The sequence below is a fragment of the Quercus robur genome, chromosome 2, assembly GCF_932294415.1.
Source record: "Quercus robur chromosome 2, dhQueRobu3.1, whole genome shotgun sequence".
Lineage (NCBI taxonomy): Eukaryota > Viridiplantae > Streptophyta > Magnoliopsida > Fagales > Fagaceae > Quercus > Quercus robur.
Genome location: NC_065535.1, coordinates 2,633,735 through 2,777,913, shown reverse-complemented (window position 1 = coordinate 2,777,913; position 144,179 = coordinate 2,633,735). Strand labels below are relative to the sequence as shown.

The 144,179-nt window shown below is 35.9% G+C and overlaps 10 protein-coding genes across 11 annotated transcripts; 3 read left to right on the top strand and 7 right to left on the bottom strand.

The window, feature by feature from the left end:
- Positions 1-5,583: 5,583 nt before the first annotated feature.
- Positions 5,584-8,143, bottom strand: LOC126709434 (uncharacterized). Its single transcript, XM_050409681.1, has 2 exons — positions 6,247-8,143; positions 5,584-6,041 (listed from the first exon to the last, which is right to left on the bottom strand). The coding sequence occupies exons 1-2, from the start codon at positions 8,078-8,080 to the stop codon at positions 5,932-5,934; spliced, it is 1,944 nt and encodes a 647-aa protein (XP_050265638.1). The 5' UTR covers positions 8,081-8,143; the 3' UTR covers positions 5,584-5,931.
- Positions 8,144-12,675: 4,532 nt separating this feature from the next.
- On the bottom strand, positions 12,676-14,342 carry LOC126699126 (F-box protein FBW2-like). Its single transcript, XM_050396727.1, has 2 exons — positions 13,899-14,342; positions 12,676-13,218 (listed from the first exon to the last, which is right to left on the bottom strand). The coding sequence occupies exons 1-2, from the start codon at positions 14,309-14,311 to the stop codon at positions 12,792-12,794; spliced, it is 840 nt and encodes a 279-aa protein (XP_050252684.1). The 5' UTR covers positions 14,312-14,342; the 3' UTR covers positions 12,676-12,791.
- A 2,058-nt stretch (positions 14,343-16,400) lies between these two features.
- LOC126709426 (uncharacterized) lies at positions 16,401-19,794 on the bottom strand. Its single transcript, XM_050409671.1, has 3 exons — positions 19,015-19,794; positions 17,794-18,141; positions 16,401-17,535 (listed from the first exon to the last, which is right to left on the bottom strand). Exons 1-3 carry the CDS (start codon positions 19,531-19,533, stop codon positions 16,912-16,914), a joined length of 1,491 nt encoding a protein of 496 aa, XP_050265628.1. The 5' UTR covers positions 19,534-19,794; the 3' UTR covers positions 16,401-16,911.
- Positions 19,795-45,948: 26,154 nt separating this feature from the next.
- On the top strand, positions 45,949-46,783 carry LOC126709423 (peamaclein-like). Its single transcript, XM_050409658.1, has 2 exons — positions 45,949-46,136; positions 46,349-46,783. Exons 1-2 carry the CDS (start codon positions 46,055-46,057, stop codon positions 46,531-46,533), a joined length of 267 nt encoding a protein of 88 aa, XP_050265615.1. The 5' UTR covers positions 45,949-46,054; the 3' UTR covers positions 46,534-46,783.
- Positions 46,784-50,908: 4,125 nt separating this feature from the next.
- LOC126709415 (peamaclein) lies at positions 50,909-51,798 on the top strand. Its single transcript, XM_050409645.1, has 2 exons — positions 50,909-51,111; positions 51,317-51,798. Exons 1-2 carry the CDS (start codon positions 51,030-51,032, stop codon positions 51,499-51,501), a joined length of 267 nt encoding a protein of 88 aa, XP_050265602.1. The 5' UTR covers positions 50,909-51,029; the 3' UTR covers positions 51,502-51,798.
- Positions 51,799-54,280: 2,482 nt separating this feature from the next.
- On the bottom strand, positions 54,281-62,175 carry LOC126709409 (aspartic proteinase CDR1-like). The gene is made up of 12 exons (XM_050409633.1): positions 61,711-62,175; positions 61,493-61,613; positions 60,349-60,776; positions 60,098-60,254; positions 58,428-58,510; positions 58,229-58,325; positions 57,967-58,039; positions 57,510-57,749; positions 57,004-57,128; positions 56,199-56,300; positions 56,006-56,103; positions 54,281-54,731 (listed from the first exon to the last, which is right to left on the bottom strand). Exons 1-12 carry the CDS (start codon positions 61,998-62,000, stop codon positions 54,533-54,535), a joined length of 2,013 nt encoding a protein of 670 aa, XP_050265590.1. The 5' UTR covers positions 62,001-62,175; the 3' UTR covers positions 54,281-54,532.
- A 13,292-nt stretch (positions 62,176-75,467) lies between these two features.
- On the bottom strand, positions 75,468-81,277 carry LOC126709399 (putative pumilio homolog 8, chloroplastic). The gene is made up of 5 exons (XM_050409620.1): positions 80,206-81,277; positions 79,824-79,986; positions 77,259-77,422; positions 76,905-77,163; positions 75,468-75,997 (listed from the first exon to the last, which is right to left on the bottom strand). Exons 1-5 carry the CDS (start codon positions 81,018-81,020, stop codon positions 75,866-75,868), a joined length of 1,533 nt encoding a protein of 510 aa, XP_050265577.1. The 5' UTR covers positions 81,021-81,277; the 3' UTR covers positions 75,468-75,865.
- A 3,246-nt stretch (positions 81,278-84,523) lies between these two features.
- LOC126709383 (metal transporter Nramp2-like) lies at positions 84,524-120,999 on the bottom strand. The gene is made up of 5 exons (XM_050409599.1): positions 120,934-120,999; positions 89,163-89,754; positions 87,835-87,971; positions 87,086-87,738; positions 84,524-85,236 (listed from the first exon to the last, which is right to left on the bottom strand). Exons 2-5 carry the CDS (start codon positions 89,702-89,704, stop codon positions 85,015-85,017), a joined length of 1,554 nt encoding a protein of 517 aa, XP_050265556.1. The 5' UTR covers positions 89,705-89,754; positions 120,934-120,999; the 3' UTR covers positions 84,524-85,014.
- LOC126709392 (metal transporter Nramp2-like) lies at positions 113,991-120,935 on the bottom strand. The gene is made up of 4 exons (XM_050409609.1): positions 120,342-120,935; positions 116,991-117,127; positions 116,241-116,893; positions 113,991-114,342 (listed from the first exon to the last, which is right to left on the bottom strand). The coding sequence occupies exons 1-4, from the start codon at positions 120,881-120,883 to the stop codon at positions 114,121-114,123; spliced, it is 1,554 nt and encodes a 517-aa protein (XP_050265566.1). The 5' UTR covers positions 120,884-120,935; the 3' UTR covers positions 113,991-114,120.
- A 6,794-nt stretch (positions 121,000-127,793) lies between the features above and the next one.
- On the top strand, positions 127,794-132,344 carry LOC126709366 (serine--tRNA ligase, chloroplastic/mitochondrial). 2 transcript variants are annotated; one of them, XM_050409581.1, is made up of 10 exons: positions 127,794-128,062; positions 128,162-128,310; positions 128,924-129,017; positions 129,105-129,253; positions 129,354-129,446; positions 129,769-129,948; positions 130,080-130,246; positions 131,194-131,328; positions 131,408-131,501; positions 131,699-132,344. In XM_050409581.1, exons 1-10 carry the CDS (start codon positions 127,855-127,857, stop codon positions 131,972-131,974), a joined length of 1,545 nt encoding a protein of 514 aa, XP_050265538.1. In that variant the 5' UTR covers positions 127,794-127,854; the 3' UTR covers positions 131,975-132,344. The 2 variants fall into 2 exon arrangements, with proteins under 2 accessions (XP_050265538.1, XP_050265545.1); XM_050409588.1 differs by lacking the exon at positions 127,794-128,062 and having other exon boundaries at positions 128,917-129,017.
- The last annotated feature ends 11,835 nt before the right edge of the window (positions 132,345-144,179 follow it).

Here is a 144,179-nt window from a genome sequence, read left to right as displayed (position 1 = left end):
AAATGGGCTTCCAAATTGGTCTAAGGAGCAAGGAAATGACTTGGGAGATTTGAATCAATATCTTAAGTGATATTGCGATTGCTTAGCTATTCGATAGCTGATAAAAATTGCCTTTGGGGTGATTTGAAGAAGCCTAAATTAAAAATTAGGAAGCAGGGGAAATTTGTTTGTATCTTCATTCTTTCCAGATTTGTGACTTGTTCTCTTTCTCTTGGTGTATGTGTGTTAACTTGAATGATTAAGTTATTATTTTGGTTTGATTACAATTAAACAATCTATAACTTGGCTTGTTTTCACTTTACTTACTCATGGTTTAAAACTTTGCACTTTGTTCACTTGAGGTTACTTTCGTTAGCTATGTTATCCACCTTTTGGTTTTTCCGTTAAAAAACAACTTTTATCACCGAAACTTAACATAACATGAATCATAAAGTTAGGGTTTGAATTTTTTTGAAAGAGCTGGGGTTATGGGATTTTGTCTCTATGCAAATTATCGGTCCTTTGAAAAATAATCAAAAAAAGGTCCTTAGAAAAATAATCAAAAAAAGGAAGACGGCAAGAAAGATAGGATTGTTTATGATGAACCATTAAAAAAGGTCTACATTGGGACCTTTTTTAATATCTTTGTAACATACTAAACCCCATAACCCAAGCACAAAATGTCTCTGTAACACACTAAAATTCTGTCTCATCTCTTATGCTAAAAATCAAATCAAATCTCTCTGTCATCTATGTAACAAACTAAAATTGTCTCAATGCCATGAAATTGAGGTCATCATTGTTGGTGGATGCCGTATCGAGTTTCCTTCGAACCCATAGCTGATTCTTCGTGATGTGTCCATCTTTCCTCTATTGCGATTCAACTTGCTATTACTCCTATTCTCGCTTAGTTGATGCCACCAAAACGCCATAGAAATCCCTCTGGTTACACTCCAACGACTCTCAATCCCTCAACGCCTCACCATTGTCATCATGAAATCAACAACCTTTTGTTTAAGCAATGGGGTGTTGTTTTGCTAGTAAAAATTTGGGTCAATTCGGGGAACTTTTGGGGTAGTGGTTGTGGATTGTGGGTGTGCTAGTGGCAGTTTTGGGTTTCTAATTTTTGAAGATTTCTGGGTTTACAGTTTTTGTTGGCATGAGGAGTTATAATTTTTGTTGTTTGAAGTTTTTTGGGTTTTCAACTTTTCTAGGTTTCTAGTTTTTGGACATGAGGTGCAGGAGATTTGATTTGATTTATTTGAACATTGTTGAGTTAGATCAGGAGTTTTTAATTTTTAATCAATTTTTCTCATACGGCTTTATCATGCTTTTAGATGTATAATTAGTCTGTTTGTGGTTGAGATGACAAGTTCAAATACAAGTTGAAGTTCTAAGAAATTGCATAATATTTTTTACCAATAGCACATTTTGATCTTGTTTTTTGTTGAATTTTTGTGTTTTGGGAGGAGAGAGACATAAAAATGGTACAGAAGTATATATTTAACCTTCTTTTTAACGGAGGTGAGTATCAGAGCCATAATGGAAGTAATCTCAAGAAAGCAAAATGTAAAGTTTTAAACCAAGGATAGGCAAAGTGAAGATGGATCATACAACAAATGGGTTTATTGTAATTATCCCTATTATTTTATGAGTCCCGTAAGCATTTTTCGTGCTAAGAGTGCATTTTGTTTGTCACGTAAGACTTTTTTGTTAGTGGATTGACGATAGAGACCAAAATAAAAATGATCTATTTTCAAAGATTAAGGTAGGCCTAAAATTAATTTATGAATGAAAATGAAATTATGATCAAAATGTTGGGATCAAAAGTATTTTTTTGTTAAATAAAAAAATAAAATAAAAAACCCACCTCCATCTATAAAGGGACTGATAAGGATAGACTTTGAAATTAGTCACGTTTATGGATCATCGAATTATTAGCTTTGCCTTTGGGTTTTTTTTTTTTTTTCCTCATCAATTGGTCAGGACCGATATCAACGTGCATCATAACATTCTAATTCATAAACGTGACTAATTTCATGTCCAAGACCTTTCCCAAGAACTAGCTAGAGCCTGGCCTGGACTTAAAAGAAGACGAACTATAAAGATATAAAAATGGGCCTAAACTGATTCAGTGGGCAGCCTTGTTTGTAGTATTAAGGAACAAGACTATAACCTGGAAGGTCTTCTATGCCTTTTTTTAACTTAACTCAGCTTGGAGGCCAATGGTTTAGAGTTGGATTGGGCCAGGACTCAAGAAGGATCTGGGGCGGGTTGCCATTATTATTTTCTTATTCCCCCCCTTCTCAAGATTGGGGAATACACTTGTTTTTTGGATTAGAAACCCCAGTTTCCATAAATAAATTAGGCAACGCATTTTTCTTTCTTTCTTTTGTATGAATACAATAAAATTTCCTTATCAAAAAAAAAAAAAAAATACAATAGAATTTCAAATGTTCATAATTATTGCTTTTATTGCTAGGTTAAGAAATCTTTTTTTTTTTTTTTTTTTTTTGAGAAAGAGGTCAAGAAATCAATTAGTTTTTAATGTAGATAAGATTTGAATTCCAAATTTATTATTTGAAGGTAAGAGATTTTTTAATTGAGTTAACTAAAACTTACAATATTTAAGTATTTTTTTACAAATACAATAAAATTTCAGTTTATGGCATTTTTCATATGCATAGAGTATTTTAAATATATAAAAAAAAAATAAATAAATACTTGTAAAATCTAAATGGGTGTTTTCATTATTAAATACCCCAATTTAGCTTTAAACAGATTCTTTTCATACCTTGCTCAAATTTATAATCCAAAGATCCTAGTAAGGATGTGCAAAAAACCGACGAATCGAACAAATCGGTCGAAACCAATTGAACTATTGCCAAATTTTCAGTTCGGTTTCAGTTTTGAATTTTTAAAACCAAAAATATTTAATTTGGTTTTTGGTGGCAGGTTTGAATGCATTGAACCGACTGAACCGAATTATATTATAATATATTTTATAAATATTTGGGCCTTCTATATGTATTTGGGCATTTCATTTTGTTTAAAAACATTGGGCCTTTTTTTTTTAAATATGATCCGGCTTTTACGTTTCATGTTTTCAACTTTCATTTTATCATTAGATTAACTATCTATAATTAAACTAATTACTAATTAAATATCTACTAAAACTTAATCTAATTAAACTAAAAATAAAAGAAAACAAACCCTACAGTCCACACATTCTCAGTTCTTACCCCTAGTCTCAGCCTTAGCCTCCACTCTAGTCCCTCTCAACTCTCATAGTCTCCTTTCACAGCATCCACTCCAATCCCTCTCACAGCCACCACTCCATACCGGTTTCTACGCAAATTTGACTCTGTGTCGCCTCGATCTACCGCTACCTCTGCTACCTCGAATTGTCTCTGCCATTGCCTTCACATGCGAACCTCCATATGAATCTGCCTTTGTCGCCGCCTCGATCTACCTCTGCCACCGCCTCCACATGAATTAGCCTCTATCGCCACTTCCACACGTCGGATTGATCTTTTCATTCTCAGTTTCTCACGATGACATTTCTTGATAACCCTCTCTCTTTTCTGTATTTTGGGTTTTGTTTAATATTGAATCAATGCTATTTTCTATGAATTTGTGATTGTGATTTTGAGTTGTTATTTTCTTATTGAAAAGTCGATAATCCCATGTGATGTTGAGTTGTTTTTTTTTCTTTTTGTGACTATGAATCTGTGATGTTGACTGAAACCGAAAACCGATTGAAACTGACCGAAACCGAAATACAACCGAAATCGATTAGTTTTCAATTATTTCGGTCGATTTCGGTTTGGAATTTCACAAACTGAAAATTTCGGTTTCGATTGGCCAAAACTAAAAAAACCAACTGAACCGAACCGATTACACGCCTAGAGCCTAGTTTGGGGCTGACTTAACACATTTTTGGGTTATACACGAATGTAAAATGTATATAATTACTTAATATCTTATACGCAATACATGAATTAGAAAAAAGAATCCAACATTTTTATATAATTTAGTACATTAATTTGACAATTTTCATATAATTATAAAATGTATTTCAAAATTTTTAATTCAAAAAATATAAAAACAATTAGTATCAAAATAAAATATCATATTTTAAATGGCTATTGCCCTCTCTTGGCAATTTTTGTCTTTAGTGTGGAAGTGGACATGAAAATACAACACATGCTTTATGGTTTTGCCAACATATTCATATGGTCTGGGCATCGGTGTTTGGATGAATAAGGAAAGATTATCTAGCGTTGTCATCATTTTCGAACTTGGTATCGCTAGTTGGAAGGCAGGCGAAACAACTGGACCTCTTTGCTACAGTCGCATGGTCAATCTGGTGTTAGAGAAATAAAATAAGGTGTAATGAACAAAGTTTACCACTTGGGAAGATTATGGAATCAGCTGCCTCACTCATTAATGAATTTCAGAAACACTACAACTCTGGTGTTCGTGTTCCACGGCAGCGAGGTGTAAAATGGAAACCACCTACAGCTTCCATGATGTGGAAGACAAACTTCGATGGAGCTATGTTTTCAGAATCTGATCTGGCCTGAATTGGGGTGGTAATCAGAAACCAGGCGGGGTAGGTCATGGTAGCATTATCGAAAATAATAACCAAACTCGCTTCAGCCTTGGCAGCGCGGAAGGCAGTCCAGTTTATGCTTGAGTTGGGCTTTCAGCAATCTGTGTTTGAAGGAGATTAGGAGGTCATCATTAAGGCCCTTGACAATGGAAATTTTTCTTTGACCAGCGTTGGACACATTGTAAAAGACATTAGGTCTATTTCAGGTTTGTTACAAACCATGTCCCTCTCTTATGTAAGGAGGCATGGCCCACAGAGGCAGGGCAACTCTTTGGCCCATGCCTTAACTTAGAGAGCAATGTTTTCTTTTCTTGTATTGGTCTAAATAAAGGATGTCCCACTAAATATATATCGTTTTGTTTCTTCTGATTTTCCAGTCATTCAATAAATTGCCGATGAGTTTGGTCTCTCTCAAAAAAAAAAGAAAAAAAAAAAAAAAGAAGACTTTCAATAATGAATCCATCTTGAAAACTACTACTTCTAATTTTAATTTTGATAGAGAGAAAGAAATAGTAAAATTTTTGGAAGATTAAAAATTTTAAATTTTTTTTCACTCATAAATTACCACAAACACACAAATATAGTAAAATGTATTAATAAAAAGTTGAAAATTAAAAAAGAGTATAATATTTTAAAATAATATTTATTAAATTTTTTGCCTTAATTAAAACCTTTACACAAAACATTTTATTGGGTAATAGAATATATTTTCTTTTTTCCTTTTAAAGTGAGATGTCTTACTTTTTTTATTATTATTTTTGGGCAATATTATAAGATAAATAGAAAAAATATATTCTACTTTAGGCCTTAAGTCATTGCTTAAATAGCCTAATATTTGAGCCGCTCATGCCCTCAGTTTACAATTAAAGCCAACATAATCACAAAAGTGATAAAACCTATAACCCAAAAAAAAAAAAAAAAAAAAATCACATTGACACACACAAATATGTATAACACTATAACTCTTAGTTTGTGACCTAAAATTACATCAAAAGACAAAAAAGAATTTCAGGAAATGTTCTTGAGAAACCCTAATCCTAAAAATTTATCTAATAATATGCTCAGTTGCAAAGAAAATTACATAAATAAATAAACATACACATATTTACTTCAAAAATACCATACTCATCCTGTAAATTGCTTCCAAGTGCGACCATGGATCAAACTAATTGACCCAGATTGAAAATTTCGCAGTCTTTTACAAGCATTTAGGATACAGGTAATGGTAAAAAAAAGAAGAAAAATATTATCAAAATGAGGCCCATCACATGTTACATATATATATGATGAATCTGATGACACACGCCGTATATTTGCTCCAACTTGGCCCACTGGACCTACATGGACCGAGCTATAACAGCTTTCTTTGATCTCCTTCTTGCCCTTTCCACTTTTCTCCTATTCACTTCTTTTACGAGCAGAGGCTCCTCAATAATGGTGGACAAACCTGTTAAAGTTACCATCAAAAAGTGATTGACATTTTGCAGTTTGCATATCACACGCTAAAAAGTTACACAAACTTTTGGCACGCCATGATGTAATAGGTAAAACGTGGGAAACCCTATTTGAAATTCAAATTAATCACACAAATTTAATTTGTACTATATATTTATATGAATGATTAAACTTAGAAAAAAAAAACTTTTACTTACCAGATAGGAAATCCTTGTTCTCTATCATCACCCTCATCATTTCACCACGCTGTTGCTCGTCATTGTTGCACTCATAGTCACCGTCAGATTCTTTGACTTTTCTAGCTTGACTGCTTGTTGTCTTTGACCGGGCAGCGGTGAATAGCCACGTGGCATCCATCTGTTTACTGATCATACGCGCGGCATAGTATGGGATCTTCACGCGCTTGGTCACGCCAGACTTAATGCAACCATTGATGAACATTATGCAATCCATCAAGCTCTCTTTGGCTAACCCTTTCATGTCATAAGCTTGTGATCTTCTCCAAAGACTTTTACTATGAGAATTGGCTGGAGTGGCTAAGCAAAGAGCACGAGTTGAGTCACTAATAGCACAATCTGGATCTCTAAGTAGCAAATGACACTGAGCTCTATTACTATATAGCACCATTCTTTCTTTCCTTGACTTTAATGGGCATAGGTCTAATGCTTCAGTGTACTTAGCTAAAGCTTCTTCTATTTCACCTAACCAAAACATATGGTTTGCTTCTTGTTTAATCAGACACACCAAAACCCTTTTCTCTTCAAGTTTTTCTTCACTCATTAGTTTCTCTTTCTTCCTCCTCTCCACTTTCAAATTCCAGACATCTTGCAAAGCTTTTTGGACTTTTTGGTTTCTAAACTTAACTTTACTTTGTTTGTAATCTAAAAGGAGTGCTTTTGTGATTGTTTCACCCAAGTTTGGCCTATCTCCAAGGCTTCCAAGTTCAACCAAATCAATAACAAACAAAGCAATTATCTCAAAAACTTTGTACCTGGTATTTTGGTCATTGAGAAGTAATAGTAGACAATCTATGCCCATGTACTGCCAATCATCTGAAGATCTTGAAAGATTACAGATATTCTCAATAATCTCTTTGGATTCAGCTATGTATTTTCTTCCATCTTTACTATAACACAGTATTCTAACAAGTCCAACCCAAGCTGGTGAAGAATGATTCATCAATCCACCCCACATGCCACACAGTTTTCCCAAAAAGTCTTGCTTACAAATGAGACTCAAAGACCTCTCTTTGCAAGCAAAGCAATTTAGGAGATATAGACACCAACACTGAAGTTGACTAGCCCATTCTTCACCTTTCCTGTCCTCCATTTCTGAATCTCCAATACCTCTAGTAAGCAAATCACAATGATACTTCACTCTCTTATTTATATTCTTCACCCCAACAAAGTTAACATACACCACTTCTAGGCAAGTGCAAGCTAATTTCATAGCTAGCTTGATCACTTCTTCTTCATACTTTGCTACAGCTTCAAAGGTTTTCTCATAGCTAGCCAGGTGGCCAAGTGCTCTAATCGCAACCCTTTGCTCAACCCAGCTGATCTTTCCTCTTAAGAGCTCCATTAGTGGTGGTATGACACCTTGTTGGACTGCTATTTCTGTGAACTCAACCTTGTTCATGGTGTAAGAACCAATGACATGAGCAGCATAATAAGGTATATAAATGTTTTGGTCTTTGAGAAGCCAATTTCTATCATTGATACCTTTGTAGATTAAGTTTGCCATGCACTTGAAAATGCCGAGGGAGGGGAACTCTGGGTCATCAGGGTGAGTCATAGCCACATGCCACAGACCACTAAGCACCAAAACTTGGTCTTGGTGGTCTGTGAAAGGCATTTCCTTGAAAATGTTTGCTATCGCAACTCTCCTGAGTGATGGTTCTGGCTCTTTCATCGTGCAAAAGAAACAAGATGGATTAGTGCAAGTCTGCTCCTCCTTACACATGTTGGCAATAGTGGTTTGGGTGGTGGAGGTAGGGAAGGGGTTGATCTTCTTTTTCTTAAGGGAATCCATGGAACTGACAAAAATTGGTGTTAGGGTTTTGTATTTGCTGAGGGTAAATGGCTTATATAAAGAGATTCTAGGAATAATAAACTCAATTATTACTTATTAGGCTTCAACCACCTAATATAATGGCTTATATAAAGAGATTCTAGGAAATTTTTTAAGTTATTATAAATTTTATTATATTAAACTTAATTATAAGCTAATGTAACAATGAATGTAATTATTACTTATTAGGCTTCAACCACCTAATATATACATTAATTTGTAAATTTTATGTAGTAAAATTTGTACTATCTCTAGCATCACTCATTTAAGTAATATTAGTAACAAAACATTTTTTATAACACTTAACATAGTTTAATATGATTGGAACTAACATTATTTTTACTTTATCCACCCGTGAACCACTTTTGTTATGTACTAATCAGAAGTTATGTAAGCCATTTGTGGATATATAATGAGAAAAAGAAAGTTTTGGAAAGTGGATGTGGGAGTGGCCGGTTGACTGGTGTAGACTGTAGTTGCAGCTAGCTGCCTAAGAAAAGTGAGATTCTCTATTTCTCTAGTCTAAAACTTCTGAAGCAACTTCTATATTTGAAATTACGCCATTTTTTTTTTTTCAAAAAAGGTTAGGTTAACAGTTTTGTATTGCTGCCAGGAAGTGAAAGGGTGAATTATGCTACTTCTGACTCAAACTGTACTTTGCTGCATTTGTTTACGTGCTTGATCATGAAAGACCAATAGTCACGAGGGCATCAAATTTTAAAGAAGAAATCTAACTAGCTAATTCACTTTTCTTTTCTTTTAATGAATTAAGTATTTGGCAGTTTTTACTAATATATTCAGTTCTGCAGAAAAAGTACAGAATTTGTTTGATTGTTTCACTCTGCATTCCAAATTTCCAAGTACTTTAAGCTGCATTTTAAGCTGCAAAGTTGAACATGCATATCCAGCACTAGCTGATAGATTTTTCATGTCTTCCATAATAATAAGATGATATTAGCTAGTCACTCTGAATATATAATGTAATGCTCAATGCTTCACAGGACACAGTGAAAAAACAGATAATTAAGCCCATCTAAAACTTACTGTTTTCATATATTATCTGGTTTAATTCTACGTTTTTAGGGTCTTTTTTTTTTCTTGCATTGGTTGTAATTATAATATTTATATTCTTTTCTCTGCTTTGCAAGTGATTCCCACATCATAAAGCAAGTGGTCCTCACCTTTCACTTGCTTGCTAGGGTTTAGACCTCTACATTATACTAAGTTTAAATTTGTTTTCTAAACAATCACTTTAGCACTTTGCTGCTTCTACTTTTTCTCATTCTCGTCGCTGGACATCATATCTCTTGTTGAAGTGCATCTTTGTCTTTTAAAGGGATCACGTAAGCAAGGCAAAATCTTTGAACCTCCTAAAAATTACAAATATATGAACTCATGTGAGGACAAAACTTCCGGATATCTATGTACAATTGTCATGATGTTGTCTACTCTAGATTGTCGTTTAAGCTTCTTTGTCAACAGCTCTATTGCATGCTACTCCTATACCTGTTCAAATGCTTTGTTAATTTAAACAGTAACTTCATGGTATATTATTCATTACTCTTATATATGAGCTGTAATTTTCAAAGGGCAATGCTATAGGTTCTATCACTTTTACTATGAACTATAAAGTGACAATGAATGTAATTAGTACCACATCAACAATATAAATATACAAATAAATATACAACAGTCTATAAGGTTATATAGTAATATCTTTAGTATTTTTCTTTGTTTTATATTTGAAAAATTAACATATCCATTTGTTAGTCTTTTGTAACATGGACACAATTTAGATAGAATTTCATGACCACATGTTGTATTGACCAATATGACAAAAACAATAATATATTCCTCAAGAATATTTAAATTTAACCATGTGGTTCATTGGTTATTAATCGTACTGACTAATGAATCACATGATTAAATTTAATTAGAAAACTTAAAGTACTTCAATTTAAGAAAATGTAATTAAGTTTTACCAATGTAGCATTACTCATATTCACATTAGAAAAAAAGAAGAAAACATTACTCTTTTTCAAATAGAATAAGGATGATCTGATATGGATGTCATATGTCAAAGATTAATTATATAGCCCACAATTCCCTGTGATTCTTCCACTTCGAAGTTATGATAATGTTATATCTTAAATTTATTGTGCACATATGGGCTTGCTGCAGAAAGTTGCGAGGGACCACAGCTTAGATATGGGAAATTGTCTCTCTAAATTACAGAAACTAGATGTGGTCCCTTCAACATGCTTCAACTTTTACCCCATATAAATATTAAGCACCATAAGGAAGAACCCTAGAATCCAATTCCAGAAACAAATTAAAAATCAGTATAAGTACAATTGGTGTAGGTCTCAAGAAGCGGCTATACCGTATAATGTCCTATATATAGATAAAAGCATGAAAACCTGGTTTTTACACGTTTTAATCCTTGTCGAGTACTGGTAATTAGGATTAAAGAATAACCCTATGCCTTAAAACCATTGGATTTGGCCCTGTTGATGTAGATAGTATTTTATCCTGATGTTTTATGGTGTTTAAGCTCCTATTTGAATATCTTGTACTAGGATGCATATTGTTGTATTTTATTGCTTTTAAGTACAATTGGCGTGGAAAATTGCTGTCTGTTTCTAAGCTTATAATGATGAAGAGTAGATACGCTATCAGAACACAGCAAACAATGAAGCTAATTAAAGGCTTTCTTTAGTTTGATTAAATTCCTTATATCCTTCTATCCAGCAAAAGACAAAGTCCTTGTATCCTTTAAAAGTATTCATGTACGAGGAAAATTCAATTGATTAGCATAGTTATACCAAATACCAAGAAGAATCTGCTATCTCAACAATATTGGCCTAGGCTCCAGCATGTTGTAGAACAGTGATTCTAATTTCTGGAGCCTTTTTTTTTTTTTTTCCTCCTTTTGTTTACAAGTGGAGGGTGGAAGTTTGGACTCAGATACTCTCCATTGAGAGAATCAACAATACCAGAGAGTTACAAGACTCTTGGCTAAAAACATAAATGTTTTATTAGTATAAGAAGTAAACATCTTTAAGTATAAATAGCATACGCTATTCTGTAAAAATAGAAACAAATTATTATATTTCACAGATTAGTCAGCAAGAGTAAAGGAAACAGCAACAAGCAGCATACAAGAAAGCATTTTTCTTCTCTACACCACATGAATAGGATTATTTTAGCAACTTTGTGATAGAAAAGTGGGAGAGAGTTCATGCATTAACTTGACTTGTTGTCTTAGCATGAATGAAAAGAATCCAAGCTTAGGCTCGGTGGCCTTCACAAGTTTACAAGCTTAAGAAAAGTGTACAAATAGGAATATTCTTAATCTGAGTGAAATTTATGTATTTTTCAGCACAAAAGAGAAACATATATGAATGTTCTGAATGGCATCTATGTATTTTTTGGTACAAAGTGTCTATATAACATGTCCATATATGTAAAACAATTGACCAGCTGTGAGACCCTGATTGAATTAAGGATAATTGATGATTCAAGTAAAGCCACTATCAAGAGCAATGCTAATTATAAATAAATCTACATATTAATGTGCAAAATATGCTCCGTGTTAACAAGAAGAAAAAACTAAATGGGAAAAGCTACTAAGAGACAATTGCAGCAATACCAAAACTAGAGAAAGTTGATCAAATGTTTCAACTATACTGTTCCAACTTTTGACTATTTCATAATTCTTGATTATAGATTAGACTTTATAAAAAAGAAAGGTAAGTCTACAAATACTACCTAGAAAACATGTTACTTTTGCATTATGCAAACTTGACCTTATCACTTGCTCTCAAAGTGGTGGTAAGGACCAATGAATTCTTCCAAGTTGCTAAGCACTCCTTCTTGTAAAGTATTTCAAAAAGTGAAACACATTTAAACAGATTTGGCATGACACAGAACGTGTAAAACAAATTTATATGCTAACAGGCACATACTTAGCATTCACTAGGGCACCCAATTTCCACAATCTTTTTCCTAAAGGCTAAATGTTGTGTCATCTTATGTTTCTACTTTATTAGACAGAAAGGATAATTAATTCCATAATAAACCTCTTTTTGGAAGAACAACAAATGACAGAAGGATCAATAAAGCAAATACAATTGTTGTAAGAATGAATGAGAAGCATATTAAATGGAGACCTACTACTCTAGACAACCTTGATATCCCATAGAATGCTGTATCTATAAGGTTGTTGAAATTAGGATCCTACATAAAAACAGAGGAATGATCAACAAGATCATATTGTAAGATTGAGCATCATTTAAGTTCAAAAACCTATTGAAATTACAAATAATAATGTAGCAGTATGATACTAGATTACTATTAGCTATTCTATTCATACGTAATTAAGATTTTACTTAGACTGTTGAATCATTTTGAGCCATTTATTAGATGGTAGATTTGTAAGATTTTGAGATCAAGAATTTAATAAACATGATATATTGATGGTGATAATTAAACAGTAGTAACTAAATAGAGATAGAAACATACAACAACCAAATTAACAAACATTACCATAAACCATAATTAAGGGGGAAAAAAACAACAGCAAAAACAAAAACAAATTGTTGGTTGGTACAAACTAGAAGTAATCCGCGTCTTCAAGTGCCTGCACACAGGTGTTCATCAACAACAATCTTCAAGCATAGGTTCCTTGATAATCAAAAGTCTTGATATGAGAAGCAAGTTTCAATATCTCATCATCTACATTAAATCCACTGCAGTACCTCATAATCAAGAGCTCAAGATGTCTGCAGCCCTTTAAAATGATCACAACATTCTCACGGGACAAGCGACAACTACTTAATCTCAAGTACTTGATTTTTTGTTCTAATTTGACTATGGCCATTGCATCTTCATCTCTAATTTGGATTTCACGGCAACATAACGCCTGAAACTTATGGCAATGAGTGCTGATTGGGGTCAAAATCTGATCAAGATAATAGCAAATTTCAATAGATAACAACTCTAAATTCCCCCAACTGCCTATAAATTTAGAGAGATGCTGCCCCTCGTCCCCAAACATAAACTCCATCGGTATATTAAGGCACTTCAATTCTGGGCACCTGCTAATTATTTTTCATCTTAGAGAATATGGTTATTGAGAATAAAATAAAATAAAAGGAGTGCATTTCAATATATAAACACACACGTCAATTGAAACAGATTTTAAAATAAAAGTAATCCTATTATTTAATTGAAACAGATTTAACAATAAGAAAAACTATGAACATTAAGGTAAATTGAGATATTTAAAAATTGTCATCAAATTCTACCCCAGTAAAAACCCCACATACACTCTCAAATAAAATTGCAACATTCTCAAAATAAAAATATTTTATAAAATAGTTTTAAAAAAATCCAATTCCATAAAACTAGTAGTCTACAACACATGTTTAAACACGGAAGTACAACTTATGTAAAAATTAAGTACAGAGTAAGTTGTTTATTGAAATTTAAGTTATTAAATTAAGTTCAACATTTTTTCAAATAATAGAAAGCATAAATTTTAATCAATACAACCACATGGTTGAGTTCAATTTTTTCTTGAAAAATAACATAATAACCATGTAGTTGAATTCAATTGAAAACCTAAGATATAATACATAGTATTAAATAATTGCTTCAAGTTTTGCCTTTCAATTTAGTGAAAAGAAGATCATTTAAACATATGTGAAGAGCCTAATATATTTATTAAAAGAGATGAAAAAAAAAACATGAATATAAGGAAAAAAGATGGTATTACTCTTGGGAGACATATTCCAAGGACTGTTGAGTGAAGAAGCCAGCAATCACAAGCGTAGTGGCACATCTTTGACTGCGATCAACCACAAATTTTATGAACGCATTGGCTAAGTCATTGTTCCCGTTTAGAATGTTGAAGTCATCGAAGAAAGGTGAATCGTAGGGTGGGCGTAGATAAGGTGAAGATGCGAGTTCATGAAAATTAAGGCACTTCCAACACTTGGGGTCTAAAGAGGCTTTGTACCAAGACTTACACACCAAAGGAATGTTGGTTAACAAGGATTCAATGTCTAATTTTCTAAGCACTTCAACCAAGCAATCTTGGTTCAACTCCTCCCATCTCCTATTCCCCATCTTCTTCTTTGATGGGTAGTATCTCCCACTCCTATTACTATTCCTCTTCCTCTTCCCCATGATTGATTGATTGGTTTTTGTTTGACCAAGTTCTCAGAGACTAGTATATATATATAGGAATAGGATGGTACGAGACTATTCGGATTATGAATCGTAACCGACGCAACGTAACTGAACTCTTGTGTTCGTGTTAAACACGATGATACGCAGTGCACTGCTTCTATACGGCGTGAAGCCTGTTCGTGTTCTATTTAAATGTGTCTAACGCTTATATAGGTCTTTCCCTTTCTTTTTTTCTTTCTTTTTTTTTATTAAAAAAAACCTCTAAATTATTTAATTCAAAAAACACTTATATAGATTTCTTCCTCACTTATTGAATTGAATCTCCACTAATTATTTTTTGATGAGTACGATTTAAAAAAAAAAAAAAAAAATTGGCGTAATCAATCTATTTGGTCTATTTCGGTCCATTTTGGTCAACTTTGGTCCATTCCGACTCATTAAGTTTACTTCGGTCCATTCAGTCTAATTCAGTCCATTCGGTTTATTTCAATCTACTTCAGTTAATTTGGTCCGTTCAGACTACTTCAGTCCATTCGGTCCATTTTTTATTAATTGGGCTCTAAATAATAATTTAAACTTATTGTAACATGTTATATGTGTTCTATGGGATGAGGGTATACATTATTTTTTACTAATATTCTTGGATTTGTTCAAATTAGTCACCCTATTGTAGTAGATTTTTTTTTTTTTTTTAAAAAATCTTTTAATAACATCTTCTCTATTTATCAAAAATAATATTATAATTATGTAATTTAAATCTTTTATCAAAAAAAATTATTTCATATATATATATTTATTTGTAAATGTAAAATACATTATATGTTTCTTTACATAAAACTTATAAAAATAGAAAATACTTTTAAATAACACATGCACTATTTAACCTACAAAATTTGCATCATATTCTTATAAAATAATTATATTACATTATCTCATGCATTACGTGAGTTTGATACTAATGAGATATAATACACTTGAATAATTTTATTAACTACCACATAATGAGTTGGAGATCCGATTTAAAGAAAAAATGACCCCAACAAAAGATTAATTAGCCATATTATTTTACTCCAGTTAAGTAACAAAAAAAAAAACATATAAATCACCATGTGTATCTTGGGATTTTCCATTTGTGAAATAATTTCTTTGTTTTTTATTTCTTCATTTAAAAAAAAACAAATAGAAATGAAGTAAAAGTTTTGCATGATTTTTTTTTCTATTTCTTTTTTGGTGTATACTAATCGGCACGTATCAAAATAAAAATTTCTATGAGTGTTGATGAAAAGAAATAAAATTATAAGTATATATATTATTTATTTATTAATGATTATGATGATCAAGAGTCTAGTGTCGTGTGATTCACTACCAAAAAGAAAAATGAAAAAAGCAAAGACAGGAGCGGTCTGAACTCTGAACTCTGAAAGGTTTGTTGTACAACATAATGATGCAATGTGAACAAGGAGAAAGGCTAAGGTTTGTTGTACAACATAATGATGCAATGTGAACAAGGAGAAAGGCTTAATGATAACGAGCTTCTCAGCGTAAGCATTTTAATTAGCGTTCAACAATTTTAATCATACACAATTTGCTTTCTCGTAACGGCTTTTTAGCAGCAATAGCATGCTGTCATAATCTATAATTAGTAAGTTAATGTTGGTGTTCAACTAAAAAAGTATAAAATTTTAAATTTAAAAGAAGAAATTATTAGCATTTTTTACATTTTACGTCCAGAAAAGATTGCAGGCGTGCTAACCAGTAAAATTTGGAACAATCAGAATTAAAATGCAATGTGAAAACAATGTTTGGATAGGATATACACCGAGACTAGAGAAGTGGAAGCTCATGTTTACAACTTCAAGGTAAACGATGACATGTTTACCAGCGGTCAAACTGTCAGTGTCAATGTCCATAAGCACAGCGTTCATTCAAATTCAAAGAGGGTCTTCTTTTGGTTTAAATATGCTGATAAGAGAGGTCTTTTGGTTTAAATTCTCTAACTACATAGTGCACACTGCACAGCATACATTCAAATTCTATCATAAACAAATAGGAAATAGAAATACTGCACTAATATGTTACACATTCATGATTCATAACATAGTACTCAAAATATTTTAAAAGCCATGTCTTTTTGGCGTGAAACTCTCATTACATGGCTATGCATATAATGTTAAATGCCTTCACAGACGAAATTTTACAGGAATCCTAATTGATCTTGAAGTATCACAGTTGAATGCAATCGAGAAAATCTTACAAGACTCAAGACTTGAAAATGAACCTCAGATGTCCTGTTTTCAGAACATGTATAGAAAGTAAATGGGAACACACCCCCCTTTGCTCAATTCATCCACCAAAAACCCAAGTCCTGACTCCATAATAAGATTCTCCATTGAGAGATAGAAAAAGTCGCTCAGGCAACTGAGAATGCTTGTGAATGATTGTGCTGTATTTACAAATTTGAAGAGGCACTGTTCCCATGCCGAAAAGTTGCAAACAACCCTGCTATTACCTTACCAAACTACTTTCTAATTTGTCAGTCAAGTGAAACTAGATACCGAGCTAGCCCTGTGATATTTTCCAACAGACCTCCCTCTTTCCTAAACATCTGCTTTCCAAATTATATTATTAACATTGCCGTCATGAGAATTCTCAAACGCAGCAACTTTGGCACGATAAGCTGCAGCTGCCACAGCAGTGTTTACTCTCTGACCCTGAGGAAGTTCACAGGCTTCACTCATAGAAGCAAATCTTATTTCAGCAGGAGGAATGAAACAGTCCATTGAAAGGCCCGGGACATTGAAAGCCACTTCCTCAATTGTCCATGCTTCTTCCATCCTAGTTTTAGTGTGGCTCATTGCTGTTTCTCCAAACCTGAAAAGGGTTACAACTGAACGACCCGAGTGAGCAATCATTACTCCCTCAACAGGCCTATAATCATCGAGGAAGGAATTGATTGTGGTCTCCCAATACACTGCATCCCCTCCATTGTTCTGAATGCGGGTCAAATGGGAGTCTTCCAAGTGCACAAGGAGTCCTGTTTTCTGGCTGAAGTATCCAAACAAGACGTGTCTTATGATCTCTGCTGGCCCTTCACTCCTTGCTTTCAATGTCACAGGATCCGCGCAAAGCTTGAGGATGAAACAATCCTCTCCATTGACCTTCTTCTCTCCAGTACATCTTGCATTGGTAAACATACTTGCAGTGGTTCTGGGGTCAAGTCCCTGAAAACAATAAGGCACGCAATTGTCATCATCAAGTACCAATGTGGTATATGGCATGAAGCACTTTGTTAACAGCTTTTTCTTTTAACATTTTAGCTCGTTTGTTTATGTAAAACTTTTTAAAACCTTCATTTTTCTAAGAACAAATATACTTTAACTAACTTTCAGCAAATAAGTAAATCAGAAGCGTGTTCATCTAATTGCACACTTTAAGGAAGCAAAAAAGAACAATTAATAATTAAGCACAAGCAGGTTCACCTGAAGGGCTCGGCGCAAGGGTCTAACAGGCCCTTTAGCAGCATGTGCACCAAGCCAAGGTGTGTGCCTCCACACAAGTTTCCCATTGCAACCAGCATGAACCTTGCTGCCGCCAAGTGCAAGCTCCACATACCACTTGTCGGGATTCATCTGCCACAGGACAAACCCACCCGACTCTGCAGCTTTGGATGAATTCCGGCTCTTTACAACTCTGTTAGCAGTCTCAAATTCAGAAGCTATCATCCTCACCTTTCCCATTGCATAAGCATTGTGAATAGCATTCTGAAGCTTTTGCCCTCCAGATGCTGCCGTATACTGCTGCAATATATACTGGGCAGATGAACTTTCCTGCAAAGTCCACCCCCACAAAATCACGTTTAAGCACACTTATCTAAAGCTGAATCAAGTAGCAGGCTTTATAGAAAAACTAACAAATAACCTGGCTTTTCTCCCTCACAAGAAAGATAACTCTAGAAAGGAAAATCCCTCAAAAACATTCATCCTACTTGTTCAGGATTTCATACGAATCCAATCCTTCATATTTGAATCAAAGGGTAGAACTTAGCTATAGTCTCACTTAAATTCAACCATACAGTTGCATCGACCAATAAAATAACTTAATTGTTCTCAGAAAAGATAACATTTTATTTGTTGTAAATTCAATTAGGAATCTAAGCTACTGCACCTAAGTTTTACCCGAATCAAAAACATTTGTGGTTCAATGATATTGTCCTCAATCATCAAACAGCAGACTTCATTAAAAACTAAAAAAAATTTTACAATTTTTATTAAAAAAAAGGTTTAAAAATTAACATATCAATTTTAAAAAATACGAAACGAATTTTGACAAAACATAATCACAGCAAAATATGTAAGCATAAAACTGATAACGATCCAGCATGCGTGAAATGAAAGTAAACTTACAAGTTACACTCTCACCTACCTTGACTAAACCATTTAATAAAAAAACAGTTACAACCATATATTAAAAGTTTCACGAAATCAATTTTGCTAGTGGGTCAAAAAAATAAATTCAAAAAGCATTCCAAAAACCTTTTAATTATCGGAAAAAAAAAAAAAAAAAAAAAAACCAAAGTACTTGGTCCCAGAGAATCCAAAATTAAAAATAAGCCTTAAACTTTAATACTATCTAGTAAATAAATGTCATATATCAAAGATTTTAGATAGCGACTAATAACAAAAATAAATAAAAGTACTAACAATTGGAGTGTCTTTGATGCTAAGGTGAGGCAAAGGGTCAGCAGTGTTAACGTGCACCGGAGCAAGCGGCGCACCCAAGACACCAAGCAACAACCTCAGATCCGACCGTTTGCTGCTGTTACTGTTACTATTGTTGTTGTTGTTGCCGTTGCTGCTGTAGTTCGAGGAAGAAGAGGATGAACACGTGACTGAAGGAGATCTTGACAGCTGGCTTTTCTTCATCCAATGGGCCCACCTGCCTTCCATCCTCCCATCCTGGCCGTCCGTTCCGTCGGGTCCTTCTTTCAACGGTGATAAGGCCTCCGTGGGCCTCAAGCTCCCGGATCTCCCTATCAACGGCTCCGGTTGCGCCACGTAGTAGTGGGCCTGCTGGGTTTTACTGCTGCTACGTCGTCTTAGTAAGCTGGACATGGGGGACCCACTTCTCGGCGCCGGAGACTTCCCTCTTGACCTCGCCGGAGATAGTCCTCGTACCACTTCTTCCTTCAGTGCCGAAAAGAACCCTTGCTTTCTCTCCATTTTTACGACTCTGCCACTCCACCTCTCTCTCTCTCTCTCTCTCTCTCCCTCCCTTGGGCTTCACTTCCAAGCTGAGACAGCGAGAACAAAGCAAAGCAGAGCTCAAAGTGAAAGAATAGAGAGAGAAAGAGAAAGATTATATTGCCGTGAGACAGGGAAACTGTAGTGTAGCCCAACAGTTTTAGATTGTTATTATTCTGCGGCTTTTGTTGTTTTTTTATATAATTATATTATAGTATTAATTTGTGTGTGCTTAATATATAATACAGTGTTTCTTTTTCTTATAGGTTGTGGGTTGGGCAGTGAGAACAGAAAAAAGAGAGAGAGAGAGAGAGAGAGGAAAAGCGAGCTCAGGGGTTGGTTGGTTGGTTGGTTAGATTTTTGAAAGGGTAACTATCAACAATCAGCAACAGGACGAGACGTTATCATTATTATTATTATTATTTTTTTTAATGAAAGTAAAAAAAGGGTAGAGAGAGCGATCTAAGTAACATGGTCATAGTGGTCGTTATCACATTTACTCGAGAGAGAGATGCACGATATAGATTATTGTTTGAGAATAATTTATTTAGTTTTTATTTAAATTTTTTTTCTTAAATATGTTAAATTAATAAAATATTTACATTTTAAAAAAGTAAAAAATAAAGTTAGATTTTAAAAATTTTATAAATAAAAGTTAAAGAAAAAATTTGTCCGTTTCGCAATAGCTTTTTGCTAAAAAAAAATTTTTGAGAGATTTAAAAACTATAGATAAAAGTTATATATAAAAGCTAAAAAAATAAATAAAAAATAAAAAGCTGGTTTATAAGTTATTTCCAAAAACACACAAAATGTAAAGTATATGTTAAATAAATTATTTTTTTATTCTATTTATGATATGAATATTAATATTTTATGGGTCTTGGGCATTAGTTAGGATTGAATTTTTAATTGTAATTAATTGGCCTTAAACATGGATTGAATCACTTTCAATTTAAATTATATTTGTTTATTAATTTTTTTAAGTGGGATCCATTTTATTTTTATTATAGATTGTCCTAGGTGCACATGTTAACATACTCCATATATATTTATAATTGAAAAAAAAAAATGTAGGGTTTTAGGGCAAGCCATTTTCAACTCGACAAGACAAACCCTTCACACATATGACCTTTTGTCCTATGATCCTAGCTAATAATGGTGACTCAAACCCATGCTCAGGGCAAGGAGGACAAAGGTCAATTACTAGACCCCACTAAAGGTTGATATTTTATATAATAAATCCATTTAGTATTTATAACGAAAAGATATGTCAATTGACCTAAATCTAGTTGGTTTGTTTATCCATATATATATCTAGAGCTATAATATTAGTGGTAATATTTATCTATATTATTATTATTATTATAAAAAGAATAACAAACTTGGTATCGTATTTTGGCTGTCTAATAAAAAAGACATAAAATTGATCAAATTATGCATAATTATAAATTCCCTAAAAAGGAGTTGTGGCAGTGATCTATTCTATATTTAGTTTAGGTCAGGTTAACGGGTTCCTTTAACATAATTGTTAATAAACCATATTAGGAGAGTTTTAACACAAATTTTATGAGAAATATAAAAAAAATGTCAGTAAATTAATTACTTTATCATTTTTCCATAAAAACATTTCTAAAAATAGTTTTTAAACCAATACCCTTAGAGTATTCGTTAATATTTCTTATTTAGTTTTTGGCATGTGGACTTGGAATGTTTGGCTGGCGAGAGATGGTAGAAAAAGAAAAAGAAAAGTTTGAATTTTTATCAATTGAGTTTATGTTGAATTTATGTTGTTTGGGATAAAATTGAATTTTATTTATTTCTACATCTTTTTTTACCATTTTTTTTTAAATAGTAATAATATAAATGTTTCTTTTTATTAATTTTTATCGTTTTCCTTTAAATTGAAATTTTTTTTTTCTTTTTTGATGTGGATTTTTTTTCCCAATTAAGGCGATGGTATGAATCTTTTTAATGGTAATAATTTTTTTTTTCTTATTTACTAGTCATATGCATGTGTCAAGTGAGAATTCTATCAACCAAGTAAGAGAATTCCTCCTTGAGATGACAACAAGGGCCAAATAAAAATTTGTTCAAAAATTTAAAGACTAAATTAAAAGTTTTCAAAACTTAAGGATTGAAATGAAGAGTTTGACTTGTGTTTAGTGGCCAGTTGTTACTGGACACGTTAGAATACCAATACGTGTTTACTCTTAGACATGTGTCCATATCCTAACGTATCCAGTAGCCAGTACACAAGCTCCCCTCAAAATGAAATTCCTAAAAATACCAAAAATATTTTTTTAGCTTCTGTTTTTACCTAAATAAAAGTGAGAGGGATGCGTTTTCACCATATTATGGTCAAATGGTAGTTTCTACTTTCTTGGTTTTATCTCCATCTTATTATAATATATATATTTTTTTAATAATAACAAAAAAGTTATAAAAAACAAAATTCATGACAGGCATGAAACGGCGCCAATGCCCATGACTACCGTTACTCCGTTAGCAACGGTCAAATGGAGAGAAGGTACGGTCAAAGCACAATTGAATAATGTATTTTGTTTTTATTTTTTATTTTTTATTTTTAAAGGAAAATTAATAAAGAATTCATAGTGCAAATCAATGATGTGCTTTCCGTTCAATTATTATTATCAGCATGGTGAGCACGCGGCAGAGATGGGTGTGTTTCTCTTTTTCAATTTTTTCTTTTTTTATTATTATTTTTTTATTAAGAGGTGAAAAATGTATTTTATGGAAAAAAAAAAATAATGTTCTCATGTCAGATTGAAATTTTTTATTGAACTCTCAAAAACATAAAAATATTTTATTCAACAACTTAATATATGAAAATCTAGGGCCCATGAAAGCTCTACCACTATACTTTTTTTTTGTAGCTGTGCTATGCTATCTTATCCTCTCAAATTTTTAACTGTTGTGTTGTTTTATTGAGCGGAAGATTCTCATGATCTTACATAAATTATATTTTTTTGGTAGGAGTAGATTCCTTTGTTGAATGCAACTATGAAGATAGAGCAATATTGGTGCTACAACTCTCCCTCAGCTACAACTCTCCCTCAACTACAACTTGCCACATGAGCGAATTGTGGCACTAGCTTAATTCATGAAAACATGATCCTTCTATTAAATAGATCAATCATATCAACCAATAGATTTTAAAAGATTTCAAAACAAAATATTTGATCACAGAAAATCGTTTTTGTTTTAATATTCGAAATATCTATGGTATTTTTTTCCCTGGTAGATTACTACAATATATGACAATGAATTGATTTTTATAATTAGTCAAGGACTCGTGGGTAAGGAATGTAATGGGGGGTATTATAACTTTTAAATCCATATATTATCAAGGGGGGAAAAAGGTTTTCTAACAGCAACACAATGTAATTTTTTGTTAGTTTAAAAAGAAGAATTTTCATCTAGCTCATTTGGTTCGAGAGTTTCTCACCCAAAAAAAAAAAAAGAAGCTAATTTGGTTCGAGAGATTTAAGTGAAATCAATAAAACAACACATAATCACAAACCAAGTCAATTATATTGTATGATGTCAAACTCTAATCCCAATTATGCCATGTTTCGCATTCTAATCTTCTCCTTAAATTGTTCGCTCATTACCTCATTTTATCTGATCCTAAGAAATTAATGGTATGTTTGGATACCGCTTATTTTGCTGAAAACTAAAAACATTGTATCAAATAATTTTAAAACTAGACTAAACAATGCACATATGGGTCCTAGCAAAGATGGACAAACTGTTACGCAAATATATGTTGAGACGTGCACAGTGCACAATGGCTGAAACGTGGTATTAATACCACAAAAAGTACATGTGGGTCCCAACAAGGATGGACAAATTGCGTGAATGGCTGAAATATGCAAAGTGCCGTGGGTCCCACTGTTCGAACGCCAAACACAAAACGTGCAATAAACGTCATATCCAAACGCACGCTAAATGGATTCCACTATCTTTCATTTTGAAAAATAAAAAAAGAAATTAAATTGATTGAAATCTTAAAAAGAAGTTAAAATTCTTATTATATTTTAGATTAATGTACTTTCTTGCCTCTAACATTGGAGGTTGTTTTTATTTTGGCTCTTAATGTTTCAAAATTCTCATTTTAGTCCTTAACATTTGGTTTTATTTTCAAAATACGATTATAATAACTACGTTTTACCGTCCAACTAAGGATCTGTTTGTGAACCACTTATTATGTTGAAATTGAAAATTTTTTGCTAAAAATATGTTAAAAAAAAAAAATTAAAAGTTGACTTTTGGAGCAATGAGATCTACTTTATGAGCAAAAATAAGCTAAAAAGTAAAATAAGCTAACTTTTTCTCAAATTTCAGTCGCAACCTAAGATATTACTGAATTTATTTTCAACTTAAACCTGATTTGATCCCGTATCTCATATTAAACTAAATAGAATCCAACTCCCCATCAAAAAAAAAGAAAAGAAAAAAAGAATCCACCTCAATTTACTCCCTCTTTTTTTTGCTTTTCAATTTACTCCCTCTTTAATCCCATGCATAGACGCAAATACTGCCAAGCAGCAAGCACCAACGATTGGTTGATTGGGTTGGACCTTGCCTTTGACTAGTGTCTTCAATCAAATAATGTGATGCATATAAAATCTAGGTAGTTCAATTTGTGGACCATTTGGTAGATTTTTCAAGCATGTGGAGAGATATCCTAAGCATGTGAAAGCCGTCGATGATGCAAGCGAGCAACCTGAAGTAATAGCCCTTTCCTCCTTGTGTTTCAATCCTAAAAGTGTAGGACCACATACATTTCGACACAATTTAAACACATGACAAGCAACAATTAAAGTACTTTTCACTAAGTTCCAGTAATGGACCGTATGCAATGTGTAAATAACGTAATTTAATCACACATTAATAAATATACAAATTATGTCAAAGTGTGTGAATATGTGTGTCCATAAAAAAAACTTAGATTAATTTGGTCGCAACGCAACAACGCTCTCTCTCCAGAGAAGAGGAGGCAGAACTTGCCCGAAGTAACAAAAAAGTAAAGGATTTTCATCACACTGAATTCAAGGAAGGCTCTTGCGAGGGCTCTCTACCCCGGGACAGCCAAGATGTTTGGAGTCGATCAAAAAGCTCCTTTAAGGATATGCTGATAGGGGAAATTCCAGGGGCTTACGCCCAAGCTTTTGAATTTCCCAACCTCATGGACTCGGATGTTGAATCGGACGATGAGGTCTCTACTGCTGAGCTCCGAGAGGGTCTTGTAGCTGTCAAGCTTTCTAGAGAAACTAAGCTCCGTATCAGAGAGCCTTGGTCGAAAGCAATCATTGTTAAGTTGGTGGGAAGATCCGTGGGCTTCAACTTCATGCAAAACAAGCTGAATCAACTTTGGAAACCCACAGGGAGGTTAGACTGTGTTGATTTAGGGAATGACTTTTTCTTAGCTCGTTTTTATTCTAAGGAGGATCTTGATGTTGTTCTGAAAAGAGGCCCATGGTTTGTCGGAGACCATTTTTTATCCATTAGACCTTGGGAGCCATTTTTTACGCCCGACTCAGCGAATGTTTCTATGGTTGCTGTTTGGATTAGACTGAATAGGCTTCCCATAGAACTCTACGAAGCAGAGGTTCTCAAGCAGCTTGGTGAGGCTATTGGAAAAGTTTTAAGGATTGACACCCACACGGCTACGGAGGCGCGGGGTAAATATGCCAGACTTTGCGTGCAAATCGACATCAACAAACCTCTGGTTAACACCATTCTCATAGGGCGGTTTGAGCAGGCTGTGGTCTACGAAGGAATTCAAAAACTCTGCTTCTCTTGTGGACGTGTTGGTCATCGCAAAGAAGCTTGTCCTTACACAATTCGCAAGGAGGAGCAGCCGGAGGTTACGGCGGAGAAACATCATGCAGGACAGGTGGATAATTCACGAGAGATGCGTGAAGATGTGGTAGCTGGTGGCATGCAAGCCATGCCGAATGGTAGTGGAACGGATGAGACAGAGGACCAGTATGGCCCTTGGATGGTAGTGGCCAGGAGGAGGCCTGGGCAGAAAATGACAAAGAAAAGTACCTCAGCTGAAGGGACCACAAGATCAACGCAGAATGGTACCCCCCATCCCATGCGTAATGCTGTTGGGCGAGCTGCCACGTCAAGCTTTGGGCCTTCATCAGGAGCCTTTGCTGTGTTTAGCTCCACTCGGCCCACTAATGTAGTTCAGGATGTTAACGACGTGGGCTTTGGCAAGCTGCCCAACCCGAGACAAGGCTCGCAAGCCCAGCTACGCCCAAAAACTAAGCCCAAGACCTCTGTGAAGAATATGAAGTCAATGGCCAGGGGTTTGGGTATTTGTGGTATTCCAGTTAGTGCCGCTGCTCTCCATACTCAGTCAAACAAGCTTACTGCAGAATCGCCGTCTTCTTCCAATCATGGTCTTGAGGATCAGCGCACCTTCAATTTCATGGCCCTTGCCAAACCCGAGATGGGTAATACATCTAATGGGGAAGTCAGTCAAAGTCCCAGGGACCTTCGGGATGAAGGTGTGGAAGCTTGTGGAAGCTTCCAGAGGTCTGGATCGGTCCAATCGCCCACTGTCGAAGATGCAGAAACTTATCCTCTCACGCATGAAGAAGAGCGCCGAGCTAAGCCTCCTACCACTCACGGATCAAGAGTGGGTTTTGGTTCCAAAGCCGTCGAGGATCGGACTACACTCATCAACTCAGGGGATGGAGATGGGTGCTGTCAAGATCGTTCTGATAAGCTGGATGAGGACGGGTCAAACCGGCGTGACGTTGTTGATGATAAAATGGAGTTTGAGGTGGAAAGCGGGGATTAGGCCGTCGCTTGACACGTGTGCTCTACTCATCCATCAGTTAGTTATGAATATCATTGCTTGGAATTGTAGGGGCGCTCTGAAGCCCAATTTTCAGAGTCACGTGCATGATTTAGTGAGGATTCATGATCCTGCGGTTTTTGTGGTCACAGAAACTAGAGTTGGTGGAGAGCGTGCAAAGGAAATCACAGATAGACTTCCATTTGACGGCGCAATTCGTTCGGATGCTATTGGCTTCACTGGTGGAATCTGGCTTTTATGGAATTCAGACAGAGTGGAGATCAATGTCCTTGCCATCACTGAGCAAGAAATTCACGTAGACGTTAAGGTACGGTCCTCTGATTTTGCTTGGTTATTGTCTGCTATCTATGCTAGTCCTAGGAGTGCAGAGAGATGTGTCTTGTGGGATAATCTGATAAAAGTTGCTGATTTACATAATAAGCCATGGATCATGGCAGGGGATTTCAATGAACCTCTTTTAGAGGAGGATAAGTTTGGGGGCAGAGGGGTTAACATTAACCGGTCTCTTCTATTTAAGGACTGTCTAGATAGGTGTAATATGCTTGATATGGGATTCTCTGGTCCAAGGTACACCTGGACCAATAAAAGGGATATTAACAACTTAATTCTTGAAAGAATTGATCGCTTCTTCGCGAACCCTGATTGGTGCTTATCGTACCCTGAGGCTAAGGTCTCTCATCTTCCTAGATGCCACTCGGACCACTGTCCTATCCTCATGGAAACTCAGCCTACAAGGTCTGTCTTACTCAATCGGCCTTTTAGATTCCAAAGCTTCTGGCTCTCTGATTTGTCTTTCCCTGGTATTGTTTCGCATGCTTGGACCAACACTAGGAATCTAGAGGAATCCATCACCCGTTTTACTAACGAAGCAACCTCTTGGAATAAGAACCATTTCGGGAACATCCATAGCAAAAAGAGGAGAATCTTGACGAGAATTTATGGTGTTCAACGCGCCATAGCTCTCAGCCCCAGTAATTCTCTAATCAACTTTGAGAGCCAGCTTCATAGGGATCTCGAAATTATTCTAGACCAGGAGAGAGACTTGTGGGCTCTTAAATCAAGGATTAATTGGATGATTCAAGGGGACCGAAATACTTCTTTCTATCATGTCTCAGCCTTAGCTAGAAGGAAAAGGAACCACATTGCCTCGATTAAAAATGAGGTGGGGGAGTGGATTACGGAGGCAGGGGCTGTCATGGACTATTTTAGAAATGGGTTTATTTCTCTGTATACTACCTCACAGAGAATGGTTCATCGAAACCCTATTCTAAACCTCCAGTGGCAAGCCCAACTCTCTGATGAGGTTAAGAGAGGTTTAGATTTGTCGGTCACCAAGGAGGAGATCAAGGATGCCCTCTGGTCCATGAAAGCTTACAAAGCTCCTGGGCCAGATGGGCTACATGCCGGGTTCTTTCAAAGATTCTGGCTTACTGTTGGAGATTCAGTAGTGGAGGAGGTCATGAAAGCTTTTGAGAATAAGAGAGTGCCTCAATATCTCAATGAAACCCATATTGTTCTCATTCCTAAAATCCAAGGGCCTGAGGTCTTGGGAAATTATAGACCTATTAGTCTTTGTAACACCGTTTACAAGATTATCACTAAAATCATTGTGGCTAGGTTAAGGCCACACCTGGAGAATCTGGTTTCTCCTTATCAAGCTGCTTTTGTCCCTGGTAGAAGAGGTGTGGATAACACTATTATAATTCAAGAGCTTATTCATTCCATTGGTAGAGTCAAGGGGAAGAAGGGGTATATGGCTATTAAAATCGACCTTGAAAAGGCGTATGACAAACTTGAGTGGGGGTTTATTAGGGACATGTTGACTAGATTTAACTTCCCTCCCAATCTCTCTGACCTCATCATGAGCTGCATCTCTACTGTGTCCACTTCCTTACTGTTTAACGGAGGTAAACTTGAGTCCTTTTGTCCTTCAAGAGGCATTAGGCAAGGCGATCCTCTCTCCCCGTACTTATTTATTCTTTGCATGGAGTTTTTAGGAGCTCTAATTGAGGAAAAATGCAATTCCAAGCTATGGGTCCCAGTTAAGGCCTCTAGAAGTGGGCTAGCTTTCTCTCACCTCTTCTTCGCAGATGATCTTATCCTTTTTGCCAGGGCTGACCCAGAAAATTGTGCCACCATTAAGGGTGTGCTTGAAGAATTTTGTGCTAGTTCGGGTCAAACTATTAGTGCAGAAAAATCTCGGGTGTATTTTTCTCCCAATATTGATCCGGATCAAAGAGAGGTGCTTGCTGATCAGCTGGGTTTTCATGCAACCTCCAACCTAGGCAAATACCTAGGTTTTCCTCTAAAGCACCCGGGTTCTCGTAGGCAAGATTTTGGGTTTGTGCTTGATAGAGTGAAGAAGAAGCTTGCAGGATGGAAAGCAAATCTTCTCTCGATGGCGGGAAGACTTGTTCTAATCCAATCCTCCTCTTCCACTATTCCAGCCCATGTCATGCAAAATGTGCTCCTGCCTAATAAGATTCTTGAAGGGATAGATAGGGTTAATAGGAACTTCTTGTGGGGTTCCACGGAAAGCACAAGAAAGATGCATTGGGTAAATTGGCATAAGGTCACCAAGCCAAAGGAGTTTGGAGGGCTCGGTTTGCAATCAGCCAAAGGTAGAAACACGGCCCTTTTGGCTAAGCTTAACTGGCGTTTTCATACGGAGAGTGACTCTCAATGGGCAAGGGTTCTTAGACTGAAATACTGCACTAGATTGAGAGTGGAGTCCAGGAAGGATGCGAGGCTGCCTTGCTCTCCCACTTGGAGAAGTATGATAAAAGGAGAAGAAGTGTTCCAAAATGGTGTGAAGTGGATCCCTGGGCATGACAGTAGCCTAAATTTCTGGTCGGATCGCTGGTTAAACAGTGGCCCAATTAGACACCTCATTCACGGCCCCCTCCCCCGTGACATAGGGAATCTCAGAATCAAGGATGTGGCTGCCCCGTATGGCTGGGATTGGTCAGTAATCCCCTTTGATCTTCCCGATAACTTAAAAGCTGAGATTCAAGCTATACCAACTCCTATTCTCACTAGAGGAATTGATAAAATAGCTTGGAGTCCCTCACCAAAGGGCACTTTTGATTTAAAGAGTGCTTACTGCTTTGCAATCGACCCCCTAAAGACTGAAATGTTTGATGGAAAATGGATATGGAAGCTTAACACCCTCCCTAGAATCCAAATGTTTGTGTGGAAATGTATGCATGGTAGCATCGGAGTAAAGGAGTGTCTTTTGGGTAGAGGGATTAATCTGGATCCTACATGCCCCTTGTGTCATTTAGAAGCTGAATCCATTGCTCATGCTCTCCGTGACTGCATCTGCATCAAACCTATATGGGCTCAGCTGCATCGACAAGCTCTCAACCCCTCTTTTTTCACTCAATCTACCAGGGAATGGCTTCTTTCTAACTGCCATGACAAGACCAGCTACATGGCAGACCTGCTACCTTGGAATTCCATTTTCCTATTTGCCATTTGGATTATCTGGAAGCAAAGAAACCTGTTGGTTTTCAAAAACAAAGGCATTAACCCAAACATTGTGCAGGAGATCATTATGCAGTCCAACGAATTTGTCCACTGTGCAGGAAGATGGAAGCATCGCAGACAAGGGGTTGTTAAAAACATTTGCTGGGGGAAACCTGATATGGGGTGGCTGAAGCTCAACACAGATGGGGCTGCAAATGGTGTGCTGGGTTTAGCCGGGGGTGGAGGTGTTGTAAGGGATGAGAATGGCAACTGGGTTATAGGCTTCTCTAGGAGATTAGGGAAAGCTAGCAGCTTTTTGGCCGAGCTTTGGGCTCTTAGGGATGGCCTCCTCTTGTGCCAACAACTAAATTACCCCAAGATCATTGTGGAGTTGGATGCTAAGTCTCTTGTAGATGCTTTTAACAATCCTAATTATGCTAATACTGTCATCTCCCCTCTCTTTGAGGACTGCAGACAGCTGCTGCTTCAATTACCCCACTGTCGGATCAAGCACATTTTTCGTGAAGCCAATGGGTGTGCAGATAGGCTAGCTAATATTGGCTGTGTGCAAGCTATAGACTTTACTGTGTATTCAAGTCCACCTGTGGACGTTTTATGTTTTGTTGAGGCTGATAGCCACGGCATTTGTACAAGCAGAGTCTGTCCTGCAGGCTAGTTTTTTCTTTAATGAAGCTTCCTTTCTACCAAAAAAAAAAAAAAAAAAAAAATTGTCCAAAACCAGGAGAGCTTCAATTCCGTGAAATGGGGGACCTAAACTCGTACAAATTTGACCTAACAGAAGAAATATGGTACGACTTAGGATACACATAATAATTATTTATATTCTTTGAAACCGACAGTACATAAAAACGAGTTGCCCACTTATCTTTTTCAAAAAAAGGCTTCCATTAGCTATCTATACTTTGGAAGCACTACTTCTCAATCACTACGCTAATCACGGAACAATGTTTGATTTCTATTTCGAATTGTCCATTGATTTTTTTTTTTTTTTTTTTGGACTGAATCATTGAATTATGAGTCTTTTGAAATTTACAAATAGGGAATTAAACTATTGAGGGACATTGGCTCTTGCGATTAGCAAACAATATTAGTTGGACTTTTCATTTCTCTCTTTTGAAAAATCAATCCTGAACCCAAAAAACAAAAACAAAATAGAAGAAAAATTATTACATTCTTCTTTATCTAAATTGTGCGTTAAATCCCATTAATTCCTTATAGTTAGTAAAACTAAGTTGTCATATAGCGTCCCATCAACAAAAGAAAAGAAGTTGTTATATATAGTGTTCAATGGCGCCATATAGAATCAAATTATTAATTTAATATTTACAAAAAGCATATGCACAAATTATTTTAGTATCGGTCTTGTTATTTCCTTTCACAAAACGGAATATGAAAACCCTTTTTATTACGTATAAACACCATATAAAAAAAAAAAAAAAAACACCATATAAGTGCATCACCAATAAACTAAATAGATAAATAAATGCGAGCATATGGTAAAATTATACATAATGTCACTAGCAAACCTAGCAAACTGAATAACTAAGGTGGTCATATTTCACAACCAAAGTAGTCAACATTATATTGGAAACTGTTTTAATTTTTCAATGGAACAAAATATTCAATACCAGTTAATATCAATATATTATTTTAGGGTAATCACTATATAGAAACAACTGATATATTTCAGGGTTAGAATAACTACATGAATCCAATGTGCTAGTTTAAATAACATGTTTTATAACCATTCTTTTAATTTTTTTATTATTTTTTTGTATATTAGCCGAAACCTTCAAAAAATCTCCAGCATAACCTATAAGCATCGATATTTTATTCGGTATGTTTAAGAGTCATACTAATACTTTTTAATGGCTAGTATAACACATACTGCCAAAATGGTCGATATTGGTCTATTATTGACCATTTTGATAGAAACGCAATAGCCGGATTGTAAATATTACGAAAGACCCAAAAGAAATAGAAAATACAACAAACCCTCTTTTTTCCATAAAACATGAAATCTCCTCTCAAATTTTGAGTGTAACACTTAATCTATTATGATATTATTTTATACATTTTTTTTATTGAGAAAGAATATTATTTTATACATAGACATTTAAATATATGTGAAAATAAATAAATAAATTAATCATATGATAACATGTATCCATATTTAAAGGGATGTTGGTTACCCTCAAAAACTTAAGGGTTTTTTATTACGGTAGAAAACTTGGAGTTCAGACTTAAGTGTTACCCTTAAACAAAAGTTCCTTGTTTTATGGGGTCACTTTTGGATTTTATGTATTTTTCAAAAATTGAAATATAATCTTTTATTTCTTGAAAAGTTATGGTTCAAAATATTTTTACAATATTTTCACAATAAAATCTAAATAATATATAATTGGTTATTACCCACCAATAACAATGAAACACTTAGTATTTGTGATGAAATATTATAAATATATCATTAGCTTTATTTCTTTTTATCTTTTTCCTTTTGGCCAGGCTCTATAGGGTAAAAGTTAAGCTAGAGAACAAGTCGTACCAAATAACACACCAATAACAATGAAACACTTAGAATTTGTTATGAAATATTATGAATATCTTTTTTATCTTTTTCCTTTTGGCCAGTCTCTATAGGGTAAAAGTTAAGCTAGAGAACAAGTCACACCAAATCAAAAGACACAAATCACAAAGTCAAAGGCTAATAAGAAAAAGAAAGAGAGACCCTTCAAATGGAATCAGGTGCCACTGCTTGCTCCAAAAGAGAAAAAACGCCTAGAGAGATTTTTCATTTCACATCTACCTAACCTAGCTATTATCTTTTAAGAAATAACACTATCCAATGGTCCCTATGATTGAGTTCCCAAACTCTGCAACCGTATCACTGGACATGATGCACTAAGATATCTCTGTTTCCCGATATGATCTTTACCATTCCTTTGTCAATCTCTGTTGATGATGATAAACTTTTACTCTTACAAGGAGCTATAGAGAAGAAGACAAATTTTACTTTGGGCTCTTTCCTTAACACCTTTATCATTGTTTTGTGGGTCCTTTCAAAAATTTGTTAAAAAACAACCCCTAGTACTGAGTGTGAGATGACAAATCAACAAGCCTTGTTGTTGATACATGAAAGTTGAAACGTTTCCATCCTATTTTCCTGAATTGCTGACTGATTTGCTTGGTGCTATTGATCCAAATTCCTTTATTTATTGGGAAAAAAAGTACCAATCATCCAAAAGAAAATGTATATCATGACAACTTACGTCTTAACTTTTTAATTTTTTTAGTTTAAATCTCAGATTTTTATAAAAACTACTAGGAGGAAACTTCATTAACTCACATTACAAGCAAATGACATTGTTTTACTGCTTTAGTACTCCACTATATGCGTTCTCATTATGTTAATTGTCTATATTATCTTCTCTCTTTACCATGTTCTATACTCATAATCATACAAACTGTCAATGACAAAATAGTGCTATTTGGATGTAATATTTGTTAATGAAAATTTGTCTCCCAATATACAGGTTACTTCATTAGATTTAGTGATTTTCAATAAATATAAATAAAGGGGGTAGGTTGTCATGGATTATAATGGCTATGAAGCATTCACAGTGGTGGTCGTGAAATCATTAAAAAAAAAACTATTTTTATTACCTTAATCACCAAAATGCATGCTATATTAAAAGTGCTAAAACTAAAAGAAATTTAACAACATGCTACAATGATATTACTTGTAGCATACCATTGTAGCATATTGCTACCATTATTTAATTCATTTGTTTTCATTGGTTGGAAAGGGAGAGAAAAGAGAGAAAATAGGTGTTAAAAGCTAAATTTTTTAGTATATTTAATGTGAATGCTTTGACAAAATTAAAAAAAAAAAAAGTTAGTTTGTCCCAAAGAAACAAATAATAGGGTTTTTTTTTTTAACAAAATAATTTTCTTTAAGCTTTCAATCTTAGCAGTTTTGCACTACACACCCACCTTTCTTTAATATATTTTGCTTATGGATCTCATCCATTTAAGTCTTTTTTCTTTTCTTTTTGTAATAAATTTTTTTGAGATTGTGGCCATCGCAAAATGTTGGGGATAAGAATTACACATGCCCCTGCATAAAGACCTAAGGTTGTTGTGGGTTCTAAGATAGGAAAATTATTAGGTACTCCCGGAGTACTATAAATGCGTACTCCCTCCTCTCACGTAAATGGTAGGTCCTACCATAAATTTAATTAGTGGGACTCACCATTAATGTGAGAGGAGGAAGTACGCATTTATAGTATTCCGAGAGTACACAATAATTTCCCTCTAAGATAAAGTCTAGGTTTAGAAGATTTTGCTGGCCTAAACTCGTTGAAAGACTTGCATATTAAAGTCACCGAATTAATTACTATGTTGTCTACAGTTCTACACCTAAATGCTGAAAATAAAAGGAAATTGATGTGTTCACAAATAAAAGCGGAGAGAATTTAGGATCGAATTCAACTTTGGATAACTTTAGACTTATCTAAAGACTAAACCTACTCGTTAGGTATGCTAGAGGCCAAAAGAGAAGGAGGAAAGAAAAAAACAGAAAAAAATAATACCTATGTGGTTTCCCACCAATGGGTTTAGGTGCCTAGAGATTTTTGGTCAATGTTAGTGTGCCATTAGAATTTGGAGCACAATTTTTGTAAGGAGTTTGGTTATAACTTATGCATTATCTAATTACTTTGGGAGTCAAAGTACTTCTTGAGATGGGATTGAGGTTATGTTTAATGGATCTACATAGACATCAATAGCTTGACATTCTTTGAGGGCATTGAGATTTCCACTATTTGTTTATTCCGAAGAGATGAGAGGTTGGAGGGACGGGTTGATTTACAATTTGAATTAACTATTATTATTTGGCTTTGAACCCTATGTTTAGATGGAAGTAGATAAAAGGATTAAGGTGAAGAAAACAACTGAAATATAATAAAAGGTTAGTTCTTTACTAATCTAGCCACTTACCTCTATTCTCCTCCTTAATTCTCTCAAATACCCTAGAAGTCATTTTTAAGATAATAGGGCTTACTTAAAAATCAATTTAGAAGATTTTCTTCAACTTCAATGTGAAGATTCAAAGATTATCAAAATGTGTTTTTTAATAATGTAAAATCACTATTAAATTGAGTCAAATGACGTATTTTTTAGTGACTAAATAATGGATCATTTCAATAAAAAGTTCAAATGAATTTCAAATGTCTTTTGTTAATTTGGAAGAAAATTTTATTCATTTGCTCTAAATATTTTATTGGACTATAAAAAAACTTTATCAGTTAAACTAATTAAAACTCAGGATCACTTCCTTCTTAGTGTATATTTGCTCCTTTTGGTTAGGCTTGTTCCCTGTTATTGGGTTTGTACGCATGAAAGGCCAAAACCACATTTGGAAATGCACAAGCCCATTTGGTGGGCCTTAGAACATCCAAAACAGCAAATAGACAAACCCACAAATCATTCTTTTATGCAAATATCTTGTGAAGTAGAGCTTATCACCATAACTTAAGGTTGGGCTGCCATCTTTTTTCTTTTCACTACTATTGAGAAGTGAGGACAGTATGGCTATCTTCTGGGTCCTGAGAATTGTGGCCCAACTAAAGCAAGGACCATTAAGAGAGGAGGTTCTTCATACTATCATGGGCAGCCATGGTTTGGACTTGGGCTTGGCTCACTCATGACCAAGCCCAATAAAATCTAAGATTTTTATTCTCTAGTGTTTAGGAATTCCTTTTTTTTTTTTTTTTTTTTTTTAGAATAGCTCTTTATAATCAAAGTAAGATACGATTCAGTTTTTGGTTATAGGAATTCTTGATAAACCTTTTTTTTTTTTTTTGCTAGAACGTAAACTAAGTCTTTACAAACCTTTTGGGTTTTGAGTCTTTTAACATTGTATTGGACATAAATCAAATTTTGCCTTCATATAGCTGGAGGTGAAGTTGCAATGTATTGTTCATATCACATTGGCTACAAGTTAATTGCTTATTAGGGCTTCAGCTTTGTTTTAAAGGCTATAGCAAGTAGCAAACTCCAAAATATTTACAGTATTTACTGACATTGAACTCTGAAACTCTCAGACTTTCCAGACATTACAATCCACAATCTTATTAATTGGGGTTGGTACTTGGGTAGTTGGGTTGATTTATAAAAATGTTTTGGATTGGATTGGACATTTCGCATTATAAAAATGAGAGGTGTAACATCCATAACATTTTCACAATAAATCATAGGTGTAAAGTTGTTATTAATTCTAATTTGAATTCAAAACTTAAATTATTTTTTTATCTATCCGTAACAACTAATAACAACCTACCATTTAAGATTTGTTATAAAAATATTATGAATATAATATTTCTCTTATAAAAACGCGGAATTGGTTTGAAAACTTGAAATCATACCTAACTCAATCTGTGCATACCCCACATAAGATATATAGACATCCTGTATGTACTATGTACTTCAAATTAATTAAGGGAATTTTTTTTTTTTTTTTAAGTTACTCACTAACAAGAAAAAGAAAAATGAGGAAGGATCTCTAACAATTAGTAAATTACTCAAATAGGTTTTTTTAATAAAAAAATTATAAAAAATGATAATAAATATAATCAATTCAACTTTAAGTTTTAATCTCAACAAATTGGGATCTACATTTTTCTTGTTCTTATTCTTCTTTATTTTATTTTGTATTCTATCATAATATATACTGTAATATCTTAACCTCCATAACTTTTTATTTATTTGTATCTCTATTAACTACTCTTTCTTTTCTATATTTTTAGCTGTCTCATTACATGTCCTACTATTTCAATTCTACTGTGGCATCAATTCAAAACCTTAGAAACAAACATCAATTCATTTTTTGTTTAATGAATAAAATAACACCATCAAAAAACTTCTTTTTTTTTTTTTTAAGAAAGTAAAAAATCTCAGAAAAAATCTTTTAGTACTACCGAATAATTTTGGTGGGTCATCAACATTGTAAAATGAGAACGACGCGCGACAAGATTTTAGAAGAGGACTTGTTGGCTTTATTTACAACTGCAATTCTTTGTTAGGTGTGTTAGTGTTCAAGTGGAGATCAGATTTTCCAATTTGTGCAAAGTATGCAAAGTTATGTTTTATATAACTTTAGCCTAAAAAAATACAAAAAAACAAAACTCTAACCTCTTTTAATTTTCATCACTTAAGTAGTGAAAAATCTTGTGCTGGGTTTATATATGATGTCTCAACAATCAACATTTCATCGTACTATTTCACTCGTTGCCTATAAGACAAGCAAAATATCCATAAACTCATAATGTGATTGATTGAAGTAGGAACTTTCAGATTTACGTCATGGCCATTCTCAATGACATTCGCTATAATGTCATTTGACATGGTCAAAAGCGAATTGGTGAATGGTATCGGGTTATATGAGATGATGAACCAGTCCACAAGGACCACAACAACAATACCAACGCCGACGTACAAAACGTACTAGTATCAGTGAACATCATATAATTCTTATCAATTGTCCCTACAAATCGAGTACCAGTTGGCAAAGGGACTCCACATATTTTGTCCGCTACAGAAGTGATAAAATGTCAGGTTGAATGCAAGATTTAAACTCTCTGTTAATTAGCAATTACATGTTTTTTTAACCTCAAATTCGTTTATAGGTATTTACAACTCACAGTGATACAGGAAGTGAATTCACAGTCTTACCATCCATTCACCTCTATTATTGAACAACGAGTTGCTTCTTGGTAAAAAAACCATAGACAGAACAAAGAAAGCATATCAAGTTTTACAAAATTGAATTGAACTTGACCTGTAAGTCAAAGATTTGGACTCAAATCTACCCAATGAAAGTCGAATTCTTATGTATTGCTGGACTGATCTGGGCTACACACAGCCCAGTAATGAAAAAATATATTGCTTGGACTTGGTAGATGGTAGTTGGTATGATTTAGTGAAGTGGGGAAAAGAAAAAAATGTAATATATAGGATATATAGCCAATGGAGAAGGTCTTTTCCACGTTCATATTTAGATTGCTACCCCTTGTCTTATTCTATTACCCCATTGGCCATTGCATACACAGTATTTGGTTAGGTTTATAATTGTTTAGGTACACTGGTACAGTTTTCAAAATTTAACATTTTGATAAGAACCTAGGGAATCACATTTTTATTTATTTATAATTTATGCTGTAGTTTGATTCAATTTCAATTAATCAGTAAAAAGCTAACCCGGGATGCATCTTAATGAGGGCATATTGGGACAGCTAGTCTCTAGTGGAATACACCTTGAGCTTGCATATATGGGAACCAGCTCAGCTGATGAAGTGAGTCAAAGGGAAAAGAAACTGACATTTCTGTTCTGTATGCATGAATGGGATTGGGGTCGTTTCTAGTGACAAATAGTCAAATATGAAAGCTTTATTTCCAGCCAATGTCTGAGCTGGCCCTCTCTTTCTCTATCTTTTCTAGTAGCTTCTTTCATCTTTCAAGCAACTCGAATCCAATAGATTTTTATAACATGGACACACATGCGGTCCAATGCCAAAACTAACACGTTTTGTGAAAGGTAGTCACTAACTGGGGATCGTTTTTACTTCTTTGTAGCAATTATTACATGCAACTGGCATCCATGGACCATGCATGGCCACCCAATTTAGCAAACCTGGGGTGGGGTCTGTGGGTCATGACAGTTGGGTTTATCCGAGTTCAATTCAACAAATGAATTAGTCTTAATTTTCAATTAGGTTTTGATAGCCCATGACTAAGTTTGTAATACTGTATAAAACCATCATTTGAAAGAAGATTCTATTTACTACGGTGGGGTGTAATTTGGTGATAGAAGTTCTCATATCACTTTACATAATATTTAATAGGAATTGAGTGATTCAAGTAATAGTATTTTAACAAACGTGTTGTACTTATGATAATAGACTTAATAAAGTTTCAGTAGTAAACGTAATATTATACATTACCATAACATGCTAAGGGATGATTAGATGATGACTGATATCAAAGGTTCGTTTTTTGGAGACCCTAAAACTTTGGGGGCTTGGAATTTGGGCTCAAGTGCTGTTTACTTTTCAGTACACGTGATGAAGGGTTCTCAAAAAGGAAAAATAATGGTCTGATGAAGAGTTGGCATACATGTTGTAAAACTATATATGGTCTCAATATATAAGAGTTAATTACTCTGTCTGGATATACCTAGATCTTTGTAAATCGTGCCCTACGATGATTCTATGTAAATTATGAATAAGCTACATAATTCTCACACAAGTTCTGAGCAAGTTCCTAGCCTTGCTTATGGGCAAGACATAGTTGACTGATTGATTTTTCTAACTATTTTATTTTTTGGTCAGAAGACGTAAGCTAACTGAGTTGAGCATGCTGTTTTTTTACTTAAGAGAATGTTCATATAGTAAGCATGCATGTACACGAGGTTGCAGCTTTTATCAAAAGTCAATATGAGCAAAGGGAAAAGAATGGTATGTTAAAAATGAGTTGACCTATATATGGAAAGGAATGGCAGTATCTGGCCCTTGCTCTTCCTGGCTACTAATTGAGTTTGTGGATGGAATAATATATTGAGTAAAATTAATGCATCCACCAAGAGCAATTAGGTTTTGCTCTTCTAGGCTAGCAATTGAGTCTTTTTTTTTTTTTTTTTTTTTGGGTAGTGGCTGCCAAAGGTTAATAAGAGATTCTAGTTCATAGTGCCACTAACAAACTAGGAATTGAGTTTATTGATACTAAATAGAGTAAAACACTAAAATGCATCTAATTCATTCTGGTTTAATAAAGTTTTGTGGAAACATCTTGAATTTTTAATTAGTTTTAATCACACCCTAAAATGCCATTAGTATCTAATTATTCTAATTTATTATTTCCACCCACTTAGATTGTGGTAGTGATCACTTTATTAAACCACACCCTAAAATGCCATTAGTTTTAATCACGCCCTAAAATGCCATTAGTATCTCATGAGAGTGATTGGTTACTTTTGTCTCAAGGAATTAAACAAATTAACTAAAAATAGTTGAAAGTAATTTATTAGAATAATTGAATAACTGAAATACGTGTGATTGGAAAGAGTATGTATATATATCATGTTGTAGGTTAATATAAAGTTGTATAAAAAATTCAAAACGACGAGAAATTATTCTATGTTCTTAATTGGACTATGTTAGCACTGCGGAGTGATCCACCCACCCAACAAATAAATGCCATGTGCCATCATAAGTTGAATAAGATCCTAGACTTTTTTTTTTTTTTTTTTTTTTTTTTTTTTTTTTTTTTTTTTTTTGAGAAAGAAGACTCCTAGTTAAACATTCAAAAAACCAACCCCGGATTTTTTTCTTTATTTTTTATACATCATGATCAATCTGATGCTAAGGTTAAAACTCTATATATTTTTTGACTTCCTTGTTCAGCCAACGTAATCATACTAAAAGTTAATTTCCATCTTCGGAGGAATTCACAAATCCCATGGCAACCATTCAATTTATAGTGAGAGTGAGTGTGTTTATATTGGATGCATGAGAAACCTTCTCATACACACTATTGTATTGATTGAATTAATTGTCTCATTTTGGAGACTTTTTTCTGTATAAAAATATATTCAATGAAAGAAAAAAAGAAAAAGAATAAAACCTCGTTAAAGTTTAATTTGTACTAAGCAACCTCCTTAAGGACGGTTCAAAATATATAATCAACATGTTTAACCCATAACTAATTATATTATGCTTGTTTTCTCAAAAAAAAAAAAAAATATATATATATATATATTATGCCATATCATCAATCGATTACTTGTACGCATTCATCTACGATATTACCCTTTTTAGTTAAATTGATTAATTTCTTATTTTAATGAAAAATATGAAAAATAAAATATTATATTTTAGTTTCTTTGTAATTAAATAAGTGATAGACAAAAGAGATATATCAAATGTTAAAGTATTTTTCAATTAATTAAGAGTAGATTTTTTTTCCCCTTAAGGGCTTATAACAAGTGAAGAGATGGAATTCGAAAACCAAGCCGTCCTTTATGAAACTGTGTCATAAGATACTTTTTTCTTAGACCGAAAACAAACCGTGCACTCAATGAGAACTATGATTTGCTTTTCTAAAAAGAAAAAGAAAAACTCCAAATCCAAATAATCAAGAGAGCAAGATAACAAATAAATATCATGTACTATACTAAAAATTGAGAGGAGATTTGATTGCAGGAATGACATCTCATAAACTATTCTAGAAATTGACCAATCACACTTAAGAGAATTGATTGTAGGAATGACGTTACGAGAGAATTAAGAATTACCAGTTACAATTTAAAGAAATCATATATTTTCCTCACCCAAAAAAAAAAAAAAAAAGATTTTGGGGACATTTTACTCTTATTTTGTCTCTTCATTTTTTATATTATATTCTCAATAAAATAAGTAATCAACAAAACACATCCACAATTACTCAAAAAAAAAAAAAAAAAAAACACACACACATCCACACACCTACAAAGTTTTGTAATTTTCATCTTTAATTTTATGTGTAAAACTTAAATTCAAACACAAATAATACCAGGGCATCATTTAGATTGGAAGTTGGAACTATTTAGTATGTAAGTACTTATAATAATCTAAAAAAACACAAATAATATTATTTATTTAAGATAATTAATTAAAGTAGGAAATAATCTACTCTTCCTCACTTTTTATTTTTTAACCCCTAAGACAGGTCACGTGAGCGGCGCATTTTAGTCGGCAGAAGACGGGGCCGACCATCCCCTGTTTCATTTAATGTAATGTAAGTGCCACTGCAGCACTGCTAGCCCTGCTTTTCGTACTCCTAGGTAAATTCCAGAATCCACACTATTCTTAAATCTAAAGCTAACGATTACCAACACACAAAACAAGCTGCTGTGCTGAGGAAACTTTTTTTTTTTGGGGAATCTACTTTACATTGAACCCATCTAGAATGTGTCATGCGTTTATCATTGAACCAGTTCTGTGCAACTGGACATTAGGTTTGAATTTATTATTATTAAAATTAAAAATTAAAAACTAAAAATACTGTAATAAAATAATTTTTAAATGTGGACTCATTTTTAATATTTTTCATAAACAGTGAATTTTGTCACTGAAAGTCAATAACTATGGCTTAAAAAAAAGAAAAAAAGAAAACGCGTGTTTGTAAACGCAAACACTCAATCTAAACCCCACCTAGATCTACTTCAAGTCCGTCTATATATCCTAATTTCCAACTCAACATAGTATTCTTTATAGTGCTCATTTTATTTTATTTTTTTGAGAAGGAAATGAGATATCATTAACGAAAAGAAAAGGAATACATCAGAGCTGAAACAATACATGTTAAATGATAAATGTTAAATTATTTTTTTCCCTTTACTTTTCAGATCACTTTTATTAATACCAATCACAATACTACAACAACAACGATAAACCTTAGAGTATGTTTGGATTGAACTTATTTTTGTTGAAACTGAAAACATTGTAACAAAATAATTTTTAAATATGTGAATAGTGTCGTGGGACCCATGAACAGTACATGAACAGTGCGTAAACAGTGCATGAACAATGTTTTTTTCCCTGCAAAGAAAATCATGTGATATTATTATTCACGCGCAAAAAAAAAAAAAAAAAAAATGCAAATGCCCAATCCAAACCCCACCTTAATTTCAAACTTGGAGTCGATTACAGAATTTCAATAGATTAGCTAGTGTCGGCTACATATATTATTTCCCTCCATTATATTCTATTTTGAGTCTTTTTTTTTTTTTTTTTTTTTCTCTTAAATTGAAGCAACTCACTCATTTTACCGGTGCATTAATCGTTTTCTTCTTAAAATGATTCCATTCATAATAGAGTCACTAATTGATCATCAACCTATCACAACACTCCTCTTTTCTTGAGTTTAGGATCAGCTGTGAACAAATATGAGACACTAAACACTGACACATGAAGCTGAATACTAATCACAATATATAACTTTGTTATTATTGTTATTACTTTTTTATAGATATAATAGAAGCTCAATTTATACTGCTTTCTTTATAATGATTTTTTAAATCATTAAATTAAGATATTAATTAATTTTTTATGTGAACAAAATTCAACACTCAAATTTCTTATTTGACGATAAAATATTCACAAACGAAACCCATCACAATATGTAACTTCATTGATTAAAAAAAAAATTATACAAATTTCGTATACATAAACTCTTTGAAATCGAAATAGTCCAAAGCCATCGCTATCGAATATATTGCTAGAGATCATCAAAAGATTGCGTAGCTTTATGAATTATGATCATGGCAGATGGCATATACATGTGTTGTCAGCCAGATTGAAGAAGCTTTTACAGTTGGGGCTTCTTTATAATGGAACCCACTCAACATTGGAATAGTGGCCACTGCTAAAAGATGCCTTGGTGCTGCGCAAAGTGCTATAATGAAGCTCATCTCTCTTTATATCTGTTTTAGTTTTACTAAATAGCTAGAATGCTTTGGAAACCGTTGAAGCAAAGGAAATGTTTGCTACTATGCAAGCTTGATACGTGAAAAAATTATGATGGATCATCGGGTTTATTCTTAGAGTATACACCAAAAAATAGAAAAAATAATTCAATATATGATTGAAGTACTTTTTATAATTTTTTTATATATAGAAATGATTAATATACATAATCTTTTAATAATATATGACAAAATAGGTTAAAGTATCTTAATATACCCAATCCATTAGTTTGGATCGAGTGTAAGCTTTTACGTTTATGGATTTCATTTTCTTTTTTTAAATTACTTAGCTAAAAAAAACAACATTAAAATGGATCTCATATATATTATCAAAAATTTTATATGTTCCAGTTAACTCAACTGATAAAATTTCTGATAGTTGTATAAGAGATCTATGGTTTAATATCTACTTACACCAAAAACTGATTGGTGTCTTGGTCTAATGATAAAAAACTTTCATCAGGAGCAGATACTATAAGTTGAAATTCTCTCAAAAAAAATGCTCAACTAACCTATTTTATTTTATTTTCTATTTTAGTGGGTTTCAGTTAACTCAATTGGTAAAATTTCTTACAGTTGAATAAAAGATTTGAGATTCAATCTCCGCTTATAATAAAAACAAATTGGTGTCTTAGTCTGATAATAAAAAACTATCATCAGGAGTAGTTACTTTTTTTTTTTTTTTTTTTTTTTTTTTTTTTTAAAAAATACACAAAATAGAGAAAAAGAAATTTTAACACAAAAACACACTGCACTTTCACTTAAAAGTTAAGGTAACTTTTAAGGGAGAAAAAAAAGTTTATAAGTGTATAAATTATTCTAGAAGCGTTTTTCTTGTTGCCTAAAAATTATCTTAAAAATAGAATACTCCTATAATACAAGTTCAGACTTTGGACTGATCCTTATGCCTTTCATCGTTATCCTCTCCTACTTCAAATTTTTTTACGAAAAACGCAAAACATATGGAAACTTCACGTAACCTTCAGAAGCAGGGAAAGACAAATTTAAGCTTCAAGTAACGTAACGGCCTTGGTAATTAATAAGTACCGTAAAACTAGTATAACGCATTGTGTGGAGTAATTAAGTAGGTCCAGTCAACGAGTGACACGTCAGCACACCCCAAAAAAAAAGTCCAGTGCATTTACTGGACTGGAAGGAAAGGAAGTACTTTAAAGCTAGAAGTCTTCTCCACCAGCCGTGACCTCATCAAAACGTAGAGGAATACATACTTGATACTTATCCTAACAACTTGCTTGGATGGCAAGAAGTGATGGGAGAGTTTCAAGTGCTAAACTATTGTATAAATGTTGTAATTTAATTATTAATTTGACGGTCAAGCAAGTTATGACAAAATGCACACGTAAATAATAAAACTTTTCATCATCTATTTAGTTGGCACATACTTATATTTCCAAATCTCATATCTAATGTTTTCTTAGAGGGTACAAGTTTGGTGGGTATATCTATATTTCTAGATTCTTATTTTCTTATTTTTTTAAAGTGAAGTTGTTTGAAAGTAATCATACCTAAAAAAAAATAAAGTTTAAAATACTCATTCCGTTTCATTTTATTTGTCCTCTATTCCATTTTGGGATGTCCTAAAATATTATCATGTTTCTAAAAATAAAAGTCATTAATTTACTAATATTCCTATTATACCCATATTAATTTACTAATTCAATTTTTTAATAAATTTATTTAAGGGTAGTTTTGGAAACTTATACATTTTTTAAAAGGTAGACAAGACAATAAATTATGTTTCCTTAAAAAGATTGACTTTTCAAACAGAACAAACAAAATGGGACGGAGGAAATAGTTACTTTGAAAAAAATACCGATCGAAATTGTTTTGTCAAATATGAAACATTAGGTTAAGGTACATTCTTAATACTTCATTAAATGATGTTTTTATACAATTTTCAAAAAATTAAAGTTAACATGCGCACAAATAGTACTAGGAAAATCGCATTCTATAACAATTATAAATTTGTGTGGGTAAATGATTAACAAGTGATTATTATTTTTTTTCCAAAATGAGAAAAGTTAACAAATACTTTAAAGACATTAGTTTAAAAATATTGTTAAAAACTTTTTATAGGAAAAATAAAACAACTGATTTTTAAAATAAATTTTTATATCTTTCACAAAAATTGCATAAAATTTTTCTTAAATGCTCAATTAACAAAAATTATCTAAGAACACCAATAAAAAAAAAAACCCTTAAAATATTATACATTACATTACAACTCAATTGAATAATTTATTATTTCTGTCCCTTAGGCACTCCTTACCAAGAAACACCTCCAAAATCAAATTAATGCATCTCGTAGCTTTCTTTATGAAAGCCAAATTGACCTACTGTAATTTGCTAGTTGATATCTTGTTTATTTAATTTTCATGGTACACTTTGCAAACATTTTCACCTACCCCCAGTTTTTTTTCCTCTTTTTACTATATATACTCCACTCCCCTACTCCATGTCTCCACCAACTCACACACACACATACCCTATGCCTTTGAGGCCAAACTAAGTACATTACATTCGTTTCCCCACATCTTTTCTCTACATTTTCTGAGACATAGTCAAGAAAAAAAAAAATGAAGCTCGCCTTTGCAACTTTCCTGCTTGTTTGTCTTGTCCTCAGCTCATCTTTCTTTGAGGCCACAGTGGCTGGTTCAAGTAAGATATCATATACTTCTACAAACTTAAACAATCTCTTTCTTTTTTTGAAAACTTCTGTCTTATAAAAGTTAAAATCTTGCTGGATTTACTTTGATATTTTGTGGTGGAATGGTTTAATTGTCACGGTACATTAAGATTAAGACCTGTATCGCTTCGATTTATCCAAAAAAAAAAAATGCTAATCAGTTTGTGTTTTAAACAAAATATAGGCTTCTGTGACTCAAAGTGCCAGGTGAGGTGCTCAAAGGCGGGAGTACAGGACCGGTGCTTGAAGTACTGCGGTATTTGCTGTAAGAAGTGTCAGTGTGTGCCATCTGGGACTTATGGGAACAAGGACGAGTGCCCTTGCTACAGGGACCTCAAGAATTCCAAGGGCAAGAGCAAGTGCCCTTGATCATTTCTTGGTTGGGATTCTGAGTCAAGGACCCTTATATTCATAGAGTTTTATTTATTCAAAAAAAAAAAAAGGATATATATTAATAGATTAGGCCTTGTAGAAGATGGAATATCAAAGGAATAAATGGGGGTCCTTCGTTTGTTTGGTTGTTAATGTGATAGTGTCTGTCATTAAAATTTGTTTATGTGTGTATTGGATTCTGTCTATTGTAGTTTCTCATTTGCAATATATATAATAAATTATTTAATTGTGTTTTACCAAAAAATATTAATTGCGGAGAAGTTGATGATATCTTACTTAATTGTGTTTATGAAAGCATTTATGATCTATAACTATCCCTTGATTGGAGATCAGTTCAGCCATGCATATCTTATAAAGAGCAATGAAAGTTACACACATTTTAAAGAAAAATGTGTAATGAATGACCTTAGGGCATTGGTTAATAATCAATTTATGAAAAAAGAAAAAAATAATTAATGTTTTGACAGTTTTTTTTATTTTCCATAAAAGTGATGTCAAAACTTTTATAAAATAGATTATTAATCAATACCCTAAGGGCACTGTATATACATTATCATATAACAGAAATCATGTTTTAAAAATATAATTTTAAAAAAAGTGCGTGCAAAATGTGAAATAATGAGTATATGCCAATAGAGAGTATGTACGAAACATGAAATAGTAAAGTTATGTTTGGTAACAGTTTTTGTTTTCTATTTTCAAAAACTTGTTTTAAGGAATAAAAAAAAAACAATTTTCTTATATTTTTTAAATAAAAACATGTTTGGTTAGTTGAAATTAAAAAAATATTTTTAAAAAAATAGAAAATACTAAAATATGTTGTTACTAGGATTTGAACTTTAATACTAACTCATTAAATGAGACAAATTTATTAAATTAAATACGTATTTTCATTGACTTTTAAAAATTAAAAACTGAAAACAACATTTTGCATGTTTTCAGTTTCCTTCACAAATTGAGTTTTGAGAACAATTTTTATTTTCTATCCATTTTGAGTTGCCAAACAAGTTTTTTTTGTTTCAAAAATAGAAAATTGCTTTTAAAAACAGAAAATGAGGGGGAAAAAACAGTTTCCAAACATATCCTAAGATTTTTTTTTTTTGTCCAATAATACATTTATGAAACCAAGGGATCGTTTTTACTTATTTGTAGCAATTATTACATGGAATTGGCATCCATGGTCCATGCATGGCCACCCAATTTAGCAAACTTGGGGTCGGTGGGTCATGACAGTTGGGTTATCCGAGTTCAGATCAACAAATGAATTAGTCTTAATTTGCAATTAGGTTTTGTATAGTACACTACTAAGTTTGTAGTACTGTATAAAACCATCATTTGAAAGAAGATTCTATTTATCATGGTGGGGTGTAACTTGGTGATAAGAGTTCTAGTATCACTTTACATGATATTTGGCAAGAGTTAAATGATTCAAATAATGCTTTAATAAATGTGTTGTGCTCATGATAATAAACTCTTCAAAATTCCAGTAGTATACATAATATTACACACTACTATCACCTGATATGGGATCGATGATTAGGTGATGACTGATATCAAAAGTTCTTTTTAGGGAGACCCTAAAACTTGGGAGCTTGGAATTTGGGCTCAAGTGTTGTTTACTTTAGTTTGAGTACAGGTGATGAAGGGTTCTCAAAAAGGAAAAATAATGGTCTGATGAAGAGTAGGCATACATGCATGTTGTAAAACTATATATGGTCTCAATATATAAGAGTTAATTACTCTGTCTGGATATACCTAGATCTTTGTAAATCGTGCCCTACGATGCTTCTAAGTAAATTATGAATAAGCTTCATAGTTCTCACACAAGTTCTGAGCAAGTTCCTAGCCTTGCTTATAGGCAAGTCAAAGTCGACTGATTGATTTTTCTAACTATTTTATATTTTGGTCGGAAGATGTAAGCTAATTGAGTAATTGAGCATGCTGTTTTTTTACTTAAGAGAATGTTCATATAGTAAGCATGCATGTACACGAGGTTGCATCTTTTCTTAAATGTCAATATGAGCAAAGGGAAAAAGAATGCATCCAATTGAGTTTATGCCTTTCATCGTTATCCTCTCCTACTTCAAATTTTTTTACGAAAAACGTAAAACATATGGAAACTTCACGTAACCTTAAAAAGCAGGAAAAGACAAATTTAAGCTTCACGTAACGGCCTTGGTAATTAATAAAAGTCCCGTAAAACTAGTATAACGCATTGTATGGAGTAATTAAGTAGGTCAAGTCAACCTGCATTTACTGGTCTGGAACGAAAGGAAGTACTTTAAAGCTAGAAGTCTCCTCCACCAGCCGTGCCTCGTCAAAACCTTGAGGGACTACTCATACTTGATGCATATCCTGACAGCTTGCTTGGATGTTAATAAGTGATTGGAGAGTTTTAAGTGCTAAATTATTGTATAAATGTTGTAATTCAATTATTAATTTGACAATCAAGCAAGTTATAACAAAATGCACACGTAAAAAATAAATGTACTTACATATCTAAATCTTTTATCAATTATTTTCTTAGAGGGTACATATTTGTTGGGTATATCTATTTCTCTAGATTCTTATTTTCTAATTTTTTTTTTTAAAAAGTGAAGTTGTTTGAAAATAATCATACCTAAAAAATAAAAAAGAAGTTTAAAAAAGTTACTTTGAAAAAATACAGATTAAAATTGTTTTGTCAAATATGAAACATTAAGTTAAGGTACATTTTTAATACTTCATTAAATGATGTTTTTATAAAATTTTCAAAAAATTAAAGTTAACATGCGCACAAATACTAAGAAAATCACATTCCATAACAACTATAAATTTGTGTGGGTAAATGATTAACAAGTGATTTTTTTTTTTTTTTCAAAATGAGAAAAGTTAAAAAATACTCTAAGGACATTAGATTAAAAAATATTATTAAAATTTTTTTATAGGAAAAGAAAAAAAAATTATTTTTTAATAATTTTTTATATTTTTCATAAAAATTATATAAAAATTTTCTAAAATGCTCCATTAACAAAAAAAAAAAAAAAAAAAAAAAAAAAAAAAAAAAATCTAAGAACACCTATATATTGACAAGAACCTTAAAATATTATACATTACATTACAACTCAATTGAATAATTTATTACTTCTGTCCCTTGGGCACTCCTTACCAGACCCACCTCCAAAACCAAATCCACCCCGTAGCTTTCTTTATGAAAGCCAAATTGACAGACTGTAATTTGCAAGTTGATATCTTGTTTATTTAATTTTCATCATAGTATACTTTCTAAACACTTCACCTAACCCCCTTAAGCCTTTTTTTCTTCACTATAAATACTCCACTCCCCTGTTGGGGAAATAAACACCTTGGGGAGCTTCCTTGAATAATTAATATAACATATTGAGACACACTTTAACCCAAAAGGCCTAAGCCCAATGGGTATGTGCTCAATTATGTTATATTAACCACTCATTCTTCTCATCTTTATTCAATATGGGACTTCACTCACACGTGTAACCCAACAATCTCCCCCTCACGTGTGAGTCTCTGCTTCTCTGTGGGCTTCAAGACCTCTCCATGGGCCATGAACAAGTCCTACTCACTCAACTTGTTGGGGAAATAAACACCTTGGGGAGCTTCCTTGAATAATTAATATAACATATTGAGACACACTTTAACCCAAAAGGCCTAAGCCCAATGGGTATGTGCTCAATTATGTTATATTAACCACTCATTCTTCTCATCTTTATTCAATATGGGACTTCACTCACACGTGTAACCCAACAATCTCCCCCTCACGTGTGAGTCTCTGCTTCTCTGTGGGCTTCAAGACCTCTCCATGGGCCATGAACAAGTCCTACTCACTCCCCCTTGCCTAATGGGCTTTTCACTTCATCAATGCATCATCCATGAGTCTCTCGTACGCCATCCATGGGAACCACGTGTCAACCCCGCACGCACATCCATGGGAACCCCGCACGTCCATGTCCATGGGAACCTTGCATCACACCATTATTTAGCACCATTAGCAATATTCATTTGTTGGGCTCTTTTTTTTTTTTTTTTTTTTTTCTCCAAGATCTTTGTGTGTGGGCCGTTTAGGCTTTTTCTTTTCCCGCTGGGTAGGGACCATGAACACCTCATCACCTTTGCCGCACATCACCATGGGCTCTGATACCACTTGTTGGGGAAATAAACACCTTGGGGAGCTTCCTTGAATAATTAATATAACATATTGAGACACACTTTAACCCAAAAGGCCTAAGCCCAATGGGTATGTGCTCAATTATGTTATATTAACCACTCATTCTTCTCATCTTTATTCAATATGGGACTTCACTCACACGTGTAACCCAACACTCCCCTACTTCCATGTCTCCACCACCTCACACACACACACACCCTTTGCCTTTGGGGCCAAACTAAGTACATTACATTTCTTTCCACACATCTTTTCTCTACATTTTCTGAGACACAGTCAAGAAAAGAAAAAAATGAAGCTTGCCTTTGCAACTTTCCTGCTTGTTTGTCTTGTCCTCAGCTCATCTTTCTTTGAGGCCACAATGGCTGGTTCAAGTAAGATATCATCTACTTCTACAAACTTAAACAATCTCTTTCTCTTTTTGAAAACTTCTGCGTTAAAAAGTTAAAATCTTGCTGGATTTACTTTGATATTTTGGGGTGGAATGGTTTAATTGTCATGGTACATTGAGATTCAGTTCTATATCGCTTCGATTTATAATAAAAATGCTAATCAGTTTGTGTTTTAAACAAAATATAGGCTTCTGTGACTCAAAGTGCCAGGTGAGGTGCTCAAAGGCAGGAATACAGGACCGGTGCTTGAAGTACTGCGGTGTTTGCTGTGAGAAGTGTCAGTGTGTGCCATCTGGGACTTATGGGAACAAGGACGAGTGCCCTTGCTACAGGGACCTCAAGAACTCCAAGGGCAAGAGCAAGTGCCCTTGATCATTTCTTGGTTGGGATTCTGAGTCAAGGACCCTTATAAATATTAATGAAAGTTAATATTCATAAGCGTTTTATTTATTCAAAAAAAAAAGAAAAAAAGAAAAAAGAAGGATATATTATAGAGTTCATTAATAGATTAGGCTATAGAAGATGGAATATCAAAGGAATAAATTGGGGTCCTTCATTTGTTTGGTTGTTAATGTGATAGTGTCTGTCATTAAAATTTGTTTATGTGTGTATTGGCTTCTGTCTATTGTAGTTTCCCATTTGCAATATATGTAATAATAAATTACTTAATTGTGTTTTACCAAAAAATATTAATTGTGGAGAAGATGATGATATCTTACTTAATTGTGTTTATGAAAGCATTTACTATCTGTAACTATCCCTTGATTGGAGATCAGTTCAGCCATGCATATCTTATAATGGGCGATGAAAGTTACACACTATTGATTAGTTATTACACATTCACAATATATACATTACTATATGACTCAGATCGTATTTTAAAAATATAATTTCAAAAATGGGTGTGTATAAAATGTGAAATAATGAATATATGTGAATAGAAAGTGTGTACGAAACTGTGTATAAGAAGATTTTTTTTTTTTTTTTTTTTTTTTTACAATAAACCAAGGGAACAATTTGGAAGAAAGGGAAAGTTTTAGTCAAAATTACAAAGTGAAAGAAATCCCCATGATACGCGAAAGAGGTAAATTTCACCTTTAGATACGCAGCACATTAGACCAACTTTTAAACAATAAATCAACGAACTCAATTTTTTTTCAATATTTTTTTTATCACAATTAATTAAACTATCTCAACAATTAACTAAAAGAAATTGTAACATTTTTATTGTTTATAAAACTAGAATATGAACATCAAGAAAATTTGAAAGCTTAAAATGCTCTCACAACTATAATCACTGCCACACGGTAAAGAAAGCATTGCTATAGGAAAAAGAAAAATCAGGTTGTCATTTGGCAAGGTAGTAGGTACTTAGTAACAGCCAGCTGTCATGTTCCTTCTTATAAACTCCAATTTATAGTTCATTGTCTTGCTTGAACGTAACTAATTCATAGTTCATTTAAAAGTTTCGGCTACACAAGTTCATGGTTTTTTTTTTTTTTTTTTTAGAGAGTTTCAACCTATGGACACTAATCGGTTTTTGGTGTAGGTAGGGATTGAACTCCAGATTTCTTATTTAAACATCAAAAATTTTACCAGTTGAACTAACTGGAACCTACACACAAGTTCATGGTTAGATTGAACCCCTTTAACGCATTTTTTTAATTTTAGAAAAAATATTTGTTACACACTAAATTATTGTATACTCTCTTTAAAATCCGCAGAAGCATGTTGTAAAATAATATGTAATAGTAGCTTTTTGCCTTTGTTTTTGTAATTTTTTTCTTTTTTTGCAGTTTTATAAGTTATGAGTCCAGCTTCATAAAAAGAAAAAATATATATTTTAAAACATACTGTGTGGTCAGTTTAATTTTTTTTAATCCAATTTTTTTATAAAATAGAATTTATATTAGTCTTGTTAACATTTATAATAAACATTACTTTTATTTTTATTGTTTGTATAACTTAAAAAAAAAAAAAAAAAAAAAAACTCTAAAATAGCTTGGTTTACATGCGGGGCGTGTTCACGTGCACTGTACGATGTGACAGGCACTTTGTTTGTAAGCGATTCCCTATTCTTCACTTTATGATGACCAACTCACACATACCACGTGACACTCCTAAAATTCAACAACGCCTTGACTTAAATTGACACTCTCAAGCACTCACCAGGATTTCTCTCTCTCTTTTTTTTTTGTTGTTTTTCGTTTTCTTGATCACAATTTGAGTGTTTCATATTTTTTTCGCAAGGCCTTTGGTTTAAACAACCAAATAACCACGGCAAATGTATGACATAAAAGATGTATCTACAATGTAACCTTTGTTTTGTCCTAAGTAAATTTTCAAAGGTTTACCCACCTACAGCAACATATGCCCAGTAAAAAAGAAAAATAATTTGATCAGTTTGGGCATATATATAGTTTAATAAAAATTATAAAAATATATATATGAATAATTTTATTGAAGCAGCAAAACAATTGTCTGGGGCTTATAACCTTTTTTTTAGGTGGTTGCTGATTTTTCATTCATTGCTCTAGAATTCCGCTCCATTTTCAAAGATATTCTCCATTTCATTTTATTGCTGAAATGTGAGAAAAGATTTATTTATATTTTACAATTTTTCTTCTTTTCGGCTTAGTGGCAATTGGGCCCTTCACATGTCTCTGAAAATTGTAAGGGCCTGGGCCTGGGGAGACAGAATTCCTGATTGTTCTGCCAAAATGCACGAGAGAATTCTAATTTCTAGGGGTGGATCATCTTCAAATCAATTCAAAACAAAAAGTGTCCTGAAATCATTACAGTTTGATTCAAAATTGTGTACAATGTACAAAAAATATCGGCTGTGTTTGCTTGCTTTAGAGACAAAAATGTTAAAAGGCAATCAACTTTACCTGCAAATTGATCCTATCACGTTGAAAAGAAAAAACATGATTTCATGGCTGAGAATGGACATGTTTAATGGTCCTAAGGAATGCAAACTCTCCTTCGTATCAGATAAGATGTACTCAGTAGTCAGTACATTTCTAATTCACTACGAAAAACTAGAAGCTATCCTTAGTAGGCAACCACAAGTAACATTAGAGATCCAGAGAATTGGATTGCTGTACCCAAGTGATCAGTTTTGAGTAGTAGTACATTGGGGCCACCAAGATTATTTTGCATAATGACTATATCTTCTAATTGTTTTATTCGATCAAAATGTAACTTTCTACATACATTAATGTCAAAAACTATGATCTTTTCCTCAGCAACTACTTTTTCTATCCGCTTTTTCATTTTCTTTTTCATTATACAACAATGGAGGGATCAATGATTCCGTCACCTTGAAATCAATAGCTTGAATAGTCAAATTTGAAGCTATCCAGAACAATAATTACCCACTAAGTTAAGAAGACTATATACACTATAAACCATCAAGCCCTGTTGAAGTTTGAAGTGGCTGAAGCTCTTGCTCTGGAACAGCGGCATTAACAGGCTCATATGAACTAGATTCTGTGTGTCTAGATCTCCAAATTAACAATGCCCCAAAAATTGAAAGTCCAAGAACCAGGGTAACTAATGCTCCAACAGCCACTGCCCAATAGTTTTGTTTCCACCAAGTTCTGCAATTTTCCACAGGATTCCGATTGTGAAATATGAAAAAGAAAAGGAAGCAGTAAAAACATTGTTTAAAAGCTAAACTGGTTCAAAAAGTCGGGACTAGAAAATCTAGTATTCCTGAAAGAATGCCAATATAGTTACAGTTATTGATAGATTAATAGATAACAATTAGAAGATAAATCAACTTATTAATGTAAACTTCGAAAATATAAAGACTAGTAATATACATCAACAAACTGATCTTTAAGCTAGATCAGGGTGCTTGGCCCAAGGGACTTCTTCAAGATTTAAGTATACGACATTCACATATATGGATATTGATATATAGAACAACCACTACTGATGCTATATAAAGCTCCTCTTTTCTCCTCACTTCTTTTACAGACCCAGGAATTCTTCTTTTTGTCAAATAAATTATTAAAAACTGCATTACAATTTGACATGATCAACTTTGTTCATAATGCAAAACTTCACATAGCATTAACAATATTAACCGGAAAAAAAAAAAAAGCCCATATGTATTACTTTTTCAGCACAACATTCCTAGGAGGTCATGGAGTAGGGGTGAGAGTGTGAGAAAGTCATAAGGTCTAAATTGCACTTAAAGCAGCTTTAAATTACCTGAAAATTTTCCTGGATTTCAACTAGACAGTATAAAGCTGCAAATCTCTTTCCCCTAAATAAGGATAAAGCTGCGAAACAAGGAGTAGATCCGAACCTGTCCCCTACAGCTTGTGTATCCTAGATTCCTAGGCTTGAATTCTGGAAATGGCTACTATTGCATATGCTGCCTTTAGATGTAAGAACTTAGGAATTTGGATTTAACTACTTAGATTTGGAAATTACAAATTTCTTGATGTTAGCAATTACGAGATAGGGAAGACTGAAGAGACTTATTAATAGATGTACATTGAAAAAAAAAGTGCCAATTTAAGTTTATTTGACTAATGATTTCCCCAGAGCAAATGCATCTCTCTTTTTAAGACATCGCTATATTCTAGCTAAAAATTCTAAACCTTCCATGTATTATTAACATTTCATTCGAGCATTTTATATTAGTGACTACAGTCTAATCCATCTTATCCAACACAAAAGAATTTGCTTCTAAAAGGGCTTTGGTAAAGGAGTCTGAACTCCACAGGTTAATAATGACACAGATAGTCCTGCTTTACTGCATGAATCTGGATCCAGAGGTAAGGATCGGCAGGAAATGGAAGTGGAAACACCATGTACATAAGTGAAAAGAAGATAACTAGAGAAAAAGCAAATAACGTACGGTTTCACTGGGGGCTTAACATTCAATTCAACAAGCTGATAACTTCCAAATTTCTTAGGAAGTCGCATATGATGTCCCCTTAAGCGCTGAATTATACTCTGCACACAAATAAATAAGCATTAGGTAAACCACTATAGTGAATTGAGGGAATGGCTACAGTTGTATATAAGACAACTTCAGCATCAAGCATTACCATCGCTGTGGTATTAGATATGTAATCAGCTGATTCATCTGGGAAGATAGCCCATTTGAAAAGGGAAACATTTGATTTGTAGTTGAAGCTCAATAAATGAACCTGAAATCAAGCAGTGAGCATTACAAATAGATCAAGTTAAATTGACCTAAAATCTTCTGCCAAAGCAAGGAAACATTCAGAGATAGTGGCACACTGCAATGAAGGCTTTAGAAGCGCAAAGTGAAACCAAGGTAGCAATAAAATCGGTTAGATTAGGTGGACCGCCTATTTTAATGACTATACCCACAGCTCTGATCCAATTATTTTTAAATAAAAGGTTTAAACCACAGCAGATCAGGAAATGCAGACCCAGACAGCCTGACTTGTATATTCCTAGTACATTCTATTAATTTTCAGCATACATAGCATTTTAAAAAATTCAGTTTTTTTCAATGGAAGATATAAATATATCTTTAATCATGGCACAGATAGAAACGGATACTTGAGGCTCAGTTGAGCTAAGTATCACTAAACGTTAAAAGAAGGCACCTGGAACAACTACTTGGAATTATGATATTTAATCCAATATTTACACCAATTCATGGTCAAGGGGAAAGGGCAACCAAACTAACCCAACAAAAGTCCATTATCTCCAAACAGAGACAAACAAATGAATAAATGGGGTTGATAGATTGAATGAAGCATTGAAACTAAGAAATTATTAGGCTTAAAGATTCAAAAGTACTTTAAATAATAAGCTATTCTTTAGCAGGGCACCTCTTACAATGCAACCATGACTGAGGAAAAAATAGCTCAACTATACCTGTGAAGCTTTAACATCTAGCTCCTGGGCAATAAACTCGGTAAGCTCTGTAATATTGGGTTTCATATAGGAGTTGTTGATGCTAAGACTCATATCAAATGTTATCAGTCCAATTTGAAATTCACCTACATACAATACATGGTAAACATAACATCGGTGACAACAGTCTAGACAGCAATGTAAAAGAAAATTATGAGTGTATAATAAGCGCAAGAGTTCCAAAAATGCATACAACCAACCAAAAAGAGGCTTTTATTCATTATAACAGAAAAAAACTTGTGTGTGTGTGTGTGTATTCAGGAGAATCTTCACTTCAATCTTTAGTTACATACGTGTCAGTCTAATTCTATATTGCAAGAAATAGAAACTCAACATATTGAAACTCATACCAAATAGTTATATGTCAATTGTCAAGAAAGAACCTAAGAAATTATTGAGGCTGCATGTTTCAATTTGGGGGGAAAAAACAGCACAAAAGGTATGTACATGCTTAAAACTTGCTCTACCTGGAAAAACAGCATGAAGCAATCCATCTGGGGCTGGGGCTGGGGCATGAGGCAATCCACCAGAAGCTACAGTAGGAGGAATGCTTACATTTGTACTCTGGCTTTTTGGTGGCAAAGGAGATGGGGTTGAAGGATCAATGTAATGCAAACTCTTCCATAATTCAGAACAATTGGTCTTCCAGAAGCCAATCTTATCGTTCTCACGATCATAAGTCACAAGGGTGTTACGAACAACAATCCCTGTAACAAATCCACAAAAATTAACTGAGATACCCATTGTGTGCTCATGCACATGCATGCCATATGTTCAGAGAGAGAGAGAGAAGGAAATTATTGCTTGACTTCATATTGGAGTGCACAAGGCAGGTTGAGCATAATGCATCTTTTGGTTTTAACAAATGCAAGAACTAATTACATAGTAAGCACAACAGAGATTTGCATTCCAAAAAAAATATACCTCCTAAAAGAGTAGTTGCATCATCTCCATTTTGAAAAATTCCCAAGCAATATGCACCACTAACCTTTGTATGCTAAAATACATACCATGAAAGAAAAGAAGAAAACAAATGAAATAACACATTAAATAAACATCATTATGTGCTTAACAACATTTGAAACCATAATTTTTACTCCCAAAAAAAAAAATCTATAATTGGGTAAACAGCATTCAATGTTTTTCCCATAGAAGAAAAAACTGAGGAAGATTAACATCAACTTACCCGGAACAAGTAGTTCTCTGGAGACAGTGACAACTTTTTTCCACTGTTGAATACCATATCAACCTGAGGAAAAACTTCCAATAGTTTGGAAACTTCCCTAAGCACAATGCAAGTAAAGATATTAAGATGTAATCTCAAGACAACCAATCAAGCAAGAGGTGCTTAAACTCAGTTTACATCTATCTAGTCTAGGCAGTACCTTCCAGCACCAGAAAAACAAATATCATTAAAATTTGGATCTGGACCATGGATTTGTTTGAGGGAACGAGTTTCCTTCATCACCTGCATATCACATACAACACCCATCAACTGAGGCATTCAACAAAAAGGTACGCAAAAAGTACGGATAATCTAAAATTAAAAACTAATTAGCAACACACAGGAATACTTGGACAAACTGATGTCAGTCATTTGACATTGACACAGGAGTTTATAGTTAGAGGGCAGTACAGTACAGCATCCAACTGTTAAAAGGTGTCTTCTATAGATGCAAGGACAATAGAGGACATCACAGCTGCAAGAGTTAAGGGCAACACTAGAGGCAGTGATTTCAATTTTCTAGATAAGTGACAGATTAGAAAAGGATCAAAGGAAGTTTTTTTTTTTTTTTTTTTTTTTTTTTTTTTTTTGATAAGTAACAAATATTCCGCTGCCAAGACCAAGGGAAGTAATTTTAGAGGCCTAAAAGAAACCAGGATCCAGGATATATGATCCAAAGTTGATGCAAGGTCCACACAGGATTATAAGTATACCCATTTGCTGAAATGATACTCATGAACTTTCCAAAACTTAAAAATATTAACTGGTGCCATGATAGAATGACTTCCTACCCCTCCCTTTCCTAGGAATGATTGATTCAAAAATACCTAAATGGTCACCTGTGAGTATGATTGCAAGTTGCCTAATGCTAGCCACAGTGACATTAAAATTGCAAAAATAGGATATACGATCCCAACATTCAGAATATAAGTCACAAAAATTTGACAAGTTGTATTGTCATAGAAGCCAAAATGTTTAACAACCCAGTTGCAGTTCACACTTCACTAAAACTGAAGTCAAATGAGAGCAAAATTCAACAGTCACTTCAAAACAAAGAACCTTTTTTTTTTTTTCATTCAAAGCAAAGAAGCTTGACATATGCTCTAACATTGAATTTAGTATGAAATAAATTTAAAGAAGGATCTATATTTCAACTAAATTCGATTAAGGCACTTAATCCAACTACAGTGGGGCCATCCATAAAAATATTTCTTTGATTGGTAAGTTACACATATACCCAGTGGGTTTAGGACTTACAAGCTCATTCTCCACCCTATTCTTATAGAGAGGGGAAGTGCCATTTGAAATAGAGCTCATTGACTAAAGTATAAAATTGGGGGAAAACAATCTGCTTCCATTCTCTATAAAATGAATCAGAATTCTTATAATTTGAATTTTTACAACCTGTATCCAGACTTTGTTCCATACACATATAGTCGTGTTCTACATTGTTTTTTGGTAAGCACTAAGCAGTCTCGTTCTACATTGTAAAAGGGACTAATTTTTGCTTGTTTGGCCTTCAAACAAACTTGTCAGTTTTACCAAGTCAGCTATTAATGAGAAACTCACCAAACACGCGTCATAAATCCATTAAGTGATATCTAGAATTGTTGGCTAGCATATATGCTTTTAAGCAGCAGACATAAAAGCCAAAGATTTAGATGAAGCAAATAAATTAAGAAAACGCATTTCAACTTGAACAAAACTCAAACATCCTCCTATTCCAACCCCCCCCCCCCCCCCCCCCACCAACTCTTCTTAGTCAGGCAAATGACACAAAATTAAATACACTATAAAGAGAGGATGAAACTCAAAGCTAGAGAGTCTTACAGCACTCTTAAATGCAAGAAAAGCTTCTTTTGGAAGGTAGGCATATGTAGTTCCACTATCCAAGACTGTTCCATGCCTTCCATCAAAGACGCTTGGCTTTAACTTCAATTTCTTCCCAGCAACAAGTATTTCCTTCAAATCGATATTGTAATATGGACTGTTGACATCACAAGACTAAAGCATATGTGTGAGATGCACAAAATGCATTCTTTAATAAACCCTACAAATTTGATAGTTTAAAAGTATTTTACCTGCGATAAGGGTCTGAATGGGTAAATGCCATATCAGGAGGAGAAGAAATGCCGCCAAGAATCATAGCACCCCCACCTACATCCATCCCACCATAACATAACGAAAATGAGTCACTAATAACACCCTTATCCACTAGTTGATCCATCACACTAAGCCGACCCCGTCCTAAACCCATGATGCCATCAGCACGCTGGGTGTAAAGATCACCGGTTTCCTTGATTTCACAACCAAAAACAGCACGCTGAGGCACAAGTTGACTTTCATTGCCGAAGGAAAGAACATCGTCACCGAGCACCCCACTGCTAGAGCTCATCTCAGCATACCGTCTCTCGTAAGTGCATTGAGCATCATTACTGTCACAATTACAACTAACGCTGCACTTCATTGGTTGATATGTACTAGACAACTCTGGCTGGAACCTGGGATCCTGAACAACAACATAATATTAGCTTCCAATAAATCACCTGCTAATTTTTTTTCAAAAGAAAGCTATCAATTAATCAATCATCCACCAAAATTCAGAAAAACATACCCACCATTTTCACAGCTTATAGTTTTCAAAGTCCACAAAAAAATAAAGAAAAAAACAACAACAATCAAGCCATACTCCCAAATTTTTTGGCGTCGGCTATGGATCCTCAACATATTATTAGCTAGGGTCAACCACATGTATTCTCTTCCATCATTCTGTTCAATCCAAACTCCAAAGTAATACTCTTTGTTATTCCCGTAATTGATATGTCCTTTTTTACTACTTCTACTGATTTTTGGCCTTCTTTTACCTTTTTTTTTTTCATTCCCTCAACAAAGAAGAAATAAAAATAACTGAAACCTAAAATCACAGGTTCTTTTCTCTTCCATTCTTGGCAAACCAACAACTGTAATATTAAACTTTAAATCAATTTATCATTCAACAATCAATTATAGTATGATAATTAAGAGTTACAGAAACCAAACTTCCTAATCCTCTCCTCCATAGAGTTCATCAATACACTGTTCATATATTTCTTAAAAAAATAAAAAAAAAATAAAAAAAAAACTATAAACAAAGCATAAATTGCAAGCTCACCATAATAGAAAATTTATATTCCTACAATAAAAAAATAAAAAAATTAATAAAAGCACACAAATCGAAAGCTAAACCTGATGTTTCCCACAGTGTCCACAGTTCGAGCACGGAACATAGGTCACAGTGCTTCCAGTATCCACAATCAGCGCGAATTCCTGTGGTGGCGTTCCAATCCATAGCCTCGTCGTATAGTAACTATCACAAATCCAAACCAAAAAATCAAAATCAAAATCAATAATAAGAGAAATGAAAAAATAATAATAACAATAATAAGTAGAATTGAGAATTGAACCCGTTCGCAAGGAGATCGTCGTAGAGTCGCATGCGAGCGTTCGGCGGAGGCGGCGAGTTGCGGAGCTGGCGACGATTGTGATCGGCGACGACGCGATCGTCGGAGGAGGAGGACGTAGTTTTAGAGGAAGAGAGATAGAGAGGGAGTATCATCGGACGGCGAGGATTGGTTGAGCCTTGGAGGAGATCAACGGCTGAGGATGAAGAAGAAGAAGAAGAACAGTAGAGAAAAATCAAAAGCGCGTAGGCTAGGTGAGCCAAGCTCAACCTCAAGCTCAAATTCAAAGCCATCGCGCTTCGTCTTCGCTGCTGCTATAGCTATAGAAGATTATCGCTTTGGAGAGCGATCTTCGTGTTTCAATTTCGAAAGGAAAATTTTTCACTGTGCGATTCAGAGAGAGAGAGAGAGAGAATGGAGTTTATAAGATTTTTTTTTTTTTTTTTTTTTTTTTTTTCTTTGGTCTTCGTCGTTTCTTGACTTCTAATCTGACAATTATCTGATAGACTTCTGTGTTGGGCGCAAGGAGATATACCGGTCAGGCATTATATGTGGCCAATCACATTGTGCCACGTTGGTGGTAATTACTCCTGATTAGAATTTGTTTTTTCCTTTTTTTAAAAAAATTTATTTATTTTATCTTTTTGAAGTCAACGGATAAGTTAGGTGAGAGATAATTGTGATTTGGAAATTTAAATTGAGTTTACGAGTAGTAATCATATTTTTATATTTTAATTTGGTAGCTATCTCTCCTATATCCTAGATCGGGTGGTTGATTAGATTTAGATGGCTTGGTTTGGAAAAAAAAAAGGGAGATTACATATATATATATATATATATATATTTTTTTTTTTTATTTAGTAAACATGTTAAGCTCTGATGGTACCGAAAACAATACCACCAGTGAGTCACACGCTCCTCGTATGATCGCAAATGGCACCTGCACAACGAAAAGGAATAACCTAGAGAGTACCGGTGTGGTACCGGCCAAATACCCTCCGAAGGTCAAGTTAGAATTATTCTCACTGCTCTAGAGTGCTAGAGAGGGTAAAAATTATGCGTACCTTGGGTCACGAGGGTGCTAAGGTTTTTATAGTAGCAAGGGTCATCCCTTTTTTCCTTGGAGTAGAAGTCTTTTCCTTATAGGAATCCCTTTGAGCGTATTTTTCGGGATCCTTTCCTTATAGGAGTCCATTTGAAAATTCTCTAGCGTGGGAAACAAGTCAACTCTTAACTTATAACGTGGGAAGCAAGTCAACTTTCTGTTCGGTCCGTCAGCCTCAATTTACCTCCTTCAGCTTTTTGGGCGTCACCTAGTGAAACCGTTCTGAACCTGGAGGCCGTCAGCTATGACCGTCAGCTATCACTCCGTCTGTTTACTTATGGAAGACAGCATAACACCGTCAGTCTGAGGCTCTCTCCTTTTATCCTCATCAGTTGCCCCCTACTCTACATGTTCGACGCTTAAAACCGTCAGCATGTGGAGTTATTTCTGAAAAAAGAAAAAAAAGAATTATGAATCACTTCTCGAGCCGCGAGCTATTTAATGCAAGGTCACGTGGCGCGCAGTCGTTGGCCTTGTTTCTGGGCACTGGCGTCGCCTCGCACTTCGTGCGTTTTCTTCCTATAAATATCACACCTTATTGTTTCATTTCGCCATTTCAACCTCGCAGATCTTTCAAGAGAGAGACCGTCGCTCTAACGATTCGTTCCGTCAACTTTCATCAATACCGTCATTCTTAAGGTTGCTTCACTTATTCAAGATCTATTTCACCCGTAAGTTCCTCTTCTCTTCTCTTTGCTTCTTTTTTATTTTTACTTTTTGCCCAAAGAATTTTTATTAAGAACGTCAGTCTAGGGACTTAGGGTGTATCCGTCACTTGTAGGTAGTCAGATGTCAAGTGACGCGTCGAGTGATCAGTCGTCAGTCCGCGACGGAGCGGGCTACGACGAAGTTTTTGGCTCAGGTCAAGAGTCCGATGGCTTTTCTGAGTCGTCAAGAAAAGAAACGTCAGCCCAATCCCTTAGTATTGACGTAGAAGACCGTGTCGGGGGATTTAGGGAAGAAGTGTTAAGTGAGGTTGAGGTCAAGGGGATCGATGAGGAAGTTGTTGATGACGGTCACTGGGAGGAAGGTGACGAGGAGATCGATAGCGACGGAGATAGAGGTGGTAGTGACGGTAGTGAGGATGAGGGTGACGAAGAGTCCAGTGAGGGAACTTCAGGGAGTTCTGGAGGTAATCGTCCCTTCATCCTTCCAGAGGGGTGGGCCGTCAATAAATTTCTCCCAAAGATGAGCAACAGAGTTTTTTCTGAGTTGCGCATTCGTTTCCAAATCCCAGATCACATTCCTCTCCGTCTCCCTAAAAAGAATGAGAAATGTTATACAGGGAGGACGGCTGATGTGGGGATGTACGACGCCATGTTCGCAGCTGGCCTTAGACTTCCACTGACGGCTTTACATCGTCGGCTGGCGGATTTCTTAGGATTGTCCGTCAGCCAGATCTCTCCGAATGCCTGGAGGATCTTTATTGGTGCTGAGGTTCTTTGGGGTCGCTTGAGTGGGGGGAACCGTCAACTTTCGCTTGACGAGTTCTTTTACTGCTACAGACCTCAGCATAAAGTATCCGCCAAGGGGGCATATCACTTTGCACCTCGTGAAAAGAGCTTAAGATTAGTGTTTGATATGCCGGATTCGAATAGGAATTGGAAGAATAGATTTTTCTTCATTAAGGGGACGGACTGGGTGTGCCGTCCGGATGAATGGGATACGTTGCCCGGGGGTTATTTTGATAACACATGGGCTTATATTAGGGAGTCAGGTTGCCCCCGTCCCTTTCTTTTTACCGTCGCTTTCCATTTTCAAGGGAACTTTCACCGTCTCTTTTAACACCGTCTGTTCCCTTTTGTTTCAGCTATCGCTCGTCCGGAGGTGTCTGACGAACAAAGGGAATTCATCCGTCGGATACTCACCATCCCACTTGATCAACGTAAGTGTAGGGATTTGATAACCCTAGACACTTTACATTTGTATTGTGGTGGTCCTGAGCCGACGGTCGAAGCGTGGAAGTTGAAAGAATTTTCAAGAAAACGTAAGTAGATGCATTGTTTAATCCGTTGGCTTTTTATTTCCGTCTGCTATTACTTATCCGTCAGCTTACTAATCCGTCCGCTTTCTTTGTGCAGAGATGGAGGCTGCGAAGCAGAGGGTGAGGGCCGCTGCTGCCCGTAAGAAGGAAGAAGATAAAGCCAAGGGAAAAGAAGGAGCGTCAACTCCTCATTCCTCTTTGAAGGGCTCAATCAAGAGGAAGTCTGACGGAAAGGATGATCCTCCTTCTAAGAAGGTGGCCGTCACTCCTACGGACGCGCCCTCCCAGAAGTCGCCCCCCAAGCCTAGTCACGGTGCTGGGAAAGGAGTGATGACTTCTTCTGGTCCCGTCATTGAGGGGCCCCGTTGCTTGCTGACTCACAAGGATTACGCTGTCGAGGGTCTGGAATCTCTTATCAAACAGACGGATCTGGATCCTTGTCCTCAGCTTGGGACGGATGACCTGGGGGCGTCAGCCTTCTTTGATATTGCACGGGTATGCTTCCTACTTTGATTAATCTGATCTTTACCTTGCTCAATAGCTGACGGTTGTGTTTCCTTCAGGCCTTGGTTCGTGTTAAAGCACTTCAAGACCGATGCGTGGCCAAAGAAGGCATCGTCTCTCGGGTAAGGAGGCACAATTCCACCCTGATGGATCAGCAGGCGCAATACAAGGAGGCCATCCGTCTCTTAAACACAGATCTGAAGGACGTGAAGGAGAAGTTAGGAGAAGCAGAGGGCGAGCAGAAGAAACTTGAGGAGGAGGTTTCATCTTTGCGTGCGCAAGTGGTGACGGCTGGGACTGACGCAGTCGAAAAGTTTAAGACAACTCAGTCCTTCATCGACTCCTGTGCTGATTACTATGGCGCAGGTTTCGATGATTGTCTGAAGCAAGTGTCGTTAGCTTATCCGGAGCTGGATCTGTCTGGAATCACCATGGATACTTCCGTTCCAATGACTCCTGCCGCTGACAGAGATGACGAACCCCTCAGTTTGGATTCTTTGCTTAATGATGCTGGGGTTGTTTTGGCCCAGCCTGCTGTCGTTACCCCTGCTGGGCCTTTAGATCAAATTGTGAAGGATAAAGCTGACGGGGTCTCCAAGGACGCTCCTGCCGCTTAATCTTTGTTATTAATTGTAATTTTTGAACAATGTCTTCAAGTGCCCTTATGTTTGTTGGGCTTTTTGCTTGTAATTCCATCTACCCCCTGTTGTCCGTTACTTTGAACATATATACTGACTTTTATTGTTTGACTAATTTTAATGAGATCGCCATTATTCTTTTATATTTAGCCTTTTTTGTTTAGCTCGTCATCTTTACAGGCTTGTTGGTTGGAGAAACTTATTTGTAAGTACTCATTTTTTGGTAAGACCGTCAATAATTTGACCGTCTACCATATAAATTTTTCATCCATTGGACCGTCAGCTCTTTAGTGATGGCTTCTTTGGTATGTTCCATTAGATGATCGTCGATTTTTTGGCTTTAGCTTTTCCGGATCATTATTTTCTTTAGTCATTAGCCTCGATGTCTTTTGACATCTCCGTTGGTCCGTCGGTTTTGAAGGCCCGATCCATATGATAACTCTATCTATTGGACCATCAGCTTTTAGCTTTAGCCTTTTCGGACCGTTATTTTTATGGCCATTAGCCTTGATGTCTTTTGACATCTCCGTTGGTCCGTCGGTTTTGAAGGCCCGATCCATATGATAACTCTATCTATTGGACCGTCAGCTTTTAGCTTTAGCCTTTTCGGACCGTTATTTTCTTGGCTTTTTTAGCCTTGATGCCTTGACATCTTTCATTAGTCCGTCAGGTTTTTCTTTAGTCCGTGAGTTATGGACTTAGTCGTTTTTGGGCCGTAAACTTAGTGGACCGTCGGAGGAAAAATATACTTCAGCAATTTCTGAATAAAACTCCTCTTATTGCCATGCATTTAAATAAAAGTAATTAAAACCAAATCCTGCCCCTTGGGCTAAAAAAGTATTGTTGCGAAAAAAACTAAAGTAAACGATAAATCTGAGGAGTTAAACTATAATTTGCTGAAAAATAAAAGAAGTTGGTCTTCATGCTGCTACTCCTATTGGTAGTACTTCCGTAGGTGCTCGGTGTTCCATGGATGTGGTAGTTTCTGTCCCTCCAATGTTTCAAGGTGGTAAGTACCTTTTCTCTACCACGACGAGACTCGGTAAGGACCTTCCCAATTGGGGCCGAGTTTCCCTTGGGTAGGGTCCCTAGCGGCGCCCATGACCTTCCTAAGAACAAGGTCTCCGACTTGGAAGTCTCTGTGTCGGACCCGAGAGTTGTAGTATTTGGCCATGCGATCCTGGTACCTAGCGAGCCTTTGTTCTGCTGCTGCCCTGATCTCATCCACTAGGTCGAGCTGTAGTCGCATAGCTTCATCGTTTTTGTTCTCATCATGGTTGTGTACCCTATAGCTTGCGAGTCCGACTTCTGCCGGGATGACTGCTTCGCCTCCGTACGCCAGGCGGAACGGTGTCTCTCCTGTGGGTGTTCTTGCCGTTGTCCTGTATGCCCATAGTATACTCGGCAATTCTTCAGGCCATATACCCTTCGCCCCCTCAAGCCGAGTCTTGATGATCTTGAGCAAGGATCGGTTTGTGACTTCGACCTGTCCATTAGCTTGAGGGTGGGCGGGGAAGGAGTAGTGATTCTTTATTCCTAACTGGGAGCAAAAATCCCGGAAATGGTCGTTGTCGAACTGCCTCCCGTTGTCCGAGACAAAGACCCTAGGAATGCCAAACCTGCATATGATGCATCTCCAAACGAAGCTCCTTACGTTCTTCTCTGTGATTGTGGCCAAAGCTTCAGCTTCCACCCATTTCGTGAAATAGTCGATACCTACCACCAGGAATTTCAGCTGTCGTACGGCTGTAGGGAATGGTCCCATAATGTCTAATCCCCATTGTGCGAACGGCCACGGGGCCGTCATCGGGGTCAGCTCTTCGGTCGGTTGTCTAATAATGTTGCCGAACCTTTGGCATTTGTCACAGGCCCTAACGTAGGTTTCGGCGTCCTTCTGCATGGTGGGCCAATAGTAACCTGCTCGCACAAGCTTGTGTACCAATGATCTGGATCCTGAGTGGTTTCCGCAGATTCCTTCATGCACTTCTCTCATAACGTAGTCTGCCTCTTCCGTACCCAAGCATCTTAGATATGGTCGGGAGAAACCTCTCTTGTACAGGACGTCTTTTATCAGGACGAACCTCGCCGCCTGGACTTTAAGTTTTCTTGCAGCCTCCTTCTCGTCTGGTAAGATGCCGTTTTTTAGGTACGAGACTAACGGCGCTGTCCAGCTGCTGTCGGAGCATATTTCCTGCATGTCACTGATATCTATCAGCGGGGAAAGCTGTACGAAGGAGAGTACATTACCAGGGACGACCATTCGTTCTGCTGAGGCGGCCTTTGCGAGACGGTCTGCTCGTTCGTTTTCCTCTCTGGGAATCTGAATGACTTTGGCTTCTAGGTCGCCCACTCTTGCCTTTACTTCATCAAGGTACTTCTTCATCTTTTCGCTCTTGCACTCGTAGTCTCCATTTATCTGGTTGGTGATGACCTGTGAATCGCAGTAGACGACTACCCTTGTGGCTCCTGCTGCTTTGGCGAGGTCGAGTCCTGCTATCAGAGCCTCATATTCTGATTCATTGTTGGTGGCGGGAAAGTTTAGACGGACCATACATTCAATGGTGTCTCCTTCAGGCGATAGCAACACAATGCCGGCCCCTGCGGCTTGCTTGTTGGATGATCCGTCCGTATGTATGCTCCATTGAGGGGACTCTGCTGCCCCCTGGTCCTCGTCATGGGTGAACTCAGCTATAAAGTCGGCGACAACCTGTCCCTTGATGGCGGTCCGCGGACGATACTGAATGTCAAATTCGCTCAGCTCGATTGCCCATAATGCCAGTCGTCCCGCGGCCTCGGGGCTGCTCATTGCTCGCCGTAAAGGCTTGTCAGTCAGGACGTTTACCGTATGAGCTTGGAAGTACGGTTTGAGCTTTCGGGCTGCCGTAACCAATGCGAAGGCAAGTTTTTCCATCGGCGGGTATCTTTCCTCGGCACCGAGAAGCGCTCGGCTTGCGTAGTATACGGGTTTTTGCACTCTTTCTTCTTCTCTCATCAAGGCTGCGCTAACAGCTGCGGGGGAGACGGCCAGATAGAGAAAAAGCTCTTCTCCCGGCTGCGACGGGCTCAGCAACGGTGGAGAGGAGAGGTAAATCTTCAATTCTTCGAACGCTTGCTGGCATTCGTTGGTCCATTCAAAGGACTTTTTCAATGTTCGGAAGAAGGGCAAACATTTGTCCGTTGCTCTCGACACGAACCTGTTTAGTGCCGCTATTTTTCCATTTAGGCTCTGTACCTCTTTTACACTTCTTGGTGCTGCCATTTCCATAATGGCTCGGATCTTATCCGGGTTCGCCTCGATTCCCCTTTGAGACACCATGAATCCTAAGAATTTTCCTGCCGTCACTCCAAAGGCGCATTTCCCTGGGTTGAGCTTCATATTGTAGGAGCGGAGTGTATCAAATGTTTCTTTGAGATCTCCTAGATGATCTTCCTCCCTCCGGCTCTTAACTAGCATGTCGTCCACGTAGACCTGGACATTCCTCCCAATCTGTTTCGCGAACATTTTGTTCATGAGCCTATGGTACGTTGCGCCTGCGTTCTTCAGGCCGAAGGGCATGACCTTGTAACAGAACAGGCCTTGGCTGGTTACGAATGACGTTTTCTCCTGGTCGGCTTCGTGCATTCGGATCTGGTTGTATCCCGAGAAAGCGTCCATGAAGCTCAGCAACTGGTGTCGGGCCGTGGAGTTCACTAGGACATCGACCCTCGGGAGGGGGTAGCTATCCTTGGGGCAGGCTTTGTTAAGGTCGGTGAAGTCCACACACATCCGCCATTTCCCGCTCGCTTTCTTCACCATTACTACATTTGCTAACCAGTCGGGATAGTACACTTCCCTGATGAAGCTTGCTTCCCGTAGCTTTCTGACTTCCTCTGCTATGGCTCGGTCTCGCTCGGGGGCAAACACCCTCTTCTTTTGTCTGACAGGTGAAAAGGCGGGCGACACATTCAACTTGTGCACCATGATTGAAGGATCTATCCCTAGCATATCTTCATGACCCCATGCGAATACGTCTCGATTGCGTCTAAGGAAGGTTATGAGCTCCTGACGGATTGTGGGGTTAGCGAGCGTTCCAATTTTGGTCGTTCGGCCAGGATCGAAACTGTCAAGGGGTATTTCTTCTAACTTCTCAACCGGCTCCGTTACCGCCCGGTGCTCTTCTATACTCAAAGTCTGAACCTGATCCTCCATTTCCATCATGGCTATGTAACATTCGCGCGCGGCCATCTGACTCCCGCGCAGCTCCCCTACTCCGTAGTCAGTTGGGAACTTAATCATCAGGTGGTAGGTGGAGGTTACTGCCTTCCATGAGTTGAGCGTGGGTCGCCCGAGGATAGCGTTGTAGGCCGATGAGCAATCAACAACCAAGAACGTCACGTCCCTGGCTATCTGTTGGGGGTAATCACCCACAATTACGGATAAGGTGACCGCGCCCAGTGGGAATACTCGGCTCCCGCCGAAGCCGACAAGCGGGGCATTTGTTGGGATCAGTCGCCCCCTGTCGATCCTCATCTGCTGGAACGCGGTGCAGTATAAGATATCTGCTGAACTGCCATTGTCGACGAGCACCCGGTGCATATTGTAATCTCCTACACGCAAGCTGACGACGAGTGCGTCGTCATGTGGATGGTGAAGGCGTCGTGCGTCTTCTTCCGAGAATCCGATTACGGGACCTTCTCTTCTTGTTATCTTCGGCACGGCTCCTGTTAGTTGAACACTTTGTATCATCCGGAGATAGGTCTTGCGGGCCTTCTTTGATGACCCAACGGCGGTCATTCCCCCTACGATCATCCTTATATCCCCAATTGGGGGCCTCGGTCGCTCATTATCCCGTCGGGGGTGTTGGTCTTGCGCGGGGGGATCCGCTCTATCCTTGCTGACGAATCTCTGCAGCTTTCCTTGTCTGATAAGGGCTTCAATCTGCTGCTTGAGGTCATAGCAATCAGCTGTGTCGTGGCCGTGGTCGCGGTGGAACCGGCAGTATTTATCTCGGGAGCGTTTGTTGGGGTCACTCTTCAGCTTTCCTGGGAATGTCAGCGACTCCTCGTCCTTGATCTGCATAAGGACTTGATCTATCGGGGCTGTTAGCGGGGTGAAGCTTGTGAACCTTCCTCCCAGGGGCTTAGGGCGTCTTTCGTCTCTTCGGTCTGCGGTTCTTGCCTTCTTTCGGCTTTGGTCCTGCCGATTGTCTTCCTGCCGCTCTCTTTTCCTAGGCCTCTCTTCCCGAGCTAACAGTGCATCTTCAGCATTCATATACTTTGTGGCGCGATAAAGTACTTCTGACATTGTTTTTGGGTCGTTTTTGTATAGGGAAAACAAAAACTTGCCCTTCTTCAAGCCATTTGTAAATGCCGCTACGAGTATTTTGTCGTCAGCTTCGTCGATCGAGAGCGCCTCTTTGTTGAAGCGGGAGATGTAGGCTCTTAAAGTTTCGTCTTCTCGCTGCTTCATACTCATCAGGCAAGCCGTAGACCTCTTGTAGCGATGGCCCCCAATGAAGTGTGCGGTAAACTGAGCGCTGAGTTCTTTGAAGGTGCTGATGGAGTTTGGTGCCAGTCGACTGAACCAAATTCTTGCTGCGCCCTTCAGCGTTGTAGGGAAGACCCTACACATGATGGCGTCCGCTACTCCTTGCAAGTGCATTAGGGTTTTGAAGGTCTCCAGGTGGTCCAGTGGGTCCTTGACCCCGTCATAACTGTCTATCTGTGGCATGCGGAATTTACTTGGTAAAGGGTAGGAGTTGACGGTGGCGGTGAACGGCGAGTCAGTTCGGTTGACAAGGTCGTCAAGGTCGCTTGATACTCGTCCCTTGAGAGCATTCATCATAACCTCCATTTGTTCCTTCATGGCTTGCATCTCTGCGAGAACAAGTGGCAGAGTGGTTTCCGCGAGGGAGGGAATGCTCGTGTTCTGTCGTTCTGGTTTGCTCGGGGCGTTGCTGGCCTGGGGCCCTTCCTGGTTTCTCCTGTCGGCGCTGGTTCCTTCTTGATCTGCTCCTTGGTTGTTGGGAGCTGCATCTTTCTGTCTCAGCTGCTCTTCTAGGTCGTGGTTTTGTTTTGTGAGGCGCTCCACGGCGGCGACGAGCGTCCTCACCTGTCTTTCAAGCGCAGTTGTAGGGGTTTCTTCTTGTTGAACGTCGTTGGTGGTCGCCATTGAGCGAGTGAGTACCATGTAACTCTTTTTGTCTTGGAAGCGAGAACGTGTTAAAGCGTTTCCCACAGACGGCGCCAACTGATGGTACCGAAAACAATACCACCAGTGAGTCACACGCTCCTCGTATGATCGCAAATGGCACCTGCACAACGAAAAGGAATAACCTAGAGAGTACCGGTGTGGTACCGGCCAAATACCCTCCGAAGGTCAAGTTAGAATTATTCTCACTGCTCTAGAGTGCTAGAGAGGGTAAAAATTATGCGTACCTTGGGTCACGAGGGTGCTAAGGTTTTTATAGTAGCAAGGGTCATCCTTTTTTTCCTTGGAGTAGAAGTCTTTTCCTTATAGGAATCCCTTTGAGCGTATTTTCCGGGATCCTTTCCTTATAGGAGTCCATTTGAAAATTCTCTAGCGTGGGAAACAAGTCAACTCTTAACTTATAACGTGGGAAGCAAGTCAACTTTCTGTTCGGTCCGTCAGCCTCAATTTACCTCCTTCAGCTTTTTGGGCGTCACCTAGTGAAACCGTTCTGAACCTGGAGGCCGTCAGCTATGACCGTCAGCTATCACTCCGTCTGTTTACTTATGGAAGACAGCATAACACCGTCAGTCTGAGGCTCTCTCCTTTTATCCTCATCAAGCTCCAATCTAAGTTAGGTTTTACAATCTTCTAAAAAATAAGTTTAGGTTTTGTTATGTATAAACTACAAACTATACCGTTAAATTTTGAAATATTTGGCTTTTATATCTTAAAATTTTAGAATTTGAGTTTTATCTCCTAAAGTTAAACTCTTTTTGTATCAGTAGTCCCTCCATTTCATCCATATTTTATTGAATAGACAAAACATGTGTGAAAAATTTATGTGGAATTTAACGAAAAATATGGATGAATGAGGCTGCTGTCTGTTAATGCAAACAGAATATAACTTTAGCAGTTTAAATCAAAATCCTAAAATTTAAGAGTGTAAAATTCAAAGACCCTAAACATTAAAGGTGTAGTTTGCACTTTAGTCTTTAAATATTAAACATATGAAGATCAAATATAATAATAGGTTTGTTAATAAACTCATTAATATGATGGTCGGTTTGAATGTGTGTGTGTGTGTGTGTGTGTGTATATATATATATATATATGAGATTAAATTGGTTAAGTTTGTATGTATAATGTAAGTTTATAAGATATCGATTTTATTATTCTTAATTTATTGATAGTACAAACACTCTATTTTTAGTAAAAAAATTAAACATTTAAGGTTGGGAATTGATTTTTTATAAGTTGTTAAACGAAAATCATTCTATCTATTATCTCAAGTTACATAGTTTCAACTAAAATTTAATGTTTACCAAAAAAATATATAATTTGATAATTAATTATTAGTATAAATATGTTAAGGGTAAACAATTTTAGTTGTGGTGTTTACAATATATGAGAGAGAATAAATTAATCAATAACTTGTGAATAAATTTGAACTTATTTGGCAAAAAAACTAAACTAAATTTGACTATGTAATGTATTTGATGATGAATTTGAACTTAAGTTCAACTTGTATTCAAAATAAAATTTAATAAATCAATCTTTAATTTTTAATGCTCAACTCGGTTTAGTTCATTTAAAGTCCATGCTATTGTCTCCTAGAGTTTTTAATTCTTTTTTATTTTTTCACTTTGGTAATAATATGCCTTACTCGGCTATCTAAAAAAATGAAACAACTAATTTTTTAGTTTACCATATGTTTTAACCAAGAAGATTTTTTATTTTTTTCAGAAAGAATAAGAGACTAATATTAAATAAATACGACATATTTTGGCCACTCTTCTTCACTTTTCTCCCTTCATTCCAAATATACTAATTTAATAGACTAATTAGCTTAAAATTATTTCCAAAGGCAATAACAATTTTAATAAGTCATAAATTTTGTAGTTCAACGATATCATTTGAAAATTAGAGTAAGTTTTTAGTAAATGTTCTATTAGTCTTTTTATGGTAAGTTACTTGTCCTTTGGAGTATTTGGAACATCACAACCAAGAACAATATGGCTGATTTTGATTGTTTTTTGTTTTGTAACTTTTTAGTTAGAACAACTAGTTCAAAAAGGGGACCAAATATATTCCCTTAAAAAACCAAATTTAACGTTGTCGAATTGTTCCAATTCTATAGTTTGTCGAATATGAAATATCCTTCTCTTTTTACTAGAAAAAGCGTCATATCTAGGAATTTGTCATATATGATAGAAATCTTTATGGCGATTACATTTAGGTGAAGTTAATTTTCTCCACCTTTATGGATGAGTTATTTATATTCATAGCACTTAAGGAATCATCAACTTCTTTTTTTTTTCTTTTTTCTTTTTTCTTTTATTGAACTTGTTCTTCCCCATATGACATGCGACATTGAAATTTGCGGACCAGAAGCAACATTCAAAACTAGACTAGCAACCATTAAAAGAAAATGTGCTGCAAAGATGGGTGACCTTCCTTGGTCGGCCATTTCCTACTTTTAAAGACTATAAAACGACCCAGATAGGACATTGAAAATGATAAATGCATTTATGTGATGTAACTACATGAAGTTTTGGATTAGGGCATAATAGTTTATGATTTATTTTGATAACAACAATAAAGCCTAGGATACAGACCTTTTCACAATTTTTTTCATAATAGTTAAAAGTGTTCTATATTGTGATTGGTTAGTGATATAAAAAGTGGTGTCAGTGTCACTAATAAAGCCAAATGAAAGTAATGTTACTTTAATTACAACTTGTCCAAAAAACAGTTATGAAAAAGTTTGTTTTAGGGTCTGTTTGGATTGAGCTTATTGTTACTGAAACTGAAAACTGAAAACTGAAAACACTGTAGCAAAATAATTTTTAAATGTGTAAATAGTACCATGGGACTCATTTTTAATATTTTTTAATGTGTGAATAGTATCAGCACAGTGCGTGAACAGTGTATTTACTGTTCATAACAGTAAAATTTGTCCCCCCAAAGTCAACAAATGTGGGCCAAAAAAAAAAAAAAAAAAAGGAGAAAACGCAGCACTGGAAACGTGGACGCAGGATTCATCTGAATCCAAACGCCCTCTTAGAGTTGTTTTTGTAGCATTATTTTTTCAAGAAATATTAGATTAGATTTTGAACTGTTAATCATTAGCCCCAGCATGCCTTTTGCCATGGATAAGATATGTCTCCTAATATCATAATTCTCAATTCTGATTAAAAAGCACTTCCACATAATGCTACTAGCATTGTTTCATCATTGTTGCATCCATAATCCATAATCCATAATCCACAATGTTACTAGTACAAGTGCTAGAGAAAGATAATTAAACAAGGGTTGAGTAGAAGACAATGTTAATTGAATAGAAAGTGATTGCCCTGACCTTACAAGATCCTCTCCATTTTCAGACATGTAACACAAGAAACAATCTAATATATTTCAAGCACGTATCAAACGCTGAGTTTACAGTGTAACAACATTTGGAAGAGCTAGTGTAACAACATTGGAAAGACCTTGGAATATACGGCCTAAGAACATATACTGTATTATATTCCTTTCCCCCTTGTGAGGGTTGTATGCAACTTCTTAAGATAGTTCCTTTGCAACTTCTCGTTTCAGCACACACCTTCCATCCCTTAAGACTACATATTACAAACAACCAAAACCCAAAATGCTGATACATCTGGATACTTATGATACCAATCTACCCTAATCCCTAAAATGTAACTAAATGGCACAGCACAAAAAATAGCTAGACACTCTAGAAGTGAAACAGATTTTTAACAACGAGTCCTAAAATTTATATGCAGCTCCTTCTGACAAAAAGTAAGCACCTTTCGGCCATAAAGATTGCTGGTCATCATTGGAGTGTTTGATTGAACTAGTTCTAGCAAGGCATTGCGGATGTATCCCTGCATTGCAACAAACAAGAAACATGTTGACTCCAAGTAATCAGGCCAGGTTAAAATTATCCATACATTACAACTCATAAATGACTTTAAACTGAAAGCGTACTAAGACTCCATTTTTAATTTTACATTGAGTAAAAGAATTAACATTTAGTTTAATTTATGCCAATGAGCTCTAGCTCAATAGTACCACCACCCCTGAACAGGCTGAAGGAACAATTTTTCTTAGTAGAATAGAATAATAGAAAGGAAATAAATACCATGATTAGTCTATTGAGAATCCATAACCTCTACTTAGTCTACTATTAGTCTAGTAAACATTTAGTTATTCTAAACTATTAAAGACTTATAGCGAAACAGGATACCAATTATGCATCTGTAATGGCGTGATGATAGTTATAGTACAAATTTGACTAAACAAATTTTACAAAATGACGTGTCACTAGTTACAAAAAGTAATTCAAACATTCATTTTTTATGTTGTTGAAATGGCATCAATCACATTCATTGTCAAGTCAATTTGTAAACCATTCGTAATAAAATTGGTAATACTTTTAGCATTTTCCTTTGTAATGACCTCCTCATATTCTCATGGTGATGATATGGGTACAAACTTGAAGGCATAGAATTGGCAACCCATCAGCCAGTCAAGTTTTCAAGCCATTTGAATGAGGGCAGTCCAAAATTTCCAAAGGCAGGCCAACTTACTCAATCATTTTTTTTTTAAAAGGTTTGTTAGAAAATAATTTTAGCTATTTGGACAACTGGGACTGAGAGACAAGCCCATTCCATTTTACTCGGGCAGCTCAATAATCACTCAGGTTTCAAAAACTGTGCATAAAATCCAAAACTCAAGCTTATCTAACACAAGTGAGATTATAATAAAGAGGAAGCGTTAAGATGAACTAACCTTAGACACCAATAAAGCTTTCTGGATGACAAAGTTTCCATAAGGATCAATTAGAAGCATTGAACATTTTGGATCTCTGAGCAACTCGATCATTATACTTGCAGAATGTTCTTCTACTGTTTCTACTAAGCACTTCTCCACAACATTGCTACCAAACTTATTGCTAGAGAAGATAAAGTAGCTCCCTTTAAACTGTCTCAGGAGATCTTCTGTGATTTGTGGTATCCTCAATTCAAGCAAATATTGCACCACATAGTTGCTATAGAATCACAAATAGCAATCGAGAAGTATTATACTTAGGTTATGGTTATGCTGGTAAGCAAAGCATAAATGAAGTACTATTTTAGAACATACCCATATTGATCTTCTGCTAAGAGTAATGCATTTGCTATTATCCCTGCCACCAGACGTTCTTTGAGTGCACCCTTATAGTGCTTGAGACATTTCTGCAGCACGCAACACCCACTTCTATCTGTTGCAATTTTGAGACAATTGTTTGCCACCTCATTTAAAAGATGCTGCAATGACAAGCGTCAGAACTTTCATGAAGCCAAAATCCAAATTTGTAGTGGCATGCTAAGAAACAAAGGTGCAATGGAAACAAGAATAATGGCTTTATGATTAAATTATTTCCTAACAGAACTTTTGGTACAGTTCATAATTTAGGAGTAGATGATCTTGAGTTCGAACCCCGTCTCTGATCTACCTCCCATTTAAAAAGTGTTGGATCATGCTTATTAAGAGAGAGTTTGTAACCACACATGAGGAGTGCTCGAAAAACAATTAAATGACTAAATTCACCGTTTCCTAACAACTTGACCTTTTTGGGACAAATGACCATAAAAAAAAAATGGGGACAATTTGGTAATCTACCACACGAGAAGGTTGGTGCCTTCAGACTAAAAATTCCATGATTTTGCAAAAAAAAAAAAAAAAGAAAATTAACTCCTTAATGTATGTGCTTAGGATATATGTACATATATATCTAAGAAAGATCTAGTAGTAATACTAACTTTTTAACAAACACTATTGGAAATAGTATGCATGTATGATAGTGTCCTGTAATTAAAGAGGTGTTGGTGGATAAAGATGAAAATGATTGACATACATTTGATTGAAGTGTTAGTAAGTACATAGAACACAAGTATATGTCTTCACATGCATCCATTCATGAATAAATACATAAATGTGTGTAATCATTCTTTTATTCTTCATGTGAAACGAGTTTATTGGATTAACAAGTGGGGAAGACTAAATCCAATCATCCAACTTACACTATGCAATTAAATCAATGAAAGCATTCAAGAAAAGTAATCCTGATGACCCAAGTCCCAACACCTTATTCAATACCACAATATGAGTTCCTCCTAGTTCCATTTATGATAATCAAAGACGTACTAGACAACAGGAACTGTCCAATGTGCTGGTTAACTATAGATGCATAAGATATTGTGTGATGTTGTCAACTCTCAAATTCATAATCACGAAAGCTTGAACTCAGAACAGGATCAAACTTTAATACCTCTCCAAATAGTCCTCTATTTGACTGGTCAAATTTTTTTACTAATATACAGTATAAGTTAACTTCAATCTTCACAGAAAAAAATCATTAGGTAATCTTTTTACAAAGGACATAATGCTCCCCTAACAGCCTACATAACCCGTTTGTCAAAATGAGTGTTTTAGAATCTACAGAAATTGGCCAATCAAAAATAAGAAAAGAGAAATAGGTGTTCTAAAAATCAGAAACTTGACTGTTACTTGGAAATTGGCCTCAGGCCGTCAGGTACAATTAATAAAATATTTTGGATGTGTTGTTAATTCTCATATTCCATCACAGGATAGAGAAAAGTTTGATAAAAAGGGAGAAAAGAACATCTTTCTCGGCTACAACAATGAATCAAAAGGCTACCGCCTGTACAACCCCAAGACAAACAAACTAGTGAATTCACAATTCAACAAAATCCAAAAAGACTGACAAAACACAGTTTCTGGTTTTTTTTTTAATAGCAAAAAAAATGCAAATCCAAGTACACAGGAAGTATACAAAAGAAAAAAAGTTCAAAATTACAAATTACTGATATTTCATATAAGCAAGGTAACTGATTGCACTTTAAAGCGCAACAAAAGAGTGCATCCTCTTCCTGTTACAATAAACTTACTCATATGTATCAAATATAATCTTATCGCCAAATATCAAATAAGAAGATATATAATGGCTCTTACAAATATGACACACCTATTCTCCAATGGAGAGGGTGCAAGCTAACATGGACAAGGACCATAAATGATCATATATCCTAATGATGATATGAGAACCCAATAATTTAAGTGGCTGCAAAGTTGCTAACAAAAAGGATTAATTGCTTTCCACCAGTTTCAAAGCTACAAACTGAGGAACTGTTAAGTGACTAAGTGCTGCCAGGACAACAAAAATTTGCACATTTGAAGAACATAATAAAAGTCTGATTATTATAATTGAGTAGCAGACATAAATTACATATCAACAACAATCATTTTTCGATAAGTCATATCAACAACAATCATTATAATTCCTTGCCAGGACTCATGTTATTTAATCTTATATTAAATAAAAGCTAAGATTATTCACTCCAAAGTTTCAACTTACAGATAGTTACAAACTCAATTTTACTACCACTACAGATTTCTTAATATGATATACTTATTGTCAAAATGAATATTAGGAATAGGTTCAACCATCAGACTTGAACGCTTGCTTTGAAGGACTATGCAAAATGGTAACAAAGGCAACAAAAACAACCAAGCAAACACATAGTAGGAAGATAAAATAGTTCCAACTGAATGAAACAGATGCTGAAATTGACATGATTATAAGCATTCCCAATAACCTCAAATTGCAGCATAATAAAAATATTGGCAAACAAAACGGATCATTACCATGTTATCTTCATCAGAAAAATGCATCAAGCAATGTTGGATGACATGCTGACCATTCAAGTCCTTACTCAATGCAAGAGTACCAGGGCTTAGAGCATACATAAACATAGAGATTTGCTGCTGGGTGGTAAAATGCTTCAGTAATTTCTGTATAGAACGAGATCTGCAACAACAAAAACAACAACAACAACAACAACAATCAAATATCTGCAACAACAATTACAACAATCAAATTTTAGGGACGGCTATATATATATATATATATATATATCAATCAGAAACAAACAAAAGAGTCCCTGGATTTGAATCTATGAAAGAACAAGTAATAGCCACCCTTCACCTTATCAAAAATTAAAAAACAAAAAAAGTAAACCAAACATACCCAAGATTGTTAAGGCACATATGAACAAGAGAATTTGTTTCAATCACTTTTTGAAGAATCTGAGTCCTCTGATGTTCACTACAAATCTCCACAAGTTTTTGAGCCACATAATTACCAAATGGGTGCAGCATCAATTTACCAACATGTTCTATCAACTCCATAAAAATCCAATTTTTTTCCTCATCCGTACAGCCATCCATTTTACACTGCAAATACCGGCTCCATTGTTGATTTTGCGCCATGTACAACATCATCCCACGCAAATCTTTCAACGACCAACAATTCATAGATTCCTTTAACCAATTGGGAAATCTCGATTTCTTGCTCCCCAAGCCATCCACCAAACCACAGGAATTCATAGATATGTCGGAAACCAAACCGTTCCCATTCCAAGAAAGCCTATTTGGGTACTCCCTTTGCCTCAATTGGTTTCTCTCAGGCACAAAAATTTCCAGTAAATTGGTATTAGCCGCACCCAAATGCCCAAACTCACCAACTCTTTGATTTTCCCTCTCTGGTTGAAAAGAACATGGCAAAAAGTGGTCCACCCCGCCAACCCCATTAGCCAAATCATAACCAGAACCCATATTCAAAGCCCGATTATTGCTATTGCTACTGCTACTTCTCCTTCTGTTGTTGTTGTTGTAGGAAGAAGAGGAGACGCTGAGTCTAGAAAACTCAGACAACATCAGGGTTTGGTCAAAACTAGAACTTGTTTGTGGAGGCTCAAGCTGTTCATACAAAGGACTCAAAGAACTTGGACTCCCAAGAGACAGCGATCTGCTTGAAACCCAATCTCTCAAATCCTTCTCCATTACTGAAAAACCAGCAAAAAAGATGAAAACTTTGAAGGGTTTTTGTGGGTTTTTCAAAGAGGGACGCGCTTTTAAAGCAGAAGATTACTGAAAAAAAGCCGAAAATTATGAAGGGTTTTTGTGGGTTTTGAATTTTGATATTTAAGGACTCTTTCAAGATAGGATTTGAGGCTGAGGAGTAGTGTTTGATAGCACTAAAAACTCTGCATGCAATTTATAGAAAAAATTTCTCGTGCGAGAGGCAAGAGCGTGAGCGTGTGTGCGTGTGTGTGTGTGTGTGTGTGTGAGAAGTTTACTATAGTAGTGCTTGTCGTTGTCAAATTCCTTGTGGGTGTATGACTCTAGGACTAGGGACCAGCTTTTGCTTTTTTTTACGTAGGGCCAAATTTGTCAAATGGACCCGAATATGAAGAATCAGATATGTTTTTTTTTTTTTTGGTTCAAGAAGAGTAAGATATGTTTCTATATGGAATGACCGAATGAGATATACATTTATGGAGTATGATACGATTGAATATGTATTGAACATACTAAAATTGTTCAAATCTTGGCTTTGAGTCCTTTGACTATCATAATTTCTCATTAAATGGGTATAATTCTTTTCTTAATAAGCACGTTTGTATAGTCATGAAAAATTCATGGAAACGAATAGGTTAGTCTCTTTTTTTTTTCTTTTTTTCTTTTTTTTTCTTGTTTTAGTAATGAATTGGTTAGAGGCTTAGATCAATTGTTTTGAAGCTAACTCAATTTCTTGGAATTTTCTTAGAAAGTTAAGGAATATTACTTTTTTTATAATTTCATATCATATTAGTTAAGGATACACTTTACATGAAACTTCTAAGAAAGTATTGGATAACGTGTAGATAACTATCTTTGTCATATCATATAATGTAAATTATTCTAAGGAATAATTTTAATAATATAATATAAACACTTTTTACTTTAATCCATCTTTTCTTAAAATCTCTTCAAATTTTATATTGGATTTATCATTTATTATAGTCTATTATAGTTTAAGAGCTGTTTATCCAAAAAAAAGAAAGAAAGTTTAAGAGCTTTATATCTCTAAGTTCTCAACTAATAATACCTTTTGATGATTATAATGGAGATACTCATAGTGTAACTAAATTCTCCATTCCCCAAAAATTGAGTTATAAAAAAAATGTTAGTCAAATGTATTAAAAAATACTGTTAAATAGGAATATTCATAGCTCAATCTAGAAAAGAGAAAAGTCACCATTCCCTTGTAGCTTGTCCAAATGCATAACTTATAGTCTTATATCAATTAGCTTTGATTTGTTTCTATTAAACCCCAAAGCTAATCCCATTTCAAACACTGTGAAAGCACTTGGGTCTAGAGCCACCATTGCCTTCCAGTTATTGTCATTATCTCAATTACTTTCAATTATTGCTCTCCAATCCCAATTGTAATCCACACCAAGATCAATGAAACTCTAACTAACCATATCCTGTCATCTTTTCCTGCAATTACTAAAGGCAAATGAGTTGTCTTCATGTCAAACAAGGTGCATAATATTTGTCCCTCTTTGGTATTTAATACTATCTATTAGAGAAATGACACATGCATGCTCTCCAAGTAAGGCCTTGATTGGATGATCAAACGTGTAAATTCAATAAAATCAGCAAAATGTTTATTAAAAAAAAATCAAAAGATATGTTGCAAAATTTCACTAAATTGAAAAATCAAAAGTGATTTTCATTGTTGGATTGCATTGCTCTCTAACTATTTGTTTGTATTTCTTGTTCTTTTATTCATTAGAAAACGGTTTGCTTGTAGTGAATGCTTATTACTTCAATTATAATCTACAATTTAGATCACTTTTCTCATAAGACAACCATAAAGACAAAATTTGACTAAGTTTTTTTTTTCCTTCTAGGTATTAGTAAGACTTGAAGAATAACGCTATGTCGCTATCTTTGGAGGACTTTGACTTAAGCTGTTTCACAGTATTATCTTTGGTCTTTGACATGACTACAGATTGGTCTTTGGAGTTGACTTCTAACTTTGAATGAACTCCTTGCACGTTAAGTTTGTAAACTCATCCAACCTTTTACAAGTATTTAAAATAACCAAACAAAAACAAAAACAAAAACTTATTAAGATTGGTCCAATCTGCATTTGAGTTGGTGAGTATTTCACTTTTTTTTTCTTTTTTTTTTTTTCACATAAAATATGGATCTTGCTAACAGGTATACTTAAAACCATTGTTAATAAATTATTTTATGAAAGTTTTAACACTATATTTATAATAAATATAAAAAAAATTAATTATTTTTTTCTTTTTTAAAAAAAATTTAAAAAATATTTCTTAAACCAAAGTCCTTTACTTATCTATTAACATTTCTCATAAATTATTTCAAAAAAATAAGAATCTATAATAGGGTCACATAGAACTTCTGCTTCGCCAGACTACTCTGTGGCACCAAATCATCAAAGTGGTGCTGCAAGCCTATGTGAAAAGGCGGCATCAAGGTGTTAGCTTACACTACTTGCTGGCAAGTGGTCAATTCCTGGGCATTCTCTTTGTTAAGTTGACTCGTCTACTGCACAAGAAACTACAGTAACTACTACTTTTCCCACCACCAATTCACCAAAGTCCAAAACACCTCTGGATATTTATTTCCAAGCATCCACACGGATTAAGAATCCGCAATTTGGTGACCCAATTAATGCTTCAACTTTGACAAGTCTGTAGTTCTGTTACTTTTGTAGCTCTGGGTGGCCATGATAATTACTGGACTACAACTTATTCCACAGTTTACTGTCCATAACTAACTTATGCAGCAAAACGATTATATGTCACTTTCATATAAACTTATTACTATTCTATCATTTTTATATTAATCTATCATTTTTTTTTTAAATCTTTGCAGCTCGTTGGCATTGGCAACCATGAGAGTAAGGGCAAAGTGTGTGAAATAAGTTATGATCCTAAAATTATGAATAATACTAGGAACACACCTCTTCCCACTCTTTCCACACCCATATCTATACCTTGTTAGTGTGTCAACTTTTGATTGAATTTCAGCACTTTTAAAGGGGTCCACCACTATACTTGAAGATGTTGAAATCCAATCAATAATTGACACACGAATAAAGTGTGTATTTGGGTGTGGGAAGGGATGTATTCCTTACACTACTCTAAAATTATTGTTGAAGAAGTGGTACAAGGATTGCTTTATCAAAAAAACCTCCTCATACTTTTTAAATATCCGCAAACCCCCCTAATATCAAGATATATACATACTTTCACTGTATGTGAAGTTTGTGGACCGATAACCATGTAAGATTCACTGTGAAAAGGAAAAATACATATATTTGATGTTTTAAGATATCTTCTCCCTAAGTTACTCATTAGTAACCCAAGAAGTGGGACTTATCATTCATGTGTCTATCATAGATTCCAAGAAATGAACAACAAAAGAAGATAGAAGAATAATTAAAAGTAAGGGGGAGAGAGACAAAGAGGGCATCCAAACAATTTTGCAAAATTCCTTCTATTCTTTTGTATTGATCCCTTAAGTATCAGTTGTTGCTGGTTTGACTATGGTACATGTTAACCTGTTACATTAAAAGAATAAGCAGTTTATTCTATTTTACTGGTACAATTCGTGGGGCATACTGAATCTTATACCACAAAACCAAAAACTAAAAAAGTAATTCATCCTGCATTTTGTAACAATGCTATGTCCATCCTCTGAAATGACGAAAATAACCCGGTGTGATCAATTGATGGAATGTAACTCTGTGCAGCTCCATTATGCAAAAAAGTGCATTACATGAATATGCTTTCAATTGTTTGTATCTTTGTACTCACATTCAAGATGCACAAGACTTAGAGATGGTTATGTAGAAGAATGTTTCACTTCTGATGAGCAGATCAATAACCCTATTGTGCTAAAACGCTAGCTCCATTGAGCAACAGCATAATTCAGATTTTCTATAGTTTCTGTCATACGCGCATTTGTTGACTCAGTTCCCAGTGGAAGTAAACCTCTTGGAAATTAAGGTAATCAAATCCGAAGGGAAGGTACCACTGTGTAAAATAAGATATACAATAAATGCTATATATGCAACTGTGCCAGTCGCGACCGCCAAACCAAACAGTAGTCCAGTAACTTCAGATACAAAAAAATCAATCAACAGATATCCATTGATCATCACTACCAATGCCGCCACACTCCAAGCCACCCTCTGCAACATTAATTGACAAAATATTAGAAAATAAAGTTAGGTAGGGAATTGTTATCATTTGGAAGTCAATTAACTGAATGACAAACAAAGCCCTCAACTCCAATAGTTTAAAAGAAAAACTTCAACGCACCCATAACTCAAGTTTATTAGCATGCTATCCATGCAACAGGAGGAGAGACTAGATGGGGTTGGGGGGGGATCAAGCATCTTTATCTACTTGATGAGTGAATTGAATCATATAATTTTAACTGAACAAACAACACGAACAGGGTAAATATTTCAAGATGCTTTTATTGGAAACTAAATGACTAGTCAAGCATGGAGATAAAGGTTTTATTAATCACCGGATATCTTGAATGTTTCAGTTCATCCAGCTAAAGCTAATCTAAATCATTAAAGAGACAAAATTGCGGCCTCTGCTTATTGTTAGCTCCCTTCCTTTGACTGCCTTTATTGCAACCTTTTATTTTTCCATTGTTTCCTCACAGGCATATAAATGATCAGCCTATAGACGAAGAACCTATCTGGAAACTCCAAATCTCAATAGAGTCAGTTGTTTCCCTAATGGTTTATGATTAAAACATAAATTCCAAAAGCCAATATGGAGAGGAATACAGTTAGACATTAGCATTACCACAAGAACAACAAAATCTACTATGCAGGAAAAATAGCTTCTGTAAATCCTAGAGTATGACGGCTTGAACTACAAAACTCTAAACAGTTTCTTGCTAAATATTAAAATATTTCAGCAGCTACATACCATCTGAACCAACACATCTTACAACAAAAATTCAAAAATTAATTGATATTTACTTTCTCCTAATAAAATCCATGTGTTTCTAATTGGAACCATATTGCACTATATCATGTGAATAAAACGGCAGATATTCCTAATATACATGACATGAATATTACACACATGTACTTCATAGATAAAGGACCAAAGTCAACACCACAATATACAAAATCAATGATATTATCTTGCTGTGATCTATAAATTACTGAGTTTTGTTTTTAGCCAACCACCACACCAACTCACTAAGAAACACATGGTTGACTTAAAGAAAATTCAGGGGAGGAAAAGAAAGGAATCTAGCACCAGAAACAAAACAACATAAGGCCACCTAACCCAAGCAAAAATATTGAACATACTCAAAACACACATACAGCTATCTATAAATCTGGGTAGTATTAAAGCACAAGCTTAAAGAAAACAGAAGTAAAAGTATATACTTCATATTACTGCCTCTCCAAATCTCTCTAACACAGTCCTGGATAATGATCGCTAAATCTTTTTTTTTTTTTTTTGGTGGGGGCACGGGGGGCAATCACTAAAGGAAAAGCATAAGCAAATGAGTTGCTGATGTATATATCTGTGGCCAATAGAGATGTGAGTAGACAATGAAGGGGCCAAGTTTAAGATAAAAACCTAAATGACATCGAGAATCTAAATACAAATGAATTTGATGAACATATACATTTTATGTTTTTTTTTTTTTGGGAAACCAGATCATTATGTGAAGCGAGTCCAAGAATGATCAAGCACGTAGCCAAAAACCAATAACAATTGATGGCTGATAATTTTGACATGAGAAGTAATTTCATCATGCTTCTCCCTTTGTTCATATTTTTTCCATACATGAAAGTTGACCCACATAACCACAACGCGACAAGGTTGCATGCAAGTAATGGATGTTCTTTATGCCCATCCTAAAACCTTTGACCTAGGATTCATTGTTCATAACCACAAGTCTACAAGTTTACAGGCTAGACAAACAACAGATGGCTGTCAACACAAAGTGAAAAATATTATGCCCAAAATGACAGAGTACTTAAGTTCACAACTTACCTCAAGAACAGGCCCTATTTTGAAGACCCCCATGACCTGCTCCTTGGCCACCAAGGTAAGGAGGGGAATAAGTGCAAAAGGAATCTGTATTGACTGAAGCACATTAAGCCATTCATTCAGAATATCCAATGAAGCTTCAGATGTTTTAAATACAAGAGCTACGGCTATAGTTGGCACAATTGCAAAACTCCGTGTAATCACTGCCCTCAGCCATTTCTTGAGACGAAGGTTGAGAAAGCCTCCCATGATAAACTGTCCAGCATAAGTGCCAGTTATCGTGCTACTCTGTCCAGCCGCCAATAAACCAATACCCCAGATATAAAGAATCGGGAAGACTCCTCCTCCATACTTAGCTTCAAGATATTGCCCTGCATTTATTAGTCCTATACTATTGGCTTGTTTACTACCATAGAATCCCTTGGCAAAAACTGTTGTCACAAACAAATTGATCATGAAGGAGATTAAAAGTGCAACCGAAGACTCAATTGAGTAGTAGTTGAGTGCTTCCTGAACCCGGCCTTTCTTGTTTGGATCAATCTTCCTTGACTGTACCAATGCAGAGTGTAAGAATACATTGTGAGGCATTATGACACAACCCACAACTCCCACAGCCTGCCTAATTGTTTTTGAGCTGAGTCTTGGCACCAAAATACCTACAAGGAGGATCAAGTTCAGTTACACTTATGGTTCCAACCAATGATGAAACTTATAAAACAAACAGCAAATATCCAATTATATAAACTTTGTACCCATGAGAAGATCTTTTCCGCTAGGTTTTGTTTCTCCAAACATCCAGGCAAATGACACACCCATAGTTGCAATGAGAACTGCAAAAAGAGCTTCCAACTTCCTCACTCCATAGTTCTCAAGAAACAAAAAGATGAAGCTGTCCATGTGAGAAAGCAGGGAAAAAAATGATCCCCAGTTAATAAGCAATCAATTAAAAAAGGGACGGGAGTCCATTTCATCTTCTAACACTAATTAGTCAGAAATTTTGGAGGAAAAATAGGTACATGATAATAAGGAAAATTCAAAATCTACCGCCTAGTTTTTCTACAGAAAGCTTGTAAATTGATGTAACAATGAATTTGATTAGCAACACTTTTAACAACATAGTCAATAAATGCATGAAATTACGTTTTTCAAATTGGTGACACATTAATCTACAGTACTCCTAGCATCGCTAGATAATAAAGCTTGTAATTGATGTAACAATGAATTTGATTAGCAACACTTTTAACAACATAGTCAATAAATGCATGAAATTACATTTTTCACATTGGTGATACATTAATCTACAGTACTCCTAGCATCACTAGATAATAAAGAACTCAAACTTACTTCACACTAATGTCTTGACACATGAAAAACAAGTTGAACTAATTATCAATTAAGCGTAAGTTTGGATAGCAACGCGTTTGCATTTTTTGTGGGGGTCCGTACACTGTTCATGGAACCCACAAGTACAGATTTCAACAAATTTTTCTTTAAAACTGGATCCTACGGTACTATTCACATATTTAAAATTTATTTTGCTACATAATTTTCAGTTTTCAGCAATAAACGGTATCCAAACAGATCCTAAAACACAAGATTACAACTCACCTAGGCCTTTAATGCATCTTGAGTCTTGACACTAGGCATCTAAATAGAGACATACTTTAGCAAAGATGTTATTCCAAACTCCCAATATCACACAGCAAAAGCATCCTAACTGAGACCTTTTAGTACAACCTAAGTGGCACACTTTAGCTCAAGTTATTTGTGCGTGCCTGACTAAAAAGCAAGGTGCAAAATATGTGCCAAAGCAACCAGTGCATTGGGCATCACAATTATCCATTTTTGGTCACGTGTCACTGTCCCGGCAAGTTAATGCATTGAAACATTGGACTAGGCCTTACCCAACTACACCACATTTACATTCCAAGAAACTTCATAGCTATTTCATTTTTTTTCTTAAAAAAAATTAATTAATTAAACGTGGCAAACCCATATTCAGTATACCAACAACAACATGAATTAAACCCAAAAAACAAAAACAAAAACAAAAAAAAGAGAGAGAAAAAATAGTAAATACCAATCAGAGGCCGTAATTAGGACACCAGCCCAAATGGGGAAATACCCATTGCTTAAAATCTGAATAGCAATAGCACTCCCAATAACTTCTTGAATATCAGCTCCAATCAATGCCAGCTCAGCCATGACCCACAAAACATACCCGGCCCAACCCGGATACTCTTCCCTACAAAGCTCTGCCAGGTGTCGACCCGTGGCAACTCCAACTCGGGCCGACAAGAGCTGGATCATGAGGCCCATAATCGTGGCCCACAAAAGCAACCAAAGCAACGAGTACCCAGCAATAGCCCCAGCTTGCAAATCTCCCTCCAGATTTCCCGGATCCAAAAATGCTATGCTCATCAAAAACCCAGGCCCAGTAAACATCCACAGCTTCTTCCATGAGAATGGCGGCACCGCTAAATCCTCGCCGTCCGATTCTTCCGCCTCGGCGATCAGGATTTTCTCTTCGTATTCATCGGATTCATGAGACTCCGATAACAGCCGGTTTGTCTCTTCGTCGTTTTTAGAGTCTTCCTTGTCGTCTCGCTTTTCGACGTTCATGACTTGTCGTTATTGGAAGATTTTGTGTGCGTTTTTATTTATGTACAGAGGTTTTTGTTTGGGGGGGGAGGGAGCTAAGGCAAGGTACGAAGCTGTTTTTTTGTTTTTTTTTTTGAGAGGAAAGCTGTTTCGTTTGTTGATTTGAGGATGATGAGTCGTCGGATTCGGTGAGGTTTATGTTTTTTTTGGGCCACTGAGAGGGTGACACGTCAGGTTTGGGTGCGTGGCTTTACCGTCATTTTCACGGTTGCACTTTTTGTTTTTGATGATAGAAATGGAACACTTCTATTTGCAGGAATTGGGCGATCTGAGATGGATCTGGTGAAAGTGGTATTCAACAGTTGACTTAGCAAAGACAAATTAACAGTTGGAATTAGTGGGTCATTGGTTTGGTTTTTTCATTTTGATATTAGTGTCAATTGGTTGAGATGATAATAGGCGTTTATTTTTAAACACGTATCATCATTTGATTGGTCCAGTTTACTAAATGCACTTTACTATTTCAGTCTCTTGCGTTTGTTTATCTTTTCATATTTGTTATGTGGTTGATTTCCATTTGTAATGTTTGCCCTTCATTTTTTACTATTTCTTGAAATATTAGTTCTAGAAGGTTACGGAATGTAATAATTTCATATATATATATATAGTAAACAATCTTGTAAAAACTTACAAACTAACATGTCATTAATTATAAAAAGAGAATTTGAATATTTAGTTATGATTTTCTTTTTCTTTTTAAAAACCCAGTTACGATGTGATTGAAATTTATTACTATATCATTTTATAAGTTTTATGTAATAAAACTTGTAATATTATTAGCAATTTTCTTATATATAATCACTAGTTTATATATATAAAATGGTAACTTAATGTTAATTCCTGAATAATATAAAGAATAAAGTTTGTAATTACATTTTTGTTCCATGTTTAAAAGTTTACGCATTGAATTTTAAATAAAATTTGTAATATTTTTAACATCACTAATATTGATTTGTTGAATTCTTATAAATTAAACTAAATTGAAGTTCACGAGACAAGAATTTTCGTTATTGGTCTATATATATATATATATATATATATATATATATTTTTTTTTTTTAACTTACGGATTATATTTGTTAAAATGTGAGATAAAGCATGATTTTTTTTTTTTTTTTTGGAAGGCAGATAAATCATGACTTTAAATTGGGAGCGATAAAGGGAATGATGTGGGATTTCCACTAGATAAAAAAGGTTTATTATTATAACACCATTTCCGCAGGAACATAGTTAAATTTGAAAGAATTACAAACCTACTTCACAAATGAGTTTATCTAATAGAGAGAGAGAGAGAGAGAGAGAAAATTGCAAGTTGCAACAATATTTCAACTTCAATTAAAATGATTGTGGTGCCCAGTGTGACAGTGTCCACTATCTAGTATCTACTAATTTAATATATTAAAATTATATTCATCTTCATTAATATATTAGAATTATAAAATAAAAAATAAAAAATTGCACAGTAATGAGAATAAGATCCACTAAAAAAGTAAAAATGCCAAACAAACTAATTTGGAATGGCTTTTGGGCTTTGTATATTGTCCATAAGAGAGCCCATGAGCACTTTATTTTTATTTTTATTTTTTTTAAATAATGATGGGTGGCAATATGTGACACCTGCTAGCACAAACACACTATTTTATTTAAGGAAAAAAAATAAACCTAGTAATGAAACAACCGCAAATTTTTGCATATGCCAAAAGGCAAAATGTACCAACATGGGCACATGGCTTTCAAATGAAAATTCGTTCCTATAGCTTTTGTTTTTTTAGTGCCAAATGGCATTACATATTGATTTACAGTACAAACTTGCCTTATCTCGAACCATTGCCATTGGATTAAAAGGGAATTTGATGGAATACTACCATTATTATATTCTTTCTCAATTCTCTTTATGCCCTTAGCCTTTTAGAATTTGTCATTTCCAAATTTCAATTGAGTTTTAATACTCTGTAAATTGTAATTACTTATCAATTATTTTATTAATAAAGTTAAACGATTTGGTTAACAAGTATCCTAAGAGCATTTGTTAATGAATCAATTTATGAAAGTTTTTATATTACTTTTATCGGAAATAAACAAAAAATTTGATCAAAAAAATTAATTACTTTTTTTTGTTTTTCATAAAATTTTCTATAAATATTTCATAAATTAATGTTCTTAGAATATCTGTTAACTTTTTACAAAATTAAAATGTTACCCGGTGGATATGTTAACCCCTTTTTTTCACGACAATTTTTGTGATAAGCTCAAAACAAACCGACCCAACAATACTATACCATAATGTGCCTCAAGGCCTAAACAAAGAAAGTTGAACACCATGCCCTTTAAGATTGCTAGCCGAATGGACCCAACCCATACAGCAAAGTCCGTTTGGAAAATTGGGGGTGTGGTTTGGACTTTGGAGGACGAGGGGATTTTTCTTCATCTATTTTTTGGGGATCAATGGTCATATCATAATTGTAAGTGAACTTGGGAGTGCTTGCAAAACCCATGAGCCCATGGATGGTGCCTTGTGCACCCCTTCATCAAAAGCTCAATATGTCTCAAATGTTTGTTATTTCACCATTAATATCAACTCTCATTGTCTTACAAATTCAGTAGCTTTGAAAATGTGTTAATTCTTCCACAACAACAAACCAAACAAACCAGATGCCCCTGTTCCAGCAAATGAGTGATGGACCATATCACTAAACATGGCCCTCATTATTGAGGAGATCTAGAAGGCAAGAAAACTTAAACTTTTTCAACATGATCAACCCATCTTGTCCAAGGCCATGATGAATGTTAATGCGAAGTTTCAAGAGCTATCAAAGGTATACTCCCCTCTCATCCATACCAATCCAGCAACAACAAACCCTCCCACCTAGATTCCTCCCCCCACGGATCATGTCAAAATTAATGTGGATGCTGCTCTTGACTCCTCCAAATCTGCCTTAGTTGTGGTGGCTCGGAATTACAGGGGAGATGTGCTATTCATTTGGGGCAAAGTCCACCATCTTTGTTCCCCATTGCAGGCAGAAGCATCGGCCTTACTGTGGGTAGTCCAACTCGCAACCCAACAACATTGGAGTTCAATCATTTTTGAGGGAGATGCAAAAACGTGCTTCAACTCGTTGAACTATCCTGAGCAGGCCTCTAACTAGATTCTAGACACTCTTAACAGTAATATCCGTAGCTTGTCTTCTTTTTTTTCGTCTTGTACCTTTTGATGGGTCCGGAGAAACAGCAATTCTGCAGCCCATGAAGCTGCAAGATTCGCTTTGAATTCATCCCACCCATTTTGTTTTTCTAATAGCATTCTCCCACCCTTCATTTAGTCAGTTTGTAAGGGAGATGCCACATCTTGTTTTTCGCTTTAGTTTCTTGAATGAATATGCAGATTATCAAAAAAAATACAAACCAAATAGGATTAAGTTAACCAAATTACTGTGGCCATTATGAAAACAAAGTATATTGTTTCCCCCAAATCCCATTGCTCAAAGCTTAAAATCCATTTATTAAAGCTAGCCCCCACTTCTTGTTAAAGGGTTCTTCAAAAAAAATAAAAATAAAAATTGAAGCATTAATAAGTTTATCTCCTACCCTTCAAAAAATAGTTAATCTCTCACAATAAAGAATTTGCATGTCACATTTCATAGACGTTAGAATGAGTTTTCACTTTTCACTATGTCCGATAGCAGGAAAGAATATTAATCCGAAACCTCTTGTTATATTGATTAATAAATTCAAGCTTGTTTAGCAAGAAAGTGAACAAAATTTTGAACATATAATGAATTCGAATTTCACTTGTGTTTGAAATTAAATTAAATTAACTAACATCGAATAATTGACTTGTTACAATAATAAATCTGAAACTAACTTTTAATAAAAATAATTATTTAATATCACCAAAATTTAAAACTTAATTTTTTTTTATTTTATAAATGAACAAAATTAAAACTTAATATATTAGAAAATATATCAGAACAATAAACAACCCATAATTTTAAATTTCAACTAATGTCTTGTAAAAAAAAAAAAAAAAAAAAATTCTAAAACCAAAAAAAATTAACTATATATACACACACATATATAAAGTGATTTGATAACTTATAATCTACAAAATTTTTGAGGATAAATTGGCTGAAAATAGCTCTTTCTTTCGCTCCTCAAACTCAAACTCAAAGTCGCCAATCCAACCCTAACAGAGACAAAAACCATGGGTATGGGCGGGACGACCTTACAGACCCTCAAGCTCGCTTCAATCCCTTCATTGACTTCTTCACGCTTCATTTTCAAACCACTTCCCAAAGCCCTAACCTTCTTAGCTCCTTCTCGCCATGGCCGTACACAAAGACCTCCATTTCCACTCCTCGCCAAAGCTCTCTCAGCTGCACCTGCAATCCAAACCGCTCCAAATGAAACCGGTGATTCACATTTTGTGCTATTCTTTGAGTTCCAAATTTTTTTTTTTTAATTTTAATTTTTGGTTTTTGATTTTGGTGATAAATGATGAAGATGTGAAGCCTCAGTGGAAAGCAACGATAGACTTCAAGTGGACAAGGGAGAACAAAGAAGCAATAGCTTTACATGGTTATTATAAAGTAACAAATATAAAAAAAAAAAAAAAAAAAAAAAAGTTGAAACGTAGTCTTGAAGGAAATATACAAAGTGAGCTAAGATGTGTTTTTTTTTTTTTTTTTGAGAAGCTAGATCAAGGACCTTGGCCAAGATAAGTTTGTTTTGAAGACTTGGATTAGTAGAATAATGTCTGTGGGGGCTAGGACCCAAAATAATGTATTGGGCCTTGGGCCTTGTCCAAGGACACTAACAAGGCTGAGGAGAGAAACACGACTTAGATGATCTACGTTACATGTCTCAGCAGTGGGAGACAAAGGAAAGAAGGTTAGAGGAGGAACTCCTCCTCGAACACGACAAACGCAGACCAAGTGTATACTCAAGCAATTGAGGTGTGCCCCCTAAACACGTGAGAGGGAAGAAAACTCAAAATATTTAAGGAAAAGCTGCCACCACCACATTAAATGCACTGCAGCTACTTTTCTGGCCGCATTAATGTGGAGAAGACCCCTGAACAGTGCTGCCTTGGCTACCGTAACTCACAGAGGGCTGAAAGGGGTGTCTGATGGGATGGGTACTCAAGTGGGGATCTAGATGATCAACAAGTGTAAGGTCCAGATGATCAGGAAGGAGCCCCCATGAAGTAAGAGGCAGAAGAAGAGTGAGAGAAAATATTGTAGCATGCTAAACAATCCTAATATTGTGATCTATATATGTACGTCAAATTCCGGTCTCCTCGGACCGAAGATCCTCTGGTCATAATAGCTTTTATTCGTGTTTAACTGACTCTTAACTCCATGCTAGCCGTTGTCCAACTCATTTAGACCTAGTTCTTTGACCCATACTCTACAAAATTCATTGTATTGGGCTTATTGGACCAGGGTTTCATACATTTGGGCTTGGGCTCCAAACTTTGTCCTTACAATTGGCACCGTCTGTGGGAAAGAACTCATGTGTCAATGAGTGCGATGGCTAAACATGGTAGGGTCAAGCCCACACCAAGAAAACCCACGCCAAACAGATCCCTAACGGACAGAACCTATATGGCCTTAGCGGCAGAGTAATCTTCCTGACTTTAAGCAAAATCGGGGCAATGAAAGGAATCGAGAGGGGAGTGTGCATACCACCCAGACGAGCCAAAGCCATTCCCAAGTGGGCAGTTGCATATCCCAAAGACAAAACAACCGTTAGGCCATGCAGCGAGAGATAGACGACTTGAAATAGAGACTACGCCATGCACAACGAAGGCGGTCCCCTTCTAGCTCCGACATATCCTCTAATGAGGAAGAGGACGTCAATTACAAGCGGAGATCAAGAACTCCCTCGAGCGAAACCTTCTCTTATGAAGAAGAGCAGCGTCATGGACGGAGACACAAGAGCCCATCTGGTAAGGGTCTGGGTAATAGTGCCATGAATAAAACTCTGGATCAGATCTCTAAGTCACTCTTCACGCATGAGATAGAAGAGGCTAGACTACCTCGGCGTTTCCACCAACCTACGTTCGCCATTTATAATGGCCGAACGGACCCCGTGGAGCATGTGAGCCAGTTTAACCAAAGAATGACCATCCATTCTCAAAACGAGGCTTTGATGTGCAAGGTTTTCCTGTCCAACCTAAGACCCGTGGCGATGAGGTGATTCAATAGCTTGAAAACGGACTCCATAGATTCCTACAAGCAGCTCACCCAAGCCTTTGGCTCTCGTTTTATTACGAACAGCAGGGTTCCTCTGCCTCTGAGTTCGTTGTTGTCATTGTCCATGCGTGAAAGAGACACTTTAAAAGCATACTCGGATAGATATTGGGAAATGTACAACGAGATGGACGGCAACTATGACGACGTCGCCATCAGCACGTTTAAAAATGGTCTCCCCATCGAGCATTGTTTGAGGAAATCCCTGACTGGTAAGTCTGTTACCAGCGTTCGTCAACTTATGGACTGGATTGACAAATACAAAAGGGTGGAAAAGGACCAACTACAAGGGAAAGGAAATGAGAAGATCATCCCTCATAAGAGGAATGATTTCAGGTCGGAACAATACAACAATAACCATCCGAGGAGAGATTTCGCAGGGCAATTTGGATCCGCCAACAAGCGGACGGTTAACGCCGTATTCAGAGAACCGGTACAACAAGTTTTGGAGAAAGTCAAGAATGAGCCCTTCTTCAAGTGGCCGAATAAGGGTTGAAGACTCCTCAAAGCGCAACCAGAGTCTATATTGTCAGTACCACCAAGACCACGGACATACTACAGAAGACTGCAGGAACCTATGGAACCACTTGGATCGGTTGGTCCGAGAAGGGAAATTGCGGCACCTTTTACATCCTTCCAGTGGTCACCCGGGTCAGAAAAACCAAGAACCCCGGAGAGACATATCTTTGAGACCTCCCATGGGTACGATAAATGTCATCTTTGCCGTTCTAGGAAGAACTGGCTTTTTTCCCTCTAGAGTAATGTCTGTGGCTCGGCTTTCCACCGAGAACAACGATCAGGAGTCCAAAAGGTCTAAGAAGGGAGCCTTACCTGTGTTGGGATTCTCGGACAAGGATAAGATTGGAACCATCCAACCCCACGACGATGTTCTGGTAGTTACACTCAAGATTTGGAGGGTTTGACGTGAAGAGAGTACTGGTAGATCAGGGCAGTGCTATGGAAGTAATGTACCCTGATTTGTACAAGGGGCTGAACCTAAAGCCCGAAGACCTAATGACGTATGATTCCCCTTTAGTAAGTTTCGAAGGGAAAACCGTTACACCAAGGGGACAGATCAGACTGCCCATATAGACCAGTTCAGATGTGGTGGAGGTGGATTTCATTGTGGTCGACGCCTATTCACTGTACACAGCCATAGTGGCTAGACCTTGGCTCCATGCCCTGGGAGACGTTTCTTCTACACTTCACCAGAAGGTGAAATACCCGTCAGAGGGCAGAGTTGAGGAGATTGTGGGAAATCAGGTTATGGCTAGACAGTGCATGGTGGCTGCCATCTCACACCAATCCAACGCAAAGTCCTCGGCCTCTATAAGAAAGGACTTATAGCAATCAACCACCTCGGCAATACCCGTTGATAAGCCAGCTAAGGAGATGAAATGCGAAAGTCTAGAAAGGGTTATTGTTGACGATGATCCAGAGAAATTCTTTCAAGTTGGCTCAAAATTACCCCTCTGAGAGAAAGAAGAATTGATTGGGTTTCTTAAAGAAAATGTTGACGTGTTTGCATGGGACGCCTACGAAGCCCTAGGGGTTGACCCGAGTTTCATTTGCCACCACCTAAACGTTAACCCATCCTCCATTCCCAAAAAGCAATCACCCCTACACCTGTCAAAAGAGCATGCCAACGCTGTTAGGGACGAAGTAACAAAGCTAAAAAAGGCAGGGGCTATCAAAGAAGTCTTCTACCCCGAGTAGTTGGCAAATTCAGTGGTGGTAAAAAAGAAGAGTAGAAAGTGGCGAGTTTGCATAGATTTCACAGACTTGAACAGGGCTTGCCCAAAAGACCTGTTCCCAATACCTCGGATAGACCAGTTGGTGGATGCAACTGTAGGTTACCCTCAAATGAGTTTCTTGGATGCCTTTCAGGGTTATTACCACTAGCCTCGGGAGATCAAGAAAAAATAGCATTCATGACTCCTATTGGAAACTACCATTACAAAGTAATGCTTTTCAGTTTGAAGAATGCAGGGTCTACCTAGCAAAGGATGATGACTAGAATGTTTGAGCCGCAACTGGGTAAGAGTATTGAAGTCTACATAGACGACATAGTAGTAAAGAGTAAAATGGTGTCCGAGCATGTGAGAAATCTCGGAGTCATTTTTGGCATCTTAAGAGAACACAAACTGCGTCTTAATGCCTCTAAGTGCTCATTCGATGTCGAGTCTGGCAAATTTTTGGGCTATATGGTAACTCACAGGGGAATTTAGGTGAGCCCAAATCAGATCAAAGCGATTCACAATTTACAAGCTCCTCGGAACTTAAAAGAAATCTAGAAACTCACTGGAATGATCGCTGCTTTGAATCGGTTTATTTCCAGATCTATGGACTGATGCCGGCCTTTCTACCTCCTAATGAACAAAATGGAAAGGATTTGAGTGGTCCGAGGACTGTGCCTTAGCCTTCCAGCAACTTAAAGAGTACCTATCGCGGCCACCCATCATGTCTAGCCTTGAGGCCGACGAAGTTCTGTTCGCCTACATTGCGGTGGCTCCTCACGCTGTGAGCTTGGTGTTAATATGAATTGACGACGACATACAACGGCCAGTTTACTATGTGAGTAAATCGTTACATGAGGCCGAGGTGCGTTACTTACCATTGGAGAAGGCGATTTTGGCAGTAGTGCATGCTACACGGAAACTCCCTTACTATTTCCAGGCACACACGGTCGTTGTTCTAACTCAGTTTCCCCTCAGGTCGGTACTCCGGAGTGTTGATTACATAGGAAGAATTTCCATGTGGAACACTCTTCTGGGGGCTTTTGATATTAAATACATGCCTCGGACCTCCGTCAACGGCCAAGTTCTTGCTGATTTAATAGCCGAATTTACTGAACCCCCAATAGAAGCAATAGCAAAGGAGGAAAACATGGATGGAAAATCGGTTGGCACAATCTCTGCACAAGGAGCCTCACGTTGGAAAGTGTACGTTGATGGCGTGACAAACCAAAGGGATCTGGGGTAGGGCTGGTTCTAATATCCCCTGAGAAGATTACCATAGAAAAGTCATTAAGACTAGGATTCTCGGCCACAAACAACGAAGCCGAGTATGAAGCTTTATTACAAGGAATGGCTATGGTGCAGAAAATGGGAGGGAAGGCATTAGAAGTGTTCTCGGATTCCAGATTGGTTGTAGGCCAGGTGAAGGGTGAGTTGGAAGCCAGAGATGTGAGAATGCAGGAATACCTTAGTTGGGTCAGGCGCTTGCAATCGGACTTTGAATTCTTCAACTTGACGCACATCTCTAGAAGTGGGAACACACATGCGGATTCATTAGCCACTCTTGCCATGTCCTTGGAGTAGGGTTTACCTCGAATCATCATCGTCGAGGATTTGTACAAGATAGACGTAATAAAAAAGGACATGGCTCGAATCCATCAAGTCAGAGTGAGTCCGAGCTGGATGGATCCCGTAGTGAGCTTTCTCAAGGATGATGTACTACTTGAAGGGAAATTAGAAGCAGAGAAAATACGAAGAAAAGTTCCTCGGTTCTGGCTATCAGAGGATCACAAGCTGTACACCCCGAAGCATTAAAGCTGTTACTCAAAGAGTTGCATGAGGGAATTTGCGAGAGTCACACAGGCGGGAGTCACACAGGAGGAAGGTCGCTGGCACACAAAGTCCTCACTCAAGGATACTGGTGGCTAGGTATGCAGAAAGAGGCCCAAGAATATGACAAGAAGTGCGATCAATGCCAGAGGTTCGCTCCAAATATCCACCAACTGAGAGGGGTCCTTAATCCCCTCTTCAGTCCTTGGCCATTCGCTCAATGGGGCCTGGATATTGTAGGCTCTTTCCTTAAAGCAGCAGGGAACAAGAGATACCTGATGGTCGGCACAGACTACTTCACCAAATGGGTCAAAGCCGAGCCCCTAGCCAACATCAAGGACGTGAATGCAAAGAAATTCATCTGGAGGAACATCGTTACACAATTCGGAATTCCTCATGCCCTCATCTCGGACAATGGTCTTCAATTTAATAGTAAGACCTTTAGGAAATACTGCTGCGACCTAGGAATTACGAACCGATATTCCACTCCGGCCTACCCTCAAGGAAACGGGCAAGCCGAGGCCATCAATAAGGTCATAGTCAATGGGTTAAAGAAGAGATTGGATGATGCGAAGGGAAGATGGGTGGAAGAGCTGTCACACGTCCTATGGACCTATCGGACTATGCCACGACGATCAATGGGAGAGACTCCCTTCTCTATGACTTATGGGGCCGAAACTATACTCCCCCTAGAGACTAACTTTCCAACATTGAAAACGGGCACCTTCACTCCAAGTAACAACGACGATCTGCTAGGAAGAAGTCTGGATTTAATTGAAGAAAAAAGAGAAAAGGCAATGATTCAATTGGCCTACTACCACCAGAAACTCAAGCAGGGATATGATGCCAATGTAAAACTACGCCCACTGGTGCCAGGGGACCTAGTGCTAAGGAAAATTTTGGGTAACGCCAAGAACCCATCCTTGGGAAAGCTGGGACCCAATTGGGAAGGCCCATATCGCATCACTTCACACGTCCTATGGACCTATCGGACTATGCCACGACGATCAACGGGAGAGACTCCCTTCTCTATGACTTATGGGGCCGAAACTATACTCCCCCTAGAGACTAACTTTCCAACATTGAAAACGGGCACCTTCACTCCAAGTAACAACGACGATCTGCTAGGAAGAAGTCTGGATTTAATTGAATAAAAAAGAGAAAAGGCAATGATTCAATTGGCCTACTACCACCAGAAACTCAAGTAGGGATATGATGCCAATGTAAAACTACGCCCACTGGTGCCAGGGGACCTAGTGCTAAGGAAAATTTTGGGTAACGCCAAGAACCCATCCTTGGGAAAGCTGGGATCCAATTGGGAAGGCCCATATCGCATCACTTCAGTAGCAGGAATAAGTGCATATTATTTGGAAGACTTATATGAGAAAGCTGTACCCCGCCCATAGAATGTAAATAACCTAAGAAGGTATTATTATTAATGAAAGCAGTTTTGCCTACACTATATTTCATGGTAATTGCGTGTCGTACGGTTCACCATCTATCCAAGTTTTAAACAGAATCTAAGTCCTGCATGGCTCCTCGGACCACAGGCTTAGGAAAAATTAATAACTTATGACATCTATCCAAGTTTTAAACAGAACCTAAGTCCTGCATGGCTCCTCGGACCATAGGCTTAGGGGAAATTAATAACTTATGGCATCTATCCAAGTTTTAAATAGAACCTAAGTCCTGCATGTCTCCTCGGACCATAGGCTTAGGGAAAACTAATAACTTATGGCGTCTAAGTCCTGCATGTAAGTCCTGCATGGCTCCTCGAACCACAGGCTTAGGGGAAATTAATAACTTATGGCATCTATCCAAGTTTTAAATAGAACCTAAGTCCTGCATGTCTCCTCGGACCATAGGCTTAGGGAAAATTAATAACTTATGGCGTCTAAGTCCTGCATGTCAACCTTCACTACCTAAGAATCATTGCACAGTCCTACTTATAATACTTAGTTATATTGGCAAAATGTTATTGTAAACTTTAACTAAAGGCACAGTTACATTTTCTCATAACAATGTAATAAAGCCCAAACAACATCAAGCAAAAGAACACAAGATGAAAGAAAGAGCATTCACATTAGGAAATAAAGATAATACAATACTATTGGATAAGAAGTCTTTGAAAAAAAAAATGAAATACAACTCTTCTTCAAAACGATACAAAAAAAAAAAAGAAAAAGAAGAGAAAAACCCTAAAGGCTAAACTTCAGCAAGAGGATCTTCTTTTTGCTCTGGCTGAGGAGAAGGAACGTCCTTGGCTTTTAGGTCAACCCCATGACCCTCGGCCTTAGCAACTTTCTCCTTGGAGGGATCTTTTGATTTGGAAGAGGGCTTTTTCCCTTTCCCTTTCCCTTTCCCTTTGCCCTTCTCTCCCTCAACATCTTCACCTTAGTCGGTGACCTGGCTAGAGCCTTTAGTAATTTCGGTTATTGGAATGGCATCAGGGATAGCTACAGGTTGCTTAGAAGTTTCAAGGGCATCAGCAGGGGCCTCCTAGATCTCTTGAGGGTAGAAGACGTTTTCAGGCAGCCTTTAAGCAGAAACTGCAAGAACACCCGCAACATTGAGAGCCTTATCCCATGTAACGCTGCAATAGTCCCTGCATACTTCTGACAGTTCCTCGGCAAGCCTTACTTGCATCTCTTCCACTCCAAGTTGATAAGCAACCCTCTTCTCGACCTCGGCTGCTTCCTTGGCCAGCTGGGTTTCCTTCTTGGCCTTCTACAACGCGGCTTTGAGATCTAGGACAACTTGTTTCTCGGTGGCAAGGTTGATCTCAATCACGTGCAACTTCTGGCGCTGGTCCTCAGCTTGTTTCTCCGTATTTTTCAGGCCAGCCTCAGTGCTCTTACGGCCTGATTCTGCCTCCTTCAACTTCTCAGCCAGCTCATGCTGTTCTTACTTGATGGCCCCTAGTGTTTTCTCTACCTCGGCACAAGAGAAGGCTTCAGCGTCGGCCAGCTTGCGAGCATTGTGATACCACTCCTCGGCCACAAAAACCTGCTGAGTAATCTGCCTAAAAACCACAAAACAACATGAGTTAGAATAAAGTATGATTCCATAATTATGCCTGTAAAGGGATAAGTTGTCTTACCATCACAAGGTCCCTCTTCAGAGACAGGAAGAGTTCATTCTGCGAGAAATACCTGTAAGCGTCCATGTCCCTAGGAAGGAGTATGGGCTGCTCCAGGGCTTCAGCAATGTACCCTGCTCGACCCCTTTGGTATTCCCGAACTGAGGCATTCCAGGGAATTGGTGCCCCATCCACCTCGAGCCGAGGGCTCCAAGTACGCAGTGGCACGCACACTTCAGCCCTTTCCAGCTCGTCACGACTCTCCACCAACGGGGCCCTTTTGTCCCGAGGCTCTCGGGTCACTTTTTGGTGTTTCGCGCCATGACGAGGACCCACCTCGCCTTCCTCAAGCGACTCGATCGGCTTCTTCTTCTTTAAGTCAGGATTACCTTTCAAGCTGAGGTCGGCGGGGATCTGTGGAGGGGCAGGGGGAAGGTTGGAGGGACCTTGGGACTTAGTGGGCGCCTTCAAGGTTGACCCTTTACCCCGAGCAGCCATAAGATCCCTTAAGCTCTTATTACCCTTGTTCGAAGCCATGTTGTCTACCTCCTCGTCAGAGGAATCGTTCGGGTAGGTAATAACAAGGGGAGAAATGCAAATGGCGGAGTTTCTGTCTGGCTCACCCTCGCTGTCCGAGAGTTCAATCAGAAGAGCTTTTGGATTATCTTCGTCAAAGTAGAACTCGTCTATCTCATCCTCTAATGAAAGGCGAGATGACTCAATCTCCTCTTCAACAGATGTTGCGGCTCCGGGATGGTCTTGTGGAGGTGGTTGTGCAGCTAGTGGAAGATTCTGTAGAATGGGCAAAGTAACCAGCGGAAGGTCCCTTTGAGCCAAGAATCCCGGCTTAGAAACGTCAATCCGGGATAACCTTGAACTACCAGCTCTTATTGACTAGCCGACGTCTAGAAAAGCGCGGGACAGGGGCTCGTAACCCAAGATCAGGTGAGTGGCACGCAATTGTCCGTCCCCGTTGACAAAAATCTCTGACCTCATGAGGTAATTAAGGGTTTGAACGTTGGTATGGCAAAGCCGAGGAGTAACGTGGGCTTTATCTGCAAAACAGCCGAGAAGGGAATTACGGTCAGATCGCTAAAAAGATATTCTCTACCAAAAAAGTGAAATTTCAAGCAAAAGGAATAAAAACTAAAAGGTTAAACTCCCTTCCTAAGGGATTGATCCTAAAGGTACTGCATCTGGATCTCCTGCCCGAGTTGGACAATGAAGACCGTCACTCCATTCCCCCGAGGCAATCAGGTAGTCATCCTTCATACCCTTATTGGACTTGGGAAGACAGGATATTAGCCTAACAACCTCGGACCGAGATTTAAGGTAGTACCCCGCGCTGGCAAGCTTATGACACTCGTACATGTGAACCACATTGTGCCATGTGAGACCTAAGCCCATCTACTCGTTCAGGGCATCTACGCAACCCAAGACCTTAAATAGGTTAGGGGTGCACTGATAAGGTGTCAACCTATGGTTAAACAAGTAATCTCGGGTAATCCTACGCATGGGAAGCGTTATTCCTCCCTCTATGAAAGCGATCATGGGAATGACGACTTGACCCACATTTCTATCGGTAAGTACTTGGTCCGGAGGGCAATATTCTAAAACCACCCCCTACGGAGTATGGTACCTAGCCCTAAAAGCCTCCATAGCAGCTGGTGTATCTACTAAACGCTTGAATTTACCCATCTAGATGAACTGAAGGGCCGAGGAGGAAGGCCGAGATGAAAATGGGGTAATATAAAGGAACAAGAACTTATAGGTATTTGTACAATAACCTCTGAAACTTTTAGAGATCTTTTCAAAGAAAAGCTTCTTATAGGAAATGACTACGGAAACTCAAGAATCTGGTGCATTTTATGAAGACTGGGTGCTGGAGTTCTTTGAAATTCTTGGATATTCATAAAAAAGAAAGGCAAAGAGGTTTCCTTCAAGGCTTTATATAGCAGGAGAAGATGGAAAAGATTGCTCCCGCTCAAAATACTAGGAGGAACGCCAGCCGTTGGATCTGCGCTTCGCCGTTGGATGTGGGGAACACAAAGCTGCCTAGAGCAATTAATAGCGCCTCGTAATCTACAACGCGTCAGAAGTAACCACTCCCACACATGTGAGCCAAAAATTAATTGGTCCTATCTCTTAAAAAAATCAAAACCCTGCTTTTCTCCTCGGATGGAAGGGAAAAACCGGAGTTTTGAGGGGCTATTGTGAGGGCTAGGGCCCAAAATAATGTATTGGGCATTGGGCCTTATCCGAGGACACTAATAAGGCTGAGGAGAGAAACACGACTTAGATGATCTACGTTACACGTCTCATCAGTGGGAGACAAAGGGAAGAAGGTTCGAGGAGGAACTCCTCCTCAAACACGACAAACGCAGACCAAGTATATACTCAAGCAGTTGAAGTACGCCCCTTGAACACGTGAGAGGAAAGAAAACTCAAAATATCTAAGGAAAAGCTGCCACCACCACATTAAACGTACTGCAGCTACTTTTCTGGCCGTAATAATGTGGAGAAGACCTCTAAACAATGCTGCATTGACTACTGCAACTCACAGAGGGCTAAAAGGGGTGTCTGATGGGATGTGTACTCAAGTGGGGATCTAGATGATCAACAAGTGTAAGGTCCATATGATTAAGAAGGAGCTATATAATGTGGAAGAGCCCCCATGAAGTAAGAGGCAGAAGAAGAGTGAGAGAAAATACTGTAGTATGCTAAACAATCCTAATATTGTGATCTATATATGTACGTCAAATTCCGGTCTCCTCGGACCGAAGATCCTCTGATCATAATAGCTTTTATTCATGTTTAACTGATTCTTAACTACATGTTAGCCGTTGTTCAACTCATCTAGACCTAGTTCTTTGACCCATACTCTACAAAATTCATTGTATTAGGCTTATTGGACTAGGGTTTCATACATTTGGGCTTAGGCTCCAAACTTTGTCCTTACAATGTCCTATTTTATTTTGATGAGTATATTCGAGCCTTTCAATTTGAATTGGATGATAATAAAAAAATAAAAAAGGTGCCCTTTATGAATTGTAACCTGCCCATAGCTAAGCTTAAGGGTCTTAAATGTGCTAGACATTGCTTATTTTCCTTTATTTTATTTTAAGTTTTTTTAATAGACACCATAAAAATTAAATATATACCAACTTCTTTTACTAGTTAATCATTCACATCAGGTCAAATTATCAATTGATTTTTTGTGCAAACAAGATTAAAAGTAAAACACAATAATTTTTTATGTATACAAGATTAAACTCTAGATAAGAGAAAAAAGACTTTATCGGTTATACTAATTAAAATCCACTTGTTTCTCAAAAAAAAAAAAAAATTAAAATCCACTTTTAAAATTTTTTATTGATTTATTTGATACTTTGGGCTTGTTTAGCTATCCAGACCAGAGGCTAGAGCCCATTTTGGAATTGGGAAACGATGGGCTGGGCCTAAAGGCCCAACAAGGGATGAAAAACCCTAAACCCCAATTAGGCTCCCTTTGCATGAGTCTAAGCTAACGTGATAAACATAGATACTATCTCACTCTGTCTAGCTTTGCAAAGATTAAGAATCCCAGTTCACTGACAAGATTTTGAGGTTGTCAAGGTCTGTGCAAAAAAACCCAGGTAGTATAAACACAAACTCAAAATCTTTCAATGTATGTATGAATGTATGTATGAATGAATATAAAGCCACGCTTAGAACAAAATATATATATAAGGTATGAATGAAATATATATATAACTCAAAATCTTTCAATGTATGTATGAATGTATATACATTGGTCTGTTTCATATGTATTGCCTTCCAGTTATTGTCATTATCTCAATTACTTTCAACTATTGCTCTCCAATCCCAATTGTAATCCACACCAAGATCAATGAAACTCTAACTAACCATATCCTTTCATCTTTTCCTGCAATTACCAAAGGCAAATGAGTTGTCTTCATGTCAAACAAGGTGCATAATATTTGTCCCTCTTTGGTGTTTAATACTATCTATTAGAGAAATGACACATGGATGCTCTCCAAGTAAGGCCTTGATTGGATGATCAAACGTGTAAATTCAATAAAATCAGCAAAATGTTTATTAAAAAAAATCAAAAGCTATGTTGCAAAATTTCACTAAATTGAAAAATCAAAAGTGATCTTCATTGTTGGATTGCATTGCTCTCTAACTATTTGTTTGTATTTCTTGTTCTTTTATTCATTAGAAAATGATTTGCTTGTAGTGAATGCTTATTGTAGGGAATTTAACCAAAAATCCCAACCTGTGAGAAACAAAATAAATAGAGAAAACACACGCCAAAGAAAAATAATCACACGCACAAGACAATATTTACGTGGTTCGGCAATTTGCCTACGTCCACGGAGTTGCAGGGATTTCACTATTATCAGGGAAAATACAATAGTGCACAAGAACACTCTCAAGAAACCCAAATCCCAATTACACCCTAGTACTCTCTCACAGAAAAAATAATAATAGAAGCTGACTGCCTCTCTTTTCTCTATTTTCTCTCATGTGGCTTGCTCACTAGGTTAATTAGGATTTCTCACTTTTAATCTCACGGCTACACTACAAATATAATATATATATATATATATGTCAAAGTCGGCTGCTTTTTGGAATTGCTATTCCTTGTGAAATTCGGTCAAAAGAGACCAACTTAAAGTGGACGTGGGCTTGTGGCAATTCAAGCCACACACGGCCCACTCCAACAAATCTCCACCTTGGCTTGAATTGATCAAGCTACACGAGCAAACTCCTCCATCAGCTCCACCTTAGCCCTTAAGGGCTCACAAGCTGCAAACATTAGCCACAATCCTCCATAACACAATCCCTCATCCCTGCAACTCATCCTCCTGTCCTCAAGCTAGAAGACCAATTGAAGCTGCGCACAGCTTCAACTTCTCAATAGTGACACCCTTAGTCAACATGTCTGCCGGGTTCTTAGATCCACAAATCTTCTCAAGCATTACCAGCTTATCTTCAACAAGGTAACGGATAAAGTGGTATTTTGTCTGTATGTTTCGACTTTGAATGAAAAGCCGAATTCTTGGCAAGAAAGATTGCACTCTGACTGTCACTGTGTAGAATGCCCATCTCCTGCTTCTTACCCAATTCATCTAAGAAACCATGTAGCCAAATCATCTCCTTTCCAGCTTCAGTTGCTGCAACATACTCAGCTTCTGTACTAGACAAAGTAACAATCTTCTGTAGATTTGAAGCCCATGATATAGCTGTACCACCCAGAGTAAAAACAAACCCAGTAGTACTTTTTCTACTATCAATATCACCAGCAAAATCAGCATCTACATAACCCTGCAGTTTCAAACTTGCACCTGTGAAGCAAAGACATGTATCTGATGAACCCTTCAGATATCTCAGAATCCACTTGACTGCCTCCCAATGCTGCTTTCCAGGCCTACTCATGAATCTACTCACAACTCCCACTGCATGTGCAATGTCTGGCCTTGTACACACCATCGCATACATCAAGCTGCCAATAGCTGAGGCATAGGGCACCTTGCTCATGTGGTCCCTTTCTTCTTCTGTCTTCGGTGATTGTTCTTTGCTTAGTTTGAAATGACTACCCAAGGGTGTGCTCACTGGTTTAGCTTCATTCATGTTGAACCTGCTGAGAACTTTCTTCACATACTCTGACTGTGAAAGTTTCAATGTACCATTAGCCTTGTCTCTAATGATTCTCATACCAAGGATTTGCTTTGCAGCTCCCAAATCCTTCATTGCAAACTGTTTGGACAATTGCTTCTTCAGATTATTAATCTCCTCAATGCTAGACCCTGCAATAAGCATATCATCCACATATAACAATAATATGATGTAAGAATTGTCAAAAAACTTAACATAGCAACAGTGATCAGCTTCACATCTCTTGAACCCAATTCTGTGCATAAAACTGTCAAATTTCTTGTACCACTGTCTAGGAGCTTGTTTTAGGCCATACAAGCTCTTTCTTAGTTTGCAAACTAAATTCTCTTGTCCTTGAGCAATGAACCCTTCTGGCTGAATCATGTAAAGGTCTTCCTCCAAGTCACCATGAAGGAATGCTGTCTTCACATCTAACTGCTCAAGATGTAAGTTTTCTGCAGCCACCATTCCCAGTACTAGTCTGATTGTTGACATCTTCACAACTGGAGAAAATATCTCTGTGTAGTCAATGCCTTCCTTCTGCTGGAACCCTTTAACAACTAATCTGGCCTTGTAACGTTTGCTACCATCATGCTCATTCTTTATTCTGTATACCCACTTGTTGTGCAAAGCCTTCTTTCCTACTGGCAATTCAGTCAGTTCCCATGTTTGATTCCCCAACAAGGAATCCATCTCATCCTTCATGGCTATCTCCCACTTGCTTGAATTCTCATCTTGCAAGGCTTCATCATAACATTCTGGCTCACCACCATCAGTCAACAGGAGATAATTTAAAGTGGGTGAATAACGCTGTGGAGGTCTAATGTTTCTGGAAGATCTGCGGACTTCAGCTACAGGTGTACTCAGATCTACCTGTGAATTTACATTCTCCTTATCTTCTTCACCCCTTTTCTGGACAGTACCTTCAGTCAATTCATCTAAGTTGACAAACTCAGATTTCTTTTGATCTATCTCTGTAACATCTGACACTATAGTTGACCTGTCCTTGTACATAACCTGTTCATTAAATATCACATTTCTACTTCTGATGATTTTCCTGTTTTGTTCATCCCAAAACCTATAGCCAAATTTCTCATCACCATAGCCAATGAAAAAACATATTTTAGACTTTGCATCAAGTTTACTACGAGCATCAGAATCAATATGAACATAAGAAACACAACCAAAAACTTTTAAGTGTGAAAACTTTACCTCTTTACCGCTCCAAACCTCCTCAGGAAGTCTGAACTCCATGGGAACTGAAGGTCCTCGGTTTATCAGGTAAGCTGCAGTACTAACAGCATCAGCCCAAAAAGTTTTTGGTAGTCCAGCATGCAACCTCATACTCCTAGCACGCTCATTGAGAGTTCTATTCATGCGCTCAGCCACACCATTCTGCTGTGGTGTCCCAGGAATGGTCTTCTCCATCCTAATTCCCTGTGCAGCACAATACTCACTGAACCCTCCATCTATGTACTCTCCTCCATTATCTGACCTCAAACATTTTACTTTCAAACCTGTTTCTGTCTCAACCATGGCCTTCCACTTCTTAAAAGTTTCAAATACATCTGATTTATTTTTCAGAAAATAAACCCATACCTTTCTGCTTGAGTCATCAATAAAAGTGATGTAGTACCTTGAACCTCCAAGGGATGCAACTGGAGAAGGCCCCCACAAATCAGTGTGTACTAACTCCAATTTTCCAGCCTTCGGTGTCCTGCCAGTTTTCAAGAAGCTCACCTTTTTCTGCTTTCCTAAGATGCAACTTTCACACATGTCAAAATCAATGGACTTCAATTCTGGTAGTTTTCCTTTTGACAGCAGCATCTTCATCCCTTTCTCACTCATATGACCAAGTCTGCGGTGCCATAGGCTTGTATCAATACTTGCATCAGCAACTGCAATTGTGTCTCTTGGACTTGAGGTCATGTACAGAGTACCAGTCTTCTTTCCACGAGCCAATACCCTAGCTCCCTTTGTAACCTTCCAAGTACCACCAACAAATAGTATTGCATGTCCTTCATCATCAAGTTGTCCAACAGAAATCAGATTCCTCCTCAGGTCAGGAATATGTCGAATCTTCTCCAGTAACCAAACAGACCCATTGGGCAACAATATTCGAACATCTCCCATACCCACAACATCCAAGGCTGAACCATCAGCCAAATACACCTTACCAAAATCACCTGCAACATAATTCTGTATGATTTCTCGGTGTGGAGTGGTATGAAACGAAGCTCCTGAATCCAAAACCCAATCATCAAGTGGACTGTCTACTGCAAGAAGTAATGCATCCTGTACCTCTTCTGTTACAGCATTAGCAGAATCATCTTCATTCTTCTTCTTAGGACTTTTGCATTGATTCCTAAAGTGACCTGTTTTCCCACAATTCCAGCATTGTACCTGTTGGCCTGATCTAGATTTATTTCTGTTCCGATTAGAATTTCTGGATTTTGATCTGCCCCGATTTGAATTTCTGTTATTACCTCTGCCTCTTGTCTCAAGGTTTAGGGCAGAACCAGATCCTGAGGTTTCACCTGCATCTCTTCTGCGAATCTCCTCAGCCAGAATTAAATCTCGTATATCATTGTACTTGAGTTTTTCCTTTCCTGTAGAATTACTTACTGCCATCCTCATTGCCTCCCAACTGTTTGGCAAAGAAGCCAAGACGATCAGAGCACGAATCTCATCATCAAAATCAATTTCTACAGACGACAATTGATTTGTGATAGTGTTAAATTCATTCAGATGTTGTGCTACTGATGCATTCTCTGCCATCTTCAGATTGAACAGTTTCTTCATCAAGTGCACTTTATTGTTTGCTGACGGCTTTTCATACATACCAGACAAAGCCTTCATCAGATCTGCTGTGGTCTTCTCCTTTACAACATTGTGTGCAACAGACCTAGACAGAGTTAACCTGATAACTCCTAGTACCTGTCTGTCAAGAAGAGCCCATTCATCAGCCTTCATAGCCTCAGGTTTTGTCCCTAAAAGAGGCAGATGCAATTTTCTCCCATAGAGATAATCTTCAATCTGCATCCTCCAATACGCGAAGTCTGTGCCATCAAACTTTTCTATTCCAGACGCCTTTCCTGCTTCCTCTGCCATTGCTCCCACTCAAACCTAACCCTAGGCTCTGATACCAGTTGTAGGGAATTTAACCAAAAATCCCAACCTGTGAGAAACAAAATAAATAGAGAAAACACACGCCAAAGAAAAATAATCACACGCACAAGACAATATTTACGTGGTTCGGCAATTTGCCTACGTCCACGGAGTTGCAGGGATTTCACTATTATCAGGGAAAATACAATAGTGCACAAGAACACTCTCAAGAAACCCAAATCCCAATTACACCCTAGTACTCTCTCACAGAAAAAATAATAATAGAAGCTGACTGCCTCTCTTTTCTCTATTTTCTCTCATGTGGCTTGCTCACTAGGTTAATTAGGATTTCTCACTTTTAATCTCACGGCTACACTACAAATATAATATATATATATATATATATGTCAAAGTCGGCTGCTTTTTGGAATTGCTATTCCTTGTGAAATTCGGTCAAAAGAGACCAACTTAAAGTGGACGTGGGCTTGTGGCAATTCAAGCCACACACGGCCCACTCCAACACTTATTACTTCAATTATAGGAGTAACCATCAATTTAGATCACTTTTCTCATAAGATAACCATAAAGACAAAATTTGACTAAGTTTTTTTTTTTTCTTCTAGGTATTAGTAAGACTTGAAGAATAACGCTATGTCGCTATCTTTGGAGGACTTTGACTTAGAGCTGTTTCACAATATTATCTTTGGTCTTTGACATTACTACAAAGTGGTCTTTGGAGTTTGACTTCTAATTTTGAATGATTAACTCCTTGCACGTTTTTTTTTTTTTTTTGGAGAAACAACTCCTTGCACGTTAAGTTTGTAAACTCATCCAACCTTTTGCTAGTATTTAAAATAACAAAACAAAAACTAATTAAGATTGGTCCAATCTGCATTTGAGTTGGTGAGTATTACACTTTTTTTTTCACATAAAATATGGGTCTTGCTAATAGGCATGCTTAGAACAATTGTTTTTTTTTTTTTTTTGAGAAACGCTTAGAACAATTGTTAATAATTCATTTTAAAAAAGTTTTAACATTATTTTAATGAAAAATATAAAAAATTATCAAAAAATTTTAATTATCTTTTTCTTTTTCCATAAAATTTTTTAAAAATATCTCTTATCCATTAACATTTCTCATAAATTATTTCAAAAAAAATAAAAATCTATAATAGGGTCACATAGAACTTCTGCTTCGCCAGACTACTCTGTGGCACCAAATCATCAAAGTGGTGCTGCAAGCCTATGTGCAAAGGCGGCATCAAGGTGTTATTAGCTTACACTACTAGCTGGCAAGTGGTCAATTCCTGGGCATTCTTTTTGTTAAGTTGACTCGTCTACTGCACAAGAAGCTACAGTAACTACTACTTTTCCCGCAACCAATTCACCAAAGTCCAAAACTCCTCTGGATATTTATTTCCAAGCATCCACATGGATTAAGAATCCGCAATTTGATGACCCAATTAATGCTTCAACTTTGACAAGTTTGAAGTTCTGTTACTTTTGTAGCTCTAATGGCCATTATAATTACAGGACTACAACTTATTTCATACTTTACCATCAGTAACTAACTTACACAACAAATCACTTTCGCATAAATCTACTATTATTCTATCATTTTTATATTAATCTATCATTTTTTAATGGCAAAAGTGTGTGGAATAAGTTACGGTCTTAAAATCATGAATAATGCTAGGAACACACCTCTTCCCACACCCATATCTACACCATGTTCGTGTGTCAACTTTTGATTAAATTTCAGCACTTTTAAAAGGTTCCATCACATATACTTGAAGATGCTGAAATCCAATCAATAGTTGACACACGACTAAAGTGTGTATTTGGGTGTGGGAAGGGATGAATTCCTAGCATTACTCTAAAATTATTGTTAAAGAAGTGGTACAAGGATTTCTTTATAAAAAATAAAAAAAACTCCTCATACTTTTTAAATATCCGCAAACCCCCTAATATCAAGATATATACATACTTTCACTGTATGTGAAGTTTGTGGACTGATAACCATGTAAGATTCATTGTGAAAAGGAAAAATACATATATTTGATGTTTTAAGATATCTTCTTCCTAAGTTACTCATTAGTAACTCAAGAAGTGGGACTTATCATTCATGGGTCTATCATTGATTCCAAGAAATGAACAACAAAAGAAGATAGAAGAAAAATTAAAAGTAAGGGGGAGAGAGACAGAGAGGGCATCCAAACAATTTTGCAAAATTCCTTCCATTCTTTTGTACTGATCCCTTAAGTATCAGTTGTTGCTGGTTTGACTATGGTACATGTTAACCTGTTACATTAAAAGAACAAGCAGTTTATTCTATTTTACTGGTACAATTCGTGGGGCATACTGAATCTTATACCACAAAACCAAAAACTAAAAAAGTAATTCATCCTGCAGTTTGTAACAATGCTATGTCCATCCTCTGAAATGAAGAAAATAACCCGGTGTGATCAATTGATGGAATGTAACTCTGGGCAGCTCCATTATTCAAAAAAGTGCATTACATGAATATGCTTTCAATTGTTTGTATCTTTTTACTCACATTCAAGATGCACAAAACTTGGAGATGGTTATGTAGAAGAATGTTTCACTTCTGAAGAGCAGATCAATGACCCTCTTGTGCTAAAACGCCAGCTCCATTGAGCAACAGCATAATTCAGATTTTCTATAGTTTCTGTCATACGCGTATTTGTTGACTCAGTTCCCAGTGGAAGTAAACCTCTTGGAAATTAAGGTAATCAAATCCGAAGGGAAGGTACCGCTGTGTAAAATAAGATATACAATAAATGCTATATATGCAACTGTGCCAGTCGCGACCGCCAAACCAAACAGTAGCCCAGTAACTTCAGATACAAAAAAATCAATCAACAGATACCCATTGAAAATCATTACCAATGCCGCCACACTCCAAGCCACCCTCTGCAACATTAATTGACAAAATATTAGAAAATAAAGTTAGGTAGGGAATTGTTATCATTTGGAAGTCAATTAACTGAACGATAGACAAAGCCCTCAACTCCAATAGTTTAAAAGAAAAACTTCAGCGCACCCATAACTCAAGTTTACTAGCATGCTATCCATGTGCAACATGAGGAGACACTAGATGAAAAAAAAAAAAAAAAAAAAAAAAAAAAAAAAAAGGGGTCAAGCATCTTTATCTACTTGATGAGTGAATTGAATCATATAATTTCAACTGAACAAACAACACGAACAGGGTAAATATTTCAAGATGCTTTTATTGGAAACTAAATGACTAGTCAAGCATGGAGAGAGGTTTTATTAATCACTGGATATCTTGAATGTTTCAGTTTATCCAACTAAAGCTAATCTAAATCATTAAAGAGACAAAATTGCAGCCTCTGCTTATTGTTAGCTCCCTTCCTTTGACTGCCTTTATTGCAACCTTTTATTTTTCCATTGTTTCCTCACAGGCATATAAATGATCAGCCTATAGACGAAGAACCTATCTGGAAACTCCAAATCTCAACAGAGTAAGTTGTTTCCCTAATGGTTTATGATTAAAATATAAATTCCAAAAGCCAATATGGAGAGGAATACAGTTAGACATTAGCATTACCACAAGAACAACAAAATCTACTATGCGGGAAAAATAGCTTCTGTAAATCCTAGAGTATGAGGGCTTGAACTACAAAACTCTAAACAGTTTCTTGCTAAATATTAAAATATTTCAGCAGCTACATGCCATCGGGACCAACACATCTTACAACAAAAACTCAAAAATTAATTGATATTTACTTTCTTCTAATAAAATCCATGTGTTTCTAATTGGAACCATATTGCACTATATCATGTGAATAAAACGGCAGCTATTCCTAATATACATGACATGAATATTACACACATGCACTTCATAGATAAAGGACCAAAGTCAACACCACAATATACAAAACAATGATATTATCTTGCTGTGATCTATAAATTACTGAGTTTTGTTTTTAGCCAACCACCACATCAACTCACTAAGAAACACATGGTTGACTTAAAGAAAATTCAGGGGAGGAAAAGAGAAGGAATCTAGCACCAGAAACAAAACAACATAAGGCCACCTAACCCAAGCAAAAATATTGAACATACTCGAACACACATACAGCTATCTATAAATCTGGGTAGTATTAAAGCACAAGCTTAAAGAAAACAGAAGTAAAAGTATATACTTCATATTACTACCTCTCCAAATCTCTCTAACACAGTCCTGATAATGATCGCTAAATCTTTTCTTCCTTTTTTATTTATTTATTTATTTTTTTTTGTGGGGGCGCGGGGGGCAGTCACTAAAGGAAAAGCATAGGCAAATGAGTTGCTGATGTATATATCTGTGGCCAATAGAGATGTGAGTAGACAATGAAAGGGCCAAGTTTAAGATAACCTAAATGACATCGAGAATCTGAATACAAATTAATTTGATGAATATATACATTATATGTTTTTTTTTTGGGAAACCAGATCATTATGTGAAGCAAGTCCAAGAATGATCAAGCACATAGCCAAAAACCAATAACAATTGACGGCTGATAATTTTGACATGAGAAGTAATTTCATCATGCTTCTCCCTTTGTTAATATTTTTTTCCATACATGAAAGTTGACCCACGTAACCACAAGGCGACAAGGTTGCATGCAAGTAATGGACTAAAAGAAGCCTATTCTATATGCCCATCCTAAAACCCTTGACCTAGGATTCATTGTTCATAACCACAAGTCTACAAGTTTACAGGCTAGACAAACAACAGATGGCTGTCACCACAAAATGAAAAATATTATGCCCAAAATGACAGAGTAGTAAAGTTCACAGCTTACCTCAAGAACAGGCCCAATTTTGAAGACCCCCATGACCTGCTCCTTGGCCACCAAGGTAAGAAGGGGAATAAGCGCAAAAGGAATCTGTATTGACTGAAGCACATTAAGCCATTCATTCAGAATATCCAATGAAGCTTCAGATGTTTTAAATACAAGAGCTACAGCTATAGTTGGCACAATTGCAAAACTCCGTGTAATCACTGCCCTCAGCCATTTCTTGAGACGAAGGTTGAGAAAGCCTCCCATGATAAACTGTCCAGCATAAGTGCCAGTTATCGTGCTACTCTGTCCAGCCGCCAATAAACCAATACCCCAGATATAAAGAATCGGGAAGACTCCTCCTCCATACTTATCTTCAAGATATTGCCCTGCATTTATTAGTCCTACACTATTGGCTTGTTTACTGCCATAAAATCCCTTAGCAAAAACCGTTGTCACAAACAAATTGATGATGAAGGAGATTGAAATTGCAACCGAAGACTCAATTGAGTAGTAGTTGAGTGCTTCTTGAACCCGGCCTTTCTTGTTCGGATCAATCTTCCTTGACTGTACCAATGCAGAGTGTAAGAATACATTGTGAGGCGTTATGACACAACCCACAACTCCCACAGCCTGCCTAATTGTTTCTGAGCTGAGTCTTGGCACCAAAATACCTACAAGAAGGATCAGGTTCAGTTACACCTATGGTTCCAACCAATGACGAAACTTATAAAACAAACAGCAGATATCCAATTAAATAAACTTTTTTACCCATAAGAAGATCTTTTCCACTAGGCTTTGTTTCTCCAAACATCCAGGCAAATGACACACCCATAGTTGCAATGAGAACTGCAAAAAGAGCTTCCAACTTCCTGACTCCATAGTTCTCAAGAAACAAAAAGATGAAGCTGTCCATGTGAGAAAGCAGGGAAAAAAAAAAATGATCCCCAGTTAATAAGCAATCAATTAAAAAAGGGACGGGAGTCCATTTCATCTTCTAACACTAAATAGTCAGAAATTTTGGAGGGAAAATAGGCACATGATAACAAGGGAAATTCAAAATCTACCACCTAGTTTTTCTACATGTAAATTGACGTAACAATGAATTTGATTAGCAACTTTAACAACACTAGTCAAAGAAGTAGTGATTAGGATCAATTTTAGATTTTATTTGTATCACAAAATAAAGATTTTTAAAATACATAGAGATTTATATTAATCATAAAAAGAAATTAATTTTAAGAATTTTGATAATTATGTCATAAAAAGTTAATCTCATTCGTATAAGACCGTGACAGATCTCAATCCAATATTTATATTATTTTATTTTGACCTATAACTTACACCTCAATAGTTGTGAATATGTTGTAATAACAACAAAATGTCATGACATTTTTAGTTGTGCTAGATCTCAGCATAATATTTTATTATTTTATTTTATTTTATTTTATTTTGACCTATAAGGAATTGACACATGCGTTACAACATTTTCATAATATCTTTATGCATATAATGTACTTAATTACATTGTAAATTTATATTGTAGACACACAAAAATTGGCAAATTTTGTACACATTTACAAAATTTGTACAATATTTACCATTTTTTGTGCAAATGTGTATAATATTAACCACTTTTGTATATTTACAATGTAAACTTGCATTGCAAGTACAAAGTAAACATATAAAGATCTTAAAAAAACAAAAAACAAAAATAAAGCTCAAACCAACTGGCATACTTGAAAGGGAAAAAAAAAGTGCACCTCACTAATTAAATAAACCAAAAAAACACTATTCATGAGCCTTTGGCTCTTTTTATATAGTTAATAGATATGCCAGCTTACATAAATATTTTTTTTTTTTAAAAAAACATTTTTTTTATTTAATCTATAAGAAACTGAGATCTCAACAATATTGAAAATATTGTGATAACAATAAGTGTTGTAACATTTTCTCAAAACATTTATTTTTAGTTGTGGTTGGTCACAGTCTCATATTTTATTATTTTATTTTGACTGGTAAGAAATTAACAAGTCAATAATTGTGAAATTTGTTGTGTCAGTATAACAATATATATACCAGCTTACATAAATATTTAAAAGAGAAAAAAAAAAGTACAAACCGATTACTGGAAAGAAAAAAAAAATTAAGCACTGTAGCTACCGTGCCCGTTGAATAAACCAAAAGTACTATACAATAAATGTTGTAATATTTTCTCAAAATATTTAATTTTAGTTGTGGTTAGTCATAGTCTCATATTTTATTATTTTATTTCGACTTGTAAGAAATTGACACGTCAATAATTGTGAAAATATTGTGAAATTTGTTGTGTCAGTATAACAATATATATACTAGCTTACATAAATATTTAAAAGAAAAAAAAAAAAAAAACTTTAGGCACTTTAGCTACCATGTTAGTTGAATAAACCAAAAACACTGCATAATAAGTGTTGTAACATTTTCTCAAAACATTTATTTTTAGTTGTAATTGGTCACAGTCTCATATTTTATTATTTTATTTCAATTAGTAAGAAATTGACACGTCAATAATTGTGAAAATATTGTGAAATTTGTTGTGTCAGTATAACAATATATATATCAGCTTACATAAATATTTAAAAGAAAAAAAAAAACACAAACCGATTACTAAAAAAAAAAATGTTGCTACTGTAGCTATAGTGCCACTTGGCACTATAGTTACTATTCGAAACTTGGAAAAAAAAAAAAAAAGTGGCTAATGAAACCAAAGCACTGTAGCTACAGTGCTTTACCGCATTCACGCACGTCAATAATTGTGAAAGTATTATGAAATTTGTTGTGTCAATATAACAAAATATATACCAGCTTAAATAAATATTTAAAAGGAAAAAAAAAAAAAAAAAACACAAACCGATTACTGAAGGAAAAAAAAATGTAGCTATTGTAGCTACAATGCCACTTGGCACTGTAGTTACTATTCAAAACTTGGCGAAAAAAAGAAAAAGAAAAAAAAAAAGTGGCTCACAAAATCACAAAACATTTATTTTCAGTTGTGCTTGGTCACAGTTTCATATTTTATTATTTTATTTTGACTTATAAAAAATTGACACATCAATAATTGTGAAAATATTGTGAAATTCGTTGTGTCAGTATAACAATATATATAAAAGAAAAAAAAGTACAGACATAAGACTGAAAAAAAAAAAAAAAAAAAATGTAGCTACAGTGCCACTTGGTACTGTAGTTACTGTTCAAAACTTAAAAAAAAAAAAACAAAAACAAAAAAAAAAAACAAAAACAAAAACAAAACAAAGTGCCTCACCAAAATGACACTGTAGATGAACAGTGAAAAATCTGTATGAACAGTGCAAAAACACTGTAGGGGCATTGGCGCTTTTAGATATAAGATAGTCAATAAATGCATGAAATTTCGTTTTTTAAATTGGTGATACATTAATCTACGATACTCCTAACATCACTAGATAATAAAGAACTCAAACTTACTTCACACTAATGTCTTGACACATGAAAAAACAAGTTGAATTAATTATCAATTAAGACACAAGATTCCAACTTGTCTAGGAGAGAGTATACTTGTGGGGTCCATAAGTATACGATGGGATACATGTTTCTGTAACACAATGGATTTTCTCCTGGCCTAAGCCTTGAATGCATCTTGAGTCTTGACATTAGGTATCTAAATAGAGACATACTTTAGCAGAGGTGTTATTCCAAACTCCCAATAACACACAGCAAAAGCATCCTAGCTGAGACCTTTTAGTACAACCTAAGTGGCACACTTCAGCTCAAGTTATTTGTGCCTGCCGCTGCCTGACTAAAAGGCAAGGTGCAAAATATGGGCCAAAGCAACCAGTGCATTGGGCATCACAATTATCCATTTTTGGTCCTGTATCACTGTCCCGACAAGTCCAATGGATTGAAACACAGGATTACTGGATTAGGCCTTACCCAACTACACCCCTTTTACATTCCAAGAAACTTCATAGCTATTTCATTTTTTTTTCTTAAAAAAATTAATTAATTAAACGTGGCAAACCCATATTCAGTATACCAATAACAACAACAACAGGAATTAAACCCAAAAAACAAAAACAAAAAAAAGAGAGAAAAAATAGTAAATACCAATCAGAGGCAGTAATAAGGACACCAGCCCAAATGGGCAAATACCCATTGCTTAAAATCTGAATAGCAATAGCACTCCCAATAACTTCTTGAATATCAGCTCCAATCAATGCCAGCTCAGCCATGACCCACAAAACATACCCGACCCAACCCGGATACTCTTCCCTACAAAGCTCTGCCAGGTGTCGACCCGTGGCAACTCCAACTCGGGCCGACAAGAGCTGGATCATGAGGCCCATAATCGTGGCCCACAAAAGCAACCAAAGCAACGAGTACCCAGCAATTGCCCCAGCTTGCAAATCTCCCTCCAGATTTCCCGGATCCAAAAAAGCTATGCTCATCAGAAACCCAGGCCCAGTAAACATCCACAGCTTCTTCCATGAGAATGGCGGCACCGTTAAATCCTCGCCGTCCGATTCTTCCTCCTCGGCGATCAGGATTTTCTCCTCGTATTCATCGGATTCATGAGACTCCGACAACAGCCGGTTTGTCTCTTCCTCGTTTTTAGAGTCTTCCTTGTCGTCTCGCATTTCGACGTTCATGTTTTGTCGTTATCGGAAGATTTTGTGTGTGTTTTTATTTATGTACAGAGGTTTTTGTTTGGGGGGAGCTAAGGCAAGGTACGAAGATGTTTTTTTTTTTTTCAGAGGAAAGCTGTTTTGTTTGTTGATTTGAGGATGATGAGTCGTCGGATTCGGTGAGGTTTATGTTTTTTTTTTGGCCACTGAGAGGGTGACACGTCAGGTTTGGGTGCGTGGCTTTACCGACATTTTCACGAAAAGGAATTACATGTTTCCAGTGCATGTTACTTCTCTCTCAGAATTCCCGTGCATATTACTTCTTTCTCACAAGGGGATGGACCCACACTCATACAGGAGTTTTTCCATTTTCACGGTATAGAAATGGAGCACTTTTTTTTCTTTTTTGTTTTTGATAATAGAAATGGAACACTTCTATTTGCCGGAATTGGGCGATCTGAGATGGATTTGGTTAAAGTGGTATTCAACAGTCGACTTAGCAAAGACACATTAACAGTTGGAATTACTGGGTCATTGGTTTGGTTTTTTCATTTTGATATTTGGGTCGGGTTTAGATTTAGGAATAAAACTGAATTGGCTGAGACGACAAAATACGTCTATTTTTAGACATATGTCATCATTTAATTGGGTATAGTGAAATATATGCACTCAACCTAAACCATTATTTTACTATTTCAGTCTCTTACGTTTGTTTATCTTTTCATATTTGTTATGTCGTTGATTTCCATCAGTAATGTTTGCCCCTTCATTTTTTACTATTTCTTGAAATATTAGTTCTAGAAGGTTACGGAATGTAATAATTTCATATATATATATATATATATATATATATAGTAAACAATCTTGTAAAAGCTTACAAACTGATTTATCACTAATTATAAAAAGACAATTCAGATATTTAGTTTTATATATATATATATATATATATATATATATATATATATATATATATTTTAACTCAGTTACAATGTAATTGAAATTTATTACTATATCATTAGGGCTGTCAATGCTCGACCTAACTCGCGAACACGACACGAACCCGACATGAATTTTTTCGGGTTAGAGTTGGACCTTAATGGGTTTAGGTCATAAACAGGTTGATCCGAAAGCGATACGATAAGAAACGTGTCATAAGCAGGTCAACCCGCGTAACCCGTAATAGACACGTTTGACACGTCAATTTATTTGTGTCAACCCAAAATGACCCACTTAACACAACCCGTTTAATTTGTATGACAAATAAATATTTATCTTATTTTAGATTTGTTAAATACCTTTTATATCCAACATATATTTTAAATTTAAAAAGAAAAGTAAGTAATTACAAAAACTAACAAGGGATATAATTGAAAATTGAAACTTTACAAATCCTAGATCTCTAAACCCTAAAAACCCTAAATCTCTGAACCTTCTTATAAATATCTTTTTCTTTTTTCTTTTTTTTTTTTTTAAATTTCAGCCATACTATTCACTTTACTATCTTATTGTTTCACGCCCAATTCTTAAACTCAAAGTCTCAAACCAGTTATTGCTCTCTCTCTCTCTCTCTCTCTCTCTCTCTCTCTCTCTCTCTCTCTCTCTCTCTCATGTGTTTATTTTTTCTACATAATACTTTTGTTCTATAAACTTTGAACCCATGTGCCGTTATTAATATATGAGATATATTAATTGTTGATTAAGGCCATGGTTGTAGCTTTTGTCTTGTGCCGTGTGTTTTTTTTCTTTTTCTTTTTTGTATTAGTGTTGGACACCATATGCATATCTTGCAAGTGGGTTTATTGAGATAGTTTATAAACTAGATCTAATGGGTATTGTTTTTAAAGATTACAAGAATGTGGGTTGAAAACTTGAAGTGTATACGTTGTTTTTGGGATGTAAAAAAAATTATTTCTAGATAAATGTTATATTTAATATTATGCAGGTTGAAATGGGTTGTGTTACATTCGTGTCAACCCAACACGACTCATTTATTAAGTGTGTCAAATGGGTTGGGTCAGGTCGACTCGCCTTATTGACAGGTCGAGTTAGAGTTGAAGGATCATGACACGATTATTAAATGGGTTGGGTTAGGGTTAAGCCATTTAGTCGAATACCCTTACCATGACACGACACTACCCAACACGCTAATCCGAACTGACACTCCTATATATCATTTTATAAGTTTTATGTAGTAAAATTTGTAGTATTTTTAGCATTTTCTTATATATAATCACTAGTTTATATATGTAGGGTCATAATTTGGGATCCAAGTCCAAAATATATGGAGCCTTGGTCCAGTGAGTCCAATACAATTAATTTGTAGAGAATGGGTTGGAAACTCGGGCCTTAGTGAATCAAACTAGCAACCAACATGTGTAAGTGATAAAGAGGGAAAAATAACATCAATTTACTAGGGAGAATTATTCTCAGATTTTGTCCGAGGAGGAGGTTGATTCTTCATCCTCTATCCCCTCTCTCTTTGTTCCCCTTCCTTCTATTTTATACTATCTTCCTCCCCATCTCCATCGTCCACGTGTAGATTTAGATTTATGGTGCTAATACTTGTCCCATCAGCCCCTCCCCAAAGTTGTTGGGAGTGGTTGAAAAGGCTGGAAAATAGGGTTTAGTTAGTTACAAAACACTTAATGCATTGGTAGCAACTTTCTCTTAGATATTTCCATGCCTCTCTTTGTCCTTTTCTTTCTTAATACTTACCCTTTTTCGCGGAGTGGTTTGATGCGTTCCCTTTCTCCTCGACCTGGCTTGTCCGTGGAGGAGTTCTTCCTTGGACTGAGCCCCTTGGCCCAACATATACATTGGCATGGGCTTCTCGGTTTATCACCCCCACAATATATATATATATATATATATATATATATATATATCAAATGGTAACTTTTTGTTAATTCCTCAATAATATAATGAATAAAGTTTGTAATTACATTTTTGTTCCATGTTTAAAAGTTTACGCATTGAATTTTAAATAAAATTTGCAAAATTTTTAACATCACTAATACTGATTTGTTGAATTCTCATGAATTAAACTAACTTGAAGTTCACAAGACAAGAACTTTCATTATTGGTCTATATATATCTTTTTTAACTTACGGATTATATTTGTTAAAAGGTGAGGCAATCAATGGTTTTAAGAAAATAAATTGTCTTATTAAAAAAATTTATTGTTTATTTGTTAAAATGTGAGATAAAGCATGACTTTTTTTTTTTTTTTTAAATTTTATGGCAGATAAAGCAAGACTTTTAATTGGGAGCGATAAAGGTAATGATGTGGGATTTCCACTAGATAAAAAAGGTTTATTACTATAACACCATTTCCGCGGGAAAATAGTTAAATTTGAAAGAATTACAAACCTACTTCACAAATGAGTTTATCTAATATAGAGAGAGAGAAAAAAAATTGCAAGTTTCAACAATATCTCAACTTCAATTAAAATGATTGTGGTACCCAGTGTCCACTATCTAGTATCTACTAATTCGATATATTAAAATTATAAAATAAAAAATAAAAAATTGCACAGTAATGAGAATAAGATCCACTAAAAAAGTAAAAATGCCAAACAAATTAATTTGGAATGGCTTTTGGCTTTGTATATTGACCATAAGAGAGCCCATGAGCACTTTATTTATTTTTTTTTTTATTTTTTTTATTTAAATAATGATGGGTGGCAATATGTGACACTTGCAAGCACGAACACTCTATTTTTTTTTTTTTTTTTAAGGAAAAAAAAATAAACCTAGTAATAAAACAACGGCAAATTTTTGCATATGCCAAAAGGCAAAATGTACCAACATGGGCACATGGCTTTCAAATGAAAATTCGTTCCTATAACCTTTGTTTTTTTAAGTGCCATATGGCATTACATATTGATTTACTGTACAAACTTGCCTTATCTTGAACCATTGCCACTGTATTAAAAGGGAATTTGATGGAATACTACTTGCGGGGGCCATTTAATTAGGAGGTACTGTTAAGGCTGTACTAATTGGGTCTATGGCCCAATCCGAAGACATTGGATCATCCGAGGATGTTCAGATGAAATTATAAAGAGAAGAGTAGAGATAATAAGAGATAAGTCCAATGAATGTCCGAGGAGAAAAGCCATCTCGGTATCTAGTGTTCGAGGTCAGTAAAAGTGTCATATCATCATGGACCTTCTTCAACGTTACATCACAAATAAGGGTTGGACATTGGACAAGGGGTAGGAAAAGGAAAAGGGCAAACAAATATCTTCAAAGGCTACTACCTCTACATTAAATGCCTCTCAACAAACTTTCTAACCGCATTAATGTGGAAGTGATGCCTGAACAGTGATCCAGCAGTCTTATAGCTACTGGTTGATGGTTCTGGGGGTTGCTGGATGGGATAGGAAGGAGATCCTCGAATCTAACCTACACGTGTGTGGTAAGGATGATACCAAGATTGTAATATATAACATGGGAAGATGTACTAAAAAGGGAGGATCGGAAAAATCAAGGAATTTGAGAAGAAGACTGCGAACTCTTGTATAATCTTTTTGTTTAACAAGTACAATATGATATAAACTCCTCGAGTCACTCTGAGGACAGATTTTCTCATCTTACGTGTGTCTAACAGTCTTAGATTACCAAATTTAATCGTTTTTCTTCTGGAGTAGATTTAGTTCTTTCATCCACGTTCTACAAATTTATTGTTTGGGCCGCTTGGGTTAGAACCCAATACTATTTTGGGTCCAATCCAATTTCAGTCCTTAAACTACTATTATTATATTCTTTCTCGATTCTCTTTATGCCCTTAGCCTTTTAGAATTTGTCATTTCCAAATTTCAATTGAGTTTTAATACTCTGCAAATTGCAATTACTTATCAATTATTTTACAAATAAAGTTAAATGGTTTGTGTGGGGTCCAATAATTGATGGGCCAGGCCCACTTGCTGATGAAGGGTCTAGAGGCCTAAGCCGAAAAAAGGTCATGGCCCGAGTTCAAGAATAGTATGGCCCAATTGGCCCGGAGAAGCAGCCGAGGACAGTGCAGTCCTCGGCTGACCCAAGAACAAGGGCAGAAAGGTAAAGGGACGTGCTTGAAGGGAAATCTAAAATATCTAAGAAAGGCTTCCTTTGCCATCTTCCCCTTGCATATCTCTGCGCCTAACAGAGCCTTATCCATTAACTTTCTCAACAACTCTCAACGACTTAGGTCTGGGACTGATGGGACAAGCATCAGTCTTGAAGAGGTCGACCCTACACGTGGACGAAGGAAATTGAACGCATGCGAGTATAAAAGAAAAAATATGTAACCTAAAAAAGAGGCCGCTAGAGTCCCACGGAAAGAAAAAAGGGCTTCAGAGGCGAATACACCTGAATCATGTATAAATTTCTTAACAAAAACCACCGCCGGGTAAACATGACTTAGCCTTTCGACCTCACTCTCTACAAATGATATTGTATGGGCCCATTCACGTCCTGACCCATCCACTATTATGGTTCATTTCGGAACGTGACCCTACAGTTTGGTTAATAGGTGCCCTGAGAGAATTTGTTAATGAATCAATATATGAAAGTTTTGATATTAATTTTATAAGAAATAAACAAAAAAATTATCAAAAAAATTAATTACTTTTTTTGTTTTTCATAAAAATTTTCTATAAATATTTCACAAACTAATATTCTTAGAATATCCGTTAACTTTTACAAAACTAAAATGTTACCTGTGGATATGTTAACCCCTTTTTTTCAAGACAATTTATGTGATAAGCTCAAAACAAACCGGCCCAACAATACTATAGCATAATGTGCCTCAAGGCCTAAACAAAGAAAGTTGGACACCATGCCCTTTAAGATTGCGAACAGACCCAACCCATACGGCAAATTCCGTTTGGAAAATTGGGGATTTGGTTTGGACTTTGGAGGACGAGGGGATTTTTCTTCATCTATTTTTTGGGATCAATGGTCATATCATAAGTGCAAGTGAGCTTGGGAGCGCTTGCAAAACCTATGAGCCCATGGATTGTGCTTTGTGCACCCCTTCATCAAAAGCTCAATGTGTCTCAAATGTCTGCTATTTCACCATTAATGTCAACTCTCGTTATCTTACAAATTCAATAGTTTTGAAAAGGTGTTAATTCTTCCATTACAACAAACCAAACAGGATTAAGTTAACCAAATTACCGTGGCCATTATGAAAGCAAAGTATATTGTTTCCCCCAAATCCCATTGCTCAAAGCTTAAAATCCATTTATTAAAGCTAGCCCCCACTTCTTGTTAAAGGGTTCTTCCAAAAAAAATAAAATAAAATTTGAAGCATTAATAAGTTTATCTCCTACCCCTCAAACAATAGTTAATCTCTCACAATATAATATATTTGCATGTCACATTTCATAAATGTTAGAATGAGTTTTCACTTTTTATTGTGTCTAGTAGCACGAAAGAATATTAATCTAAAACCTCTTGTTAGTCAAATACTGATAAATAAATTCAAGCTTGTTTAACAAGAAAGTGAACAAAATTTGAATATGTAATGAATTTTTTGAATTTCATTCATATTTGAAAATTAAATAAAATAAACTAATATTAAGCTTTTAATAATTGAGTTGTTACTATCATAAATTTGAAACTAATTTTTAATAAAAGTATTTATTTAATATCACCAAAATTTAAAACTTAATAATATTTTTTTATATAAATAAACAAAATCTAAAACTTAATATATTAGAGAATATATCAGAAGTTCATAAAATAACTAAAATTTTAAATTTCAACTAATGAGTAATGTCATTGTAAAAAAAAAAAAAAAAATTGCTAAACCAATAAAATTGACAATATATATACACATATATAGTGATTTTTTAACTTATAAATTATATCTTCTTCTCAAAAAAAAAAAAAAAAAAATAATAATAATAATACTACAAAATTTGTGAGGATAAATTGGCTGAAAATAGCTCTTTCTTTCTCTCCTCAAGACTCAAAGTCCAGTCCAACCCTGAACAGAGACAAAAACCATGGGTATGGGCGGGACGACCTTACAGACCCTGAAGCTCGCTTCAATCCCTTCGTTCTCTTCTTCGCGCTTCGTTTTCAAACCACTTCCCAAAACCCTAACCTTCTTAGCTCCTTCCCGCCATGGCCGTACACAGAGACCTGCATTTCCACCCCTCGCCAGAGCTCTCTCAGCCGCACCGGCAGTCCAAACCGCTCCAGATGAAACCGGTGATTCACATTTTGCGCTATTCTTTGAGTTCCAACTTTCTTTCTTTCTTTTTTTTAATTTAAATTTTTGGTTTTTGATTTTGGTGATGATTGATGAAGCTGTGAAGCCTCAGTGGAAAGCAGCAATAGACTTCAAGTGGATAAGGGAGAACAAAGAAGCAGTAGCTTTAAACATAGAGAAGAGGAACTCCAATGCTAATTTGGAAACTGTGCTTCAACTGTATGACAAAATGACCCATCTTCAAAAGGTTGTAATTTTGTACTCTCTTATTTATGCTAATAACCACAATCAAACTTTGTGCATTGCTTTTCTGTTTGAGTTTCGGAAAATTCAATTTCATATTGACAATTCACTAGTTGTTAGTATGTGTGTCAATTTGTGTGTGTACGTATATGTAAGTCTTTTCATTGATTAAGTTACACGCGCACCCAATGGGTCTTGGATGAAGGCTATTGTATGAAGGCTGTTAGTAGAGAAAAAAAAAAACAAAAAAGCATGGGGGAGAATCTTATGATGAGAACTTTTTTGGGTAAAGTTTAGGTGTAGTTCATTTGGCATTGTATCGTGCATTCTAATCTAAGTATTTGAATCTAATTTGGGAACTTATGGTGGACCTATGGTACACATAAAGAACTGTACTTTAAGTTTTGCCTTATAAAAAAAAAAAAAAAATTCTCTGGCTTTAGAAGATGTCAGCTTGATGTGAAATATATTTTGAAGTACAAATGGGCAGTGCTTTGAGCAATAAAATGCAAAGGTTCTTTGTTTAGATTACATCTAAAAATAAAATATGGTGTAAAAACAGAGAGCAAATTGTTTTCTTCTCAATTTTTGAGCTAATTGTCACTCACAGATAGCAGGAAGTTGAGCGGCTTCGTGGGGAAAGGAATGTGGTGGCAAACAAGATGAAAGGAAAATTGGAACCAGCTGAGCGTCAAAGACTCATAGAAGAAGGTATATGGTGGGAATATTATATTATGCATGTATCATCGCCCTGATTTTGAAATGTGTTTCTCATACTGCTTTTATTTATATATTTAGGAAAGAATCTGAAGGAAGGGCTTGTCACCTTGGAAGAAGACCTTCTTAAACTTACTGATGAGCTTCAGCAGGAAGCTCAGTGTATACCAAATATGACTCATCCGGATGTTCCAATTGGAGGGGAGGAGTCTTCGGTGATAAGAAAGATGGTACCTTCTTTTTTTTGAGTCATTGTCTGTCTGACAAGGGATGCATGTTGTAGTCCAGGTTTATACAGCTTTCTTTTCAATTTTCTATGTGCTTTTGTAGGTAGGTAGCCCGTGCAAATTCAGCTTCCCTGTCAAGGATCACCTTCAACTTGGAAAAGAACTTGATCTTTTAGATTTCGATGCTGCTGCAGAGGTACTCTTTCTGTTTAATCTAAGGTATTAAAAGCGTCCCTTAGTTTCTCCATACAGGGTTTGTATCATAACTTTTAAGGGTTTTCTAGTAGTAGGGTAGAGGTCTACATATCTGGAAGTTGTGTTTGTTATGTAATCTAACAGGTTGATAAATCTGCAATACTTGGATATTCAGAAGATTTTACTCATAATTTAGGTTTCTTCTGTCAAATCTAGAATTTTGAATTCCAAATAACTAGATTTGGTAACTTTTAACTCGAACTCAACAATTGACTGGTTTTCTTTCTAATGGGTATCCATTTTTTTTCTGGTCGTGCATATAGGTCAGCGGATCAAAATTCTACTACCTGAAGAATGAAGCAGTTATGTTAGAGATGGGCCTCATTAACTGGACACTCTCGGAAGTCATGAAGAAAGGCTTCACACCTTTGACAACTCCAGAGATTGTAAGGTCATCTGTTGTTGAAAAATGTGGTTTTCAGCCTCGTGGAGCAAATACCCAGGTTTTTGAAATTCTTGCTTTTTATTTCTCTCCTCCAGATATGAAAATGCTGCCATAGTGTGTAGGAAAGGACATTATGTTCACTGTAATTGATGTATAGATTTGCTAATAATCTTGTTAAGCACGTATCAGGTTTATTCTATTGAGGGTAGTGACCAGTGCCTTATCGGCACTGCAGAGATTCCAGTGGGGGGAATTCATATGGATTCTATTGTTGCTGAGTCATTGTTACCATTGAAGTATGTGGCATTTTCCCATTGCTTCCGAACCGAAGCAGGTGCTGCAGGCACAGCAACAAGGTAAATTATTAGTGTCATCCTTTTTTCTTCTATGATTAGCTACCTTTCACCATTTCCAATACACTTAAATAATGGTTCTACCAAATCATATAACGCTAATTCCTCAATCAAATGCAACTTTCCCGGCAATGATATGATAATTTAGTTGTTTCATAAAATTTTGAGCACATGGCACTTGTACCATTTGAGATTGAAATATGATCTCATATTTTAGTTAATATTCCTTACTAATCGCATCACACTGGTTTGTTCAACGTGCTGCTTCTATTATAGATCCTTGAGTATTCAAATATGCTGGCATGAAAAGTATGATTATGTTTTTACCTTTTCTTCCATCCAATGCTGAAGAGATAGGCTTTACATGAAACGTGAACATCAAATCATGTCAATAAGAATGCCTGGTTTTTCAACTGTAGAATCGGGTGTCGTCTTGGTGTGGCAGCTACTGCCCTTCTGCATGACAAACATGCATTCTATGTCTGAATCTCTTGAGAAGGCATCAGGTTTAGGTGACCATGATAATTTCTTATGAAGGCATCAGGGTTTGTTTACTGTAGAACAAAATTTAACATTGGAAAACTTTGAATGACTAAACAAAAGACGTGTTCCACAATAAGTATATATGACATAGAGATTTGGCCTGTTAGTTAACTATGTCATCAAATAAACTTGTAATTTTTAGTGAGTCTCGTGTAAGTCCAAAATCATTTATTATCCTGATTTGTGCTTGAAAATATACTACCTTGGCTCCTTACTGTGGTAAGTCATGTAACCATAAATGCATGCATGTGACCACTATAGTGCTTGGGAAACACTATTGGTGGTCTTTGCTCGGGTACAAGTTGTTCACGTTATGATTGCTATTAGTCTTGTTTGTCTAGTTTAAACCTGTGGCAGTAAATAAACTTCATGCATATTATGATAAAATGGGTGGAAATACTGCGCAGGGGTCTTTATCGAGTCCACCAATTCAGCAAGGTGGAGATGTTTGTCTTATGTCAACCAGAAGAAAGTGAATTCTACCATGAGGAGCTCATTAAAATTGAAGAAGACCTCTTCTCATCACTTGGATTGCATTATAAGTGAGGACTTTCCTCAGCCTTTTATTGAGTTGTGTGCTGGTTGTTGTTCTAGTGATGTTAATCTTGAGTTTCTTGGCAGAACCTTGGATATGGCTTCAGGGGATTTAGGTGCACCAGCGTATCGTAAATTTGATGTGGAGGCGTGGATGCCTGGTTTAGAACGATTTGGCGAGGTATTTCTATGGGATTTACTCCCTCTCTCTCTCTCTCAAAAGGGCTACTCTTGGTTATACATGGGCACAAATTTTGCTTTCAAAATGTCATTGCTTCTTGAGATATGCAAGAATGTAAAGTTGTCTATTCAAACAAGGGTACCATTATATTAGCCAGTCATGAAATATTAAACCCCATTTGTAAATATTTTGAACAGATATCAAGTGCATCAAATTGTACAGACTATCAAAGTCGTCGACTGGGGATCCGATATCGTCCATCAGAACCATCATCAACTAATTCTAAAAAGGGTAAAGGAAGCCTTCCTCCACCAAAGTTTGTTCACACACTAAATGCGACTGCCTGTGCAATACCACGGATGATTGTTTGCTTGCTTGAGAATTACCAGCAAGAAGATGGCTCTGTTATTATTCCCGAGCCATTGAGGCCCTTCATGGGTGGGCTTCAGATTATAGCTCCTAAATCCAGATAGGCTGAAGGAACAGTTATTTTTTTATTATGATGTATTATAGTTGCGGCATCTCGCTTTACTGATAAATTTTATGAGTTAAACAAATGTAGGCAGTAAAAAAGGGGGAAAAAGAAAATGGTAAAGAAATGCTTCTTATCTGAGCTTGGCAACTTGGAGGCAGCTAACTGCATTTGGTTTAGCTTTTTTTTGCATGTTTATTTTATTTGGTTATGTAGCCTCACTTTATTGGGCATAACTGTATGCCCACCATTTTTTCATTTCCTCATTTTCGATTTTGGAAAGTTTGCTTCATACAAAAACTATTTGTTGCATAATGCATGAGTTTACTTGTAGTTGTAGTCATGAATTATTGGGAGACCTGCTTTATGAATGTATAGCTTATCATGACTAGTGCTTACAGAAATATTCATTATTATTGAAGGTGAGTTTTCAGGATATCTTGTTGGGCCCCAAATAGCAATCAAACCATGGGTGCTGGTTTGACGATGAGGCTATAGCAAACGAACTCGACCTGGCCTACGGCAGAAATATGTGTGATGGTTTAGTTTACTTGTCATGGTTGTTGTGAATCATTGGTAAATTGTTCCTGGGAAGTGGTCATGACTAAAGCTGGCAGAGTCTTGATTGTTGAATGAGGATTTCACGTTAAACCCCAGCAAGAAATATTGAACAAAATTTCAAGAAAAAGAAAGTATAATTTACTCATAAAATTATCATGGCTTCATTTTATTAATAATGTTTTATTTGGTCCATTGAGTTGTTATTAAAAATGTGATTAAGATTAAAGAGTATATACCAAAAATAACAGATTGTGACAGTAAGTTAGCTTGATATGTAAGAATATGGTATGCCAATTTGGTGAACAAAGCCCTTGGCATGCGTCCTAGGCTCCTAATACTACTTGTAGTAACTGAAACTCACAATATAAGTATATGCATGAAGTTAAAAGTCTCTTCAAGTTCTCCTCAGCCTTATAGAGTCCCTAATACAAAGTCCAAATTGTATTAACTATTGCTTTTGACATATAAAGCAACTCTTCACATTGAAGAAAATAATACCCTGGTAATGAAATCGGTCCATTTACACAAGTTTGAAGTAATAAAAATGGCCTACGTATTTTAGAGGTCCTTTTGAGATAAACCTTAGGAGCATTGCTGCATTTTTGGGGGGAGAGGAGGAATGGAACCCTTTGGCCTTGCCTTGTAAGGAGAAATGAGGGACTTTTTTCATCTGTATGAGGGGGCATTGACAACCCTTAGTTTGGCTTGTATTAGTTTTTGTATTAAATTAAATTTCAAGATTAGAATTAAATTTCAAAAGATTAATTCGAAATAATTTGAGTTGAACCTCACAAATTAAAAAAAAAAAAGAAAAAGAAAAAGAAAAAAGAATAACATTACAACATTGTAGCTGATAAACTACCAATTCAACATGATAAATCACTACTAGTAATTTAGAAAGAAAAAATTAACAAAATCAAAGTTGTCTTACCCATCTAACCTAAAACTGTCCATATTTTAATGTTATCAAACACTTATTAACAAATAACTATTGGCATATATAATATACCCTAGGGTGACATGTAAATGTATAACATATAAATCTACTCTAAGATGACGTGTATAATCTATCTTATGATGGTAAACAATTTCTTTTAGAAAGCAAGATCAAAAGGGCATAGCTAACTATGTGATCACATGAAATTTACTAGGAACATAAGTTGCATAGGAAAATAAGTAAAACTTACTTCACTCCATAGCATAGCATTGCATTCATTGGATAGAAAATGCAATTTTACAAATCATTTTACCAAAGTATTTATCTTATGCAAAAAGACACAGAAATAACAAGGAACACAAATGTTAAACTCCTATAAAGTGTTAAAATAATATTATTTGATATTTTTATTATTTTTATAAAGAACATTTTTTTTCTTGCATAAATAGGAAATATATTAGATAAACAAAGGTCATACAACAGAAATATTACAATAGGACTATAGTGCAAGAAACCACATCAACACACAAACTAACTAAAATAAAGCACAATCCAACCAACATCAAAACAAAGAGAGGAATAGCTAAAACCAAACAAAACACTACTGGATCCTTATTAACCGCGACAACTTTGGGATGAGACAAAACCGATGGAGTCCCAATAAAGACATTGCCACAAAAAGGTGGGGCATGTATCATACAACACTTCCCTTTCTGATTGAAAAGCACCACTCTTAGCCAGTAAGTCTGCACAACTATTAGCCTCTCTCCATATATGCTTAACGTGCGCCTCCCAGTCCCTGTTGAGGAGCCACTTGCAATCCAAAATCAAATTAGAAAATTTCATAGGATAATCCTCATCAGTATTCAACCATTTGTAAGCAAGAAGAGAATCTGTTTGGAGACAAACTCAATGATGACTATTGGCCCATGCTTGAACCAATGCCTCTCTAATACCCCACAGTTTGGCCATAGTATTATTGGTGAATCCTAGGTGCAAGAAGAAACCCCATAGCCATTCTCCAATTGCTGAGCGTGCCACGCCACCCGCGCCGGACTCATCGGGGTTACTTAACAAGCTGCCGTCTGTATTAAGAGTTATAAAAGGAAAAGGAGCCGGGTTCCATCTAATGTATTTGGAGAACATTTTATTTTGGAACAAGATGATATTATAAATGCATTCTTGTGGCCTAAAGGGCTTTTGTGCAAATTTTGAAATTTTTAGGGGTTGAAAAGTAATTTTGTGAAAGTTTTGGGATGTTGTGGGATTGACAATGTATTTTTGTGAAAGTTGGAGGGCATCTTGATAATTTTATGTAAATTTTGGGGTTAAAAAATGAAAATTTAGAAAGTTTAGGGTAAAAAGTAATTATGAAAAGTGGGCTGATGGGTTCTATAGGCCGAAAAAGAGGAATTGGGGGATTTGGAGTTGGGCTGCTGGGTTTAAAGGCATGGTGGTTTAGTGCTAATTGGAGAAGTTGACTTGGGCCAAAATGTTCATGCTTAAGTAAATTTCATACTGGGCCTAGTTTAAACACTCACGGATTGGGCTTAGCTGGGGGAACCGTATTGGGCCCACGAGTTGACCAAATTTGGCATGGTCTACTCTAGACTCTCTAAAGACATCTCCCCCACCAATTAGAACTCAGGAAATCTCTAATAGAGCAATAATATCCTGCCACCTCTCATGTTTTTTTATTTTCTTGATTTTTTTTTCAATCTTTTTAACTTCTATTCAAGTCTCTCTCTCTCTCTCTCTCTCTCTCTCTCTGTGTGTGACACGGACCTCACCTAGCCTAGACCTCCATGGTCGAAAGCTTCAAGCCATGCCTCTTTTGCTCATCGCCACCAGCAACCACTGTTGGGGGTGGCTTCTCTATGTTCTCTCGTGTCTTCTCTTTCTCACTCTAGACTGTGCCTCCCCATTTCCATCTCAATTCTCTTTAGATCTCTTCGCTCAAAATATTTTTTCGTGTGACTAAAAAATAAACCTCTAAGATATACTGCTCCCATAATTATCTTTCTCCCTCGAAAAGAAATAAGGTAATTAGAATCATATGAACTGATCTAGAAATGATATAAATTACATTTTGCATGCAACTAACTGAAGGAAAGAAGTTAGAGAAAATTATAGGTAGAAAAAAAAAGTTAATAAAGATACAAATGAAATTTTTTTTATGGAAGTTAAGATAATAATTATATTATGATAAAACGGGAAAAAAGAAGAAGATAAATGTAGATCCCTATTTGTTAAAATTAAAACTTAGATTTGAATTGAATTATGATTCTACATTCAAACTTCAATCTATTATAGATGACAATTTTGTCCTACCTTGCTTGACCTGCCCTTCCCCGCTTCGCCCTGCGCGGATTTCTCCTGCTCCGCAAAGGTGTTGAGGCAGGAATAGAGCGAGATTTTAGCCTTTCACCACAAGGTGGGGTAGGGATAAGTTTAGATTTTTTAGACCCACCCCGCATTGATAAGGGTTATAATTATAAAATTTTCATACCTTAAAATTCTATTATTTAAACAAACATATCAATATTAGTTTATTTTATCCTACCCAACGTGGATCTTTAGCTCTATTTTGTTATGTATTATACTATGAGATTTTTGTTTTTGTTGTAATATTGTCTTATTAAACACTTGGATAATATTATTAAGTTTTTGTTACAATTTAGTTTGATTTGATGAGATAAATTTAGTTGTAATTTCAAGAATATTTTTATTGATGAAATAGGTTTTATTAAAAAAAATTGTTATAGTTGTGAGGCAAATTAATAAGAAGTAGAGTTTTACGGGATAAGGCAGGGCTTTGCAGGGCCCCAAAGGGTGGGGATAGGGTAAGAAAATTTTCCTCGTGGGACGGAGCAGGGATGGGGCAAGACAAAACCATGAGGGGCAGGGGTAAAGACCCCATCTTTGGCTCCGCCCTGCCCCATTGTCATCCCTACAATCTATAGTTATTTAGCTGTATTTGGGAGATTCTAAAATAAAAGCTATATACTTGTGAAGACTAAATAAGCCCCTACATGTGTAGAAATGCCAAACTTGCTCCAAACTCCAAAGGACCAAACCGTAGTTTGGAGCACAAATTAAAAAAAAAAAAAAAAAAAAATCCCAAAATGGTGAGTTTTGGATAAAGAAATGACTTACTAGGGTTGAATTGAATCAAATTTCCCTCCATTTCCTAATTTTCCTTTTTTGTCTTCCCCAGAATCACCCCACTGGCAATCCTTATTAACTATTGAACACTCATCCAGTTAAGCAATCGCAATATTGCATAAAATATTGATTCTAATTTCCCCATTTCCTTACTCCTCAAACCAATTTGGAGACCCATTTCCATGGATCATTTGCAATTTATTCATAAAAATCTACGTTCGTTGTCGGACTTGCATATCATAGCTCATGCACAGCCATTAGATGATCAGTCATTTGAAGCACGGTAGATGTATGTATACTTCTCAGATAAGTGAAGCAGTAGTTTGTATGAGATCGACGTTCCGGATCTTCTATCTATTAGGTTTCCAACAAAAGAAACCCAAGAAACTAAAACTAGTGATTAAAGATTGCTCTCCCCTATCCTCAGACTTAAAATTGGACTAAATGGCGAGATATACCTCGAAGGTATGGCTTGTGTTCTTTTGAGGTCCCATTTGTATTTAATTCAATCTTGATAACCCACCCTAAGAAGTCTATTCTTTGGATTTTCCCATGTTCAACAAATTTAGACTTTTAGATGAACAATTTGAGGAACTTTTGAGGCAGTCTAATCCAATGAAGTGTGGAAAACCTGAAACCCAAGCATTTGTGATTGATGACATGATTTATGTGCTTGGAAGCACTATTAAGAATTTAGATGTCAAAAGCTTTGCATTATTTGAAGTTTACAATGTTATATGGGATATGCAGAGTGTCTTGCCAAATCATTCTATTGGCAATGTGGAAACTAGATGAGTAGGGCATGTTGTTGTGGGAAGGAAGGTTGTTTTTATAGCTTTGTAGCTCGGAAGGAAACAACTCTATCATTTTGATCTTGACAAACTTTAATGGAATAACAGAGTTAGTATCCCTGACTATAGTGATAGTCGTTACTCTAGCAATACTGATTGGTTCTTGAACAAGAGTGAGTTCGTAGATGATACTCCCTATGGATGTTGCCACCTTACAGTAAGGGCAATAACTCCATTGCCATTAGTGGAGGTAGAGGTAGAGGAAAAAGAAGGGGAAGAAGAGGAAGAGAAGGTTCAGTCGATAGAAATATTGCTTGATAATCACAACTTTCATGAGATCTCAAGTAGAATGGAGGTGAGGGTGGAATAGAGTCTCTGTCTAAGGTTCCTATTCAGTTTCAATCCAATCAATGCTTACTTCACTTAGGGCACTAAACCCAGTCTTTGCCCTATCTCTTGAATGTGGGGATTGGTGACTCGATGTTTGGAATTTCAGTATTTTATTCCTATATAGCTATTGGGTTTCTTTATTTACCATTAAAGAATGATTGGATTGATTTGGATAGATACATGTAGGTAGCTATCTTAATCAAGATGTGGCAATCAAAGTTCTTAAGGATGAGCATATGAAGTTGGAATTTGCTTAAGAAGCCATTTTTTAATGGGGTTTGTTAATTATAGGTTTTTTATCTATTGGTTATTGTATGAAGGCTATTAGTAGAGAAAAAAAAACATGGGAGAGAATTTTATGACAATGTAAGAAAAAATGGTTATTGTAATAGAAAAAATTGTTGCAATGACATTAGAATCATTACAATAGTTGATATAAGGTACTACAATAAAATTTTAGGTAATAGATTTGTGCAACAAAAATTTTGTTGCAATAAAGTCCAAATATTTTATTAATAATTTTGATGCAATGATACATATATTGTTGCAATAAACAATTTGCTATTTTGAATATGTTGTAAGTATAGGCTATTATTTCATGAATTTTATTACAATAAATTGTAAATAATTGACCAAAATAAGTCGGATTAAATTATTGCAATAATATTTTCATTGTAATAGATAATTATTTCATTTTGTCATTGCAATAGATTATGAAATAATTTATACCAAGTTATTGTAATGATATATTCATTGCAGTTTCATGTTTGTTATTACAATAGATTGTAAAAGAATTAATATCAAATTTTTACAATGACAACTTCGTTGTAATAAGCTAAAACTAATGATTAAAGAAACTCAAGAAGCTAAAACTAGTGATAATAGTGATTAAAGACTGCTCTTTCTTATCCTCCGACTTAAAACTGGACTAATTGGTGAGATATACCCCGAAGGTATGTCTTGTGTTCATTGGATGTCTCATTTGTATTTAATTCAATCTTGATAACCCACCTTGAGAAGTCTATTCTTTTGATTTTCTCATGTTCAACAAATTTAGACTTTTAGATGAACAATTTGAGGAACTTCTAAGGCAGGCTAATTCGATGAAGTGCGGAAATTCCTGAAACCCAGGCATTTGTGATTGATGACATGATTTATGTGCTTGGAAGCACTGTTAAGAACTTGGATGTCAAAAGCTATGCATTATTTGAAGTTTACAATGTTATATGGGATTTGTGGAGTGTTTTGCCAAATCCTTCTATTGGCAATGTGAAAATTAGATGAGTAGGGCATGTTGTTGTGGGAAGGAAGGTTGTTTTTGTAGCTTTGTAGCTGGGAAAGGAAACGACTCTATCGTTTTGATCTTGACAAACTTTAATGGAATAACAGAGTTAGTATCCCTGACTATAGTGATAGTCGTTACTCTAGCAATACTGATTGGTTCTTGAACAAGAGTGAGTTCGTAGATGATACTCCCTATGGATGTTGCCACCTTACAGTAAGGGCAATAACTCCACTGCCATTAGTGGAGGTAGAGGTAGAGGAAAAAGAAGGGGAAGAAGAGAAAGAGAAGGTTCAGTCGATAGAAAGATTGCTTGATAATCACAACTTTCATGAGATCTCAAGTAGAATGGAGGTGAGGGTGGAATAGAGTCTCTGTCTAAGGTTCTTATTCAGTTTCAATCCAATCAATGCTTACTTCACTTAGGGCACTAAACCCAGTCTTTGCCCTATCTCTTGAATGTGGGGATTGGTGACTCGATGTTTGGAATTTCAGTATTTTATTCCTATATAACTATTGGGTTTCTTTATTTACCATTAAAGAATGATTGGATTGATTTGGATAGATACATGTAGGTAGCTATCTTAATCAAGATGTGGCAATCAAAGTTCTTAAGGATGAGCATATGAAGTTGGAATTTGCTTAAGAAGCCATTTTTTAATGGGGTTTGTTAATTATAGGTTTTTTATCTATTGGTTATTGTATGAAGGCTATTAGTAGAGAAAAAAAACATGGGAGAGAATTTTATGACAATGTAAGAAAAAATGGTTATTGTAATAGAAAAAATTGTTGCAATGACATTAGAATCATTACAATAGTTGATATAAGGTACTACAATAAAATTTTAGGTAATAGATTTGTGCAACAAAAATTTTGTTGCAATAAAGTCCAAATATTTTATTAATAATTTTGATGCAATGATACATATATTGTTGCAATAAACAATTTGCTATTTTGAATATGTTGTAAGTATAGGCTATTATTTCATGAATTTTATTACAATAAATTGTAAATAATTGACCAAAATAAGTCGGATTAAATTATTGCAATAATATTTTCATTGTAATAGATAATTATTTCATTTTGTCATTGCAATAGATTATGAAATAATTTATACCAAGTTATTGTAATGATATATTCATTGCAGTTTCATGTTTGTTATTGCAATAGATTGTAAAAGAATTAATATCAAATTTTTACAATGACAACTTCGTTGTAATAAGCTAAAACTAATGATTAAAGAAACCCAAGAAGCTAAAACTAGTGATAATAGTGATTAAAAACTGCTCTTTCTTATCCTCCGACTTAAAACTGGACTAATTGGTGAGATATACCCCGAAGGTATGTCTTGTGTACATTTGATGTCTCATTTGTATTTAATTCAATCTTGATAACCCACCCTAAGAAGTCTATTATTTTGATTTTCTCATGTTCAACAAATTTAGACTTTTAGATGAACAATTTGAGGAACTTCTAAGGCAGGCTAATTCGATGAAGTGCGGAAATTCTTGAAACCCAGGCATTTGTGATTGATGACATGATTTATGTGCTTGGAAGCACTGTTAAGAACTTGAATGTCAAAAGCTATGCATTATTTGAAGTTTACAATGTTATATGGGATATGTGGAGTGTTTTGCCAAATCCTTCTATTGGCAATGTGAAAATTAGATGAGTAGGGCATGTTGTTGTGGGAAGGAAGGTTGTTTTTGTAGCTTTGTAGCTAGGAAAGGAAACGACTCTATCGTTTTGATCTTGACAAACTTTAATGGAATAACAGAGTTAGTATCCCTGACTATAGTGATAGTCGTTACTCTATCAATACTGATTGGTTCTTGAACAAGAGTGAGTTCGTAGATGATACTCCCTATGGATGTTGCCACCTTACAGTAAGGGCAATAACTCCACTGCCATTAGTGGAGGTAGAGGTAGAGGAAAAAGAAGGGGAAGAAGAGGAAGAGAAGGTTCAGTCGATAGAAAGATTGCTTGATAATCACAACTTTCATGAGATCTCAAGTAGAATGGAGGTGAGGGTGGAATAGAGTCTCTGTCTAAGGTTCCTATTCAGTTTCAATCCAATCAATGCTTACTTCACTTAGGGCACTAAACCCAGTCTTTGCCCTATCTCTTGAATGTGGGGATTGGTGACTCGATGTTTGGAATTTTAGTATTTTATTCCTATATAGCTATTGGGTTTCTTTATTTACCATTAAAGAATGATTGGATTGATTTGGATAGATACATGTAGGTAGCTATCTTAATCAAGATGTGGCAATCAAAGTTCTTAAGGATGAGCATATGAAGTTGGAATTTGCTTAAGAAGCCATTTTTTAATGGGGTTTGTTAATTATAGGTTTTTTTATCTATTGGTTATTGTATGAAGGCTATTAGTAGAGAAAAAAAACATGGGAGAGAATTTTATGACAATGTAAGAAAAAATGGTTATTGTAATAGAAAAAATTGTTGCAATGACATTAGAATCATTACAATAGTTGATGTAAAGTACTACAATAAAATTTTAGGTAATAGATTTGTGCAACAAAAATTTTGTTGGAATAAAGTCCAAATATTTTATTAATAATTTTGATGCAATGATACATATATTGTTGCAATAAACAATTTGCTATTTTGAATATGTTGTAAGTATAGGCTATTATTTCATGAATTTTATTACAATAAATTGTAAATAATTGACCAAAATATGTCGGATTAAATTATTGCAATAATATTTTCATTGTAATAGATAATTATTTCATTTTGTCATTGCAATAGATTATGAAATAATTTATACCAAGTTATTGTAATGATATATTCATTGCAGTTTCATGTTTGTTATTGCAATAGATTGTAAAAGAATTAATATCAAATTTTTACAATGACAACTTCGTTGTAATAAGCTAAAACTAATGATTAAAGAAACCCAAGAAGCTAAAACTAGTGATAATAGTGATTAAAGACTGCTCTTTCTTATCCTCCGACTTAAAACTGGACTAATTGGTGAGATATACCCCGAAGGTATGTCTTGTGTACATTTGATGTCTCATTTGTATTTAATTCAATCTTGATAACCCACCCTGAGAAGTCTATTATTTTGATTTTCTCATGTTCAACAAATTTAGACTTTTAGATGAACAATTTGAGGAACTTCTAAGGCAGGCTAATTCGATGAAGTGCGGAAATTCCTGAAACCCAGGCATTTGTGATTGATGACATGATTTATGTGCTTGGAAGCACTGTTAAGAACTTGGATGTCAAAAGCTATGCATTATTTGAAGTTTACAATGTTATATGGGATATGTGGAGTGTTTTGCCAAATCCTTCTATTGGCAATGTGAAAATTGGATGAGTAGGGCATGTTGTTGTGGGAAGGAAGGTTGTTTTTGTAGCTTTGTAGCTGGGAAAGGAAACGACTCTATCGTTTTGATCTTGACAAACTTTAATGGAATAACAGAGTTAGTATCCCTGACTATAGTGATAGTCGTTACTCTATCAATACTGATTGGTTCTTGAACAAGAGTGAGTTCGTAGATGATACTCCCTATGGATGTTACCACCTTACAGTAAGGGCAATAACTCCACTGCCATTAGTGGAGGTAGAGGTAGAGGAAAAAGAAGGGGAAGAAGAGGAAGAGAAGGTTCAGTCGATAGAAAGATTGCTTGATAATCACAACTTTCATGAGATCTCAAGTAGAATGGAGGTGAGGGTGGAATAGAGTCTCTGTCTAAGGTTCCTATTCAGTTTCAATCCAATCAATGCTTACTTCACTTAGGGCACTAAACCCAGTCTTTGCCCTATCTCTTGAATGTGGGGATTGGTGACTCGATGTTTGGAATTTCAGTATTTTATTCCTATATAGCTATTGGGTTTCTTTATTTACCATTAAAGAATGATTGGATTGATTTGGATAGATACATGTAGGTAGCTATCTTAATCAAGATGTGGCAATCAAAGTTCTTAAGGATGAGCATATGAAGTTGGAATTTGCTTAAGAAGCCATTTTTTAATGGGGTTTGTTAATTATAGGTTTTTTATCTATTGGTTATTGTATGAAGGCTATTAGTAGAGAAAAGAAACATGGGAGAGAATTTTATGACAATGTAAGAAAAAATGGTTATTGTAATAGAAAAAATTGTTGCAATGACATTAGAATGATTACAATAGTTGATATAAGGTACTACAATAAAATTTTAGGTAATAGATTTGTGCAACAAAAATTTTGTTGCAATAAAGTCCAAATATTTTATTAATAATTTTGATGCAATGATACATATATTGTTGCAATAAACAATTTGCTATTTTAATATGTTGTAAGTATAGGCTATTATTTCATGAATTTTATTACAATAAATTGTAAATAATTGACCAAAATAAGTCGGATTAAATTATTGCAATAATATTTTCATTGTAATAGATAATTATTTCATTTTGTCATTGCAATAGATTATGAAATAATTTATACCAAGTTATTGTAATGATATATTCATTGCAATTTCATGTTTGTTATTGCAATAGATTGTAAAAGAATTAATATCAAATTTTTACAATGACAACTTCGTTGTAATAAGCTAAAACTAATAATTAAAGAAACCCAAGAAGCTAAAACTAGTGATAATAGTGATTAAAGACTGCTCTTTCTTATCCTCCGACTTAAAACTGGACTAATTGGTGAGATATACCCCGAAGGTATGTCTTGTGTTCATTTGATGTCTCATTTGTATTTAATTCAATCTTGATAACCCACCCTGAGAAGTCTATTCTTTTGATTTTCTCATGTTCAACAAATTTAGACTTTTAGATGAACAATTTGAGGAACTTCTAAGGCAGGCTAATTCGATGAAGTGCGGAAATTCCTGAAACCCAGGCATTTGTGATTGATGACATGATTTATGTGCTTGGAAGCACTGTTAAGAACTTGGATGTCAAAAGCTATGCATTATTTGAAGTTTACAATGTTATATGGGATATGTGGAGTGTTTTGCCAAATCCTTCTATTGGCAATGTGAAAATTAGATGAGTAGGGCATGTTGTTGTGGGAAGGAAGGTTGTTTTTGTAGCTTTGTAGCTGGGAAAGGAAACGACTCT

Bases quoted from the DNA above. Each gene is read 5' to 3' on its own strand.
- LOC126709366 (XM_050409581.1), top strand. From the start codon at position 127,855: ATGGGTATGGGCGGGACGACCTTACAGACCCTGAAGCTCGCTTCAATC. The intron at 129,018-129,104 runs GTATATGGTGGG...TTATATATTTAG, and splicing joins TCAAAGACTCATAGAAGAAG to GAAAGAATCTGAAGGAAGGG. The intron at 129,447-129,768 runs GTACTCTTTCTG...TCGTGCATATAG, and splicing joins ATTTCGATGCTGCTGCAGAG to GTCAGCGGATCAAAATTCTA.
- LOC126709392 (XM_050409609.1), bottom strand. From the start codon at position 120,883: ATGAACGTCGAAATGCGAGACGACAAGGAAGACTCTAAAAACGAGGAA. The intron at 117,128-120,341 runs GTATTTACTATT...TCACATGGACAG, and splicing joins CTTATTACTGCCTCTGATTG to CTTCATCTTTTTGTTTCTTG. The intron at 116,894-116,990 runs GTAAAAAAGTTT...TCCTTCTTGTAG, and splicing joins TGGAAAAGATCTTCTTATGG to GTATTTTGGTGCCAAGACTC.
- LOC126699126 (XM_050396727.1), bottom strand. From the start codon at position 14,311: ATGGGGAAGAGGAAGAGGAATAGTAATAGGAGTGGGAGATACTACCCA. The intron at 13,219-13,898 runs GTAATACCATCT...AATAATTAGCAG, and splicing joins TTGGAATATGTCTCCCAAGA to GTGCCCAGAATTGAAGTGCC.
- LOC126709434 (XM_050409681.1), bottom strand. From the start codon at position 8,080: ATGGATTCCCTTAAGAAAAAGAAGATCAACCCCTTCCCTACCTCCACC. The intron at 6,042-6,246 runs GTAAGTAAAAGT...TAACTTTAACAG, and splicing joins GAACAAGGATTTCCTATCTG to GTTTGTCCACCATTATTGAG.
- LOC126709423 (XM_050409658.1), top strand. From the start codon at position 46,055: ATGAAGCTCGCCTTTGCAACTTTCCTGCTTGTTTGTCTTGTCCTCAGC. The intron at 46,137-46,348 runs GTAAGATATCAT...AACAAAATATAG, and splicing joins GGCCACAGTGGCTGGTTCAA to GCTTCTGTGACTCAAAGTGC.
- LOC126709383 (XM_050409599.1), bottom strand. From the start codon at position 89,704: ATGAACGTCGAAAAGCGAGACGACAAGGAAGACTCTAAAAACGACGAA. The intron at 87,972-89,162 runs GTATTTACTATT...TCACATGGACAG, and splicing joins CTAATTACGGCCTCTGATTG to CTTCATCTTTTTGTTTCTTG. The intron at 87,739-87,834 runs GTACAAAGTTTA...TCCTCCTTGTAG, and splicing joins CGGAAAAGATCTTCTCATGG to GTATTTTGGTGCCAAGACTC.
- LOC126709409 (XM_050409633.1), bottom strand. From the start codon at position 62,000: ATGGCTTTGAATTTGAGCTTGAGGTTGAGCTTGGCTCACCTAGCCTAC. The intron at 58,326-58,427 runs GTACTGCCTAGA...CATTGTGCTTAG, and splicing joins TGTTTTTCTGGTGCTGGAAG to GGAAGTTTCCAAACTATTGG. The intron at 58,040-58,228 runs GTAAGTTGATGT...TATGTATTTTAG, and splicing joins CAGAGAACTACTTGTTCCGG to CATACAAAGGTTAGTGGTGC.
- LOC126709426 (XM_050409671.1), bottom strand. From the start codon at position 19,533: ATGGAGAGAAAGCAAGGGTTCTTTTCGGCACTGAAGGAAGAAGTGGTA. The intron at 18,142-19,014 runs GTTAGTACTTTT...TGGACTTTGCAG, and splicing joins GCATCAAAGACACTCCAATT to GAAAGTTCATCTGCCCAGTA. The intron at 17,536-17,793 runs GTGAACCTGCTT...TATTGTTTTCAG, and splicing joins CCTTGCGCCGAGCCCTTCAG to GGACTTGACCCCAGAACCAC.
- LOC126709415 (XM_050409645.1), top strand. From the start codon at position 51,030: ATGAAGCTTGCCTTTGCAACTTTCCTGCTTGTTTGTCTTGTCCTCAGC. The intron at 51,112-51,316 runs GTAAGATATCAT...AACAAAATATAG, and splicing joins GGCCACAATGGCTGGTTCAA to GCTTCTGTGACTCAAAGTGC.
- LOC126709399 (XM_050409620.1), bottom strand. From the start codon at position 81,020: ATGGAGAAGGATTTGAGAGATTGGGTTTCAAGCAGATCGCTGTCTCTT. The intron at 79,987-80,205 runs GTATGTTTGGTT...TTGTTGTTGCAG, and splicing joins ATGTGCCTTAACAATCTTGG to ATCTCGTTCTATACAGAAAT. The intron at 75,998-76,904 runs GTTAGTTCATCT...GTTGCAATGCAG, and splicing joins AAGCTTTATTGGTGTCTAAG to GGATACATCCGCAATGCCTT.